This window comes from Podarcis bocagei (genome assembly GCF_964188305.1).
Source record: "Podarcis bocagei genome assembly, chromosome: 3".
NCBI classification, from domain to species: domain Eukaryota; kingdom Metazoa; phylum Chordata; class Lepidosauria; order Squamata; family Lacertidae; genus Podarcis; species Podarcis bocagei.
Window position 1 is genome coordinate 31,685,851 of NC_138127.1, and position 144,179 is coordinate 31,830,029.

Genomic DNA, 144,179 nt, shown 5'->3' on the forward strand with positions numbered 1-144,179 from the left:
AACCACCATCAAAACTCACAGGCATACAATTTTAAGTTTGGATGGTAAATCCTTTTTTTTTCTGAATCCTTACTGTATGTTTAATGGATAAGCAATAGTAGTAGAATAATGAAAAGAGAAATGTGAGTGAAATAGGGAGAAAATTCTGTCACTAAATGCCTGAACGTATTTACATCGAGGGGAAAAGCTTTTCTTATAACACTCAATATTCACTCATCCACGCTGCCATCTAGAGTCCATTATCACAACGCAAACAAAGGAATGAAATCAGAAAAATAAAATAATTTTTGCACTGAGCTGAGCTGAAGATATAAATCTCCATATTTCAGATGAATTCTAAATGCAAGACAATAAACTTAGCTGTGGGATCTAGTTGAGGAAAACAGAAATGTGTCAGGGGTTTTAAAATTACTGTTTGATGATAAAGACATTGCCAAAATATGCTCTGTGTTATTCAGTTGATAGGTTTCCAGAATAACAGTAATCCACGGGTAGCTCCTGATAGCTGCCCTCATTTTTGGAAGGAGGGATGTTGGCTAGCTCCCAGCAAAATCTTGAGGAAATTATGCTTAAGTATTTCCTTCACAGCAAAACACTACAAATGCAAAAGAATAAGGAACCACATGTGGTAACCTACTTAGATATCCAAAAGGCAGCTTGGAAAATGAGCTGCCCTGCCATTCTATAGAAATTGCTAACAGTGGCAACCCAATTTCCCAGCTGACCCGAAGGAGATGGCAGCATTCATTACAAACCCTCTATTCAGAGCTCGGGCTCTCATGCCGAGTGTAATTTGTTTAGGGATGAGCTGTGAACTTGGATCTCAATTTGCACAACAGGATATGGTTTGATTAAATGTGTCTGGATGCATCTGTAATGGAATTATAGATTTCAATTAGGGGCAGGCAACAACCATAGCAAGGCAACACTTTCTAATGCTTGTTTCAGAAGTCTGGGTCAAGGGCAAGAAATGTTAACATGCTGGCAAAAACGTGTGTCCCTCACACCTCTTGACTCCCTTCTTTGTTATCCCTCCCTTTGTTGATCAGTGCTGCCTCTTCATTTTTCCTAATTTCACTTTTTAAAGTTAAGTTTCTGGGAACAGAAGTTTGAAAAGAGATGTTAGGTATTTCTTTACAAGACCATGCTTCCTACAATATATATGCCAGTGCAGTGCATAATAACAATGTATAATAAAATACAAATACTTAATTGAAATACCACAAAAAGCACAATCAAACACTTTCCAAATGGCTTAACCTGCACACATCTAACTAAAATCTTTGCAAATAACTCACCTGACCTTCAGTTTTCAACCCAAGGCTTCAAAGAGCTTCATTCTACTGCATCAAATTGGGTAGATATATACGTGGAAGGTGAGAAAGGGAAATCGAACACTTGGGATTCTTAATAATCCAGTGCAATATCCAGTGCAATTTGATACATTAAGCTTGCATCAAACAGGGTAAGCAGTTTGGGGATTGTGTTTCAAAGTAATACATGCAATTACTCGGTTAGGCTGCATGGATAGGCCGCAACTTTTTGGCTCTTGAGACAGAAAATATGTTACCAAGTATCATCTGGCACTCTGCACCGTCCCAAAATGATGAAATTCCCTTAGCTTCACTTGACAGCTGAATGTGCGGTTTGTGTGTACTTGTTGCAAGGAAGCAAACCTTGGCATTGACTGGCTGCCCTTGTTGAAAAGATTGCTTGTACACGTGTGTCAGTGAAGTGTGAGAACTTCAGGTATACACTAATACCTAATCATGTACCTGACCCTTTGCCAGCTGCCAATGAAGACCCTAGCTGCCAATGAAGAACCTGAATCCTGGCAAGAATAAGAGGCTTCTTCCAATTGGTACTGCCCCACCAGTGACTTAGCCAATAGCCACTTGCCTTTTCTAAGGTTAACCACCTTCCTTTTCTGTAACAACAAGCCATGGTTCTCTGAAAGTGAAACTACATGCTGCCAACTTCCTTCCCCAGCTGTACAGTAAAAGGAGGGTGGAGGGGTGGCATGTGAGCCCAATACCTTCCCCTGGTTCCTTCTTGCTTTTTCACAAAGTGCTATACTGCATTTGAGTGTTTCAGGTGAAGCAGGCCACCTTCTTGTGGTAAGAGACTGCTAGAAAGAACATCCTTAAAGAAAGTGCTATGGGATAAATGTTTTTTGAGCAAGCATGGCTCCAGTGGCTGGTGAAATTAGGCATTTGCCAGGACCCCAATGTTGGGAAAGGTTTCATAGTCCATTCCAACGGCTCCACCATTTTCCCTTTGCATGAATCACTCAAGGATGCCAGAGGCGCAATGGCATAATTCTTAGTTGGAACACTACCACCTCTTCTAAGTTAAGGGGGGAGGATCCTCAGAGCCAGCACTACTTTTGAGTAATGAAATTTATCTTGCCTAAGTTTTTGCAACATCTTGGAGCCAGCAATTGCTTTGAGAAATGAATAAAAGATCAAATAAAGCATTCCAGGTTCCGTCAAAGCCTTATTATAGAGAATGAGTTTGGTGCCAACAGCAACAAACTGCCATTGTCTCCAGATTGTAAACCCGTGAGAATCTGTGACACCATCAAATTAATCCTATTAATTAGCAGGCCTTTCCCTGAGCAATTGTATTTGCAATATATGCCATAATTGGCCTGGCCATAATGGAAAGAAAAGAGAGCATCAATTGGCATTTGTGTGAGGAGATGAGAGCAGAGAGTGAAACCAAGATTAGAGGCAAAACAAGAGATTCACTATGAAAGGATGGTACAAAAAAAGGGCAAGACATAGAAAACTCTTGGTATTTTGTTATAACATGTTTAAAATAAATGTCAAGTTCTTTACATTCCTGCTCTCAAACTTCACTTCAGCTTTTCGCTATTTACAAACAAAAGGCTCCAAATACAAGGAACTGATGGGAATGTAGAAAGTCCTGTACAGTGGTACCTCGGGTTACATACGCTTCAGGTTAGACTCCGCTAACCCAGAAATAGTACCTCGGGTTAAGAACTTTGCTTCAGGATGAGAACAGAAATTGTGCTCCGGCGGCGCAGCGGCAGCAGGAGGCCCCATTAGCTAAATTGGTGCTTCAGGTTAAGAACAGTTTCAGGTTAAGAATGGACCACCAGAACAAATTAAGTACTTAACCCGAGGTACCACTGTCCACACCTTTGAAGTTAACTTGTATCGTAATTATCCTCCCTTGGCCTCTATTCTTCCCCCATTTTCTACTAACAATTTTATTTGGGCCCTTTCATATAGACTAGATCTAAACAGCTTGTTATGAGCCTGGACAAAAAGATGTTTGTTAACTGTCTGTGGTTGTGGAACATTGCCACTGGGCATTGCTCTGGGTAGTACAACAGTCTTGGCATGATAAGAAGTGAATATTATGTATAAACAGAGCTGGTGCACATAGTCGCTAAGAGTTGCTCTGAGCCAATGAACCCGATTCAAGTCTTGCCTCGGTCATGGCTGGGTAGCTTTATGGAAGCCACTCTTATGTAAAGCTGTAATGGCAGGGAGTGGGGGGGGGGGAGGGAGAAGCCACCTAGTGGTAGGCACTGCTGGTGCGCTCTTATTGCAATAAATCAAAGATGCATCACTATTAGGGAGCATAATTTGCATGTAGGGTGGAGCTACAACACATGCTTAACTGTAACTGTTGCAAAAGGTTACTCAAGAAAAAGTGCTTGAGGGTACCTCCAGACTGTCACAATTTTGTGGCAGAGATTCAAGCACCTAATGCAAATTTAAAGGTAAAGGTAAATGGACCCCTGACCATTAGGTCCAGTTGCAGACGACTCTGGGGTTGCAGCGCTCATCTTGCTTTATTGGCTGAGGGAGCCGGCGTACAGCTTCTGGGTCATGTGGCCAGCATGACTAAGCTGCTTCTGGAAAACCAGAGCAGTGCACGGAAATGCCGTTTACCTTCCCGCAGGAGCGGTACCTATTTATCTACTTGCACTTGACATGCTTTCAAACTGCTAGGTTGGCAGGAGCAGGGACCGAGCAACGGGAGCTCACCCCGTTGCGGGAATTCGAACCACCAACCTTCTGATCAGCAAGCCCTAAGCTCTGTGGTTTAACCCACAGCGCCACCCATGTCCCCCCTAATGTAAATTTAGACTTGCACAATTAAAAAGTGCTCTGTTGCATCAGTGCAACAAATCTACTTTAAAATGTTGTTGTTTTGCAATTAAGAAAGTGATGGAGAAATTCACTGGAAAGTGTGGGATGGTATAGTCTAATGTCCACTTAAGCTTTGTGGAAGCAAATCAGGATGAATGCTCAATAAATAGGTAGACCGGGGAGCTCTTGGGTATTAGTGCCTCCTATTTCTCAGCCACCCTCCATAAATTTCAAAAGAGCGAGCCTGCTTCACCCTGAGCACAAGGCATAGAGGGTGCAGCTTCGATCAGAAAGGGGTAGGGGTTGCCATACGTCTGGAATTTCCCAGACATAGCCGGGATTCATTTGTCAGGAAAATCCGGACATATGACAGCCCATGTCAGAAGTGTAGATTTTGGCGAGTTAAATTAAAAATAGCTCAGAAACTCCTAGAAAGGGGAGACCAAGACTGGAAAATGTGTTCTTCTTTTGTAGAGCAAATATTGAAGAAGCAGGGGAGGGCAGATTTCTAAACTCAATCTTCCAAACTGGAGCTTCAGTTTTTTCCTGGATGGCGGCTTGAGCCAGAATCAAATACAAAAGATAAGTAACTCTTCAACACTGAACCCATGGATTACAGTGATCCTGAATGCTGACCCATGCATTATGCTTATATGTTCACGATTATTACAATTTATTACGCATCCTTTACCCCAAGGTCCTGGATGGGGGTGTTACAACAATTAAACCCCAGCATTAAATATTACTTAGCATTGTTGCTTAATTTGCAATATAGTTATGATAATTTGGTCTGTGTTACTGGGTTGTATGAGCAGGACTGCGTTCAAAAAGCACAATGTTATGGTGGTGATGTGGTGTTGTTGTTGTTTTAAAAAGAATTTTCATTGGATTTTCAGTTGCATAGATAACAAACATAAAATATAAAGTCAATCCCCCCTCCCTGCATTAACAAAACAGGAGAGCAAGAGCATTAGCACCATATACAGTGGCGTATCGTGGGGGTGCAGGGGGGGGCAGCCGCACTGGGCGCAACATCTGGGGTGGCGCTCGCACTTGCAGCTCTCTGCCCCTGCTAAAATCCATGGGTTAGGGGGCGCAAATTACTTGCCTTGCCCCGGATGCTGACAACCCACGCTACGCCACTGACCATATATAAAGATGGTGATTATCCTTCCTGAAAGAAGAGAAACTCATGACGGTTATGTGACTCTCTAAACCCTCATCTTTCTGCAGAAGAGGGTGGATTCCAAACATGAAAGTACCACAGTTCTTAATTCAGAACAGGTCACCGTCATATTTATCTAAAGAAGGGATTGCCAAGCATTGAGCAATGTACTACTAGTGGACTACATGGATCCAATACTGGAAAAGGATCTTCTTTGGAGGTTTTTACGCAGAGGTTGGGTGGCCATCTGTCATGGATGCTTTAGTCGAGATTCCTGCATTGCAGGCGGTTGGCCTAGATGACATTTGGGATCCCTTCCAACTCTACAGTTCTATGATTCTATTAATCATATTAGCCAGGCTGGACTTGCTCTACACCTCAACATTAGATATTTAAGGAAAGGAAGAAGGAGAGAAAGAAGAAGTGGCGATATTACCATCTGGTGCCTGCTTTGCCCGAGGTCTTATGAGACATTGTGTCCCATATGTCAGTGTTCACACTGCCAGCCTGATGAAGATCCAAAATGGCAAGAGCAATAACGGCTCTTTAGCTGTTCCTCGTGGCACTTTTTTTTTTTAAGTGTATGCAAAGAGAGATGTAAATACACATGGTAAAGCAGTTGTCAATAAATATATGTCTAATAGGAAAATGCTATTTCTGTGACCATGCTGGCTGGGACAGGTGGAAGTTGAAAGTTCAGCAGTCTCTGGAGGGCTCTAGGCTCCTGAACGTATGTATGTATGTATGTATGTATGTATGTATGTATGTATGTATGTAAATAATAAAGAAATAAATAGGAAATAACAGAAATATTATCTATCCCACCACATTACTGACCAACTTCCTCCCTCAGAGATCTGAGTAATTATGAAAGCCTACAGTAGAAAACTGGCTCCCTAACAGGTCTGGAAGCCACTAATCTATCAGGTTCCAAATGCTTAATTAGAATTTTACTGGGCTTTGGCCTCAGAAGTCCTGGAACCCAGAGTTAATTTCAAGCTCCCACTTCTGGAGGTGAACTAATAAAAAGATAACAGAGTGTCTCTGGGCACATGCAGAGCACACTTTCTGTTTCTATTCCTGTTCCACATTAAGAGCTTCCATGTCATGAGCTGAAAGTTTCAGGTAGTTGTGCTCTTCCACCATTAATCCTCACACTTAACAGGGCTGGCCCTACCATTAGACGGCGTGAGGTGGTTGCTTCAGGCATTTGATGTAGGGCACAATAAAAGTGCACCAAACTGTTAGTTGCAAAATGTATTATTATTGAATTGGAAGTGCCAGAAAAGGGAGAGGGTGGTTACAAGATGCCTCCTTCCACCCGTTTCTTGTCACCTCAAAGTACTGTGTGTCTCTGCTTGCCTTTTTCTATTTTTAAACTAGTATGTAAGGCAATACCCGTATTTCCAGAGTAAAATTACAAATGTGAAAAACATGTTCAATTTAATAAGGAATTAAAATGACTATAAATCCCAAAAACTGACACCCCAAATCCCCTAACTCACAGCATGATTCGTTCTAGAAAGGAGGAGGCTGGAAACATAAATTCTCAAGTTAATTCTTATTTTGTTTCCCTAATCCTCATATCAAACTCCAGCAGCAGCTTCTCCCCAGCTTTTAAATTAGTCCAATACAGCATTAAAAAGAAAAGTTAATAATCTTAACACCAGTCTCACCATGAAACATGCAACACTGCATAATGAAAGCCAAGAATAAAAGGAAGATCAAATTGTCTACAGTTCAGATTACATGATTTTCAGTGGAAAACGTTATTGTTTCTTCTCTTTCCACAAGATCTTATTGGGGGCAGATTTCCTCTGGTCCGGAAAACAACATGCACAGTGGTGAGTTGTGTGCCCACTGCAGCAGTCACGGCTAATGAGGATGCTGACTAGGAACCAGAATGGGGTAATAATAATAATAATAATAATAATAATAATAATAATAATAATTTATTTGTACCCCGCCCTCCCCTGCCAGAGCCGGGCTCAGAGCGGCTAACATCATATACGTAAATAAGAGGTAGCATCATTACCATCAGAAAGTATGCTTTGAAGGTGCAACAATGCCAACACTTTGCTGGGTCTGAGATCTCTTGGGAATCACATGCATGTTGCTCGCTTACACACTATTGGCCAATCTTCAAGATCACAGCAGGGCATAAATGAGGAGCCTGAATCCACTAAGCCAATTTGACCCTTTTTGCAGTGTGGGTCTGGCCCAAGACAGCTTGCTACCTGCCTGAAGCAGAGCCCAATTGGTGCCCCCGTCCATCAGAAGTAGAGTAATCTGAGATTGATATCAGTGCTGCTCAGACAGAATCCTTATTACCAGAGGTCCTATTTGATGTTTAGCATTTATAAATCTCCCTCTCAAAGTGACTTATGAACACACAATTGATGCACAAACTGAGAGTATTCAGAGGCCGATTTAAAAGCGATGCTTATTTTAATTTGGTATGATTTTGCGACTTCCATTAATATCCAGGAGCATGGCAAATATTCCACCAATTTAATTATTGCACCATTTAAACAGATGTGGTTGATATATTCTATCTGGTTAATATGTTACGGCCTTTTAAACGTGTTTATGGGAGAAGAGTTATTATTTTGTTTTTTGTTTTAACTATTTATTTTGTTGACCACCCTGAGATCTTCAGATAATGAGCGGTATATAATTTTAATAAATAAGAACAAGAAAAAGAATAATGGTTATTTTTACACTTTTTGTCCCTTTTCTGTGTCTTCTTTATTCTGAACCTCTGTACTCTGTAAAGGATGCTGTATATGTTGTATTGCTTGCTATTGAATTTAAAAAGATTGCAAATTAGACAGTTTTGCCTTTAAATGTGAACTGGGACAATTTCTTCCTCCATTCCTAGATATGCAGGCGGCAGCAGGACCAGCCAGACAGCAGGACTGCTGGGCCTTGGTTACAAATGCCAGGTGTAAGTATAAATTAGTATCTTTCCCCCTCAGGTTCAATAAAAAATGTTTGAAAGCTCATTTAGTCTTCTTCAGCAGTGTGAGTTTTATGCAGTGTCTCACGGTCAAGGGTTTCTTTCCTGAGAGCAATGGGTGAGATATCCTAACTCTTACAGAGGAGCACCTGTGACCTACTTCGTGTCTGGACTTTGTTCCCTTCACTTTTGGTTTCAAGCACTGAACCAACTGTAGTATTAACACGGCTCCCTGTTCTTATCAACTGGCCACTGATCCTTTTGCTGACTCGCCCTGTTCTCTGCTGTAGCTGAAATAAACTTCTGAGGTCCATTTGTTAGTCATCATCCTACTAGGAAGAAGCCATGGGGGTACATGCAGCTCTATAAAACCCTTCCTTGGAAGTTAACTTTGAGGCACAATTCAATGCTGGCAAAAGTAGTTAGGTAACCCAAGGCTAATAGCAAAACTGTGGCAGATTTAACTTTTCTAACAAATAATGAGGTCTCAGGGAAGAAAAAATTTCCCGGAGACACTTGGCCGACTTACTGAAAATCTGAAGTATCAAATCACTGCTTTTAGGATTTTCTTTTTTAATCTTCTTGCTATTTAAATAAGCAGTATGCATACACACACACACACACACACACACACACACACTCCTCAACCGGCAAAGGTGCCGTACAGTGGTCTTGGTTCCTGCTTGGGCATAGGTGGATATACTGAGGGTGTTAAAGGAAGACACAGCCACAAGTACAGACTGCTCCAGTTCTTGTAATTGTGTGGGGGTAAGGTACTAGAAGTGGGGCAAGTTCTAACATTGGTTAGAACTTACACATAATGCTGTTCCTCCCCACTTTCTGATGATGATGCATTAGCTGCCCCACACATTCCCACTTCCCCTTCCTGTGTTCAAACTGGGTGCCTAGAGAAAGCTGGTCCCATCTCTTATTTTATTTATTTATTTATTTACGGCTATTAGCCCATAAAGCTGGTCCCATCTCACTCTGAGTCCTGCGGGGCCTAGTCCCTGTTCTCTGTCTGGCCCATTTTCATCTAGGCTGAGAGGGCAAAGCCATCACCAAGGCCAGCTATAAATGCTGCTTCTGCCGCTCAAGGAGCCTGAAAACCATCATGGTGGGGGATTGTTTAGTGGTTGTTGGTGAAGATCAAAAATTGTTTTTGGAGATGCATTGTTTTTGCTATTATGTGGATTGTTTTAACATTTTATTATCAGATGTTATTTATTATAAGTTATCAGTGAATCATTTGAATTTTTTTTCATCAATATGAGATATTTCCATTACTCCATCATTTATATGATTATTTACCTTTTGTTGAACCTTGGAATAGTTAGTGACTTATCTTGTGTAAACTTTTCAATGTGAACCACTTTGAGCATGGCTTACCATGGAAAAGGGGCATACAAAAATTATGATGCTATGCTAACTGCGGTGTTGTTTCTGCTTGCATAAAAATGTGATCCTCTGTATAGCTGCATCCTTCCATAATGACCAGTTGTTCCACAAATGGCAGCTTCTCAAGCTTCTTCATTCAAGTCTTTAGCTGCACGATGACAAGCAGGTGGCTAATCCAGCTTTAATATTTTTCAACCTATCCTACTAATACGACAATAAATTTGATTTCAAGCTGTGCAAAAGCCTGAGAGCATTAAAACTGTATCTGTCCTCCACTGAAAAGATGCTGCCTGGTATTCAACAGACGAGGTAAAATAAATAGTCTCAATAAACCCCTGTGTTTCATTTCAACACTTTCCTGAAACAAGATCAAAGGCAATTTGGCACAACGTTAGAGTGTGGAAATGTATTCGGTGAAATGGTTTAGTACAGTTGGCTTTCGTTCCCACCCAAATAAAGAAATCAGAATTTGCAGGGCAAACCTGTACACATCTACTCAGAAGTAAGTCCCACTGAGATCAATGAGGCATACTGCCAGGTGTAGTTGGTGAAATGCTTTGGTTCACATGTGGGTGCAGGAAGTGCACATTAGGTGGGTTTGCATTCAAATGGAAAGTACATTTATTTCTCACCATTCCTATCAGGGAGTGGAGTTTGTCCTTCCATGCTACTGGCCATGCCACCTTCAAAGGTGTCTTGAGTCTGACACAGTAGGGCACCACCTTTCTTTTTAGTGCCCTGTCCATGCAAAAGAAACCAAATAAAAATGTGAGCAAAACAAGTGTCTAAACTATTCTTAAAACTATCAAATATTTATGTGTTGCTGTATACAGTCCTCAGTCTCAAGAATCTCAGAGAAGCCCTCAGAAACTCTGAACAGAAGTTATAGGACTGGCATAATATTCCATTAACTCACACGTGGTTAATCAATGTGGTTTGTTCCTATGTGAATGATCAGTGATGGCAAACACCTATGGGTATATTAATATTTTGTAACATAGTTTGTCACACTTACAGCATTGATTCATTTTGACAACATTAATACCTTGGCATTTTCCTTTATTGTTTCTAATTAGGGTAGGCAAATGGCTTTCCCCAGAGTGAATCAATATGATACAGTTGGTGAAATGTAAAATGTATGTTAAACCTGAATTCATTGTAATTTTTTTGCAAATGGCCATCAATCAGTGTTAAAATATTGGCACAGCAATTAAAAAAAAATCAATCCAGTATCTGCCATTGTTCACCCTCAAATGAATCTGTACAAAGAGACAAAATTGTTTTTGTGATCTTTTCTTGCCAGCAAAGCTGAAAAAGTCACTTGAAAATGTAAGAGGAACACGATAAACAATTGGTTTGCATTGCTTGTTGTAGTTTGTCATATTTGAAGGGCCTCCTCCACCATGTCTCCTCTACCTAGTGAGTTGTTCTCAGAAAAAGTTTTAATTCCAGTTTTAATTCCAAGACTCCGGGTATCCCAAGTGTGCAGACTGCGGCTGCAGGCCCTTCTCCCCTCTGGTGGCTTGACCCCCGTGGTGCCAGGCCACCTGCCCCGCATGTCTGCAGCTTCAATGTGCCTTAAGTGTGCAGTGGCAGCCGCAGGGAATTGCAAGAGTCCCGCATGCCAGGAAGGCATTAGTTGGGTGGTGTGTGGGAACTACTGGAATGGGCGGATCCTGACAGCGCACATATTAAATACCCCAACTTGGTAAGGTGGTATTTTCCTGTGGAACGAACCTACGGAGAAGGCTGCGCCTCCCTCGGAAGATCGGGTACCATGTTCTGCGCAGGATAGAAGAACCTGATCCACGTGTGCCTCGCGGGCTCCTTCCGACGTGACCGGCGCTCACAAACCCACAGCAATTAATTACCTTATTATGCTTTGTTTTCTATAATGTTTCAAGCACATTTAGATCATTTTAGATCACGCATTTGTCCTGCTAGTTCACAACGGTTGCGGTCCTATTGATTTATTTTAGGAAGCGTTGGGGAAGAGACACTAGAGGCGGAATTTGATGTTTCCGGAAACGCCAAGAGCCAGGAAGGGGGGGCATCAGTGCACGTTGCAATTTAATGATTTCCTAAAATGTCTTTTGACTGCACGCGGATCCCCCTGCAGACGGTGAGAGGGAGAAGGGTGTATGTATGTGTTCCTCATTCCCCTGCGCACCGTCAGTGGCAGCTGCCTTCCTGCAGGTGGCGGCGGCGCTGCCGCGGCAGCCAGATCGCGTTCTGCCCGGAACGGCAGAGGAATGTCCGCCGCCGCGCTCCGTCCGCGGAACGTTCTTGAGCTGACGTGTGAGTGCCAGAGGCCTCGCCGTTCCCACTCCGCCGCCACCGCCTTCTCCTCCTCCCCCCCTTTCCCCGCCCCCTCCTCGGACGCGGGGCAACCATGGCGGCTACCTGGGAAGAGATCCTGAAGTTGTCCCAGCAGTTCCAATCCGCCCAGTTCGCCCAGGCGACTCAGAGGTGAGGGGGGGAGAATGGGAGGAGCCACCCGCGAGTCCCCCTCGCGCGGACGAATCTCGCTCCTTCCACGGTATCTCGCGCGACGAGCCCGAGGCTCCTTCATTCCCTCTCAGCAGCAGCCGCTTCAACGGCGTCCCTCTGGGCCACGACCCGTAATGCTCCTAGAAGCGGCGCAGCCCTTCAGCAGGGAAGGGGTCTCTGCTCACCTTAGTGCCGTAATGCTCTTAAGTAGGGTTGCCTGTTGTTGTTTTCATCCCCGCTCCACGTGCTCTGCTTTTGACAACCTTGGCATCCAGAAATGCAGTACAGCGGGGCTAGAGCTTTTCCTGGCCTAGAGAAAAATGTCACCCGGATAATGCTCATTTGCTAAAGGTGCTGCTGCCAAAGGCATAGGAGCCAGTGAAGCAGCAGCAGCGATCCTGTCCGCCCTGGGAATCCGTGCTTTGCTGCTGCTGCCGCCCTTTCCCACGCATCCTGCAAACGTGTCAACAGTTCCCCCGTGCATTTAACATTTGAACAAGCGCCCGAGGCCAGTACGTTTCCGAGCACAATTCAAAGTGTTGGTGCTGACATTTAAAGCCCTAAACGGCCTCGGTCCAGTATACCTGAGGGAGCGTCTCCACCCCCATCGTTCTGCCCGGACACTGAGGTCCAGCGCCGAGGGCCTTCTGGCGGTTCCCTCATTGCGAGAAGCAAAGCTACAGGGAACCAGGCAGAGGGCCTTCTTGGTAGTGGCGCCCGCCCTGTGGAACGCCCTCGCATCAGATGTCAAAGAGAAAAATAACTACCAAACTTTTAGAAGACATCTAAAGGCAGACCTCTTTAGGGAAGCTTTTACTGTTTAATAGGTTATTGCATTTTAGTGTTTTGTTGGAAGCCACCCAGAGTGGCTGGCGGGACCCAGCCAGATGGGCGGGGTATAAATAATAAATTATTATAATTATTATTATTTCCTGGTATATCGATCTCCTGTGTCAGCCTGCTTTGCAGCAGAAGCACTTAATAGGGTCTTGTAGCTCCTGACGTATCTGTTTGGGGAATAAGCTTTCGGCTTGCTCCTCATGAAGTGGACTCTTTAGTCCATGGAAGTTGCATCCCAGTACTATAATACGTTTGTGAGTCTTTTAAGATGCATGTACTGTAAAGCTAAAGGGCTGCACCAGCTCACTAAAATGCAACTTGCAGTGTTGCTGTGAAAGCACAAAAAGGGTAACTCTTGGGCCACCTGAAAATCATTTCTGGCAGTTTTGTCAAAGTGCTTATTTTAGCAGGCTTTGCCGTTGAAAGAATTGTACTGGACCTTTGATTACTGTGATGACGGTTGAATATGACTGTGTGTGTGTGTGTGTGCAATATATGAGAACAGAACTAAGAAAGTATGACTTGACATACATGTTTGGACATTTTCAGAATATGTATTACTGCATACTGTTTTGTATTATTTTTTAATATAATAATATAAAACTGAAAAGCCCATGGCAGTCCACAAGGTCTAATATTTAGCAGACAGTGTTTTTGTGAGCTTGTGATAAGGCTGGCAATTGCTTTCGTTTGTGGAATGGCCATATAATACAATACAAACTTCTGTTGCATTTAGCTGCAAAAAAAGATCCATTGATATCCATTACTCATAATTAGTGTCAGTGCATTTAGAATGGTAACCAATATTATCCAAAAACACAATGCGATGTTACATTTCAAGTTCTGATATAATCTGCTGAAGATAAAAAAATCTGCAGTAATTCTGTGAAAACGGCATTAGGCATCCATTGTCGAATGTACCTACAAGTTGCTATCCTGGTATTTGGGAAATGCCTTGGAATTTAAGGTGTGGGGAGAAAGCTGTTGGAAATCAGTATATATGAAGCTCCACAAAGTTTGATCAGCCCCAATAAACAACTTTCTTGCCCGTTTTGCACCAGTTAATCTGGAGTACAGACCCCTAGTAACATTCCCAGTTTTATTAATATTGATAAGAATCCCTGCTTAACCTGTAAGCATGGTCTGGTGGTAGTGAAACTCACCTTTCTGCTTTCTGTTTGCAGTAAGACAGAGCGTTAAGGGATAATTTGATTGTATTGTCAATCTGTCAGAAACACTTGTCTTAACTGAAAATTTCTGTGGCATAAATAGATTGCTAAAGCTTCTCCAGATTGTCTTAGAAATGAAGTAGCACTTGTTTAAAATCAAGTTGTCAGGATCTCATGCAAGATGTTTTGCTGTTCTTTTATGTATGCAGACTGTCGGAACGTAATTGCATAGAGATCGTTTCTAAGTTGATTGCTGAAAAACAGCTGGAAGTGGTGCATACTCTTGATGGAAAAGAGTATATTACTCCTGCGCAGATTAGCAGAGAGATCCGTGATGAACTTCATGTTCATGGTGGTAAGTGTGTAAAAAATATTATTTCTAAATATGTTTACAAGTTCAGCTATAGAGAAAGAAACTTTAAAGGTAATTTGCTTTGGGAAAATAAAAATACATAGAAACATGTATCTTTGCCATCGAGACATTTAAGGGTCATGATTCTAACACTATTTCATAGTGCGAATGGACTCGCCAAAGTAAAATAACCATTAGGAAGATACTCCTGTTGACATATCTTCAAGATCAGCTAGGGGTGGGGTGAAAAACAAAAGCAGCAATTCTGATGGTCCAAACTGCTAGTGGCAGAATCCTAGCTTGGAAGGAACCCAGGGCTCATCTAATAATGGTAATGTTAGGTAACTTTACATTGCAGTCCCATACATGTCTACTCAACACTATGTTCCATTGAGTTCAATAGGCTTCACTCCCAGGTACGTGGGTATAGGACTGCAGCCTCTATGTCATTCCACTTACCTCTCAAGCTGCTGCTGAATTTGGAATACTTGGTGTTCATTTATCATTTAAAAGGAAGTGCAAAGAAGTATGTAGGATATTTTTATGTGGAATTGCAAGCACAGTTTAGCACTATTCTGGTATGTTACATACATTGTCTGCACTGAATGGGAAAGTTGTAGAAAACAGTGTAAAAAGTTAAGTGAAACTGGAGACAGGATTGTAACAGAGAATTCAGTTGTATTTACAAAGCTGTCTGGTCTTATCTGAAAGGTGAGTAAGAGCCAAACTGTCATTAGTTATTCCATCCCATGAGAAGCATGAGTTTGAATCAGAAGAAGGGTTTCTTACCCCCCAGCCTGGCACAGTTTTCTTTCTTTTTTTTTAATGAACTCTTTCCCCATTTTGGAAGTTGCCAGTTGCCTCACTCAAGATTGGGTTTGAACAGTAGCTGTGCCACTGCTGGTAACAATTAAACTCCTAGGGTATGAGGAAAAGAATAATTGAGGGAGCTTTCTTCCTGGCAAGTATCAGTTGATATCTGAAGTTGTAGCATCCCTTTCATGCTGAGTACAGGAATAAAGGCAAAGGCCTTTTGGGTTTTCATGCCATTGTTTGTTTAGTTTAAGAACAAAGCATTAGCTAGCAGCAGGCTTCATCAACATAAATCTTTTTCTTTATGCAGATTAACAGACTTATTTCAGTGGAGTTTACCATAGTGCAAATGATACAAACTCTTGTGCACTTTAATGAGCACACAACTCTTTTCACAAGCTCTTCCAATTTCATTTCAAAGTGGGGGCACTTTCATGTATAGATCTTTTTTGAAAGCTTTCCCTCCACTGATGTAAGTTGCGGTACTAGCGTGCATGGAAGATCTAGAGCGTGCCTGCAAAATACTCTTTGCTATTCCAGATGTTGCTGCTGCCACCACCTTTATTGTTAACACCATGCTGGTCCAGGTATGTGTAAAGATTTCTACACAAGTGGCATGACTTTCTTCCATGTGTAGATGCCTTTACATGTAATTGGACAAATATGCAAGAAACTTAGAGGCAGTTGCAACTATGCTGGAAAAATTATGTATAAAGGAAGTCCTATTCACACTTCATGGTAGTAAATTCCATTTAGCAAGCAGGGTTAATTCCCAGACAACATGCATAAAACCATGTTTGAAGTTTCAAATCAAAATATAAAGAGTAATAAAACAGTTCATTATAATGTACTTCGTCTATGACTTTCTGTATTATGCATTAAAATCTATTTGTTAATATATTCTTTCTTTTGTTACAGGTCGTGTAAACATTGTTGATTTGCAACAGGTAACTTGCTTTAAGCATAAATACTTTTCTTTTTATCTGTGCTTAATTGGGCCAATTTGAAATACACATTTGTTTTTAATGATTTTGTACCCAGAAATAAGTCTCATTGTGTTCAGTGAGGCTTGCTCCTAGGTAAGTGGGTAGCGTATGGAAACCTAAATACTTACTGAATAGTGTATGGGTGGGTGTCCCCCCCCTTCCCTTTTAAGTCCCCAGTCTTGCAATCTTGCAGTTAGTTGACGGGGGGAGATTAAATCCTGCCTCTAGGTTACACAGTCCTGTTACCTGCTGGGAACAGGATCACACAGCCAGTGCAGCATGAAACCCTGTCCACCCACCCACCAGTAATGTCAGCTGGGTGGGCATGGTTTTGGGGGAAAGACCTAGCAGGCCAAATTGTCCCGTGTCCTGGAGATTCCCCACCTCTGGAGTATAAACACTTAGCTGCTAACCTATATTTCATTTTTACTAGCTGTGGTGTCTCTGTAGGTTCCATTATGTTGCTCCCATTCTCTGTAATTTTATATATTATTATAAAATTACAGAGAATGGGAGCAACATAATCGTACTGTTCATCAACATAAGCACCCCATCACACTTGTTTTAATTTTTGAAGCCTGTTTTAGCCTATCAAGGAAGTTGGGCTTTTTAAATGTCACAGTATGCACAAATAACAACGACTGATCGCTGAGACAGGGAATTAATATTTCATTTCTGCTAACCTTTTTCCATCTGAAAAGCTTCAGCTAAATTGAAGCTTTTCATAATAATTAGAGATTTTATTACCTTGTGTGTTAACTTGTCTTGATTGCTATTTTCTTTTCCAATATCACATTTTCTTTTTCAGTTAAGATACACCTGTATCTGAATTATTGAAAAGTAGCTAGAGTGCAATGGTTTGTGAATGTGAAAGTGTACCATTTTAACAGTAGATGATGGCTTTGAATTCTAGATGCTAACCTGTTTCTCCCCCCCCCCTGCAGGTAGTAAATGTAGATCTGCTCCATATTGAAAACCGAGCTAATGACCTTGTCAAATCAGACCGAACAGTTCAACTAGTATTGGGGCAGCTTATAGATGAGTGAGTTCTTTCAAGAGTGATTAAATACAGTATAAATGTGTAATGGGCTTTTAGATGTGATTAATCCAGAATGAGGAAATGGAAGCTAATAATTATGCATTGTGTCTGAGAATGTACTCCACTGCTTTTGTACAAGCTGAGCAGTTGAAGTCATACAAACATTTGAGAACCACTTTATTGTTTTATGCTCGCTAATGCAAAGGAAGGCATTTAAACTTTCCTCATTACTGTTGAGACAAAGACAGAAAAAGCTCTGGAAATTAAAAGGTGGGGGGGCTTTGTGTCCCTTTTATGCCCAGTGTGTGTAGAGGAGATGGATGAGACTCCTTAGCATCAGTAGCAAGTAGTTTGCCCTCTTGGGTCGTTTGAAAGAGAGACACAGTGTGCAAGGAACTCTTACTACTTAGTGTAATGTGTATCACCTTTAAGAATCGGGTGCTGGAAAGAACAAATGGAGAGTACACAGGTCCTGCTTGCAGGCTTCCCATATGAATCTGGTTGCCAGCTGTGAGAATTAGGATGCTGGACTAAATGGACCTTGAGCAAATTACCTATATATAATGACAACCTGATTAAATCGCAGTTTATATCTAGTATTTATGCAGCGTTCTATTGCTGACATGGACCATATGTTTGCTGTGATATCAGATATGGGTGCCGCTCAGTTTAAACTCCAATATCAGCCTACGATCTTTAAGTTTTAGAAATGAGCTTCATAGGAGATATATCAAGCAACAGAACACTATGAAGAATTACATTTGCTTTATCAGTTTTGTAAAACATGAAAGCTAATGGTAGCTTCTGTTTGAGGGAGAATGATCACATCTTTTACAAAGTTTGTAGTAGACGCAACACACACTTAATGTTTTCATATAGTACTACCGGTATATAGGATTACTAAAAGCAAATAATGTTACAGTACACAAGGCAAATTTGGAATTTTATACTCCTTTTTTTCTATATTAGGAATTACCTAGATCAGATAGCAGAAGAAACAAATGACAAGTTACAGGAATCTGGGCAAGTGAAAATATCTGATTTGTGCAAGGCATATGACCTTCCTGGAGATTTCTTGAAGCAGGTAATTAATATGAAAATGGCCAACTTTTCACTAAAGCATGTGACATTTCACCTCTCGTAACTATTATGATAATAAGTTCCAGTATCAAATGCTCTAGCTAGTGATCTAAGTTTGACAACGTCTTTTCTTATGTTACTTAAAAGTCTATCATGGTTTTAATTTGCATATTGTTTCTAAAAACTGTGACTGCAGTATTGAATCTAATTTCCTGGCAGCCACTGTGTCTAATAATAGGGAAGTGAAGCAGTCCTGATCTACTACTTCAGTAAGATTCTCTGAAAAGGCAAAAATAATTCTTAAGATCCGTAGTCATTGGTTAGCACAGACCATTGGGCTGTAGAAACTGGAAGCGTTTGTTGATTCCCCAGTGTGTTGGTTTGCAGCCAGATGAGCAAAAATGCATTTTCCTAAATTAACATACGAGGAAAATAAGGATGGTATCCATAGTACCAGGAGCAAAACTAGGCTTTATTTCACCTAGGTTAAAGACTTAGTTGGGCACACCAACCCATGCATTGGCACACACAAACACACACACACACACACACAGAGGCTGGGAGCCTCAATGGTGCCCCTCTGGAGGCTTCACCTGGGGCAAAAAACCAACTACGCCCCCCCCCCATAGCTACAACCTGGCATAGCACTTGCATTTCTTCCCTCCCCCTGTGTTCATCCCATTTTTTTTCTGGGGTCCCCCAACTCCAGAGTTTATTTTGAGGGCATGCAGAGGGCTACAGGCAAAGGAGGAATGAGGAAAGTTCTGTTCTGCAAACCCAAGTCTCTTGCACTAGCAGAATGGGAACGCTGGATAGGGCCTCAACTTAGGAAGTAAAATGGGCTACATTATGTCTTATTTACACATGAGAACCTGTTTACGTCAGGTTATGCAAAGTACCAAGTAATGTAATTGTGTGTGATCTAATACTGGTACAACGTCAGGTATTCTGTCACTGAAGTTCATATTGTTTTGCACAAGAGTTCTTAGGATCTTGATGCAAGAACCTTAATTATACTTCAAAATTGGTCAGAGATCTGCCACATGACATGTTTTTTCTCAGTACTAACATGGATTTCTATGTAAGAATGATAGGTGTCGATTCCTGCCTTCTGGACATCATGTTGTTGTTGTTGTTTGCTTTGAAAAACAAGAACAACACAGCAGGATTCTACTTCACAGCTTCATCGATAAGGCAGCAGCAATTCAAGGTTTTCTCCCTGTTTGGCCCCCAATCTTCCATTCATTCAACATTCCCTCCTGCAAGACTCTGATATGAGGAGGTGGCTCTGAAATAACATTAGAGCATTTGGCTTGGAGGTACCATTCATTCATTCATAACATTTGTTTTAAAACATGCTACCTTTTATGTTAGATTTCAAGGTTGCATACAAGGCTTATTAAGATTTTTAACTGAGTCATCTTGGCTGTCTCCAATAATCTCTGAAATGTATCTGATTAGGGCCCTGGAACTATGCCCAAGTTTGGAAAGCCCGCCTTTCTACCTCTTAAATGGCGTTTTGCCAGAAAGACCTTCATTTTTAAGCACAGAAATATTTTAGAATAAATAAGATGAAATCCAAATAAAAGAATGCAGACCAAAGGTTTTAGAAATCTGCTGCCATTGACAGATGGGAAACAGAGCACAGCCAAAGTTTCAGGCAGAAGGATAATTCCAAGTTACACAAATTTTTGAAACACTTATCGCTCTTGAATCCATTGAGTATTGTTCAGAATGTACCAGTAGGACTACAGATGGTGGAGGCATCCATCAACTGCACAAACTTAACCTTAGTGCTATAATGTGTTCCATACTTCAGAGCTTCCTTACTATCAAGTCCCATGATAGTAAGCAGGAATGTAAGGCTCTCCACATTGGCTTAATTGTCTTCTTGAGCATTCAAGTTCTGAAGAGGGATCTCTTATCTGTACCTAGAAGCAGTGGTGGATTAACGGTTGGTTGTAGTCTAACATCAAATCCTGTCTCAAGGCTGAATCCACATGCACGTATTAAAAGCAACATAAAGTAAAAATGTAAAAACAGTGCAACGTCAAATAGCTTCTCCGGTTAATTGCTGTGTTTATGTTCTCAGGCATTTTCCATCCGCCTGGGCAAAATTATCCATGGGAAAATTGATCAGGACAACCGAGGAGTGATTTTCACAGATGCATTTGTCACACGGCATCGGGCCCGGATCCGTGGTCTGTTCACTGCCATTACCAGGTAAATTGAAAGACACGTTTCTGTTTTGGGATAAACAGCTCTGATTATCTGCTCCTTGTGTGAGATATGCAGACACTTCCTGCATAAAAGCAAGATTAAATTTTCCAGAGCAAACGTAACTGTTTTTAATTACAATAGCAACGGCAACTGCATCACTTTGGCTCTGGCTTTTCATCAAAGAATCTGCTCCCATAAATAGACAAAAGTTGGACATTCTCCAACTTTTCCAATAAAAAATTCCAAATCTTTACGCAGCTACTGAAGTCCCAACCTCAAACGTTTCCTCCCTGCAAAATCTCCACAAATTTCTTGCCTTTAGCAGTGAAAAAACTAGAAACAAAAGGCATTAGTGGTTGGATAACATATTCTAACAGTATTCTGTTTATGAAGTAGAAAATAGGAATTTATTTTATTCCAGTATTCACAAACTTGGTGCTCGATGTGGAATAAATAAAGATATTTAAGGAGAGATTCACTGTTGTGCTAAGGCGATGGTTCCATGAGGACAAACATTTTGGCTTGCCATGTGGAAGGACCCCCCATGTGCTTTTATGAGGGCTCTCCCAGCCCCCCAAAACCGATTTTGGTTGTGCATAGGGAAAGGGGGGGGAGTCCCATTACACACATGGAAGTCCTTCCACAGAGCTTTTGTTGATGGGCAAATTGATCGGGACAACCGAGGGGTGGTTTTCACAGATGCTGAATCCTGCCCAAAGTGTTTATGTATGAGCGTCCTGGTTTCTTATATATATATCACTTTTCTCTTTAGACCTACGCCAATAATTAACCTAATAACTCGGCATGGATTTCAGGAGCATCTGCTTTACTGTGAGTTTTGTTCAGACTTATTTAATGCTGATGTTTTTTGTAATTAATATCAGAAAGTGTTAAGTAAGAGGCAATTAAGATAAGGTTTGAAGCTTGCGTACCTTTTTCTTCTTTCGAAAGCAAAGTGAAACTGACCCATTAAAATGCATCTTTCATGTTTGTTTGTTTGTTTGTTTGTTTGTTTGTTTTGTTTTGGGGGACCAGCACAGGAGGTGTGGTCTGTGCTGAGCTAGTTTCAGTTAAACAGTTCTGGCATTGCATGACATGCCTTATAGGGATAACCCTGCCTCATTGCCAAAAGACTTCTGCAGTCCTTAGCATGCACTACCTAAACTATTCCAGCTCCTGCTTACTACACATCATTATTGTTTGTCCCTCCTGTTCACTATCATTTAATGTAGTTTGCATTTATTTTGGCCTGTGACACTTCCCCACCTAATATATAATGTACTGTATTACAGGAAGCAGGTGAGAGGAGAACAGTTTAATATCTATCTATCTATCTATCTATCTAGGTGTGTCTGTGTGTTCAAATTAATTAACTTGCCCAGAAAAAAATATAGGCCTGCATACATCCCTCTGAGTTGTGGTTGTAATCCCTGTATTTTTAATCACATATTCATAAATATTTCTAATGCTGTGACTGCTTTGTTTCTTTTCCCAGCTATGCTAGAAGAACTTGTTAGTACTGGACGTTTGAAAGGCACAGTGGTTGGTGGAAGGCAAGATAAGGCTGTGTTTATCCCTGACATTTATTCCAGAACACAGAGCAACTGGGTGGATTCATTTTTCAAGCAAAATGGTTATTTAGGTAACTTACCCCTTTTGAATGAACTTTTCTTTCTGATAATTACTGGTCAAGAGAAGCATATTTCTTAAAGATCCCCCCTCCCTCCGACCCTCACGTATCCCATTTTTCCTCATCAGTAATGGTTGGTGCCCATTGAGACTGGTAGGGCAGGAAGGTTAGCAGTAGGCAGAGCCACTAACAGACAGAGCCAATTCTTATTTTGTCCCCATCCTCCTCCCTCCTGAGTTCTACAAGGGCATCACTAAAACTAAGGAGGAGAAAGCTGACAGACAGTGCCAGCCTCTGTGCTGGCTGGGAGTAAGAAGACAAGTAGCTGGGGTCTGACTGAGTTTTGTGGGGCAGCACCCTCCTCCCCTTAATAACTAGCCTCCACCTCTCATCTCCTGTGCAGGAGATAATGCAATGCAGAACATCGCCTTCCCCTGCTCACTAGTATAGTTCTTGGGTTGGAAGAAGGACAAATTCCTAAGCTCCTCCTTGGTCCTGGATGAAGCTGTAAGCTTTGGTAATAGAGTTTGGAAGAGCAGACCTAGTCCCACTCTTGAATCCACACATGGCAATCCACACATGATGGGACAGCAGGGAATGGACAAGACCATCCCAACTCTTCATTATTCCATTCAGTGAAGCTATTGCTGTTGTATTGGGGAAAATGGAGGCTAGCCAGCTTCTCCTATTGGGGAGTGATATAGTGAGCAGACTTGTGAAAGGCACCCCCCCTTGCCCACCTGTAAGTTTTACCAAGTTAACATACAAACACCAGTTCCTGGGTTCCCTACTGCTTCAGAGTGAGCAAGAAACAAAAGCCACAGAGAGGCTGCGAAGAGGGTAGTTAGTGTCCACCGAGAGATATCTAGCCCATTGTCCCCAGTTTTGTTTTGTTTCGGTTTAGTTTTCTTCAAAGTCAAGGACTTTCTGTAATTTTGTAGAATTTGATGCATTGTCCAGACTTGGCATCCCAGACCCTGTGAACTACATAAAGAAAAGGTACAAGTCCTTGCAGCTCTTGTTTCTGAAATCATCTTGTGTTGGTCAGGAAATTGTGGATCAAGTGGAGGCCTCCGTGGATGAAGCCATCAGCTCTGGAACGTGGGTGGATATAGCGGTATGCTCTTTGCTTTTCATTTTTTTCTGCTGGCTTTATTTTTCAAAAGGGGTCACAGCACAGGTCATGACTGAACTTCTTGCACAAGGAGATTTCCCCCCTCGTGCACACTATGCATCACCCCCAAATCTCCTGAGAGTTGAGCAAACTTCAAGGTTGTTTGGAGTAAGAGACTTGAGAATGTTCCGTCATGCAAGGGAAATCCTTGCACTGCCAAACATTCACCACAGTGCTACATTACAACCATTTGCCTCCAGAAGGACCCAGGTCCAATCCTTGGCATTTCCTGGTGGGGTCATGGGGGATAGATACCCTGTTTGAGATCCTGTAGAACCACTGCCAGTCACTGCCAGCAGCACAGAACCAAATGGACCAATTATCTGTCTATATAAGGAAGCTCCCCGTGTTCCTATGTGGCAACAGAGACTATTTTATGCAGTTACACAGAGGAAAATTATACACCACAGATTTAAAGCAGCGATTACTGCAATTTGCAAGGACATGGCAGTTGAAAGGTCATCACTTGCTAGTCTCGCTTGTTCCAGCTTGAGAAGCATTAAGCCCTAATTTCAAAGCATAATTTCTGCCAAATCAATATTGAGCAAGAGCTTAGGGTTGATGTGGCAGAATCTAATACTCCTTGAGATGCTATTTTTGTAGATGGGACTTCAGTTCTTAAACAAAAAAAGATTTGCTATCAAGCTTTATGTCTCAGTAGACAGTACGTATTCCTGTATTCCATTTATCCAAAAGCGGCTTTTAGCTTGGTGATAGAAACTGTTCCTTATTGGGTGTGGCGGGGGGAGCTATAGAGCTTTGAAGACTGAAAGCGTACTTACTCCTCTGAATAGGTGCCACATGCATTTTAAATTTACCAAAGGTAGTGTGAAAAATTGGAAGTGGAAATAAATTATGGCCCAGGCAGCACTGAAAGAGAGTGATAAAGCCACTAACTGAATTCACAGGTTAACTCTAATACACTTGTGTGTTTTACAGCATTCTGTAATTCCAGCTTAAAATTCTTCACACCACTTGCCTGTAGGTTTGTGGACATATTTAGCTCACAGTTGCTTCACTGCAATAGATAGAAACCAGTTTTGTACAAAGTGGCAGTAATAATTTTCCCAACAAGCTCCCTAGAAACAGGGAATTACATGTTTATCTGTCATCATCCAGGCAGAGGGCACAGACTCCTGTTATCAAATACTGCAGGTTATAAAATGCCTTTTGAATTGGCTTTATATTCTACCTGGCTTTATATTCTACCTGGAGTTTTTAATTTGTACATTATTTTAATGCAAACATGGCAAGTAGCTTGAAACGGCTTTGACACTTTACAAAAAGCTGTAAAGATTTATTTTGTCAAAAAGCTTTTGATTTCCCAACCTCCCGTCTCTCAATGTCATCTTTACATTTTCAGTTTTTCTGGTTTAAAAAAATCCTCTTTATTAAAGTACATTCATCCACCTATTCACCTATTCATCTCTCTAACACAAGACAAAGATTAAATGAGTAGACAGGCAGGATTTTGCATCAAGGTAACCTAAATTCTGCACCTTATTAAAGCTGATTTCTGCAGTGAGTATCAACTCTGCAGATTGAGTCAATGCAGAGAGATGTGCATAATTTATTTTCTGCTGCAGAAAGTTATTCAGGGTAGTCAATACCCACCTCACCTCATACTTTTTAGATTTCACCTGGCATCGTTCAGACACCTTTCAAACCTTTTCTTGCAGCTGTAAAAACTAGTAGTATTAAAAAAATAATCTCAGGACTGCTAAATTCTGTGCCAGGATATGAATATCATGCATGGTAGTTATACAAACAACTCTGTATATATTGTAGCCAGTTGGTTGAACAATAAATAACAATGTGATGGTTTTTGTTTGGCTTTGCTTCTTTGCTCCTAGCCTCTTCTTCCAAGTTCATTCTCTGTAGAAGATGCCAGCATGTTGCTCCAGCAAGTGATGAGATCCTTCAGTAAACAACCTTCAACTCTGGTCTTTGGTGACACTAATGTAGTCAGTGAGAAATTTATCAACAGCTGTGCTGATTTGTTTAGTGATCTGATGCACCAGAAAGCTGAAAAGGTTTGTTTCTGAGCACATTGTTTTAGAAAAGGGCTGCATGAGTTACAGCCGACCAAACTCAGTTCCACTCACCAGTAATGCAGTGTGGCCTATCAGGTGCTCTCTCCTTCCCCAGCTGTCTTTGCAGTTAATAGAACAATCTCTGGCTGGCGGGCTGCATTCAGCTTGATAAGTCACATGTTGTGCAAGCCTGGCTTTAGCACATATTAATGATGTTTTTATGTCTTTGAGCTGAACTACCTACCCATGGAATCAGCATTGTCCATCATTGTGTTTTACATTTAATTTTGCTTATAGTTAAAAATGACACCTTTGTTTTGTAAGTGTTGTGCAACACATTTTGGGAGTATATTGGGATGCCATCACATTTGGCTCATATTCCTTGAATTTGTACATCCATATTCCATATCTCAAGCCAGTCACTGTCAGATTCTTGGCTTTCCTACTGTGATAATCAAGAACAAAACAGCAGGTGGCAAGGAAAGGTTGTCTAGTGATTATTTCTAGGTGAGAGTACAACAAAGAAAACTGAGTAAAATAGGAAAAAATGGGATTATTCTGTTTATATTTCTTGCATATCTTCTTCCTATCAAAACCAGCACAGCTCAGTGGATGGTGTCTAAGTTTAAGGTAATAGTGTTCTGCTAGGACCTGACAAATGGGATACCTCATGCAGATATTAGCTGAGTATGTGTCTTTCACGTGTTGCACTCTCTTATGAGTGTCTGGGACATTACGTCCATGCTAAACAGGAGGGGAGATAGTATCAGAAACCTTAAGGATTTGCAGTATGTTCCAGTGCATCTCATATGAACAGGTGCATGTATGATCTTCATTTTAGGAGATGAAAAATAACCCTGTGCACTTAATCACAGAAGAGGACCTGAAGCAGTCTGCATTTGTAGAAAATGCTTCTTCAAGTAAAAAAGACAAGAAAGATGAAAGAAGAAAGAAAGCAGCAGGTAAGAAAATGGAGACATAAGTTACTTGGTTACTGATTCCATGGTTTCTTCTTGTTAGCTTGGCAGCTGTCCTGTTGGCATGACAAGGACTTCTTCCTCATTACAGCATTGACAATAGCAACGCAGGTTTTGGGAAGAAAGAGTACTGCTTCTCTTCTTTGCTGACTATTGTCAAGTTTTCACAGCTCAAGGAAATGCAAAGAAAAAGATTGTTGGAGGGAGCAGGGTAACTCTGCCATTATACTCTGTAGCTGGACATGTGAAGCAGAACAGCTCCCCTCACCATCACCACTCGCAACTTATTTATGTAGTCTTGGCCACCGTAAGACACTTGACTCAATGAGAAACATTGGTTAGTTGTTTGTGGGGAAGAATATTAACATGTACAGTAAGAACTCAGTATTGAGTTTGCAAGAAATCCATATTGATGGGGGAAGCTCCCAAGAGAACAGAGTTTTCTAGGGCATGGTGGCTATAGAAGCTCTCTAGACAGCACTATATAAGGCAGACTCTAAAGCTGTAATTAGATGGAAGGAATTTATACCAGTGTTGTCTTTATAGCCATTTCTCTTATTTATTAGCATTCCCCACCCCCAAATGTGTAATTAATGCAAATGTCAAGTCACACGTTTATATACAGAATGTTACCATTGCTTAGTCTGTTTATCAAACCATAAGGCTTTGGTCAGGATGTTAATGATTGTGTTCTGATAGCACGATATGATGCATGTTTACTCAGAAGTAAGCTCGTCTCTATTCAGTGGGGCTCAGGGGAAGCTGTGCATAGGATTGTAGTCTAAAGTAAGGAATATTCATTTAATTGAGTAATTTCATTTTACAAATGAGAGGATGAAAAGGATTTGCTAGAGTTTAGAAACTATATACACTGAATTTTTCAAATAGCTTGAATGTGATCAACCAGAGTTGTGATTGTATAGTGGCATTTATGCTGAGTGGCTCTTAACAAACTTTATCAAAGTTTGATATAATGCTTTTCTTCCATAACAGAGTACCCATTGTATGCCAAAATAAAAACTACACTTGAATTTTACATTATTGTTTTAACATGTGGCATTGGGACACTCACAAATTGCAATTATAGAATTGTCTTCTACTCAGAAATGAGACCCATTGATTTCATTGGGGCTTACTCCCAGCAAAGTGAGCATAGGGTTGTAGCCCAAGTGTTACAGTTAGTTGGTTTAGGGTCATTTGAAATAAAATGTGCAGATGATAGTTCTGTTCAAAAGGCAAACAGTAATCATGAATATTTCCTGTTCAGCATTGCTTGAACTGTGTTAATTTCATTGTCAGTCAGCTTAAATGCATTTCCTTTCATCTTGATTTGGAACTTGCTGTGGACATTGTTTTCTTTCATTTTACCGTTATCTTTTATTTGACTTAAGTCTGAGTCACATTTTCATAAGGATCAGTTTGCTTTACTGATGAAGTAGAAATTAGAACAAATATTGAAATACTATACTCTTAGCTCTGTCTTTCTTTGATTATGCATCCAGGTATAGTAACTCCTGTTTCCTTTCATAGTATAGTCAGGGTTATTATTTTCTCTGTTTTTATAAGGATTTTGGTTTCATTTCATTATATTTGTCAAAGCATCACTTGACTTAGTAATACTTCACATGCTAATCAAGTAGTTTTTCCACCAGAGGGCACTGGAAGTGTGAAAAGTAGCGGTGGAGGAAACGCCAGAGAATTTAAGATCAAGAAAGCCAAGAAGAAGGGCAGAAAAGATGCTGACAGTGATGAGGAATCACAAACAAGCAGCTCAAGTTTGTAGTTTATTCTACTATAGTAACCTAATCCTTGTAGTTTTGTGGATGCAGTACTGAGTTTGTAATGAAATATTCTCCTATAAGGTATCCAGATATATTAGTATGATTATCTTTTTCTCTAAGATAATTATTTGAATTGTGACATGAATCCTTTTAATGATAACACAGAAATTCTACTTCAAGCAAAAATCAAGGTCAAGCACAGAACTAAAAAAAATATGATGAAGAGAATTTAGTGAGCTGTTTTAATATGGGGCTGCAAGTGTGAGGAGGAACGTGCTAGCACTCTGGTAGTGCAAAGTTCCATTACCTGGTTTCAGATGATTTACATGTACTGTAGCCCAGCACGTCATAGCTGGCAACGTTTGGCAGGTCCCCCCAGCCCTCTGGAGAAGTTCTTCAGGGATGTACAGGGAGCTACAGGAAGGGAAAGGAAGATCAGTTGCATTATCTGTCTTACACTTGCACAGTGTTGGATTCAGCCCAGGATAAACCTTTTTTTTTTACCTGAATGCTTTAAATCGTATAACCTTTTCACATTAGAGCATCATTTCTGATATGTGTCTGGTAACATTACTTACTGCAAATGACAACAGTGTATCCATATAATTTTAACAGCAATTTTTGGGGGGAAAGCCCATTTTACCATGATATTTCCAAATGACTCCTGAATTAATCCAATCACAAAAGCAAATAAGGGGAGGGAAAAAATCTAGGGCTCTGTCATAAACATACAGTAGCAATTTTGAATAATGTGAATATCAGTAGTCGGCACATGCTTATTTTTTGTGACCTGTGGGAGTCCTGATACTAAGAGGAATGTATTTTGTGTTCTTACATGGTAGATTTCAATTTACTAATTATGTTTCTCATGATCATTGCAGATAAGAGCAAGCACCTCGAGATCCCTTTTCTGTCACCAGAAGAGATTGAGGATGTTTTAAGAAAACATGTAAGGGACTGTCCTGAAGAGCTTATAACAGAACTCGCTGACCATCTAATAAGGTAATTTCAATTATCTCAGTTTTGACTTAAACAGTGCCTAACACATCCTATAGCTGAATGAAAATGAATGTTTCCTGCTTGGCAGGGGGTTGGACTCGATGGCCCTTGTGGTCTCTTCCAACTCTATGATTCTATGAAACATCAAAATTCCGGTGTTCCATCTTGCAAGGCCTTCATTCATTCATTCACAGCATTTATATCCCACTCTTCAGCCAGAAGGGCTCCCCAAGTCACTTACGTGTCTATAAAAGAAATGCAGTAACTATCAACGACTACAATCTAAAAAATTTACAACCCATAAAAAATGGAAGGGAAGATGAAATCAAGCAAACTTATGTTACCAGTTTCCCATATTAACCAAGTGTGATGAAAGCAGACAGCTCAAAGCCAGTGTGGTGTAGTGGTTAAGAGTGATAGACTTGTAATCTGGGGAACCGGGTTCGCGTCTCCACTCTGCCACATGCAGCTGTTGGGTGACCTTGGGCCAGTCACACTTCTCTGAAGTCTCTCAGCTCCACTCACCTCACAGAGTGTTTGTTGTGGGGGAGGAAGGGAAAGGAGATTGTTAGCTGCTTTGAGACTCCTTCGAGTAGTGATAAAGCGGGATATCAAATCCAAACTCTTCTTCTTCTCTTCTCAAAGTTCAAAAGACAGGCCTTGTTGGGCCCTTGAGAAATAGCCTGCTGACCCTCCTTTCTCTGATGTGTCTGCAGCAGAAAGTTGTTGATCTCACAAAAAGCAGCTCCAAGCCAGCAAAAGAAATCATTTTTAAAGCAGTCACACAGGCCAGACTCCTCATCCTTTGTTGCCAACTGCCATTGTTAACTACTGCAGCTGCAGGCTATGTGAGTGGCCTGTGTAGTGCTATTCTAGCCATTGTGTTGTGTACAAAAAAAACAGTTGCATCTGATGTTTTTAAAATGCTTTTGGCTTTAAATGTTCAACTTCTGATAGGAAAGCATGTTATTTTGTTGTGTTGAGGTTCTGTAGTATTTGGAGAAATACTAGTCTCTTGCTAATGTATTGCCTCCCCCCCCCCCCCTGCCCCGGTTCTTTAGGCCCTTGACCAAGAGTTACCAGGAAGTTGTGCGTTCTGTATTTATGTCCTCCACTTCTACTTACTCTGGAGCTAGCAGGAAAAAGACCATCAAGGACTTGCAGGAAGAGGTGTCCACCCTGTATAATAATATCCGATTATTTGAAAAAGGAGCAAAGCATTTTACAGGTACAGCTTGGATTGTATCTAAGGTAGTGCTAGGTAACTAGTTCCAGTAGCACTAGATTTCTGCTTGAGCAACAGAACTTCCTCCCCTCTCTCCATGCATACCTTAAATCTGTTCTGAGGGTTTCCTCAACCCACTAGAGCAAATATCTTTAAGCTTTTTAAACCCAACCTTCCCATTTAAACATGCATTTGGGGATCTGCTTCTCAATCTTTTACCATATATTTCCATGGTGGTAGTGCTCCTGTTACAGTCCCCCTTAGAGAAGGCTGTGACCTACCAGTGGGTCCCGGCCCACCCATTAAAGCACCAGTGCTCTGGAGCAGATTTGGGGAGCGCACAGGGCACATGTGGAGGGAGGAAAGGGAAGTTTCATTGCTCAGTACTGTATCCTTGCAGTAATGGATGCCACACACTTATCTTCAGAATGTATTTCTGGTTTAACACACTGTTGCTGGGCAGTTTCTGCTTTCAAAAAGAACTCTAAAACTAGACTAGAGTCTGTGATGATACTGCCCATCCATTTACTTAAACTTTTTCTTTTTTTACATCTTTCGTTTCTATTCTTCTCCCCTTGTCTACCACAGATATTTTTGTGTGGATGTTCATTGAATTCTACCATTTGTGATCTGCACAGAATTGCCCGTAGGAGTCAGTTTAATATTTGCTTTCTCTGCTTGAAGCAAAAGATGGCCTGGTTTGAAACATCTTGTCTGACCTTTCCAATAACATTTGCAGGTCTTTCATGCATTGTGATGCCACAGACATTTTAACACCTGTAAAAGCAGCAGGAAGCAGAGCGTAAGATGCTTTGTGGCTGGAAAAAAGGCTGAGGCCTCTCTAGATTGGCTAATGTAATATGCAAATATTTACAAATTGTCTTGTTTTGCAGATGAGACGCAAAGTAACATTGCCAAGCACATGCTGAAGACGTTTTGCACTGACATCACTAACCTCATCTTCAACTGCCTAGCTGCTGATCAGATGATGGCAGCAGAAGACTACACTGCCATTACCACCGAGGTACTTTGATACTATTTCCTATTATCTTCACAGATTCTTAAAGCAATTAGTTCATTCCCTGCCCCCCTCATTGTAGAGCTGGACGGGGAGAGGTGGGACCTGTTCTTCTTCAGGTGTTATTTATGAACTCCAATTCCTATCAGCCCCAGCCAGCATGGCCAGTGGTCAGGGATGATGGGAGTTGTAGTCCAACAACATTTGGCTGTCTATTGGTTCCTAGACCCTGTTGTAGGGCATGGGTTCCTGTGCTTATAAGATAGCTTAGATCTCCACAACCCCTACAGACCTTTTTCCTATGGCTGCTCCCTGTCTGTAGGTCTCCAGCACAGTGCCTGCAGAGACCTTCTCTGCTGACCATAGGGTCCTGCCTCCACGTGCCTCCCCCTGCTGAAATTAGGCTTTGAAGAAAACTTCATTTGTAGCTGATTTATTTCAAAGCAAATTGCATTTTGGGGGGCATGGTGGTACAATAAACTCAGCCCACGGTTGTGACCCTCCATACTGACCTCACCGTACACACACAATTAAATTTCACAGAGCCCTTCTATTTGCAACAATACAAGGCTTCTTTAAAGCCTACTTGATGTGAAGAAGGGGTGATTCTGAGTTAGTGGGGGGTTGCAGCTGGGGCTTTTCCTTTCTCTTATGCGTCCCTCTCAAAATTGCTCCCCGCCGAACTGCAACAGAAGGCTTTTCTCGAGCCTAATTGCTATGGGGGTGATCTTCCAGGACACTATAGGTGTGGGGAGAAACCTTGTCAGGAAGGTGACAAACACCCCATTGTCTGGGGGCAGTGCAACAAAATCACTTTTTTCAAGCCTAAATGTGGTTTGTGCAGTGTGCAAGGTGCCCACGATCATTCCTCTGGTTTGCAAATGTGTCACAAGGCCCAATAAGGTTGACCCCTGCCATAGAAGATTAGTGTTTCTAAGACTACTTTCTTATTTTCATTTAAGTTTATTGACCAAAACATGTTGTTCATTGGAATCTAAAATTACCTTCATTGATTTGCACACTTCTTCAAATAGATGAGGAAAAAGATTTTGAGTACTTTATCTGAAGAGACAAGAGGTCCTTTAACAAAACTCCACATTTCTCTGAATGGCAAGGTAAGTTTCAGGCATCCAATCTGCACCCACTCTCCTAAAGAAGTGTAGCTTTATTTGGTTTGTCATTCTTAATTTAGTAACGGATTTTGTTCTTCACTTTTCCCTTAATAGTCAATTTCAAAGTAGGCAAACTGTAAGCGAAATAAACTGAGAGTGAGCATTTTATTCATAGGTGTGAAAAAAGCAAGAGGGATGGGGGAAACAGTGGAGGTCACAATATAGGCAAAATATCAGATAGCTCTGTGTGTAGAAGGAAGTCATGACACTCCACATTAGGTGAGCTTCTCTCAACCTGTGGAAAACCTCACACTGAATTTAAAGGAGATAATAATAATGGTTCCTCTTCATCCTGGAGAAGAGTGACTAGTGGGGTGCCACAGGGTTCTGTCTTGGGCCCGGTCTTATTCAACATCTTTATCAACGACTTGGATGATGGACTCAAGGGCATCCTGATCAAATTTGCAGATGACACCAAACTGGGGGGGGCGGGTGGCTAACACCCCAGAGGACAGGATCACACTTCAAAATGACCTTGGCAGATTAGAGAACTGGGCCAAAACAAACAAGATGAGCTTTAACAGGGAGAAATGTAAAGTATTGCACTTGGGCAAAAAAAATGAGAGGCACAAATACAAGATGGGGGACACCTGGCTTGAGAGCAGTACATGTGAAAAGGATCTAGGAGTCTTGGTTGACCACAAACTTGACATGAGCCAACAGTGTGACGCGGCAGCTAAAAAAGCCAATGCAATTCTGGGCTGCATCAATAGGAGTATAGCATCTAGATCAAGGGAAGTAATAGTGCCACTGTATTCTGCTCTGGTCAGACCTCACCTGGAGTACTGTGTCCAGTTCTGGGCACCGCAATTCAAGAAGGACACTGACAAACTGGAACGTGTCCAGAGGAGGGCAACCAAAATGGTCAAAGGCCTGGAAACGATGCCTTATGAGGAACGGCTAAGGGAGCTGGGCATGTTTAACCTGGAGAAGAGGAGGTTAAGGGGTGATATGATAGCCATGTTCAAATATCATAGAATCATAGAGTTGGAAGAGACCACAAGGGCCATCGAGTCCAACCCCCTGCCAAGCAGGAAACACCATCAGAGCACTCCTGACATATGGTTGTCAAGCCTCTGCTTAAAGACCTCCAAAGAAGGAGACTCCACCACACTCCTTGGCAGCAAATTCCACTGTCGAAATATATAAAAGGATGTCATATAGAGGAGGGAGAAAGGTTGTTTTCTGCTGCTCCAGAGAAGCGGACACGGAGCAATGGATCCAAACTACAAGAAAGAAGATTCCACCTAAACATTAGGAAGAACTTCCTGACAGTAAGAGCTGTTCGGCAGTGGAATTTGCTGCCAAGGAGTGTGGTGGAGTCTCCTTCTTTGGAGGTCTTTAAGCAGAGGCTTGACAACCATATGTCAGGAGTGCTCTGATGGTGTTTCCTGCTTGGCAGGGGGTTGGACTCAATGGCCCTTGTGGTCTATTCCAACTCTATGATTCTATGATTCTAATAGCTTTGCTATTCTTTTTGTTCTGCTTCTTTTGAAGAGTTTAGAAGAATTTGTTTCCTGTCTTGATGCTGCTGCAGAAGCTTGTGATATTATGGTGAAAAAGGGTGATAAGAAGAAAGAAAGGTAATATTTTTGCAATACATAGTTTCCCTCTGTAGGCTTCTACAGGTGATCACTTTTTCAGAATGATAGGTGCAAACGTTGTTGCTTTGTCACTGGCAAACTAGTCTTTCTACTCGAAGGAATAGGGTGATAAATATGCTTTAATGTAAGTTGTTTTTCCAGAAATGATACTTTCCAGCTTTTTGCTTATGACCTAAGCTTTCTTGGTGGTATCTGGCCATGCCTTCCCCACCCCATGCTCATTTAAGATCCTTCACAGTTAGGAAGGACAAAAGTTAAATTCAAGTCTCTTGACGAGTTACACATCTTCATTCTGTGGCTGTTTAAAATCCTTTTATATTAAGAATACATATACCTACTGACAGTGCTTTTTTTCTGGGGGCGGATGTAGGAGTACGGATACCCCTAAACATCTTGTGAATCTAAGTTTGGCCTCATTGAGGGGCAGTATTTCAAAATGAGTAAGAAAATGAGAGTACCCCTAAACATTTTTTAAGGAAAAAAACCACTGCCTACTTACCTTGTAACCCATCTCATTGAACGCAATGGGTTCTATTTCTTAATAGACTTGTATATATATTGACCACATAAAAACTTGCAGCTTATGAGTCCTAAATTTGACATTAAATGCTTTCAACTTTATTAAACTGGAATTGGAAACAGCATCCTTTAAAAAATACAGAAAGATACTTCAACAGTGTGTTTACACATATTTGTCCTCATTAAAGGTAGTTGGTTTTACTACCACGTGGCTACCAATGGGGAGGTGCTTTAACATTAAGGCCACTTAAGAGAAAAGACACATTGACCAGTTGGTGGAATCATAGCTAACTAGCTAGAAATAGCAGTATTCATAATTTATTATCATCATAGAAGCCCTTTATCATTCTGCAAGCAGTAGCAATTAATGTTGTTGTACTGTAGTCTTGGTTTCCTAAATCTGTCCAATAGAGTCGCTTAACCTCATGGCACTTCCAACAGCGTTTGGAGAAATATATGGGATGGTAATAATGCATGACCTGAAGTTCACAGGACTCTTGCAGAATCTAAGCCAAGTCTGGTCAGAACCTGGGTAGGAGACTGCCTGGTACCAGAAGGGTATAATGAGTGGATTTGGTGGCATCTATACCTCTTGGTGGGACGCGGGTAACGCTGTGGGTAAAACCTCAGCGCCTAGGACTTGCCGATCACATGGTCGGCGGTTCGAATCCCCGCGGCGGGGTGCGCTCCCGTTGCTCGGTCCCAGTGCCTGCCAACCTAGCAGTTTGAAAGCACCCCCGGGTGCAAGTAGATAAATAGGGACCGCTTACTAGCGGGAAGGTAAACGACGTTTCCGTGTGCGGCTCTGGCTCGCCAGAGTAGCTTCGTCACGCTGGCCACGTGACCCGGAAGTGTCTGCGGACAGCGCTGTCTCCCGGCCTCTACAGTGAGATGAGCGCACAACCCTAGAGTCTGTAAAGACTGGCCCGTACGGGCAGGGGTACCTTTACCTATACCTCTTGGTAATATTATGCACCAGTAAATTGCTTTTTTTCATTCCTGTGAATGGGTAGAATAGTATTCAGCTTTTTTAAGTATTTGTGAAGTTGCCGTCATTTTCCTTGTACTAGTATTATTATTACTAAGTTTATTTGTTTCCTTTTTGCCACAGGCAACCAAAACAATAGTAGTACATCTATTAAAAGCGGGAATGGGGAGAGAGAAAACACTAAAAACATGCCACCCACTCTAAAAGGCCTTAGATCATACAAATGGGAAGGTGAGAGTTTATGGTTATGGCCTCCCAGAAGAGGACAGTGGAACTATAGTTTTGAACTGTGGTCCAAGTCCAAAACTTTTGTTTTCAAGGAACATTGTCTTACAGATTAATTCACCATTGTCCAAAATCTGCAAGTAATTAAATAGGTAAAAGCCTTTTTTCATCATACATCCTGTTTCTTGTCTCAGGCAAATCCTGTTCCAACACAGACAAGCTCTGATTGAGCAGCTGAAAGTCACAGAAGATCCAGCTCTCGTTCTTCACCTGACATCAGTCTTGCTGTTCCAGTTCTCAACACACTGCATGCTTCATGCACCCGGAAGATGTGTGCCACAGATCATTACTTTCTTAAGTACAAAGATCCCAGAGGTACTTACAGTGGAAAAACCAAGAAGTGTTGTAATTTCCTCTTTTCAAAAGTTGAGAAAATGCTGGCATTCACAGAAACCACTTTATTTATTTATTTTTATTGACTTAGGCTGAAATCCTGTACACACTTTCTAGGAATAAATTGTATGGAAATCAGTAAAAGTAAATATGTATAGGATTATATACATGTATGCAGAGGGATGAAAGTGGACATTTCTGCGACTGGTTCAGTAATTAATTTCCACAACATAGAATTCTCATTAAGCACATATAGTGAACTATGTGTGTGAACTATATATAACAAGGGAGAAAATTAGGTATGTGTTCTACTGAATTTAAGGGAAGCAGCTACTGTGCAATATTACAGTGCAGTGGTCTTCCAGGGAAAGCTGTAAATACGGGATGCAATATTTAAAATAGATTTTTTAATGATCTGCCCATTAATATTAGACAAAAATAAAATCACTCATTTGTATTTTGAAGAAATGTTAAGGTTATCTTTTTTGAATGTGATTTTAATCTTGGTATATATTTTATGTGAACAGAATAGAGGTTTTGATGACTAAGCGGTATGTAAATCATGTTAAAACAGATCTTATTTGGTTTGATTCTTTGAGATGTGATCATAATTATGCTTGAAGGAAGTTGCTTTTCTCACTGCGGGTTCTTCTTTATGAACTAACGCAACCACCATTTGATTTTAAGTTGCTCATATTGCCTTCTTAGTAGCCACATTTTGTTTCATTTTTCAGGATCAGCATTCTCTTCTTGTCAAATACCAGGGGTTAGTAGTGAAACAGCTGATAAGTCAAAATAAGAAGATTGGGCAAGGGGACGACGACTCAGTGGATAACAACCTGAATGCAGAAGAAAGCATAGAGGCAATCCGGAAAGAACTCCAGGAGCTGGCTGGCTCTGTCAAAGACCTTGTTCTCAGGCCCAGAAAATCTTCTGTAACAGAGGAATGATAATCTTAATAAAACTCATTCAGGATGTTCAAAGAGTTGGGATGTTTTCTTTGAGGAAAACTGTGATAATGCTTGAAATAGCCTTGGCTTTTAGGAGCTGTGTTTGTAATAATTATACTACAGTCCTAAACACAACCATGTGGTTGGCAAAAAGAACTGAACTGCTTGTTGAAAATGCAAGGCAGCATAACCAAAGGGATAATTTGTCTTTAAAAATATTTTTGTAATATCTGGCAACTGAACAAAGCATTTATTTAGCTTTCATAGAGTTAAGAATTCTCAGTTTTGTAGGCCACAGAAACAGTGTTGGTCTCAAAGGATGGAAGACGTTGAGCATATTTTTTTAAACTGTTGAATTGGAACTTGGTGTAGGACTATGCAAGTTTTTGCGTTTCATAGAATTCTGTCTGATGAGTTCTTTGAAATCTCAAAGCCTACATATTCACCAAATATGTTCTCGCACAATGCTTGTGTTTTCCTTACATAAAGAGATGCCATTTATTCAAAAGGTTGTTGCTTATATGCAAATGGAAGGTGTCCTTACATTTCTGTTAACTGGTCATTCTCACAGATAGAAGGGGAGAAAACAACCCCCTCCCCCGAGCAGCCCTTGCATTTCTCCGTCCTTTGCTACAGAGACCCTGCCAACTCCAGCGTTGATTTCTATGAGGTATAGGGCACTTCAGAGAGAAGAAAGAATTGGCTAAATTTTCACCTGTAAGAGTTCTACTACTCAGGACTCAGAAGTCAACCATATATCTCTGGATTCTGTATTTTTCCTTTACAAATTACTAACCACTTAAAAATGAAATGTCACTAGAGCCTTTTTGCAGACAAATTAATTGTGTGTTTGTGTATCAGGAATACACAGTGCTCTGTGTCATTTTAACATTATGGAGAGAAATTTTTGTGGTTAAAAAAGTTAGCATCCCCAAATTATTTTAGTCCTAATATTAGCATATATAACCAGTTTTTTCGAGGGGGGGGAGGGTGTCAGAGACACAGTTTAAGATCATTGCTAGAGGACAAATGTTGACAAATGCCCATTAAAGTGATCTCTTAAACACACTCTGTGGTGTCCCATTGCTAGATACATGTGACGTTTAATAGTATTTCACTCTGGTGTTTATAACTTTGTAATACCTTTATTATGAGACACAATATTTACTCCATTTAAAGAAGAAAAGGCTAGGAAAAGGTTATCATTAGTTCCTATGTCAGGTCTTTGTACATGTCTTGGTTTTATTGAGCAAATCATTCTCCCAAACTGCCATTCATTGAGATTTTTGTTATTGTTTGTGCCAGTCGTAACTCTTTTCATTGTTGTTCCTGCTGTTTGCTGTAATTTAGATACATTTATACCTCTTAGGGGTATAAGTGAAATCAGACTTTCTTTTTTGTATGGAACATTTGGTTTAACAACAACAAAAAAGCATTGCTGTTTCCCATTGTATTAAGTTACTTTGCAGCAACTTTGGGTTTCTTTTGCGGATACTTGACTGCGAACAAGTTTTGATGCCAAGTTCTGCCTGCCCTTAAGCCAGCTTTCTCTGCATTCATGATGTAACTCGTGCAGATTGGCTCCAAGCCAGACAAAAGAAAGGGAGCTATGGCAAGGCAGCTGTGTCTGAAGTGGAAGCAAACTTGGATTCCTTTAAAATGTGATTGGTTTGAAATCATGGCAGGAATATCTGCCCCACTAGAAGAAGTTTTAGTCTTTCCCTCGTTCCCTTTGTCATTTGCATCCCCACAGAATTTTCCATGCTGGTTCCCATTCTTAATATTTATTCGTTGTTCACCTTGTATTTCTCCCATCTCTTCCTGTTCATTTTTTTTCTTTCCTTCAAGTTCTCTTACATAAGCTCTCCTTGCTCAGTGCTTCAGCTTTTTTCCATGAAGCCCTTCTACCTTTCGTGCTTCTCCTGTTACTACTGTTATTGTAAAATGGAAAATGATTTTGAACGTTTGCAATGGAAATATGGGGGCAGTAAGATTGAAGATTATGTTACTCCTCTCAAAAGAATCACAATGTTTGTCTCTCCTCACGTGAATTTTTGATGCACACAAAAATTCAAGCACCTTCATCAGGGTGCCCAGTTAAATTGGAATGATAAAAAATATCTCCACAATGATGTCTACGACCAAAGGGGACCATACTTCAACCAAATGTGTACAGGAACCTGTAGTCCATCTGAAATAAGTTGTGTGGTGTGTGTTTTTTATTTAAAAAATGTAGCTGTTGTTACATGAACTCATTAAATGACCATATTAACCTACAGGACCTCCTTTTACTTTACACCGTGTAATTGTACAAATCACGATCCATTCTGAAGCAGACTTCTTACATCAGAAACTGGAGAGCAATACAGTGGTGCCCCGCAAGACGAACGCCTCGCGAGACGAAAAACTCGCAAAAACGAAAGGTTTTTTCATTTTCGAGTTGCTTCGCAAGACAAATTTCCCTATGGGCTTGCTTCGCAGAACGAAGCTTGCCCCGCAAGCTCCGGGGACAGCGGGAAGCGCAGCGCGTCTTCCCCACTGTCCCCGGACCTCTTTTGAAGCAAGGGGCGGCAAGGAGGAGAAGCGATCTCCTCCTCTCCGCCCCTTGCTTCAAAAGAGGGGACAGAGTGGCGCTTCCCCTCTGTCCCCGGACGGTCTCCATAGGAACGCATTGATTGATTTTCAATGCATTCCTATGGGAAACCGTGCTTCGCAAGACAAAAAACTCGCAAGAAGAAAAAACTTGCGGAATGAATTAATTTCATCTTGCGAGGCACCACTGTAGATGACTGAGAATCACAAATCAGTAGTTTTAGAACCACATGGAAGCTGCAAGCAAGCTAAGAAGCAGGTGTCTGAAATCTCCAGTATGCCCTGTGTCACCACCATGACCTACAATATTCAGCCTATATGGAATTCTAAACTGGGAGTGGCAGCAGGTTAACCAGTGACCCACAATGGCTTTCCAAATCTACTACATCCTGAGTTGCCAATGTATGCTAAGGATATGCCTCTATCCTGGCATTTGGCACCTGGGATTGGTGTTTTCAGGACACATACCTGTTTTTAATATTGAATTTTAAATTGTTGTAGCCTGCCCTGGGACCTGCCGGTCAATGGCAGATAATAAATTTAATAGTAATTATAATAGTGAGAATGGCTAGAGTTGGGAGTCCAACAACAGATTTCCCACTGCTGTCCCTCACTGAGCCTCCAATTCCAGCTTTGGTTCAGCGGATAAAGCAAATGATGAAAGCAGGTTTTTGTTAACTTTTGGACTATGGCCACAGCCTTAAAAAGTTGCATGCCTGCCAGAGTGGGTAGGGAGAACAGGGAGTACTTGGCAGAGAGAAGCAGATATACTTGGTCCGGAGGTTCAAGTTTAGAAGTGAATCCATTGTAGATTGATAAGGCAAGGCAAGAGATCAGAGACAGAATGTCAGCATAATCCTGTGTGTTTACCTCTGCATTAGAGCATATTGCAAATTTACCCAGGTATGAGCCTAGTGAGGCTTCCACCAGTTGGCGAGCCAACATGATACACCAGGGATGGGCAACTTCAGTCCCTGAGGCCAAATGTGGCCCTCGGGGACTCTACCCGGGTTTCAAAATCTCAGGTCAGGAGCCCTAGAAGAAGAGAACAAGAAGAAGAGTTTGGATTTGATATCCCGCCTTTCACTCCCTTTAAGGAGTCTCAAAGTGGCTAACATTCTCCTTTCCCTTCCTCCCCCACAACAAACACTCTGTGAGGTGAGTGAGGCTGAGAGATTTCAGAGAAGTGTGACTAGACCAAGGTCACCCAGCAGCTGCATGTGGAGGAGCCGGGAAGCAAACCCGGTTCACCAGGTTACAAGTCTACCACTCTTAACCACTACACCACACTGGCTCTCTCTACACTGCAACCTCCTTGAGGGTTACTTTGCCTAGCTTGAATTTATCCTTAACTCTCATTGCTCTTTTTGCTTGCCTGAATGGAGGATCAAGAGAGCATGTAGAAAGAAGCCTGTTGTGCAAAGGTATCTTTAGCATCCTTTCACTTTAGCCCCCCCCCCAACTTGGCTGGTGTGTGGCCTGCAGGAGCTGAAAAGGGGCCTATCCCCCCCCCCCAATATGTGGACCTGCACTTCAGGTGCAACAGAAGCAAATATTACCTACACTTTCCCACTACTATCCCAATTTACCAAGCTATAATCTAATCTCAAGGCTGTGGAACCTATCGTATATCTGCTTAGAATGTTTCCTCTTGATGGTTGCTGCTTCAGAGACGAGTCCCAAGGACGCTTTATGGAGTGTGGGACATTATTGCAGTCAAATGAACAATCCATGTTTTGCCAGATAGGCACGTGAAGGGCCTGAGGCTCACAGAGCTGTAAAAATTTACTACAGAGAACTCTGTGAGATCACTTCCTTTGTATTAGCAGGAAGCTGGCCCTAACACTACATACTTTCTGCCTAGGCATTTCTCTCTTCTTCATGCTTCCAAGCTGACTTCACCAGGCATCTCAGCTCTGCAGCTCAGAAACCATTTTTGAATGTACATTTTGTACTTTCGTAACTTAGTAGTTAGGGACACAGGTGATGCTGTGGTCTAAACCACAGAGCCTAGGGCTTGCCGATCAAAAGGTCGGCAGTTCAAATCCCCGCAACGGGATGAGCTCCCGTTGTTCGGTCCCTGCTCCTGCCAACCTAGCAGTTCGAAAGCACATCAAAGTACAAGTAGATAAATAGGTACCAATCTTGCGGGAATGTAAACGGTGTTTCCATACACTGCTCTGGTTCGCCAGAAGCAGCTTAGTCATGCTGGCCACATGACCCGAAAGCTGTCTGCCGACAAACGCCGGCTCCCTCGGCCTATAGAGCGAGATGAGTGCGCAACCCCAGAGTTGTCTGCAACTGGACCTAACGGTCAGAGGTACCTTTACCTTAGTAGTTATTAATCTGCCTTCATTTTGCTACCATAATTGCTGCTTCAAGACCTAGATTATGTAAGTAAAGGCTACTTTTAGTTCTTCACAAAACAATGTTTTATCGTTTTTAAGCCAGCATTAAAGCATCCTGGATTATTGCTTCTAGAAGATTAAATCAGCCTTGTCAGCTTCCAAGTTTAAGCTACAGAGGATGGTACTCTGCTGATGTGCAGCTGTCATAACATGGCAAGCGCAGTTAGGGGCGGGGCTGTTCTTGTGTGTCATTTGTGACTGTTAATATTTTCAGATTTTGAAACATCTCCTCCTCCTTTCTGAAATATAAGAGCCCTTCATGGTCCTCCTACATGCTCTGTGTTTAACTCCCAACACAGACAGTATATGACAAAACAGCAAGAGACCCAGCTGTTTGAGATCTAAAGGAAACAGAGTAATCTTCTTGGCTGCCTACTGCAGAACCAAGGAATCCCATAGGAGACAAAACAGATCTGGCAGGCTATGCTTGTTTCTCTTGGATCCCTTTCTCTGAAAATCTACAATCTTTCCTCAGCCTGTCCAAGCATCAGAAGAGGCAACTGGTAGAAAAATGTGAGTATCTGAGTAACTTACATTTCTAGCTCTCTAATATATGAAACTTGATCATTTAAAAAGTTCACAGCAATATCAAGGATCTTCCCACTCACAACATAATGGAGAATTTCAGGTTCCTCTCCTCCCTATAGTTCTGTATGTACCGTATGAAAGTTAAGATTTCACTATATGGCCAAAGAAAGGAACTCACATGGGGAATAAAGAATAGATGCTCATTTTATACTTGGAAGAACTAACCGGTATTAAGAATTGCTGAGAGATTATGTGGGTGGTAGTAGTTCTAACAGAAGTTGCAGTTTGCCTACTTGCTATCAGGTCATACGTTGTCAATGTTGTGAAATTTGGGTTACCTGAAAATTATGAATCATTCCTATTATTAAATGTTCTATGTTGCCTGTGTGTGTGTGTTTTCAAAAAAGTCTCAATATACTATTTTGTGCTGCCAATATGACGGCAAAATTAACGAAGCAAATTCAAGCAAACTCAGTTACTTGTACCAAAAAAGAAAAAAGCTGAAACAGTTGTTTGGAGGGGTGGTGTGTCTGCTAAATGGTATAATTCTTAGAAACAATTTGTGGTTAAAGTAATTATATTTACAGTTCACCTGCCATTTTCTCCCGCCTACCCTTCCATTCAACATATCTGCTATGCAAAGAAATATTAAGACGTTTTTCTCAGATTCAAGTCCTCCATGCATGCACTCTATGGGGCTTAGTCCCACATAAATGTGCATAATAATGTGGCCTCCTAGGCTATTGTCAGTGAAAACACATAATAAAGCTACAGTCCTAAATACACTATCTGGAAGAAACTTCCATTCAAATGGAATGGTACAAATCAATGTGTATAATCAGATTTATAAGGCATGTTTCATTCCTTGTAGAATTGTGCAGTTTGTTTGTTACTCAGCTCTTTTCTGTTGTACTTTCCACCCTTACTTTTTCTGGCCGCATGAGCCTTTAAATCAGTGCTGGCCATCCATAGTATTTTGATCTTTTTTGATCAGTTTTGCTCATGACTGTGGATGTGCTAGTGGAGAGAGAGGTCTGACACAGGAGCCTCGCCTCCATCCCATACAGTGGCAAGCTCAGCCACCATCACTATTCCTAATACCCTTATTTCCCCAACATTACCCCATCCCGAATCAGCAAATTCCCTCACATTAGAATCAATGGGGAAGGGGGAAATGGTTCATTCCAACCTGGTTGCAATGAGTCAGCAGGGCATTCAATGTGGCAATTTCTTCACCATGTATGTGTTCTCATTCTCTTTGCCCCTCTCATGTGTGTGTGTGTGTGTCATATGTATATATACAGTGGTACCTCGGGTTACAAACGCTTCAGGTTACATACGCTTCATGTTACAGACTCCGCTAACCCAGAAATACTGCTTCAGGTTAAGAACTTTGCTTCAGGATGAGAACAGAACTTGTGCTTCGGCGGCGCGGCAGCAGCAGGAGGCCCCATTAGCTAAAGTGGTGCTTCAGGTTAAGAACAGTTTCAGGTTAAGTACAGACCTCCAGAATGAATTAAGTACTTAACCCGAGGTACCACTATATATATATATGTATACACACACACACACACACACACACACACACACACACACACACACAATTGCTATGCCCATCTTGTATCAGTAAACATATAAAGGAAACTTTCCTATAACTGAAGGTCATTTTATACAGTACTATTTAATATCCCATACTCATTTTGCATTAGGAATCTGTTTAAAACTATCGATTAGGATGGTGAGGCATTGGAACTGATGCCCTGTAATATTTTTTCTTCAGTCTTCCTTGTTTTAACAACATATTTTCCCCCCAGCTGTTCACATACTTTCACTGAGAAGACCATTTTCTCACATCTGGTCTGTTCCCATCTGATGTTTGTTCTCGTATTTTTCTTCATATCATACGATTGCTTGACATTTCTTAACATATCCCCCCCCCCCCCCGAGCTGGCTGGAACAAATCTATCCATAAATCTGTTACCACATTGCTAAGAATTTCATTTTGCTGCCATCCAGGTCACTAGGATTGAGGCTGCATAATCTGTAGAAATCTAAAGAAAATGTTTGCTTTGCGACATTGACCTTAGGAAAAAGCAAGCTTGTTTGAAGATGGCTCTGATCGTCAGTGACCTATGCAATACTCAGTCTCCCAATTTTAGGGTCCCAACTGCTCTCTGTGTTTTGTGTGTGTGCACAGAACTCTTGAGCACCCAAGCATTCCCATTCACTTAACTGGGAAGGGACAGTTCTATGAATGCATCCTTTTGCCAGCAAGAGACTCTGCCTCTCACACTGAAGTGACTGGGGAAATCCTGGTTGCTCTATAGGCTTCAGAGTCTCTATGCTTGTATACAATATTCCTGTGATATGCAGACTTTTATTGTATGATTCTTCAAGGTTATTCTATCAAGACTAAACTCATGGGGGTAGACAACAACATGAAAAAGCAAAGATGCCAGCGTAGTTAGCAGTCAGCTATCAGCTATTAGAGGCAAGAAGCCTGCCAGATGAGAAGAACAACATCTACCTGAGAGTTCTCAGAGAACTCAAATGTGAAATTGCTGGTCTTCTAGCAAAAATATGTAATGCTACTCAGGTCACTCTCCATCTCTGAGGACTGAAAAGTAACCAATGTAACACCAATTTTTTTAAAAGTATCCAAGGGGGTTCCTGGAAGTTACAGGCTGGTGGAATATAATATTAAAAATAAAATATGCAAGCGTATAAGTATTTATTTATTTAGATGCCACCTATCTGACTGAGTTACCCCAGCTACTCTGGATGGCTTCCAACCATTATAAAACCACAGTAAAACATATATAAAATATATAGAAGAACAAGCCTTGCTGAAGCAAAGCCAGCATGGTTTCTTCAAGGGTAATTCTTTCTCATGAACCTATTAGAGGTCTTTGAGAGTGTCAGCAAGCATATAGATATTGGTGATCTGGTTGACGTAGTGTAACTGGACTTTCAAAAATCTAGGGTTCTGTTTTTCTTTACAAAACTAGGTCAAGTATTAATAGAGTGGGAAAGAAGACCACCAAGCAACCTTTTAAGGGCTTTACACTATTTGGTATATTATGCTCTATTTTTGTAAGGTTTTATTAGGTCACCCAAAATGATTGGTTCATCTCAAAAATATTTTTTAAAAGCAGCAGTCTATTTTTAACAATTTGTAAGGTAAAGGTAAAGGGCCCCCTGACCCTTAGGTCCAGTTGTGAGCGACTCTGGGGTTGCGGCGCTCATCTCGCTTTATTGGCCGAGGGAGCAGGCGTATAGCTTCCGGGTCATGTGGCCAGCATGACTAAGCCGCTTCTGGCAAACCAGAGCAGTGGACGGAAACGCCGTTTACCTTCCCGCCGGAAGGTACTTATCTACTTACACTTTGACATGCTTTCAAACTGCTAGGTTGGCACGAGCAGGGACCAAGCAACGGGAGCTCACCCTGTCGCGGGGATTCAAACTGCCGACCTTCTGATATGCAAGCCCTAGGCTCTGTGCTTTAGACCACAGCACCACCCACATCCCTCTTAACAATTTGTAAGTTTTGTTAAAATGGGGTTATTAGGCTTTAAAGATCAAAGGCATGAAAGAGAACAGACACTTGGAAATGGATTAGAATTGTCACAGAGCAGGAAGGATCAAGGATGCTCGACACAGCCACCTTAATGCTGCAGCATCCTTTGGATTTGGAACATCTAGATCATGGCAGCAGATGCTAGGAGGGGGCTGCATTCTAGTAGGTTGCTTTGTTAACATGGCAATTCTAGATTTGATATAAAATGTTAGAAAGCCTGAGAACAATTGATCAGATGGGCTACTGACCCAGAATAATATTTATAGCCACTGGTTCTACACATGTGTAAGCAACAATTCAGTGACTCACTGTACGTTCGCTGTGTTTGGAAATAAGGCAGACAATGAAAGAACCAGACAACCTTTGTAGTCCAGTAATGTGCGTAGCGCCAGGTCTTTGGAGTCTTTCTTTATCTGATTTACTCAAACACAAAATATAGCTTCCAGCAAAATTAAAGTTAACATCTTAAGATCAAAGCAGTGGAAAAGATTCTATTTCAACAGCATGATGTTCGCTCCCTTATCTATAAACTGGGGGTTGGGGGGTCAGAAGACAGCAAGTGTAGGGAGACGTCTGTTAATCATTTTGATGTGTTGTCTTAGAGAATGTCCACACTTCCACTTGTTTTGTTTTTTCTTCCACTTGCTCCAGGCTTTTTAGGCACAGGTCCGAGAGGTTTTTTCATTTGCCCCACCACTTTCCCCAAGGAAACCCACTGTTTACCGCTAAATCGGAACAAACGTCAACCCGAAAACTGATACTTGCGACAATTCGGCAGGAAGCAGATGGTTTTCTCAGGAAATGCTTCGGGGCAAACAAAAGCTCACACCTGTGTCTAGAAAGCATGGGAAAAGCAGAAGTGTTGGTGAGTCCTTCGAGTCCTATACCACAGAGCCTTGAATAGACCTTTAATGAGTCACTCACTACTCCCTGTTTTCTCTTGAGTCTCACAAAGGTTCAGGGAAAGCTACAAGATTGGACCACTCCGCAGGGGTGCCATTTTAGATTACAGTAAGAGAGTGGACAGAGCTGCAGCAGGGCACTCCATACAGGGCAGACACAACCAGCATTCTGTGTTTCCCATTGCTTATGTAGTCAAAACAGCCTCACACACTCAAGGGTGCGGGGAGGTATTCATCAGACCTAAGAGAAAGCCTTTAGGTTTGCATCAAAACAAACAAAAACTAGGGAGGAAAAAATCAGGGGAGAATTCACCACCACCACCTAAGTATACTTGATGGCGTTCTCCTAGTTGCAAACCTTACAACAAATTTGTAAGTGAAGTCTTCCAGAGAGGAGGACTGGGGTTGAAAGGAAGTGGCTTTCCTAGCTAACCAGTGAGTCCATGGAAGAGACAAGATTGGAACTGAGGAGCTCCTGGTTCATAACACAGCCTCTTAGCTAGTATGCTCCATCAATTTCATATGACCTACTTTCTTCCCTTTTCTTTTTTAAAACCAGGACCATTAGTTCTCCTCACTCGGTATTGTCTGTGCTGATTCACAAGGGCCTCAGTTAGCAGTTTTTCCAAGCCCTTGCTGCAAATGCTGGGGATTGAACCAAAGATCTTATGCACACATTACCTAACAGTGTAAACTCTTAAGATGGTCTTCCTCAGAGGTAATAGTTTAATATTTCACCTCTTTGGTCCCTTTGTGTTCCCCATTCAAACATCTATCTACCTGCTTTTGTTTGACTTAAAAGCAAATAGGCAATAGTTTTGAGCATAAGATGCTCGCTCATTTCTGGGATTGCTTTGATGGATTGTATTGTCGGTCATTTTAGATAGCAGGCCATTTGACACAGTTGTAGACACAGCAAATCACTTTGACACGAAGTTTTGTAGTATGCAGAGACAAGGAATTTTCCACTGCTTGTGCCAAATAAAGTAGTCACTATTTTTGGTCTGAGATCAGCATTCCATCCTCCTCCTCTTCTTATACTCCTCCTCTCTGACATTCCACAAACCCTGAGGGAATACAATTAAAAACTCATGAGTTCTCAGCCATCCACTCATTTTTAGCAGGAGAGTCTAATATATTAGTTACATGTTCTCATATCTGTGTGTGTGAACTGAGGGCTAGATAATAGTTGGTATTTCATAAACCATTCTATTCCCAAACCAGCTCAACACAGGAAAGGTGGGTGGAATAATCCAAGCATTATATAATTCAGAAGTTTTTCTCAGCATTAAAAATCATTTGCAAACCCATGCTGGTACATATTGATTTTGCCCATAGCATTCCAACTTCCACCGCCCACCAAAAGGCTCTTTTGCATATGCCCTACTGAAATGAGTGGGCTCTCCAATGAGGCAGCCTTCGCCCAGCTTGTGCCTTCTGGATGTTTTGGACTCCCATCAGCCACAGCTGTTGGGAAATGGAGTCCAAAACATCCAGAAGGCATCAGGTCAGTGAAGGCTAAAATAAGATATGTGGGGGGAAGGAATCCTAGTGGATTGTGCGAGGTGGGTCAGATTTATCTTGGCTACGGCTCTGCTCATTTTGCTCCTTCAAGGTTTTCTTCTCATGAATTACTCTGATTTATTTGATCAGTGGACTGGAAAGGGTTGTGTGCAGGATTAAAAAACAAAAACAGCAGCTTCTGGGAGCCAGACATCATGAAGGGTAATCCTTGAAGGAGGGGTTCCCTTGGCAAATGGTCACCAATCACTTATTGGTAGAAAATCCTCACCTCCTTTTTCCAAAGCACCAACCACTTGTCTGCTGCATCCAGAGTGTTGCTAATGTATAGCACCATGTCCCCAGATTGGTGCTATGTGTGAGAGTATGTGAATCATAGCAGCTGTAGCTATGTGGGAGCCAGTGTGGTGTAGTGGTTAAGAGTGGTAGACTCGTAATCTGGTGAACCGGGTTCGCGTCTCTGCTCCTCCACATGCAGCTGCTGGGTGACCTTGGGCTAGTCACACTTCTTTGAAGTCTCTCAGCCCCACTCACCTCACAGAGTGTTTGTTGTGGGGGAGGAAGGGAAAGGAGAATGTTAGCCACTTTGAGACTCCTTAGGAATATCAAATCCAAACTCTTATTCTTCTTCTGTAGGTACATGGTTGTGCTTGGAAGAAGGGATGCATCCACATGGTGACAAGATAGTACACTAGTGCCATATCTAGGACAGAGTGAGGCAGTCACCTCAAGCAGGTGACTTGGGGGTGTCATGAACAGGCAGCAAATCGTTAGGTTTTAATTTGTTGCCGCATTTTTACTGCCAGGGACAGGCCTATGGGTGCCAGCATCGCTTGAACGGACCTGGGCACAGTGATTTGTAGGGGACCAGAGGTGGCCCAAGACATTTTGCTGCCTGAGGTGGAACAGAAAATGATGTCCACCTCTCCAGTCTAAGTCAAAGTACATGGTTCCCAAGACTCTCACTCCTCTTTGGAAGTAAAACATACTGTAACTAAAAGCTAAGTCATGGACACATTGCTGCCCTTCATGATACCGAAAATTAGTCATCTGCCTCTGCCTAACTGTAGAGTCAGTCCTGTTGGGGAGATGTGATTTGAGATTCCATCTGAGGAAGCAAATTATCTTCCTTTCCATTTTGTTCTATACTGGTCAGCACTGATTTCTTGTTTTCTAGTACCCCACAAAGGGGCTCATTTTTAAAGTATACAAGCTACTTTACACACATTTTATCCTAACTCTGTTCATCCCTATATTTTCTTACTCTTCAGCCAGTCTCACAACTGGGGCAGCATGCATAGAGTCCTTTCAAAGTGTGGTATTCAGCTCAGAGTAGAGCCACTGAAATTAATTTAGTCATATTCATTCATTCCAGTGGTACTTCTCTGGGTAAAACTGAATTGAATTCCCATCAATGTGATTAAAATTCTGCCAAGCACTCATTTAGGACTAGGGAGCTGAATTCAGTTCCCTTTCCTTCTTTCCAACCAAACACCTGATCAGCAAATTTAAAAATAAAAATCTATGCATGTTGCTTTGGAGCCACCATTGTGGCTCAGGACCAGATCTGAGGAATTGGAGAGCTCTGATTCTGAAGTCTCTTTCCACCATTTGGGGAAGGAAATCTCATGAAGCAGGAATTCTCTAAAAACCAGTTGGTGGGAATCATGTGGAGAGACTACTGTTGCACTAAGATCTGCTTTCAGACTTTCCATGATCACCTGGCTGGACTAGATTGGTCTCCAGCTTGATCCAGCAGGGGTCTTCTTAAGCTCTTTCATTATGCTGTGTTGGTTTTTTAAAAACACAAACAAAACAAAATGTTAACAAGGCACTGAAAAATGAACTTGACCATCATGAAAGGCACTGCAGAAAGTAATTGGCAGAAATATAGTTCTGCTGTGAAAGGGAAACAGTCGGGTAAAGCAGAAAGTTCAGGTTGTACACTGTCATCAACCATGTCAAATATTGCATCCTCACCACAGGTGGGACAATAGCACTACAGTCCATACCTGAGAGAATTGTGCTGCACTTGTGGATACTTTCTCGGAACCGGAAATAAATTAGCATCTTGCTAATTGAATCTTGCTGGCATTTTCCTTGTTGAATGGAAACAAAGTATTTAAATTGCAGGCAACAGGAATGATAATGGAATGTAACACTTTAAAAATAATTCGCTGGAGTAAGTGGATGAATTGTATTATCAGATTTAAAAGCTAAGTTTGAATAGTATATTTTCTTTCTTTCTTTCTTTCTTTCTTTCTTTCTTTCTTTACCACACATGAAAAGCTTTTCATTTCTATTTTGTCTAATTTCAAATACCATGATAAGATACCATGAGTGCAATGGCAAGTTGGTAAAATTAGATGTAAGATACTGGATTTGGGAACTGTAAGGTTTACCTGGATTGTTGTTGTTTTTAGTTGTTTTTAGTATTCCTTTATTTTTAAGACAAAATCAATGAGAGAGAGATATACATACGGGACAAGAGGCTGAATTAACCCGACAGATACCTTCTTTGTATGTAAAGTAGATCTATTTTATCCTGACACTTACCGGTAATAAAATGTTTTTCGGGTGGTAAAAAATGTTGAAACACACAGAGGATTTCTCTGCAGTATTTCTAGTCGTTGGGTATGTTTCACCAATATTTTTACACTTATCTGGTGAATGTGCCATTAGGTGAGGACTTGCATATGTGAAAGAAATCAGCCCCCACAGAGCACTGCTTTCTGTTACCTGACATCCCTTGCACAAAATGTTGTGCCCACCTCCCACTGAGGCAGTTAACTGGTTCAGCTGAAGGACACAGAGGTTTGCGTGAGCCAGTAATGAGATGTCAAGTAGTGCTGGTGCCTGAGTGAATCAGCCCTGAACTAATGCCCTTTATATTTTTACACACAGCAGCACATACACGCTCATGCTCTTTATAAACAAGACTGAAATGGTTGGGTTGAACTATTTAAAGGTCAGACCATTACAGAAAACCAACTGGCCAAGTGGTCAGGCTTTCCACCATGGAATTGTTCAGTCTGAGTTGATGGAAACCTGGTGATATTTTATTTCTTGCTGCAGATTCTAGTCTACTTGAAAAAGCCTTTGATCTCAAGTAAGGTTTCCTGGCATTTACTTGGCCAACCTGGTGGTGGGTTGGTTGTCTGAACTCATCCAAACCCACCCTCAGTTTCTGATTATGCCACCTCCTATGATTCTTGGCACCAAACCCATTACTTGCAGCTAAATAAACAGTAGCAGATGTCAAAAGCACTCAAGGCTGGTATTTTTCTCCTACATAAGTGCTAGTCGCACTTGACATATTGACTCATTGCTTTGGCCAGAATGACATCTCAAAGCAAAACTGGGCATGGGATTGCTTTGGTCAACAGAACTCGAGTTATTTTTGAATTCCCTCCTTCCAAACAGTGGTCAATCATGTTGCTTATAAATGGACCAGGGGTTTAATCACTAATAATTACCCACTATTTACTTGCCATCTTTACATGAACATCAGGACACCTGCAAACTATGTGACAAAAAAATTAAGTTGTTATTGGTCATTTTCCCCTTCATGATGCATAGGTTAAAATGATAAAGGTGTCTCCACATGTTAACAGTGTAAGCTACTGCATAATGAAATTCACTTTGTTTGACATTATATTATACCCCATTTCTTTAAACTATAGATGTAGCTTATCCCAGCTATCAGTAGGTTAGGTAGTTGTTAATGGAGTTAACTTGGGGGAGGGGGGCATGGTGGGGTATCCCTTACCACAACCCTGTGAGGACATATTCTGAGAGTGATTGACTGCTCCAAGGTAAGCAAATGAGCTTTTTGGATGAGTGAGTCAGAAGACCTGGTTTTCCTGCATCCAAATGCAACACTCTAACCACCACACCACACTGGTCTCCTTTTCTTCAGATTTGGGAGCTAACCATTTGGGGAATAGCTATAGCTTGCATATGCAGTACATTCAGAAGGTTCCAGGTTTAATCCCTGACATCTTCAGGTAGTGCTTGGGTACGGCTGAGAGAGACTCCTGCCTGAAACCCTGGAGAGAACTGCCAGTCATTGTAAACAGTACTAAGAAACCTGGACCAGTGGTCTGACTTGGTATAAGGCAGCTTCTTACGTTTCTGTGTTGAGAAGCGGACACTACTTCACAATACTTACTTTGCCACACAAATATTGGGAGGGAAATCACCACACAGTGGCTCTTCCAGCTGAAAAATCAGTGCTGTGTGGTTCTACTTCTATAACACAGACATTGTCTCAACCAATGAAGCTTGTTTATATATCTTTATCTATATCTATATCTGCATGCAAAGAGAAACCAGACTTATTTACCTTGGGACATGATTTTTCACTTGGGGCAAGAAAGAAGCTGACCAAATTCCCAGACCAGTCCATGGCCCTGAGGAAAGAGACACCAAACCTTGTAGGGAAGAGGTCATAGCTCAGTGGGAGAACACATGACCTGCATGCTTGGGGTCCAGAGTTCAATCCACCATATCTTCACTTAAAGGATCTTAAATGGGCAGATATCTGTTTTTCCTAAGCTTGAAGAACACTGTTAATCAGAGCCGACAAACTGGAATTGGATGGACCAGTCATCTGATTCACACTATAAGGCAGCCATGTATGTTGAGACAAAATAATACGCCACATTATGGCCTGTGATTTAGCATATGGAGCTGAATATAGGAATTGGGAGCTGTGTGTAGCATAAAAAATTAACCAATACTTTTAATACTCTGGGTTATCCTTCTCATTTAGTTACTGCATGCTGAGACGTATATGCTAGGAAAGTGTTAATGTTGTACCAATGATATATAATTTTCTTTTCAAAAACAGCTTGAAGGATTGCCCCACGCCTCCATAGTTCTTCTCCGAGTCCATAATAAACCATGCACTCTTGACATGAGCTGCACAATAACATGAATAGAGAGAGAATTCAATGAATCCAGCAGATGTTTAATGGTCAACTTCACTGGGAACTCTTTGGCTTCTGATCTCCCTGATTCTCAGGAACCGTGTCCTAATTTTAGTAAAGTCCTTCTGGGTCCAATGGGCATATAACAAACCAAAATAGCTTGCCTACAAACCTGAGAAGATTTTTCTGCTGTATCCTGAACTTTGAGTATTTATTCAAATGAGTTTTCCAAGAACAGAAGGATGAGCAGAATCAGGTTTCAGGCTTGTGGGATTTGCTTTGTTTTTTTCTAGAATCCTAGGATTCACCAACTGGAGCCAGGTACAAAAGACATACTCTTTGGCTGTGTACACATTACTGGTGTTTGCTGTGGCTCTGGAGCACTCCTACCCCTGGCTTTTGAGTCCGTGTACACATGGTGTTACCCACGATGCAGAGCTATCCTGCAGTTTCTTGAGAAATATTGCTGTTTGGTTTGTTTCCACCCAAACCAGCTTTGATCTGAAATAAAAAATAAGCCACATTTACTTGACAGTTAAGCTGAGGCGTGTACACTTGAGACAGCCATTACGCATGCCAGAGGTGCCAACTTGCACCAGAGATTGAGGGGCCCAGCGAGGTGTGCTTGTGATGACACACGTGTGATGCCATGTCATTGGGAGGAGGCTGAGCATGGCTTCAATGGCTGGTGGCTCCTCTCTCATGTTTGGCCTCCTTCCATGATAGGAGGAGGAGGAGGAGCTGGCGGGTATGCATATGACGTAATGCATATTCTGTTGGTGTAGATTTGAATAGCACTTTAAAAAAATATAATCTGCATATGATTAGGTGCTGGATTGACTGACTTTTACTCTTAGCTCATAGGAGATTATTCTCTGGAGAGTCATGTGTGCTGCAGTTCCAAAGATTCATTATAGACAAATTTCTCCCTAGAAACATCAAGAAGAATTGAAAATGGCAAGTGATCAGTCTGCTTGCTATCACTGCATGGCCTCCCTTTGTGGAAAGAGATACGCCACGAAAGAAGACAATGCTTACTGTGTGAAGTGCTACGACAGCCTGTTTGCTAACATCTGTGAAGAATGCAAGAAGCCCATTGAATGTGACTTCAAGGTAAGTGTTGATTTGTTTCAGAAGCAAAACTGTTCCAGTGTTATTCCAAGCTTTGTGGAAATAGTACATATAGAGATCATAGGGGCACATGTGTTGCCCTGGCTTCAATGTCCCAGTCGGTTCTCCACGTCCCAATGCATGAAAGCCTGAAAGATATTTCTAAGAGCAATCAGCTGAATGTTCTTAGAAACTTTCCTGCAATTGGGAAGGCTGCGGTGATCGTGAGGGTGGGATCATGGGCATGTTCAGCTGAATGCTGAAAGAACCCTGTACAGATCTTCCCACAGCCAGACACCTTTGGCTCAGTTGGGGCCTTCAAATACCTAAATAGAGCTACACTTTCCACATGAAGCAGAGTTCTGGGTGTTTGCTGAATGCTCAAAATCAGCAGTTAACTATAGAAACAGTTAAAAAAAATATTTCATTTTATTTATTTACTATTAGGGGTATTAACTACTACTATGTAGTTACTAGGAAGCAGTCAGGTCCAGGGGTCTGCTACCTTGAAAACTTCAGGATTATTCCTCCTAGCAAACTTCATTAGCTCATGCCTGCCATGTTGGAAGTGACAGGAAAGAAGACAAGGGGCTCCTCATTTATTGAAAACCACCCACAGGCTTTAAAAAAATGTTTTCATTCAACTCAGACATGAATCTACCATGATCAACAACTAATGATTGTGAGCCATGAAACTATGCTCCTTTTCTGACATGTGTGGGGCAGCAGATGAAGTAGAGACTTTGTTTGGAGGGGTTCTGACTGCTCCTGTGTTGCTTGTGACTCGCCGCTGCCCAAGATATAGCACTAGTATTCATTCTTGTTAGATCGGAGATGAGGTTTGAATGGTGAACTGACTGAAGTGCTTGTCTACAGAATAAGGCTGAGGCATTGATATGTACACCAGATTACCTGCACACAAACATACCCACCCAAATCCATAGATCGGTATAATGCATCCATAGATATAGACAGGAAGGAACAAAAAAAAGAGAGTATATTATTATTAGTTGGGTGGAGGGGTAGGTTGTATGTCTGAGCCTCCTTCTAATTCCTGGACCCAGCACTGCTTCAATTCCTGGCATAGCCAGGTTAGCTTCCTGGTAAAGCACTGGCCCACTAATTATGGGCTATAAGCTAACAAATAAAGGTAAAGGTCCAGTCCGTTAGGTCCAGTCGCAGACGACTCTGGGGTTGCAGCGCTCATCTCGCTTTATTGGCCGAGGGAGCTGGCATACAGCTTCCAGGTCATGTGGCCAGCATGACTAAGCCGCTTCTGGCGAACCAGAGCAGTGCATGAAAACACCGTTTACCTTCCCACCGGAGTGGTACCTATTTATCTACTTGCACTTTGACGTGCTTTCAAACTGCTAGGTTGGCAGGAGCTGGGACGGAGCAATGGGAGCTCACCCCGTCATGGGGATTCGAACCACCAACCTTCTGATCGGCAAGTCCTAGGCTCTGTCGTTTAGTCAACAGAGTGGCAAATGGGGGGGGGCTCTCTCAACTCGCTGGTATGTAGAAAGACAAAGGCCAGAGGTGAGACTTGATTTTTGTGAGCTAGAAGCTAGAAGCAAGGCTGCAGACTGGGCAGCTTGGAGACAGAACCATGCCTGCTGGAATCCAAGACAGTGGCTATGGGAGAAGCAAGACCCCTTTGGGGTTTTAATGCTGTGAACACCTCTATGTAGGCTCAGGTGGTATATATGTATAAAAAAAGCACATATCATAAAATAACACCACAGTCTCCACTGTCCCTCATTCCAAAGGAAACACAAACCCTGGGTAAGCGCCTGGAACCCCTGGGATTTTGCACTGCTCAGAGATTGGGGTGGTGCACAACAATATAACCTGTGACATTAAACTTCTGTAGATAAATGCAGGTTTTTAATAGTTTGCAGGCTCCCTACAGACCCAATGGGATGGGTTTCATCCATCATTTGAATTCAGCAGCTTAATATAGAGATTTTAAACTGCATTAACCCTCAGAGTAATGTCTTCGCTTCTTTAATATCTGGGTTTAAAAAGTGGGGGGGGGGGCAGTAAGTTGTATTATTTTAACAATTCATTCCAGAGAGATTTCCTTTTCTAGCCTGGGCTTAATTCAACTGATAAGATCGAGGGAAACCTTAAAATAAATTCCACTGACAAATAACCAGTGAAAAATGACTTCCCCTTGGTCTGTATTACAGACAGCCTCCCCTGTAACTGCTAAGATTCGCAGGGAAATAAATGGCATTCATCATTTTTATGTAATAACACTGTCTCCGCAAGCAAGATATCTCAAGAAAAGATGTGTTTGGATTAAAATATTTTATTCGCCAAATGACAACTTCATTTTGTTGTTTATCTCCTAATGCCTCCTCACTCATCACAGAAATAGCATCTTAGTGGCAAATGGGGATGAAAGGAAACAAAACTTCATGTCTTTGGGCTTCATCTTTTCTCTCAGAACTCAGGCAGAACTTTTCATGAAAACTATGCACACCAGAGTGGGATGTGTGTATAGAGATTTGTTCCTCCTTTAATTCCTCATAAAGCACAACTCTGTATAGGAAAAATAAGAGTATATTAAATGTATTGTACACAAAATATAACAATATAACATGTACTAATACTCTGATTGGTATGAGATCTCTCTCTCTACACACACACACACACACACACACACACACACACACACACAGTCTCTGGTCAATCTTTAAGTGATATATATAATCCTACAAATTACGGTACTATTCAATGTCTCCACATCCAAAAGTTCAACTATATTGTACTGAAGTCCAGAGTATAGATTCTCTGTGTTAAATCTTGTAGTTGAAAAACTGCTTATGAGGAGGACTCCAACAACGAAATATCCAGGTAAAATCCTGTCACCCTTCATCAAATCAGTCTAAGTACATTGCTAAATGATACATGACATGCTGTAAATGACTCGTATAATACAATCGTATATGGGGGGAAAAACCCCACCTAATGTGATCCAAAATATTCAAGTGTTTCACTTACATATGCAGGCAACTTAATGCTCAACAATTAGGTCAGCTCCCACCTTGCGAGGGCACTCAGCTCCTGGTGAAATGCTGACTCGGATACTCATTCTCCTGGGGTGGAGATTTAAAGGGACCATAGCATTACATCACACTCTGGGATAGCATACAGTAAAAATCACAGGAACAACTCACAAGAAACTACTCCAATCCAGACTCAGATATAGACCTTTGGGGATGACTGTATTCAGATGGAAAATCCATTGCAACATAAGCTTTCTTACATCTGGTCTGCTGTATGGGTGTGGTTTATACACTTATATACATACGTACATGGGTATGACACTCCGTTCTATACAAATCAGGATTTTAGAAGATATGTCCAGAATTAGACACAAAAATTTGGAGGCACCTATGGTACAAAGCCACATACGACATAGCCACACTGGAGAGGAGTTATGCTTTTGTGGTTCTACAAGACAATACACCAAATTACAGCCCATTTCCCTAGCACAAATAGAAGAGGCAGTTTTCCCTTTCTTACTCCATTGGTACGTACCATCTGGTACGTAGGCTGAGACCCTATCTGCCTGCGAACTGTCTCGCCAGAGTGGTGCATGCTCTGGTTATCTCCCGCTTGGACTACTGCAATGCGCTCTACGTGGGGCTACCTTTGAAGGTGACGCGGAAACTACAACTAATCCAGAATGCAGCAGCTAGACTGGTGACTGGGAGCGGCCGCCGAGACCATATAACACCGGTCTTGAAAGACCTGCATTGGCTCCCAGTACGTTTCCGAGCACAATTCAAAGTGTTGGTGCTGACCTTTAAAGCCCTAAACGGCCTCGGTCCAGTATACCTGAAGGAGCGTCTCCACCCCCATCAGTCTGCCCGGACGCTGAGGTCCAGCGCCGAGGGCCTTCTGGCGGTTCCCTCACTGCAAGAAGCAAAGCTACAGGGAACCAGGCAGAGGGCCTTCTCGGTAGTGGCGCCCGCCCTGTGGAACGCCCTTCCAGCAGATGTCAAAGCGATAAACAACTACCTGACATTCAGGAGACATCTTACGGCAGCCCTGTTCAGGGAAGTTTTTAACGTGTGACATTTTACTGTATTTTTGGTTTTTATGGAAGCCGCCCAGAGTGGCTGGGGAGGCCCAGCCAGATGGGCGGGGTATAAATAATAAATTATTATTATTATTATTATTATTATTGACCTGAGAGTGACTCCCACTGAATTCAATTTTGCAGAGACGTGGTTCAGATTGCAGGCTTTTCCAAACAGTCCCTTTCATCCTGTGCTAGCTCAGATAAAGTATGCAGCTTGAGGGTAGACAAGGAAGAAAAGGTCAGAAAACTTCCTCCGATGTGGTTAAACTACAGAATATTCTGTCGCCCTGCAGGTCATTTTTGACAATTATTCTGAAACCAATGGCTCATAGCGCCTTCTGATTTGATTGTATCCAACTGGTGGTTTTTTGGGGGGCGGTGTTTAAAGGAAGCACCTGCTTTTTATTAACATGCATTCATTGTCTCTCAAAGGATCTTGCTTACAAAGGCTGCCACTGGCATGAAGCGTGCTTCAAGTGTGCCAAGTGCCATCAGTCTTTGGTAGAAAAGCCTTTCGCTGCCAAAGATGAGCTCCTGCTGTGTACAGAGTGTTATTCTAATGAGTATTCATCAAAGTGCTTCCACTGCAAGAGGACCATTATGCCTGGTAAGATAACAAGGAGCTTTTGCTAACGAAAAAAATAGGGTCGCATGGCAGTTTTAATTAATTTTGAACACTGGTCTAGTGGAGCTCAATAGGCAGAAGTACGATTAAGGTGAAACTCTCTTCTTCAATCCAAGGGCCTTTTCAGATGAATGCTTCATTTTTACAGGTGTTGCACATTCCTTATTTGCTATTTACTGTCCAATTCACCCACCTGTTGCCATTTCACCTTTTGCCATTTTAGCTCCCCTTTCTTTTTTTAGCTTTTAGGAATGTCATTAGGTGAGTTTTATGGAGAGCTACTTATGCAGATCCACATCGTTTTGTATGTCTTTTTCCTGAAAGATTTGTTTCAAAATGAAAGCTACTTTCCCAGGAGCTGAGGACTCCCCATTGTACCACTCCAGTGGGATCCTAAATATCCTTAAATTTAAAAAGGAAATACACCTTTTTTTCTCCAAAAATGCTTTTGGGTGTTGTCCTATTCCACTTGTGACACAAATAGACATTGGGATCCCATAGCCTGGCTGCTTCCTGTGGCAAGGTTTCCTTATTCGGAATCGCAAAACCTTCATTGTGCCTCCAAATCTTTTTTTTTTTTTTTACCTTAAATTCTGGGCATGCCTTTCAGTCACAAAATGGAGTCCCAGGGAACCACTGGCCGGTGGATTCTTTCTCAACTTTTCTTTTTTTGAGCAGCATTTTCAATAACCTCATGGAGGTCAGTTGAGCCACCCATCTCACACATGGCTTGTCGCTCTATTTTATAAGACTGATGCATTCCCCATTGCACTTCCTCCAGAAGAAACGTTGTGGGAGCTCTGGATCCTATCCACCAGCTCTGACAATTGTGAGTAACAGGTGCTCTGCCACAGTTCTTTATTCAGCCAGAGCATAGGCAGCAATCAGCAATTCCTGCTATGCAGAGTGGGAGTACAAATTCAGGCTTGCATCTGAGACTGAAATGTTGTCACTGAATAATTCAGACCCATTGAAAGCCAGGTTGTTGGCCAGGTGTCCCAAATGGAAATTTTAATTATGTACTAAAGTGCCAGATTTGCATCAAATTTTGCCTATACCAAAAATATTCGACAGATGCCCTAGTGCAGGGATAGCCAAGGTGGGGCCCTCTAGAATGGTTGGTTGCTTATAAGTCACTTTGGGTTGCCTTGGGCAAGATAAAGCAACTAACAAATTTAATTAACAACCGCAAAACAATAGATGTTGTGAACAACTCCTGTCATCAAAGATCATTTGCCATGTTGCTGGGGCTGATGGGATTTGTAGTTCAAAAACTTCTGGAGAATACCATTGACTTGGTTGCCCCACAGTAGTAGAGCATGCTATGATAATTATTTGTATCATGTCCCAAAATAGCCATTTCTGTGTTACATAACGATTTTGTGGTGGTGCTACAAGGTTGCAACTGGACTGGAGAGAGTGAATGTTTTCTAGCAGATGGACACTGAAACATTCTGCCACATATAAGCTATTATCCAAACAACTGGCCCTAATTTCTGATTATTTTGTCTAATAACATGCCATTCAAGATATTGATTATCTATAGAACAATTCAGAAATCCGATTCGCAAATCAATCCACCTTACCAAAATTAATAAATAAATGTTAACACATTTGGCAAGATTTCTTCAGCATGGGAAACAAGTGTGACAGATCCAGCATTTTAAATTTTAATATGCTGGACACTAGTAGCAGTCACACAATTAAATTAGTCTACTTAATGTTAAATCTGTCTAAGCTGTACTTATGGTCCCTTCTGAATAAATTGGAAGAACAATGTGACTGTGGTGGAATCTATGCACATATTTTTAAAAAACACTGTGAAAATGCTTTTTTAAAAAAGTGTTTTGAAAAATATATTGAATTTGCCATAAGCTCACCATCACCATCTAATGTCACATTTGTATAATGCACTTAAAACACACCTAAGACATTATATTTGCAGCTGTATAGCTGAGTCCTGTGAGTTGATTTAGGAATGGGATTTGGCAGCTGAATTTAGACAACTATGGTTGAAGGTATGAAGCACTGATAGTGATAGGTAGCTAGTTTCTTTTAATTCATGCAGCCTAGTCAGATGCAATCAGAAGGGTCATAGAGACAGTGGGCAGTGCAGAGATGTGAGAGCCAAACTACACGTGATACCATAAAGTCTGGCATAGAACCATCACTGGATTTCACAACTTTTCAAAATTTTATTGAGGTACCCATACATCCCCACCGTGAGCTCAGTACCAGCCTCAGGGGAACATTTAGGTTGGGGGAGCGGTGTAGGCACAAAGGACTAAGACCCTCCATCTTCCCTGTGCCACTTCTCCAGTAAACCCCAGAGAACCCCCACAACTACTAAAAAAATGCAGGGAGGTTTGGTCTCCTGCATTCTTTGTTGCTTGGTTCTGATACAGAGATGTGGTGGCACCGTTATTTTTGGCTGCTTGTTTCACAGCAGAGTTTTATTTCAGATTATCGCATATATATGGCAATTTTCCTCTACTACTTATAATCAACTAAAAAGAAAAGAAAAGGAGGATAATAGGCTTGCTAAAAATTGTTTACTGGTACAGGTAAAGTGCAGTAATGAAATAATTTGTAGACCCAACATGAAGCTAAAATGGAATAATGCAGTGTTGACACTTTCCAGCATAAGATACGAGAGTCTTGAAAAGGTGCTCAATTCACACAAGCACTGGCTATAGGAGTTTAATGCTTCCCAGGACTTGGAGCTAATTAGAACCTCATTGTTTTCATTATACTTACCCTATATTCAATTACCACTTGTACAAAACAGCTATTTTCCTGAACTGCCTTCCTCCTCTCTGTGTAAAGCTTCCCCTGTGCTGCAATTTCAAACCATGCTATTTCAAGTCCTTGAAGAGGAGGTGTTGGAAAGTCATGGTTAACTAATATCTTTGCATTTATTTTCAATAGTCAATTGAAAAAATTTTCCATTAAGTGTTATAGTATTCCATTTATGGTAAACTTAGAAAACAGCTCAGGATTAGAAAAACTAGCTGCAAAATGTTGCTGATTTACTTAAGCTCCTGATTTTTACCTAAAACATTGCTGTACAGACCAGAAGGGGGACAGGGATGTCTACACCCAAGGTCCATTTCTTGATTTGCTTCCCTGCAACGAACTCCAGTTCACTGAAGCTGTCATCTGTGTGTCTGCTCTCATCTGCACACGCATCATCATTCGCACATGTGCAATGGCTGTCTCAAATGTACACACCTCAGTTTAACCAGGGCTTCTGCAGAAATTGATTTGAAGGAAAGCACTTCACACCAGAGTAATTTTCAAGATGCTGCAAGATACCTATGGACTGTGACTGACGTCAAGTTTCCTCAGCTTCAAACACCTGTGGTGGGTGTATGTTTGAGCCAGAATAAAGCAGTAATGTGTACATAGAAGAAAATTTGTTGAAACAAATATGGCAAACTGCAAAGACCTCCACATGTATTATTATGTCTTTCCCTATCAGACATAATAATACCTTACCTCCCTATATCTTATTTTTATGTCCTTTGATTAGTTTTGAGATGGCCATTTCACTTTGACAATTTAACCATGAGTTTTTGTACTTGGCTGAACTGGGGCTGTTGTGCTATAATTGATAATGAAGAAATGATGTCCTAACCATACTGTTTTAGCACAGTTTTTAATACAGCATCCCCAGCCGGCCAATAATCTGTCAGGTTTCATGATTGGTTTTGCAGGTTCTCGCAAAATGGAGTTTAAAGGAAGTTGTTGGCACGAAGCTTGCTTTGTTTGCCAACACTGTCGGCAACCGCTAGGGACAAAGCCTTTGATTACCAAGGACAACGACAATTATTGTGTGCCTTGTTTTGAGAAGCAATTTGCTCAGTGTTGTTACTCCTGCAAAAAGGTAATTGAAGCAAATGAAAAATACTGGGGCAGTGGGGGTGGAGAGATAGGTAATCACAATGAACTTCACTGTCCATTCCACAAACAGGGGGTTGTCATTTGTCCACAAAGGAGAAACAGACACTCTTGGTGACAGAAGCCACCCTCTGCAATGCACTCCTTCAGATAATTCATGAGATCATAATTACCTTCAAACCCCTCTTCATATTAAGCAGTATAACGTTTGTTAACAAACCAAAAAATATTCTTACTTACAATGACCCTGATGCAAACATCCTCAGGTTTGATAGAATTCACTGCCAAGAGATGGGAGGAAGCAGATACTCTGAATCTGTATCCATTGTCAAAATTACACATGGTGAACAGAAGGTGAATGCTAATAGCACAAACAATGCATTCAATAGTGCATTTTACATTTCAGGAGCACCATATGGGATACAAGATGGGTGCCCCCCCCCCAAATCATCATTCAGTGCAGCATTTCCCAACTTTGGGTCCCAACATCAGACCCAGTGGTGAGGGATGTTGGAAGTTGTAGTCAACAACATTGGAGGACACAAGGTTGGGAAAGCCTAATCTAGGAGGCACAGATATGTTATTATTGGGAATAAGTCCCATTTGATACAATTAGACTTCTTAATGGACAACGCGGGTGGCGCTGTGGGTAAAACCTCAGCGCCTAGGACTTGCCGATCACATGGTCGGCGGTTCGAATCCCCGCGGCGGGGTGAGCTCCCGTCGTTCGGTCCCAGCTCCTGCCCACCTAGCAGTTCGAAAGCACCCCTAAGTGCAAGTAGATAAATAGGTACCACTTTATAGCGGGAAGGTAAACGGCGTTCCGTGCGCTGCACTGGTGCTGGCTCGCCAGCTGCAGCTTCGTCACGCTGGCCACGTGACCCGGAAGTGTCTGTGGATAGCGCTGGCTCCCAGCCTCTTAAGTGAGATGAGCTCACAACCCTAGAGTCTGTCAAGACTGGCCCGTACGGGCAGGGGTACCTTTACCTTTTACCTTTAATGGACATATATGAGATTGTACTGTTAGAGAGATAATCATATGAAGGCTTCAGTCCTAAGACCACTTATTAGGAAGTGAACTCCATTGGACACAGTGGGATTTCTGATTGGCATACATTGGATGGTCTTGAAAGTATGCTTCAGCTGTCCCACCCATGCAATTCCACAATATAACACCAAGCCAGAGCCCTTCTGTTTAAGTATACCGTACTTCTAAAAATCTCAATGTTGCATTTCCTGTTGGCAGTCCAGCAGCCCCTTATCCATTTCCCCTTTACAACCAGCAGCTGTTTCTGTAGGAATAGTCTCAGAGCCAACCCTGTTGGACATTAGTAATAAAAAAGAAAATAATTCTTCTGAGCATGTGTAGAGTGCCTTTTCCCCTTGCTACAGAGACCCGGAGTGACATTTTCCTTGATCGTGGGGTGACTCCAAAGTACGCTGGATATTCAGCATCTCTTTTTATAAATTAACCAAGGAAGTGTGGTGCTTATTAACCTTTGGTTTTGTACTTAATGCCCAAGTTCAGCATCTGACTACAAATGCTCCTTTATCATCCAATAGGTGATAACTGCTGGCGGTGTGACCTATCATGACCAGCCTTGGCACAAAGAATGCTTTCTGTGTACCGGATGTGAGAAGCAGCTGGCAGGGCAGCGGTTCATTTCCAAAGATGAACACCCCTACTGCCTTGAGTGCTTCAGCAGGCGCTACGCAAAGAAGTGTGTGGCCTGCACCAAGTCTATTACTGGTAACTGTTGACTATCCAACTGACAAAATACAGTCCATATTTTGATGGTCATTATGGCAGAAGCAAGCCTCCTATATAATCATTGGCAGCATTTGTGCTCCTTATTGCTGACGGATGAGCACAGGGTGCTAAAATTATTTATGGTGAATTGGAGAGCAGTACTATTACCGCAGGAAATTTATATGATCATGAGAAAGTGGCCCTGTTGCCACAATTCTTGAGCAGTAATGAGATTCAGGCTCAAACGAAATGTTACGGTACATAACAAAATATTGGCCACATGCCTAGTTCCCTCTTTCGTCTCCGTAAGATCTTGCATAATTTATTTGCTATCACAGCACCCTGGTTCATATCCAATGCTGCTGTTCTCTGGTGCATGTAGAATTTCCCCCTTCTGCCCTTTCCCCTGCAGCTCTCTGAATATTCCCAAAATCTGTCCCATGAGATTAGAGGACCCTTTGGAGCAGATTTTGAAGGTGCTTAGAAGAGAAGGAGGAGAAGTCCCATTACACAGGCATAACTCCACGCAAGCAGTGCTGAATACACAATTCTATGTTTAGTGACTCTACCAGGGTAGTCAACAATTGGCAGCTGGAATGAGAAAATACAGGATTTTGCAACATGGATACATTGGACTACATTTTAGGGAGGGGGAGGGGAGGGGAGGGGAGGGGGAGGGAGAAGCTATACAGTTGCTGCTCATAGCTGTCAACTTTTCCCTTTTCTTGCGAGGAATCCTATTCGGAATAAGGGAATTTCCCTTAAAAAGGGGGGAAAGTTGACAGCTATGTTGCTGCTGTCAGCCATGGGTGTCTGCATGTTGTATGAACTACAGTGGTACCTCGAGTTACAAACGCTTCAGGTTACAAACTCCACTAACCTGGAGGAATTATCTCGAGTTGAGAACCTTGTCCCAGGACTTTCGCCCTTTTAGTTTTGTTCTGATTGTATTCACTTTAACTGCAAATAGATAGATGATAGATAGATGGATAGATGGATAGATGGATAGATAGATAGATAGATAGATAGATAGATAGATAGATAGATAGATAGATAGATACTAGTGAAAAAACGATTAATTCACCCCGGGCCTTTGGGAACTGAATGGCCAGGGACCCACCAATTGTAAATATTAGATTGTAATTTTAGTACACTAGTTGATGGTTTTAGATTTTTTTTATGGCACTGTGAAGCATTTAGTGATGATGAGATGATTTTAATTATATTTCATGCTGCTCTGGGCTCCCAGTTGGGAGAAGGAGTAATATAAAAATCAAATGAATAAACAAACTAAAAATAAACTCACAAGATGGTTATGGAGGATAAAAATGAAGAGGAAACTGCCTATGTTACTCTGAACATCTTGGGGAAAGGTCAGATCCAAGATGAATTCTTTAGGAGAAGGGCCCAAGTTCAGTGGTCAGGGATCTGTCTTACATGCAGAAGGTCCAAGGTTCAATCCCAAGCATCTCCAGACAGGGCTTGGAAGGACACCTTGCCTAAAACTCTGGCGAGCCAATCACTGTAGACAATATTGAACCAGATGGACCAATGGCCTGATTCAGTGTAAGGCAGCTCCCTGAGTTCCCATTTTCCTGTGAGAATAGCAACACCAATGCAGTTACCATGGTAAGTAAGTGGCGACACCGAACATGGCCTTGTTTACATCCACATTTTGGGTCAAAGAGTATGAGTGCAAGAGGAAAGGCATCTATTCCCAGCCTCTGAAAATCAAAATAACCAACAAAATACACAACTGTTTCAAGCAAAGCAAAATCTCAATGAGTCGTCCTCCCCTTTCCAATTTCTAGTACACACAAACACATTAAGCAGCAGCTGGAATTGTTTTTAAGGGTGCCATGGTAAGAGTTCACCCACTTCCTGAGCATGTGATCTGGGGAATCCTAGCATTGCCAAGCATCCTATGAAACTCTGGCTGGCAGGTGTGTCTGTTATTCTCTCTGCAGTGAAAGATGTAGAAGGCATTTTCTGTGTGTCATGCTTGAATCATTTAGCCTCACCTTCATATTCCCAGAATTGAAGAACAGATCTTGCCAGAAATAGAACACTGCTTTCAAGATTTGTGCTTAAATGGCTTATAATTAAATGTTTGGCAAACACACAGAGGCTATTTAAAAGTACTCTAAGACCATTAGCTGGATCCTTTTAAAAACAAATTGAATGACCTCTTGTCCCAGTTCTGAGGGGTAACACTGCCAATTAATTACTGATCCCGTCATTCAAAGAAAGAAACAAAACTGATGGGAAATTCAATCAGCCATAACCTTTCTCTCCATTGCGTATGTGAGTTCACACACAGCAGACCCTGGAATTTCTTCTACAGGCATAATTAATTGCAAGCAATTAAGCACCACCTTTCCACAGCTCCATAAAAATGTGCTTTTTAGGCCAATTTACTTTTATGTGTTAGATTTATAATTCACAGTATCCAACAAATATGGTGAACTGTTAAATCCATAGTAGGATAAAGCTATGAGTATTGAACTAGGTAGGCCTTAGGTGTGATCCAGTAGGACTCTTCTTATCTTCTTACGTATACAAAGCAGTGTGTACCTGTGGATATGCATCCTGAATTAAAACGGACAAGACAGCTCAGGGAAGCTGGCTTAAATGTGCACATTGTTGGTCCCATAGTGGCCAATTGTGAATCTCAGAAATATATACCATATTGGCCCGAATATAAGCCTCACTTTCCCCCCCGAATTCCGACCATGAAAAGTTAAAGCGTGGCTTAAATTCGTGGCCTTACAAAAATTAGCTATTATGATATCGCTGCTGAAACAGTGGTAAAATGGAATGGGTATGAGTGCCTGCGGAATTTTAAGGGAGCAGCTCATATTTGGGCCAATACGGCAGCGATGTCAGCATCTATTGTTGTAGTGCATGTCAAAACATGGACCCTTCAGTGAATTGAGGGTGGCCCTAGACACTTTGCTGCCTGAGGTGGAATTGCAAATGGTGTTCCCACAACCAGGCCAAGGTGCATAGTTCCAAAGACCCATCAAATTATTTTGGCGCCATGAGACAGAGACTCCCAAAAGCATTGTCTCCATACCTGGTAGTAAAGAATACAACAAGAATATTACGTATCTGATGTTTTGCTGTGTTTTCATCACAGCATTTCACCTCACTCTACCTAATGGTAGGACTGGCCCTGAATGAATCACATGTGTTCATTGATCCAATTTTTCTCCAGTTTCCATATATTAGGATAACTGAGAGTTTTACTTAATCTGGGAGCCCTCAGTGGACATGACATAATAAGTGGTGAGAGAGTCCTATTTAGATTTTTAGATGGAACTAATTTGCCTCAGTGTATGGCAGCTTCACTTCATTTAGCTCAGGTTTTGACATTTATTAAAGGAAGAAGGAAGGGACTTTGCTTATTAGAGCATAAGTTACTGCCTTTGTGATCTGCTAAAAGGCACTCACAGTCCCACTTTTCATCTCCATGTTTTCTCTTCATAGCTCTCGGCGAAGCCAAATTTATCTCATTTGAGGATCGCCAGTGGCACAGTGACTGCTTTAAGTGTGGGAAATGTTCCAGCTCACTGGTGGGGAAAGGATTCCTAACCCAGCAGGATGAGATCCTCTGCTGCAAGTGCGGGAGCACCGCATAGCTCACAAGACCTGAAAGCAAACCTTGTTAATTTCTGTGCGCTTTAAGTATCACATGCATAATTGCTCAGTGGTCAAAAATCTGTCTAACAAGTATAATTATTGTTCAGTTGTGCAAATTGCTTCCTGACAGCATTTCTGACACAGCTGGCAGGCGTCCCTTTCATCCTGTATAACCACTTTAAATAACGGGGTTTCTGCTAGGAAACAGTTATAAAGATATATTAACCTGAAAGCATGTTTGGTTGTTTAACTGATTGGTTGGTTGGTTGGATGGATGGTTCCTTGTAGTAGAGTGCACTCTGCTGTTGGGAGTGCAAGAGTGTGCAAGCTTGCAACACAAACCAATACTGTGCTCAAATTCTAATAAAAAGAACATACATGACAGCTCTGTTTAAGAAACACCAAAATGAGATTTTTCCGACAGCACAGTGTTTATCACTGTCTGTGACCCTTTCTATGCATATGTAGGTAAGCAACGAAGGGTGCTGTCAAACAGTAACAAAGTTGTGTGAGGAAAGTAATGGGGATGTTCTGTTTTATTTTGCTGCTCCTAGAGGTGCTTTTCCATCTTATATTACAAAAATGCCGCACTAAACATGACATTGGAGCTCCTGGTGTTTTTGAATTTGTGTTCAAAAAGTCACATTGACTGCCTTGATTTGGATGAGAAATATATGGAGATTTAACCATTCTCCCCATGCTGATTCCTTAACACAGATCTTGTAGGTACCCATATGGAGTACAGGAATTTTGCTGTCAGAGGCAAAGAACAAGATGGTACCTCTCTTCCCATTCCATGTGCAGAAATCACCTAATTGGTCTAGCTCATAAATCTTACTTCAACACTGCTGACATGATAATGACCACCAGCATCAGCCTAGTTTAGGGGAACCAGAACATACACAGCTCTGTCCTGTGTCCTGAGAAGAATAGCAGTCTAGGAAGGACAACCAAGTGGATGTCACAGCTGCTCCCATGTACCCTTGCCTAAGAGTAGGGCCGGCCCTGGCAGTTGAAGTAGAAGCAGGTCTCTCTACATGTTTCTCAGTGTGAAGCACAGGAAAGGTCTCTGCTTTCCATAAATGGCAAAACATTTGACATGTGGGTTTGAAGGGAAGGGAGTTGGAGAAAGCATTATAGTACTGTACCTTCCTATGCAGAGCCCGATTCACAGCCTACTCTCAGCATGCTGAAGGGCTGGGTTGTATGCCCTTTCTACAACAGGTGGAAGCCATGTGGAAGCACCCTAGGTCTTTTGCTGCAGTTAGTATTGTAGATATTGATACTGTGCAGCATGAAGCAACTGGATGCATAAAAACTGATTCCTTTTGGAATAAAACATTGTCCAGACCCATGAGATATTATCCAAAGCTTTACTTGCAGAACTCCTTCAAGCGGGCTGTGCCTGCAAGGTTTGTTTGTGCCAGCACTGGCATCCTGGTGTCCCTGGAGGTGGAGGTGATGCCAATTCTAGTTCGGCTTCCAATTTACTCTCAGTTGCCTCCCCCAAAGGAAGACACTCCTCCCTGGCCGGAAGAGGCAGCTCCCCAGCACCAGGTGTTGGGGTGACTAGGGGTGCTGGATATCACTGGGGCGGCAGACTCCACTGCCAACCCAGTTTGCCCCACCCCTGAATCAAGCTCTCTAGTCCTGGGCTTGGACATTTCTTGGGGTCCCAATTTCACCTTCCCCATCCTGATAGGACCTTCCTCAGGATCATCCCCCTCCAGCTCCCTAAGCTCCTCCCATTGCTCCTCAGGATCCAACCATCCCTTCTATGACATCTCCATAGGCCTCCTGCCAGTCACTGCCAACCAGTATTGACAACACTGAGCTGGATAGACCAATAATATGACTCAGTATAACACTGCTTTCAATGTTCCTGTGCTCCTAACTGAGAGCATGATGTGCTGCCATCAAAAGGTCAGGGTTGCTCAGCCCACTCATATGACCAGCATTATTTTTCTTAGCTGTATGTAGCAGAATTCCAGCTCCATCAATAGTGCTGCTGCTTCTTCCCCTTTGTCGCTTCCAAAGCCACTCACCTCTGCATTCTCCCCCACTTGACTTCTCCTGCCTGCTTTTCATTTCTCTTACATTCCGCACCTTCCTCTTTACAAGGCTAAAGTTGTCAAAAATAGAACTAGGTTGCGAGGCCTAAAAATAAAAATCCCAAACAGAGGCGCATATGTGCAAGGATTTTTCAGAAATGAATGCTCCGTTAAATGCCAGGTGGTTTGAACTATCTTAAAATAAAAATTAGAGCTAATCTGAAGTGCTTGTTTTGTATCACTTCTCACCTAAACTTCTGGGAGGGTGAAAAGCAGACTTGTAGAACATCTATGAAAGTGAAGCCAATTTGATATGTATTTCTCAGATTCTTAAGGAAGTTCCAGTTAAGTTCCAAAACCATGCATCTCTGTTCTAGGTGACAAAATATAGAGGGAAGGCATAAGCTTGCCCATTCTGGATCAGAGATTTTGATTTTGACAAGTGCTAGTAGATATATTTATGTATAATTGAACTGATTCTGGTGTGCATCTGTAATCCTGCCCACGGGCACAATTTCAAGGTGGGTGGTGTGGTGGCGGCAGCGGTGGCATGATGGGGGTGAGTGTCCTGGATAGAAAAAGTTGGAGCATCTGGGAATAGCCTCTTCTTTTCCTATTATTTCATCTGTTGAGTTGCATAAAATGTAAATAATAGGTGGCATTATCACTTAGTCTCTTTTTGGAAACCTAGCTTATTTTTCAAAGATTTATAAGCCACCTGACACAATGGGTGTCATCAGGATAGGACTTTGAGGCAGGCGCCCAGGGCCCTACTCAGCAGAAGGAGCTGGTGAGCTTCCAAATGCGGCAGGGCCACCTTTCCAAATGTTGAAGGAAGTCAAGTGAATGCACGTTATCTTTTAAACTGGGGAGAGGAGTCCTAAGGCTGTTACACCCAGAATTCAAAATTGCCTGACTGCAACACTGACCCTACAACAATAGTTCTCTGGTCAGCATATAGGATCAAGCACCGGCAAGGCCCATTGCTGAATGATAGGGCATCTGTTTTGCATGCATAAGGTCTCAAGCACAATCTCTCTCTCTCTCTCTTTCTCCAGTGGCTTCCCACTGGAGTAGGGATAGCACAAGCCCTGTGAGAGCCCAGGGACCAGCAGATGGGGCAGAGAGAACAGGCCCTTAATAAATCTGTTCTTTAATGCGTTTTAATGCCATTGCAACAAATGGACTGCGGTATACATAACTGGACACAGAAGTGCACTCTTCAGATTCTGCCTTTCAGCCACTAGGTGGCGCAACATCGCTGCTGTCCAGGCCTGGAGAGTCCTTAATACAGTATCTGATTTCATCAGTGTTGTATCAGGAGAAAGGAAACAAAAAAAGAAAATTAACTTCATAGGGGAATAAACAGGCATAGTGTTGACTTCAGCACTGCTAATATTGATTTATGCCAGCCGTGCGACTGGCCTGATGACGTTATTTGGAAAAAAATCCAACCAGCGTGTTTCAATATTATGCAATTTATCACATGGATTGAAGAGCATCCCTCATAATTCATCTGCTGCTAATACAGCGTGACTGGGTACTATGGAAACTGATACACAAAACTCTTGAAAGTGTACCTGAACATATCAGGGATCATACTGTCATCTCGGCAGGTATTTAAAATGGATGCACAGCTCTTATCTGTTTTCCGCACCCATGGCAGGAGACATTCAGGTGGAAAGTATTGGTGTGATCTGGGGAGCCTCATTCACACAGCAAACAGGGAGCACCCAACAAGCAGCGAAGGGGTGATTGGCAGCTCAGTGGCAAACCCACCTTCCTCCAAGGGTCTCCATGCATTCAACTAAAAAAAACTGTACAGGATTGACAAATATAAGCTTTGTATTCATGATCAGGGTGATTGAGAAAGATCCTACATCTGGTCAAGTTGTATGTGCAGAGTCTCCTGCAAATCTTGGTGTGAATGTGCAGAGGTCAGATGCAACATCATTTAAATAAAACAAATGAAATCCAAAGAGAAAAGAAACTGATAATTCACTAGTTAAAGTTAACAAAAAACATCACATAATATGACAATATATAAGCAGAGGGCTTCTGTCTGTGCTGGTCCAGGGGGGAGGTTACCATGGGGCGAGGTCCAGGACCTGAGTTGAGGGTCGCCAGACAGTCCTCCTCGGGCAAAGCAGGGTCCACAGCGAGGAGCTGGACAAGGACAGGAACAGGACTGGATGCTGGCCGAAACAGCTCATCAACGATGTTGCTCCCGCAACCTGGGACCGGGACCTAAGGAATGAGATTATTACTCCACTCATTCTCCCCAACCCCGGCCGTCCACAAGATATTATGCTGTTCTTTCTCTTATCTGATACGGATAGTCAGACAACAGAGAAGGTCGCAAGGTACATCGAGAGAGCTGTGAAACTGAGGGCCACCATCTGAGTGACAGACTTGTTCATCTGACGGACCTCCTTTTGTTTGTCTCTATCCCCTTTTCATGTTTATCCTATTTCATTTTTAATTCTTGTATAGCTGTGGCCTGTTGGCTTTGCTAATAAAGTTCTGATTTGATTTGATTTGAACCTGGGACCGGGCTGACTGGCCTTTATCTTCTCTGAGGCCAGGGGTGGTCCCGGCCCCCAGGAGACCCGCCTCTCCTGGCCTTAAGGCGAGCACTCCTCCTGGGAGAAACCAGTCCCTTTCGCTCTGCCCTGAGCCTCTGCAGTTCAGGAGAGGCTGAAGGGTTACTGGACCCAGGGGGAGACTCACCTGTAGGCACTGAGTCCTCAACCACCTCCGGAGCCAGAGTGGATTCACCTGGTGCCTGCTCCTGAGGATCCGGCACAGGTGCAGGCGCTTCAGAATCAAGGCCCTGCCCCAGTTCAGTCGGCCCAGGAGGCGGGGACTCCTGTGCAGGCTGGGATTCCTCCGGTTCAGCCTCTGAATCGGATTCCCAGGCCATCACACTGTCTTTCCTTCAGGCCGTCTTAATTGCAAGAAGACATTCAGCAACTAAGCAAACCAGGAAAAACACCCTCGGAACTAAACAGCCAGCCAGAACTCATTGCCTCAGCAAGGATCATGCCAATCTGACTGGTTGCTAGGCAGCAACACCATCATCTTCTTGTTGGATGTCAACAGAATTAACCCTTAAGTTACCTAACTGAATGATTCCTGCTGTTGTGCTTCCAAATGACCCTCCTACCACAACCCTTTCCCCATGCATTCCATGTACCATAGGGTAGAACTGCCAATGCAAAGTTGGGACAAAGTGGGAGCAAAGCAAATGCTTTCCTGGTTCAAACCAATAGTCCACCAGGAATAACAACCTGTTTCCAGTTGTGGCTGGCTGCTTCTGATGAGGCTTGAATTTAGGGACCAACAATTCCCTAAACCAATTCAAAAACTGGAAAACAGCAATGCAATTCCTTTGAACAACAAACATGCTTGATAGTTTGACAACACACAAGAAGAACCACAGTTAACAGAAGCTAGATGAAATAAATATCAACAAATTTTTGCAATGTGGGTTTCCCACAGCACTCACAGGCCTTGAACTTGTTTATTCTTAAGCATTTGTATATGGTAGAAGCACTATTTACATGCCCTAATTAGTGGAGGAAGAAAATGTTTAAGGCAGTCCTTCCTCCTAGAAAACGAAGCTTTTGTTTTGCAATCGCAAGCATCTTAAACTTCAGAAACAATCTCTTTCCTTCAGAGTCCTCAAAAAGGCCTTTTCATGGAGGTTATGCAGTAAGTGAATATATGGGTTCATATTTCTTCAATTTAAAACTTTAAGCAATTGTCAGAACTAGATGTTTATTTCTTCACTTTGAGAATCCTGAAGGATAACTATGTTTTCCCCTGGGGTTGTGTGTGTGTGTGTGTTTAAAGGAATCCTGCCAATGGTTTCCTCCCCACATCTTAAAACACAGTCACTCCAAATGTCCTTGGCCTAATTTGATCTCCCTTACCTGTTATGCTTTGTAACAGAAGTATGATTATGCATCATAGGGATGTCAGCATTTCAGCATCACTAGGCTCTAGTATTAAATATGTTCATATTATGACAGAAAAAGGTGATATAAAATCTAAACAGCTTTATTGTATGTTCAATTTCTATAACAAAAGAAATAAAAACAACAGCTTTTTGCACTTCCAGAGAAGTATGTACGTTGTTACACATTTTGTAAGATGTTACAAAAATATGTAAGATGTTAGACATTTTGTCAGAAAGAGCTCTTTTAAAAAGTGGATAAACATCACATTAAAATATTTTGATTCAGAGTCAGTGATGATGTCAGGAGGGTAAAATGCTCCTATTACTCCCATCTCTATCTCTCCCATTAAATATTTGTTTTCGATTTTTCTTTTGTCAAGAAAAATTCCCTCTTCGACAGATATCTCTCCCCTTCCCCCCTCCTTTCCTTTCCTTTCCTTTCCTTTCCTTTTCAATTTTGTCACATGTTTTTCTTTCCCCTCACAAAGTTAATCAGGTATGTGTTTTCTTCCAGAACTGCATTCAAGCACCTACTTATTGAAAATATTTACATATTAGTCCCTTCAACAAAGCTGCATGCGACTGTTACCTAATTTTGGGATAACTGGGCAGGACTTGGCTTTGGATAAAGGGCAAAGGGATTCAAGATGATGATGAGGAGGAGTTTGTTGCTAGGAATTGGGGGGGGAGGGGAGGTTGGTTTGCATTTAGTATGTAACTCCCTAATTCTCACTTCCTGAAACAATGCACAAACCGAAAGACAGCTGTCCTTTGAATAGTGTTGTTTTTCTCTGAATTTTGTGTTGCAGTTCTCCCATCCAATAATATGCAAAGAAACCTTATAAAAATGTGCACTAAAATGCATGCATTGGTGAAAATAGCATTCAAAAATACATTATATCATGAGAAATTGCTTGCAAAAATGTGCATATTGGGGAAAAACATACATAAAAATATGGAGAGAGAGAGAGACTTTATTTGCATTAGCCAATGGCCGTAGCAACAGTAAAACATTACAGTACACGCAGAAAAGAAAATTTGATATAAAAGCACAATTTAAAGTCCTGAATCAGCAGTCAGTTAGTGGCCCTTATTCTGATTGCCCCTGCTATGAACCTAGCAACCTTTGCTGCTATCTGCTCAATTTGATCTGATAGAAGAAAGGACATTGTGGCAGTGGTTTAGTGCCCTGGGATGGTTAGTATGAGTGGGGTGATGATCTCGTTCCTCGGGTCTTTGTAGAGAGTACAGGACAGGAGGACGTGTGCGTGCCGCTGTTTTGGTGCTACCATCTCCACAGGGACAAAGACATTTTTCAGGCTGGATCTTTTGGAATCGACCCTCAAGTACCGCACATGGCAAAACATCCAGTCTTGTAAGTGTAAAAGCATGTCTGTATTTTGGGATAATAAGTTTGTGCAGATATGGGGCCAGAGAATCAAAATGGAGAGGTGGAAACTAAACATCCCAAGGGCAGAATTTCCCTATGGTGGCCAGTTTGTTCTGATGCTCAATGTCTTTTAGATGTTGACCAGTTAGACTGTTTGCTTTAGTGGGGCCCATATTGAGTAGGTGTTGTGGGGATAGGCCACAAGAGTGAAGTTTTTTATAGATGGTTTTAAGCCAGACACTTTTATGGGAGTCTTGAAGTATTAGGGATAGTAAACTGGGGGGATTTGTGTTTAGGCGGCCCAGAAGTTAAGAGTTCTTTATATCAAGAGAAATTTGCACTAAAATGCTGGTGAATTTTCATGAGGACTGATGTGGAAATTTGGAGAACTGACCTTAAAACTGAAAAAACAAGAAAAGAAGAAATACTGAAATGGGCAATCTGTTCATAGAATCATAGAGTTGGAAGAGACCACAAGGGCCATCGAGTCCAACCCCCTGCCAAGCAGGAAACACCATCAGAGCACTCCTGACATATGGTTGTCAAGCCTCTGCTTAAAGACCTCCAAAGAAGGAGACTCCACCACACTCCTTGGCAGCAAATTCCACTGTCGAACAGCTCTTACTGTCAGGAAGTTCTTCCTAATATTTAGGTGGAATCTTCTTTCTTGTAATCCCTAGTTATTTCCTTGTATTTCTTTCTGCTCCATTTGTGCCTCAAGTGAGGCTACCACATTATTACTACAGTACTTTCTCTCTATACTCCATTGCTCCTTCCAAGATTGGCTGCTAATTCTTACCTCCTTTTAATAGATGGTGAATTAAGATTGGCAGGTAGCTTTTGAAACAATTACTGCTGATTTAGACTGTTACATCATTCTATGAGTCAAAGAAGGCTTACTCAGCCTCACAATAATTTACTGATGCATCACTTCTTCCTGTTCTGTTGAGGGCAACCAAGCAGCCTGTCCATACCTACTGAAAAAGGATGCTTGGACTGGATGGGATGTGGTGGAAAAGGACTAGCTTTTGCTTTGTATTGGTGAAGTCAAAAAGTGGTCCTGCCGTCCATTTGCACAGGAATGTGGCATAAGAAGGAACCAAGAGTCTATCTTAAAATAATAGCCTGTTGTCAACACAGAACTCCTTAGATATATACAAGACAAGCATATCAGGGCTAATGCTTCCATAGGACAAATGGAAGAAAATTGCCTTATGTGGATTAATGCCCCTGCTCATTTGCCTTACCAGAGAGATCACTCACCAGGTGTTTCCCCAAGCCTCACTCTGAGGAAGTGGGTGTTCAGAGTGACGCAATCCCTTCAAAATATGATTTCATGGCATCTTTTTCCTGTTTCCTTCATTGCACAAAGTAACTTAAGTGTGTTTTTTATACCTATTTATATATTTTTGATTTTTTAAAAATTGTATTCATTTCATTTCATTTACCTGACTTTTTCATTTTACTTTTACCTTGTCAAGAGCTCCTTATTGCTGAACATAAATTATTTTGTGGTTGTTTTTCTCCTTTTGTGTATTTTCTCTTTTTGTTGTTTAATACGATAAAAGAGTGACACAGTCTGGTTGAAGTGCAATGGGAGTGTGCCTATGCTGCCACCACAGATAGAAATACTATTTTTACATTTAGTTAAAAAGGAAGTTAAAATAACTTTTAGCTAATTTTCAAAGAAGATTTCTAGCTGCCATGGAAAAGTGTTAATGCCCTCTGGCATCAAAATTTTAGCATCAAAGAATGCAAATGGCCCATCCAAGTGTCCTTGCAACTTGCTCTTTCAACCTGTGGGGTTATCATACAGCAATTTTATAATCTAAGGAACTCCTTCGTGGTTGGGAGAATTTATTTGGTGCAGAAATGGAAGAAACTACAGGACTTAAACCTCTGGAAACATATATTTAGGATAGTATTCAATATAAGCCCTATTCGGAGTAAGGTAAAGGACTCCTGACCATTAGGTCCTGTCATGACCGACTCTGGGGTTGCGGCGCTCATCTCGCTTTATTGGCCGAGGGAGCCGGCGTACAGCTTCCGGGTCATGTGGCCAGCATGACTAAGCCGCTTCTAGCGAACCAGAGCAGTGCACGGAAACGTCGTTAACCTTCCCACTGGAGTGGTACCTATTTATCTACTTGCACTTTGACGTGCTTTCAAACTGCTAGGTTGGCAGGAGCAGGGACCAAGCAACAGGAGCTCACCCCGTCGCAGGGATTCGAACTGCGGACCTTCTGATTGGCAAGTCCTAGGCTCTGTGGTTTAACCCAAAGCACCACCCATATCCCCTATTCAGAGTAGATCCATTGAAATTAATAGACATGAGTAACTTATTTCTATTAATTTCTATGGGAGTACTCTGCATAAGATTTAGTTGGACACAACCCCATATTTCTTCTCATGTACAACAGAATCAGTGAGAATAGAATTAAAGAATGTACCCATCGGTGATGGATTTTCTTTCTTTCTTTATTCCTTTCCTTATACAGTATTATTCAATGATTCTTCCTCCATTTATATCCTTTTCTACAATACAATCTAAAGGTCTCAGAAGATTTAATTTTCCAAGCAGTTTGCCATTTTTGTATTCCCTGTAGGAAGCAGTGAATGTAACCATCTGATTTAGCCATCTGTAAAATGATTTAATGACATTGGATGGCTGAATGAGATATTTAAGCTCTCTTGTTTGAAGGGACAGAAAGCAAGGCTCATCTGTGGGCTATCTGAAGGGTTGTTTGGAGATATTTTTATCTTCTACAGAGATGACCACGGCACCTCACTGACTAGTCCAGGATCCAAAAGTGGCACAACAGGAGAGCTTCCATGTTCACAGGGGGCTGTGCCATCCATTTTTTTTTCCTTTTAAACACATCTCCTTGAATGGTATTGATTGCTGCTCTGGAGGGTTCTTCGAAAAGAGCCATTCAGGATGTTCAAAAGGCTGCAGCAAAGGGGTGTGGGTACCTAGAGCTCTAAGTACACACAACCATCGTATTTAATGACTGTGGGGACATTTCAGTTAAAAATAACACTTTTAAAGATGTCAGTGGTCCAGATTACAAGAGCACAGTGCATTTCACATACTGCAGCACCGAAGTGAGAGGAAACTGGAATCTATTTCTATATTCACACTGCATTTAATCTGCATCTGTGCCTGACTATAGCAAAATCACATTTCCTCCCCAGTCATTTTCAGTGTTAAGAACATAACAATATAAGAAGAAGAGCCCTGCTGGGTCAGACCAAAGACATCACTAGTAACAACATTCTGTTTTCGCTCTGCCTCGCCATATGCCTTGCTTCAGAGGATGCATATGGACAAACCAAGTTTACAGCAAAGTGAGAAACATTCAGTTCTCATTTCATTAGGTTTAAGTTAGGTGGAACCTCATTCCTGAAAATGAGCCCAAATTGAGAATATGACCTAGAAATTTGTTTTCAGCACCAGAACAAAACTGAGCTCAAAGTCATTTCGCACAAAGAGTCCACTCCTGATTATCTTTCTGTATTTCAGCAGCTTAATTTAAGAATAAAGCGTCATCTTAATGTTATTGTTGTTAAACAGTTGTGAGCTAGAAACTCTTGCAAATCATCCAGAGACGTACCAGTACATCATGAGGTGTCTTCTGCCCTAAACCATATTTTAAAGTAGGGGTAGTCAACAGAGTGCCCTTCTGAATTACAGTTTTCATCATCATCGATGGTTGGCCATGATGGTTGGCTAGGGCTGATGGAAATGGGACTTCAGCAACACCTGGAGGGCAAATGGGCTACCCCTGAATGTAGCATTATGTGCGCAAGCCTACTCCTCCCTTCCTTCTCATCCTGTTCATGTGAGTGGGAGCATGTTTCCTTTTCCAACTAACCACAGTTTATCATTTCATCCAAACCAGGAACTGTGGTTAGTTTTAACTATGACTTATCTGAACAAAGCCAAAATCAGAAATCATAATTTGATCTTAGCTTATTTAGACAAACTAAGTTCTCCCACTCTGGGAAAAACAGCAAACTGCAGTTAGTTGAAAAGGGAAATAAATGTTTCTGATGTCCTCACAGGTGCACTTGAGGAGAAGGGAAGGGAAGCTCATGAGCCCAAGGGTCTTTCTTGTAGCCCTAAGCTACGGCTTAATGTTACATCTCAACACACTGCCTATGTGACATTATAGATTGTCTCCAGGAGTAAAACATTAGCAAAATGGATTTTTATCTACTGTCTAGAATGCTGAGAGGCAGACAGAGAACTGCCTTTAAATGCAAAATAATGTCTATATTCCACTTTGCGAGCCACAATAAACCGTGTTAATATTGATTGTACAGCAACAACTACTGTGACAAGCTCCCACCATGAAACACCTGTGGTCAAAAATTAGATTTAATGTTGTGAAAGGCAAGGTTGCCAGACTGTAATAGAGAAGCACTCTGGAGCTACAGCACTGTTTTATTTCAAACAATGCCATTTTTCTTGGGTTCTCTGTGTTCTTACTGCTGACAGCCGAACGACAGGTAACATGAAGTTGCACCTGTTAAATTTCTACATTTTATGCAGCTGTTAGTCATAATCATAGTCCTGGTCAATTTATTTATATGGCACATTTTCCACAAAGGCACCTGTGCTCAAAGCAATTCACATTAAAATAAGTCTTTAATATTGGTACAGTAACACCACAGAATGAAAAAGCATACTGTCACTAAAACTCAACACTAAAATAGTAAAAGAAATCAACAATTAACCATTCATTTAGCATACATCAACATTCAAATGAGAATAAATCTAAGGGCAAGAGAGCTTGATGTGCTCTACGGCCATTCCCAGTCCTTGATAGGAAGTCATTATAATATTTTCAAAAGTCTACTTTCTTGGGTACATTTCAAATGTCATGGGCCTCATAATCTCTGGATCAAGATGAAATGACATAGAATCTTATATCAGCCCTATCAGCTAGCTTTCAACTGACTGCATGATTTAGGGCTGAGTGAGAGAGTGTCCAAGCTTTGAACTGCATACACACTTCAGCATAAATCTTTATCATCTTGTGTAAGGTGAAGACAGGGGTCATTTCCAGGGGGGCAGCGGTAGTAAGTATGGCCACCACTCACTACGTGGGGAGACCTTGATGTTAGTCAATGAACTGGAGGGATGCACACAAGAGTCAAACCCAGGCAGCAGAAAACATCAGTGAAAGAAAACGGCAAAGAAATCAGGGTAGAAGAAAGCAAAAGACATGAAAGCAAATACATTTCCATTTTCAGTTAACTTCCTTTATTCTTCCCCCGGGTTAAGCTGCCAATTCTTTTTACAGAACCCTTGTGCATTTAAGAGTAGCTTAAATGACAAAGAATTAGCTAGTGATCATATTTATCTCCATGCCATGAAACACTTCAAACTATGATTCTGGGGTCCCTTGGGCAAACCGCTCATCGCTCCTCCTCCTCTGCCTCATCATTGCTGCCACCTGATTGCTTGCCGGACAGAACCAATCAGTAAGCAGTCAGCGGCAGCTGCTCTTCCTCCTCCTCGCTGCCAATGTTCCTTGCTTGCTCACCTTCTCTTGGCCAGAGCCAGAGGCAAAGGACCAATCCGGTTGCAGCTGTGAAAGGGAGGAAGAGATTCAGGACTCTCTTGACAGTACGCTCCCCCATGCAGGTCCTTGATGCTTCACCTGCTGCTCAAGTGGCTTTTAAAGGCACAAGAGAATGACAGGGTCCAGGTTCGTTTTTCTTTTCTTAGGCCACTGTCAACCCTATGCAATCTCTATCTGGAAATTCTAATGTCTATCTTCAATATCTGCTTTTGTTCTGTTTCTTTTATGATGCTTCCTAAATTGAATATGACATTCCCATTACCAGACTCACACCAGTAACTTTGGTACAGAAAGTTTCGTCGCACCTTCCGTTTTTGCTGAACAGGGATTTACAAAGAATTTTAATAGGCCTATTTGTTGCCACCGTGAGTGTGAATATTCTCACCGTTGCAGATGTTGAGATGTGACCTGTAAACTAATTAATTCAGAGCGATAGCACAGTTGCTAAATCCACCTTGCTTTTAGCAGCCAAACCTGGACTACAAATAGTTTTAAAGTACGTACATGAAAGAAATGTATATAACATTTTACCTTTTTCGTTCTTGTTTAAGCAGAATAAACAAGCTGGACCTCCAAGAATATATTGTAGGATACCTCCAGCCCCTAAAAGGAGAGCAGTGCTCTTAAGGGGTTTTGAGGGAAGGGCACAGGAGGAGGGTATAAGGGGGTCACAGCACTTCTAGGGCACACCACTAGGACTTCTTCCACTTTGCTATGTAGTTCTAGAGTTATGTATGTTTCCATGTCTGTGGAATCCCAAGCTAGAAACTGCTCCTTTATTTTGAGGCGGCCCCATTTTCACTTCCAAATTGAGCTGGATCAGACCAAAGGCCTAGTAGCCCAAAAACCTGTTTTCACTGCGGCCAGCCAGATACCTAGGGGAAGCTCACAAGCAGCACCCAGGTGTCACAACACTCTCCACACTTGCAAATCCCAGCAATACTTATTCAGAGGCCTACTGCCTCTAGCACGGGAGGTAGAACATAGTCCTCATAGACCAGGGTTTGATTCTCCTCGCAGCTATGAAGCTCACTGGGTGAGCTCACTCGACTCTCAGCCTAACTTACCATATTTTTCGCTCCATAGGACACCTCTTAAAAACTAAGGGGAAAAGTCTATGCATCCTATGGAGCGAATGCAGGGGAGAGGCAGGCAGGAAAAGCCCCCAAGAGGCTTTTCCCCAGGAGGGAGAAGGGACTGACGCAGCCCGTCAGTCCCTTCTCCCTCCTCGTGGGCTTTTGCGGGAGGTGGGGGAATTGCCATAGCCACGCGCAGCCTCTCCAGCCGGGAGAGGCTGCGCAAGACTAAAGAAGCCAAGGCAGCAAGCGCGATCCTTCCCACTCGCTGCCTTGACTTCCTCTTTAGCCTTGCGCAGCCTCTCCCACGCTTCTTTAGCCACGCTTCTTTAGCCGCGCTGGGGAGGTTTAGCTCCCAGCTGGAGAGGTTGCACGGCTATGGCAGAAGTCAAGACAGCCAGCGGGATGGATCCTGCTTGCTGTCTTGGCTTCCTTGCTCTTTGGGGCTGGGGGGGGGGAACCGGGCTTCCCCCGCAGCCCCGAGAAGCTGTGGGAGAAGCTTTGCTCTTTGGGGCTCGGGGGGGGGGGGATAAATTTTTTTTTCTTGATTTCCCCCTCTAAAAACTAGGTGCATCTTGTGGTCCGGTGCGTCTTAGAGAGCGAAAAATATGGTACTTTACAGGGTTATTGTGAGGATAAGATGGGGAGGTGAACCATCTGCACCACCTTGAGGAAGGAAATAAATTAACTGAATAAATAGTCTCCATGAATTTGTCTATTCTGCTTTTAAACTGTTAAGATGCTCAGTCACTCGAATTCACTATGAGAGGAATGATATGCTTGTTGGCACTGCATAAAGGTGTGCTGATGTGGACACCTATGAAGATATGATCACCCTGTTTGGCATGACTTCACCCACATTGATATGATGGGTTGCAACTGTGCCAGTTTGGATGCCTTTCGAGATATTGCCAACCAACTTGGTATATGGGTTCCCAAGGTAGAGGAGGTGATTTTTACCTACATTTGGATGCCGGTGGATGCATTGAGCATCAGCATGCATGTGTATGGGAGAACACAGCCTCAAAACTCATAAATTACACTATCCATTAAAAAAGCACACAATATTTTTGGTTTCTTAGAATTCCCAGGCAGCACTGGGCACTTTTCAGTTTTATGAATATTTTCGCTGTGTCTTTTTTTGGAATCACTGGTAGGAAGACATTCGATTAGGTAAAGAAAAGGTGGGGTAAGAAGCAGCTTGGCAGGTGGGGTGGAACTTGCAGTAGCCCCACTTCTGTTTCTATGTATGTTACATTTATCAGTGAGAACTAGGATAACCAACATGTTGCCCTCCAGGTGTTCTTGAGCCCAAATTCCCATCAGTCCCTCTGTCCCAGCCAGGACAGCCAGTGATCGAGGTTATGGGGAGTGATGGGAGTTGTAGTCCAACAACTTCCAGAGGACAATGTATGGGCTACCACTGTTCTTAAGGCACCAGCTTCCCTCACAGACAGCATCCACTCAACAAGGTAAAAGTTTTGGGGTCTTTGTATGTTTACATGGATCCCAAACAGAGGAAGGGAAGGTTGTCTCCATTCCTTTGACTCTGAGACAATTCAGCACTATAATAATGCAAAGCTCTTTTGGGGGGAGGGGTGATGAAATCTCTTCCACCTATATGACTAGTTTCCTAGGGAACTGACGAGACAAGCAATGTTTGGGAGGCCATGTGTATTTAACTGGAATGCACCCCCCCTCCAAACTCTCTCTCTGTCACTCACACACACAACGTAGCCCCACAACTGATGAGAACTTAAAACACCGTCACTACAGGATGGTATGTGATCCAACTGGAAAAGCAAAGTAAATGCTGGTCCTTATTCTGCCTAATTAAAGTAAATTAGTTACAGCAACTTGCTGTCAGATTAACACAGGTTCAGGCAGACGGCTGGAATTTATTTAAAGAGTTACTTTTTGTTGTTTATTTAAAATATACATTAGTTTGCGCAAAGTCTTTGCTGCATCTGACAGCTTACAGCCTTGTTCCCATAAGAAGTGTCTTTATTGGCGGGGGGTGGGGGTCCAGTTTGTTCTTGTTATTATTATGCTGCAATTGATGGAAATTATTGTCAGTTTATAAAAGCCTATTTGATTCCAACTTTCTGAGACACTCCAGGTACTTGACAACAGATCCATAAACAATCCTCCCCAAAATGCATACAGAATCAAACATAAAATAAAATGTAGTTCACCTGAAGGAGGAAAAAAAGCATGAAACAGAATTTTATCCTTTGCTTTAAAAACAGTTGCCATAAAATATTTGGTTAAATGTTTACTTCTGAAGTTTACTATCTAGAATGACTCCCATTCATCCTATTTTCTCTTTTTACAGAAGTTATTCATTTGAATGATGAAAATCATCATGTCAGCTAAAGGGGAAAGGTTTTTCTTTTTTTAGTAGACAGAAGCCCAGACTTGTGTTTGGCCCCAGTGTTCAATACTGTAAGTTGCTTGTGGATAGAGCTGGGAGAGAAATTTGATTTTGTTTGCATTTAAAAGCAAACCTACCTAATTCACATTTTCTGAAGCAATACAAGAGTCAAAACAGAGACATCCTTTGCCGTATCCACTTCTTCAAGTTCTGGAGTGTAGTTCTGCAGCCACATGTACAAAAATGCATATACTAAATTAAAGTGTGCATAGAAATGCATTTATTAGTGACAATAACATTCCAAAATGCATTGTATTGGAGGAGAAATGCATATATTAGGGAAATTGTATACAAACATTTCTGAGAAATGTTCAGAAAAATGTTGATGAATTTTCATGAGGACTTCTTTTGTGGAAAAGGGTGGGACTGATGTGGAAATGAAAACTGAATGAAAGTTTGTAAAAATGAGAAACAAAGGGAAATCCAAACTGACAGATTTCCCCATCCTAGCTGTAGATCAAAGATCAGTGACTGCCATACTGTTGTACAGCAGGCTGAATTTCAGAAGATGCAGTTTGTCATACATGTGTATGACAAGTTGGACATATTCTAATTTCTTCTTCCCCAGAGCTTCTAAAGACAGGGGAGCACTTTGCTTGTTATCATCTTATGAAGTATAAAGCTAACATGATAAAGATTTAATATGAGAGGCAAAGGATCCATAAACATACCAATATATTATATAAATATGAGAATGCACAGCAGTTATCAACATGCATATAATGCATATAATGCGTATAATGTAGGAGTTACATGGGACTGCCTTGGTTCTGCCTTGGCTCTGCACAACCATATCATCACCTGGGTTGTGGCCCATGGCCAAAAAGGCCTAGCTCTGCTCCAAACCAAAATTCTGTTAACGATGCCTTACAAACTGGAATGGTAGGCACATCACAGCTTCAAAGTACATCTTGCATCCTTACACATATTCTTCTCTTGAGTTTATTTCCAAACATCTAGTAGAATGCTTTCTGGCTTCCTACAAAAGCTTTGTTCATGTAGCCTGAGCACTATCTTGAAAAGCGTAATGAACAAAATGACAGCTGATTGTTCTGCAGAAAAGTAATTTTGTAAAAGAATGCTTACCTCAGAGGACTGTTCACACCTACCACACAGTGTAGGTCAGAAATAGCCAGATGAATAAAGCTGCTGCAAAAAGAAAAAATTAATCAAAGCAACATTATTTACTCCTCCTTTCAAAGAACAACTTTTAAATTGCTTAGGAACCAGTTTTCAAGCTAAATAATTGGAAATGGCCAGTTTTTCAATTCTGCCTTTCTCAGTGCTATTGCATAGCTAGCATTTTACTTTATCTGCATTTTTAATCCTTTAATCTTTACCATTTTATGCTTGCTTGCTCATGAGATAGTTGAATTCACCATAACCATTTCAGTATGGTGAACTCACAGGGGCGAAGAGCTCATTCATCTTACATTTTTGCAGATCTGTATCTACATTGTAAACACCCATTCTTCATTTGCAGCATCTTCCCTGACTCTGAGATAGTACAGAAAACTTTTTTGTTTAATCAGTGCCCCTGAAAAAAATCACCAACACAAAAAGTGTTGGGTTCAGTAAAGTACATATTTGTGTGCATTTGTGGTTCCCTCACTCATCTTTCTGTTGCCATCCTTTGCGCGAGCATCAAGGTAATTTTTTTCAGGAGCCTTGCAGCTGGCTATGAGCCAGAGGGAGGTAATGGAGTTGGCTCACAGAATTTCAGCAAGCACACAGGGATGTAGTCACACCAATCCTCCTTGCAAGCATTTGACCAGCTTTGTAAGCATGTTTGATTGAATGCTCATGACATCCCTAAGGCATGCAGAAAATAAGAATCTACAGCTGTGAGCCTTTGCCTAGCTTCATTTTATAACTGGCAACATATTACATGAACTTTAAGACAGAGCTGCCCCTGTCACCCATATCAAGTTGCATGCAAGGTGCTCTGGGAACTTTATTGGCTAAAGAGCAGGACTAGAAATCCAGCACATAGCCATAGTTTCCCATTATGTGCAACCCTGGAAACTATGGTCAATGGCTTCAAAACAAACCAAGGCTATTGCTCCATGGTCCAAAGTTAGCATGTTTGGAAGCCATTAGTTGCAGTTTCTGGGTTCACAAATGGGGAGCTGTGCTTAAGTGTTTGCTCAGTCACATGCACAAAGGGGGGACCGAAACGGCTGCAAAGGCACTCCATGAACCTGCTTGATATCCTGGCTTGATAAATTAGCATTTGTGGCTTGGTACAGATGTGGCCTGTGTCTATTTCCCCTTGCAATTTTGCTGGTGACTACTATGCAAGCAGTGGATGCTAGACTTAGCTTTCTTCTCTTCAGGCACGTCACTCTGTGAATCATCATGGCATTAACCTGCACCTAGATTGCTACAGCAACCAGAAGCGTGGTACAAATCAGGCTGTTCTACTTTCATCATGGTTTCATAACTGTGCCTTGGGAAATCTTTGTAAAGATGCTGAGCTATGTGAGGGACTAGACCAGAGAAAGTCTTCTGGAAAATCATAAGCAGAGCCGCATGGATGTCTTCATCATGTCTAGATGCCATAACCTAGCCAGAGCTGGAAGAGACTGGGAAATGTGTATTGGTCCTGAGGAGCCAGAACCAAATGTCTTTGTTGCCTAGCTTGGCTGGACTGGAGCAGACAAAGCTTGGCTGGAGTGGAGTGGACAATGAGAGCAAGAGGACAGCTCCCATTGGTCACTGAATGGGCTAATCGTGAGTAGGGTAGAGGGAATGATCAAATGGCTAAGCAACAAAATGAGTTACTTGTTACCAAGCTGTATGAGCCAGAATGCATCATAGGGATTCAACGGATGAAATATTTTAACGTAGAAATCCAGAGCGGTCATTTTAAGGCTTGGCCAATGGTGGTATGTCTGATGAAGTCTTCAAGGTCAATTCTGCAAATAACGTATTTCTACAAACAAAATTTTTTTTAGTGCAAATGAAACTTTAATAATTATAGTTTAATAAGTAAGAAGGTCCTCTGTCCAAGATGGTATAGCCTGGTTTTATTAGGCCTTCTATGCAACTTTATCTTGTATCTTTTTTAAAAAAAATATGCATTGAAATACAGTGCAATAAAAGTAGGATATAAATCAATACAAAATAATGAGAAGGTACCAAAGATTTCAAAAGCATATCAAAGAACAAATACAGGTAATATGGTGTTGGTGTTGTTGTTAAAAAAGCTCATACTGGTTTAAAATTGACTTTAACAAATGTTAAGATCTTGAAAGTCTGATATTCATATAACTACTAAGTAGATACCAAGAGATTCCAAATGTCATAAGGAAAATGATGCTTACATGCCTGAAAACTGAGTGGGAGAACTGTACAAATAAAAGCTAAGTATGTAATTAAAGTCTTAGCAACAATTTTCTCCTCAGCAGGTGGAAGCTGTATATTCATGTAAAGCTAACAATTCTGTAGTGTTTGTCACTGGCAAGCTTGGCTGGTGAAATGGTTAGCCGTTCTTGGGCCATAATCCTAAGCACATCACTGTATTGAAATCAATAGGCCTTCCTTCATAAGTAAATGTGTTCAGGACTTTCAGTTACAAACAGGAATCCTAGCCTGTTGCTGTTTTTGTTTCTTCAGTATGAAGTGTTGGATTTGATCTGCAAGTCCCATGCGCAGGTTGGTTGAACTGGTTAATTTAAGTACAATGCAAAACATCCCTTAAAAGGCCCTGGTTCAAAGAAAGTCTCCTGCAAAGCTACAATTTGCTATCAATTACCACAAACATTTTGCACAATACCTGCTCTCTCTTTGATAGCTTCCTCTCCCTCCTGCAGCAAGTGGTGTAGCAAAGTTGCATGAGTCATCTTGCCCTATTAAGTTGTTCAGTGCCTCCTGTTTACCTGCTGTCTGTTTTGGGTACACTGTGGTCTGGAAAGCTCACAAAGGAGACAAGGAGGGAGAGTTGTCTTTTGCTGGACTCAGTGGGGTTTGGTTCTTCAGCTCTAAAATGAGATGGGGTTTCTGACCCCCTGAAATGTCATACTATGAGAAAGCACAGGTATTTTTTATGAGAAAGCACACATGCTCAAAGGGAAGCAACTGGTTCCCTGGGCCAGAAATTGGCACATCACATATCATATTAGTGACACCATTTTCTTTTAAAATCTAATTCCACAGTGGAAATTGCTGGATTTGCAGCCCTCAACACGTCCTTCGGTCCATTTGTCCCTTTCAGTTCCTTCCTTCCCATTCTTTTTCTTCCTTCTCTCGTGCTTGGATGATCACTCCAAATGCCCTCAGTATCCTCATTTTCCTTTCCTCCCCTCCAACTTTGTATACTATAGCACCACTCTTGTCTCTTTCTCTCTCTAACCACCTCCCACTCTCATGGGTGCTCATGCACTGCACATTCATGGCTCTACTGCTGCTGATGAAAGCATGACCAGAAGGTGAACTGTAGCACCCGTGGTCCCCAGCCCACAATATAAGAACCACCACTTTAGAGAATGCTTCATTCATTTATGCTGTTAGTTCAATTTAAAAACCTGCTATTCATCATACAGATCACAGGGTTAGAGCAGATACCCATCATTTGCAGCAGGGGTTTGGAATCTCAGGCCTGGGGGTCAAGTGTGACCCTTCAGGCCTTTCGTGTCTGGCCCTTGGGACTATCCCTAGGCCACGCCCCCTCTATAGCCATACCCTCTCTCTTCAGGCCACACCCCTAACAACACCTGCTTTGCTGCCTCCTTGAGTATGTTTGCCTGTTTGGAATGTGGTCCTTGAACGTGGTGCCTCTCAGAGACGTGTGTGAATGTATGTAAAAACTCGCCTACTGTACAAAGGTATGCTTCACTGATCCACCCACTGGTATATGGCCCCAGTGTTATGGACTAGCTATGTCTTCAAGAGCACCCCACGTAGAGCATGTTGCAGTTATCCAATCAGGATGTTAGCATGGATCATTTGGCAAGGCTTTCTTCATCCAAAAACAGTCATAGCCAGTAATAGCCAGTGCTTTCCAGTGAAGCCACTTGAACTTCCAGTGACAAAGATTGCTCCAGGAGCTCTCCCAAACTACAAGCCTGCTATTTCAAGGGAGGTGCAACACCATCGAAGACAGGCCATCTACCTAATTCCCAGGCTCAAGAACCACCAATGCATAGCCTTTCCATCTTAGCCGGACTCATCCTCACTTTATTGGCTTATATCGAACTAAGCAATGGTCCAACACCCATACAACCTCTTCTGTTTCAGGAAGAAATAGTGTTTCATGTGCATATTGATAACACTATTTTTCAGACCTCTTGATGACCTCTCCTGCCAGTGACTTCATAAACAGGGAGTGGTGGGGACATCATTAAACACGAAATCTTTTTGTCACATTTAGCCCCTTCTGGACACGTACAGCAAATTGTGGATGAACTGTTTGTCTGTAATGTTTTATTGTACCTTTCATGCCAGACTTGCACAGAATGTGCTGCTGATGTCCTGAGCACTCTGTAATATGCTTGACTATTCCTAGTAAGCCAAGGCTTTTGCCTGCTGCTCTTATGTATTATCCTCTGGTTCTTTGCTCCCATGCCTTACATAGGAAGAACTGCATGGTAACAAACATTGTGCACTGCTAAAGAATTTTTTTTAAAACCCAACTGCAGCTGGACAATCAAACCAGTCTAAAGACTTGGCAGGATTTGGGGTGGGGGAAATGGATGTGTATTTGATATTGTTTCCATACAAGAACCCTAGGGCTGTGTGCATGTTGCCAGCTTAAAATGTGGGTTCATTTTATCAATTCATATTGAAGCTTGTCTGGGGAAAACACATCAAAATGCTGTCTTTCATAAGAAACAACAGGGTAGGTACAAGATAGGTATGAATTGTGGCTAATGTCATGTGTATACCGCTTCCCAAACCAGCAGTGGGAACGCACTACATGCAGAGCAAGCAGGAGTGTTTACACAGACCATGTAGATATGCCCTGAAGCAAGTTTAATACACATATCGGAAGGCACACTGCCCATGCAACTTTTGGCTTTTATATTCTGAAAGGCAGCAGTCCAGCTCAGGAAGGCAGAAAGGAAAAGATGCTGACTGAGTTTAGCAATCAACCTTTTATATATTTCACAGTTGCTTCTCCTATTACAAAAGCAAATTCTGTTGATGTGTGTCAAATAATCTCTTAGCTAAAAACCGTTCTGCCCTCCCAACCATAGTCAGAATTTCATTGTGGATTTCAATAACGCCAGAATAAGATTCTGAGAGTTCAACCATTACACCATTTTTGCCAGACACAAACACATTTGTTTTTCATTTGAACTTTTAAAAAATATCACTTTATGATTTCAAATATTTACCATGGGGCAGGAAATCAGAAATTAACATATTTAATTTACCATCTGTTTAAAATCTTTCTGCCTACACAATTGTCAGCTATCCAATCTACTTCCCCCCCCCCTTTCCTTTTCCTTCCCAGGTTTTTATTTTTGCTGGCTCGCTCAGTAAATACATAGCATGCCACTACAAGTGCAATTGTTGGGAGAAATATACCATGTAAACAGATGGTCAGGTAATTCTACTACTGATAGGTCCCCAGTAGAGCCATTACTGGCATCTTGTTTCATCCCTGGTCATTTCCCCAGTCATCAGTTAACAAGACAGGGAAAATATACTTTGGTCGACCAGCTACTTCCAGGATGGCAAGCACATCTCAGAGTTGCTAGGTAACCTGCAAAGGCTCCTTCCAACTTCCATCAAACAGGGCAAAATGGTTGCTGGTGGCAGAACAACTAACTCCAAAGTAGGTTTAAAATATTACAGATATTCACATTCAAAAGTTAGCCATACTCACCAAGGTTCAAATGGAGTTTGCATGTCTTGAAAACTGGGGGGGAAACAACAATCCTAAAATAAGGCAGTTGGGTTATGTGTGTGAAAAACATCTTTGTGAAGAAACCTAGTTTCACAAAGATTTCTACAACAAGCTCAGTTACATTATTTCTCATATTATTTACATTGCATGATGTGAATCTATAGGAAATTATGTAAGTTTCATAAATATTGAATGTCACCAGGAAAGACAGTACAGCTGTTTTAAACTAAAGCAATTATGTGTTTTACGTAATATGACCCTAACTGAAAGGCTTGTTTAAAAATTTCCATGTCTGAACATGTATATTAGAAGACTTTGTTTCAATAAGGCAAAAGGAAGCAACAGAATTTAGTTTATTTTTAGATAAAGGTATATGCTTTTGTTTACCCAGACATGTAAAGCTGACATGTTTTAATGCATATTTTAAACTGTTGGTTTTATTTCTATTTTGATTTTTTAATATAAACCCAACTGGTTTTAGCCTTGGCCTTTATCAACTATTTTAATACACATTATCTATCTTTTGTAAACCACTTAGAGGTTTTATTTACAATCAAATAAATAATATACAAAATACATTAAAGAAAATGAAATATAGATGACACAATTGTACAGCTTCTTATGCTTATTGCAACTGGATGGAAGGAGAAGTGGTCAGCTATAATTATGCTGCAATCAGGTTGTCAAATTTTTCCCACTTTGCACTGATTGAGATCCTAATTAAATAGGCACAAGCGGCTGCCAGGAAAGATAAATGTCCTTCATCTGCTTCTGTAGCGAGAGTCCAGCACACATTTTTTTCCAAAAAGGCTGAAAGAAGACAGGACATACCTTGGGAATGCTGACTCTAATCCCCAGTTTGTATGTTTTGCTTGGTGTATTTTACTTCCCATCAAGGACTTTGATTCTCATATCTGGCAGCACTGGAAGTGAAAAGCTATAAACCCCAGGAGCAAGTAACCCTGGTGTTGTGAACTATTAGCAAGAAGGAAGTAGATGGGCATAGGTAAGGGAAGTTGAGAAGGTTGTGAGTGCTCTGTAGTGAACACTGGAAAAGAGGTATGAATCTGGACAAAGCCTTCTGCCTGTTAAATAGGACTAATTGTGACTCGTCAGAGCACTAAGCTACAGACACAAGCAAAGACTGTCTGACAGCATCCTGGATCATTGTACATCAGGAATTGAGACCATCTGTCTTTCTGATGTTGTTGTATTCTAGTTCCCATCAGTCCCAGCCATCAGGGCCAATGGTAAGGGATGAAGGGAGCTGGAGCCAGACAGCGTCTAAAGAACCACAGGTTCCTCATCCCTGAACTACATGGCTCTAGTATCTTGTTGACTATCAGTAAGCATATATTCAGGAAAATCAAACGCAAATTCTCCCCTTGCCTTAAGAAAATTGGTAAACGACTTCTCAAACGACATTTGTCAGTGTGGGCTCTTGCCTTTGCTAGAGTAGAGCATGCCACTGTTTGACCTGGCACAGAAAATGATGACTTCTAGGGCTGAGCTTTCACATCCATTAAAATCTGAGTTGTTTAAGCTTAGCCAACTTTTCAGTTCGGCATGTTCCCATTTTCCTGAAGAGTTAATTGTGTTTCCCCTGTAGTTCTGGCAATGCAACCAGGTATTCTGTGGGAATGTTAAGTTTTGACTTACTTTCAAAACTGGCACAGAACACCTGGAGGAGGCAGTAGATGTAAAGCCAGTCAAAGTCCTTGCAGTCTCCACACCAACACCTTTGTTTTAACTGGTGCTCTAGAGCTAGCTGGGTTGCTGAGTGTTCAGCTCAAATAAATCCGCCTGTTGAGACTGTCAATTAGTGCCAGTTTTGATGACAGCTTGTTACCTTTTCCAAAAGGTCACCTAGATATTCATCTTTTCTGGCACTCTGTCGGAATCAGCTAGATATAAATAATACTTCGCTGGGATTTGTCAGCAGTGCTTTCACTTTATTTAGCACAGTGCTGGGTACAAATAGCTCCAGATTTCAAAATATTTCAAACTCAGGGTGTTCTTTAGCATAGACTATATTTAGTGTCCTTATGTGCAATGGCTGATTGCAGAAGGTTCATTCATCCAGTCAACAGATTTTAGCAGCATTTTTCTCCATGGTTGTTTGCTGAGTTGAAAGGGAACCTTCCCTGTGCCAGAAAAAGACCTAATAATCTACTTGAAGATTACCTTACCAATCAAGATTATCTTAAAAATAAAGATATTGGGTTGTATCCTGTGCTGTCATGCAGATAGATATGACTTTGATTCATCTTCCTTTCCTCCCCTCCGCAGGCCCCATGTACCCACAAAATCTGCTTTCCCGCAGACATCTGGCTGGCCAGAACAGGATTCTGAACTAGATGGGAGAAAAGCAAGAAGACCCATTGCACCAGTGAAGTCTACTCACACAGTGTTGGGTTCTGTGCATCGTAAATTAACAATGTAAATGTTTCAATGTCAATCTGCCAATTACAGTCTGGAAATTAGACTCCTCTTCTGTTCTTCTCAACAAGTACACTCATTCATTGATCCCATGTGAAGTCTCTCTAACCCTTTGTCGCTTCCACTGCACCTCCCATCATGTTAGTTCTTCTCGGCTATCTGCTTATTAGTGCTTTCCCTTTCCCTTTCACCTGGGCCGATGGCTCCATGACCTCCTTGTCTCCCCAGGTTCTTCTGATTTAGAAATTTCTGCTCAAGTACAACTTACCTTCCTGCTTGGCTTACTTATATTCCAAAGGCTACTTGTCGTTTTGTGAAATTTGCATTGCATTGTGTTTTGTTTGATAGTGCGGTTTCATGTTGTTGTTGCAATTTTAATTGTAGTAAACTTATGGATTCCACCCTGTCATTGGCTAGGAGTGCTTATGCCCAGCATAGGCTAGTTAGTCAGATGTAGCCATTCCTGGCAGCGATAGCCTGGCCTCAGCTGTCCATGCTCTAGTGACCTCTTGATTGTACTACTGTAATGTGTTCTACATGGGGCTGCCCCTGAAAGTGGTCTGGAGGCTGCAGCAAGTGCAGAATGGGACTGCTAGGTTGGCAACTGGGGCAACCTGATGGGACCATGTGACACAGTTCCTGAAAGCACTGAAGTGGCTTGGGACCCAAGTGTTGTTGTTGTTATTATTATTATTATTATTATTATTATTATTATTATTATTATTATTATCATCATCATCATCATTATTATTAATTTTACCCCGCCCATCTGGCTGGGTTTCCCCAGCCACTCTGGACAGCTCCCAACAGAAAATTAAAAACACGATAAACATCAAACGTTAAAAACTTCCCTAAACAGGGCTGCTTTCAGATGTCTTCTAAAAGTCAGATAGTTCTGTATCTCCTTGACATCTGATGGGAGGGCATTCCACAGGGTGGGTGCCACTACCGAGAAGGCCCTCTGCCTGGTCCCCTGTAACCTCACTTCTCACACTGAGGGAACAGCCAGAAGGCACTTGGAGCTGGGCCTCAGTGTCTGGGCTGAACAATGGGGGTGAAGATGCTCCTTCAGGTATACTGAAGGTATATGCCTTCCCCAATACCAGCCATATTGGACCCTATGATAGGCAGGTGAGGCCTTGTTGATGTCACTGCCATTGGATGAAAGGTTTTCTAACTGTAACTACTTTCAGATGTTTTAAATTGTAATTGTTTTTATAATGTTTTAACCTTTTTATAATGTTTTTGCTTTGTTCTTGTTTTTAAATTGTGTATCTGATGACCACCTTGGGCTCATTGGGGAGAAAAGATGTGCTATAAAGTCAATAGATAGTAGTAATTTGTTGTAATAATTTGTTGACTAGTTTTCCCCATTTAGCATAATATTCATTACTATTCCCATGACATCACATTAACTCAACCAATGACAATTTCTGAGACAATAATAAGATTGTTTATTTTTTTAAGTGACATTTTCACTGGTATGCTTATCATTTGTAGTAGTTTTAGAGCCCTGTAGGATGATTTATCCCCCCTTACTAGAGCAGCCCTAGTGCCACTTAATGGACTCTTTAACTATGATTCACATCATATAGGCACTGTAGCCTTTGCCCTCAAGAGGCACCAAACAGAATCTGTTGCTTAGCGATGGCGGCCTTCGTGGAAATTAGTTTGAACTTCAAAAGCACAAAACATCTCTTATTAGGCATGGGTTTCAAAATAATGAATTCCTCAGAGAGTGCTTATTAGGATCAGTGTAGAATCAACCTGCCATGAGCACCAGCAACAAGAAAGGTCTTCAGCTCCACATTAGGAGGAAATTGACTATAACTTCCTCTCTTTGTAATGTTATGTCACTAAAATGTGCCAAGCAAACCTAAAATATGCGGTGAGAAATAAGCTGCACCAATCAGTAAACTGCGGAAGTAAACCACATGGTTTTGAAATGATTTATTAAAAAGAAAGAGCAATCTGGTAAAGAGGTGGAGCAACAGTAATCAAAGAAATTAGTTAAGCATGAAATGAGACAGAACTAACATCCATGGAAAAATTAAGATACACCCCACTTACTTTAAAAGGGGGGGTTACTAGGTTCATATTTTATATAGCAGTGACATGACCAAGTTTGCTAAAGACATTTAATACGTGATTCAGTGCAAGCAAAAGCAAAGTGATGTACTTTGGAACAAAAATCCCTAATACACTGGATTTCATTAATGGCATCTGAATTGGCAGTGACTGAGCACTGCTGAGAGTTCAATGAAGACGTCAATCTAGTGTGCAGCAGCTGTGAAAAAGGTGATTCCATAATGTGAATCATTAGGAAAGGGTCCATTTTCAAACTGTGAATATAATAATTTACACAAATGTTTTGTGTGATCACACTTTGAATATTGCGTACAATTCTGGTTGCCGTATCTCACAAACGATATTTGTAAAGCTGTAAAAGCGCAAGCAAAATGATCAAGGGGTACTAGAACAACTCTCTCATGAGGAAAAGTTGCAACACTTGGGACTTTTAAGCTTAGGGAAAAGGAAAGGAAAGGGAAACATGCTGAAATTATGGGGAAAGTGGATAAAGTCTTTGTCTCTTTTATAATACTGGAACCCAAGGTTATCTAACAAAGCTAAACAGTGGGAGATTCACAATAAAAGGAAGTGATTCTTCATGCAGTGTATATATTTAAACTATAGAATTCACTGTAAGATATAGTGATAACCAGAAACTTGGAAGGGGTTTAGATGCATCCCTGGAGGATAAGGCGATCAATGACTGTGTGTTGCCTCTAGTACCAGACACTGTGTGTCTACAAATGCCAGTTGCTAGAAATCACAAGTGGAGAGTGCAGCTGTACTTATGCCCTGCTAGTAGGCTTCTCACAGGCATCTGGTTGATCACAGAGAATCAGATGCTGGACTAGATCTTATCTTATCTATCTTATCTATCTGACTCTTCCTTTGTTCTTACATTTTACAAATGGTTGTTTAATCCCAGTGGAATCTTGGCTACCTCCCATTACAGAACAGCTCTTATCTTTTCTGATATTCAGGAGAAGAAAGTAGCACAAACAGAAAGTTGAGTCATAAAGGTCATTGTTTTGTGTAGAAAATGAATCATACAACATGATACAAATGCCTCTGGCACACATTCTGTTTACTTTGAACAATTTTTAATTACTCAGCTACAGCTAGCTGAATGGCAAGCTCTAAAATCTTCCAGAGACTGTGGACATGGAGCCACTTGGAATTGTTAGTGAAACGCTGTGACCATGATGAAAGATACAAATTCCTGTTAAGTCTTCTGGTTGATGCACAATCAATTATCCGCTTTAAGGAGGAATCCTGCATCCTTTTCTACAATGGTTATAAGCAGCAGAACTGAGACCACTTATAAAAATGTTTGTCCTGGTTTATTAATCATTTCCTTTTATGCTACGGCATCGGCCAAGATGCTCCGTAAAGATCCCAGGTTCAGTCCCCAGTATCTCCAGGTAAAAGGTGGTGGTAATGGGAAAAACCTTTGCCTGACATCTGGGTGAACTTCTGCCCACAGGCAAAACTCAACTAGAGCTTGACATACCAATAGTGTGATCTGATGTAAGGAAACTTCCTATGTTTATTTAACCCAGCCAGATGGGTGGGGTATAAATTATTATTATTATTATTAATTCCAGTGTATGAAGTAGCCCATTGAGCTCAACACCACCTGGAACTGCCCGTTCTTTTCAGCACCTAGGACAACTCCACTGTGTGGCAAAAAGATTCTCTAGTCTTCAAAAGGCTCTAAAACCATGCCTCTGATTTTTCTAACAAAACACAAAAACTGAATTGTTATGAAAACGTTTTTAATAGGTCAGCATTTCAAGAATAGACATGATTGGTTAACATTAGCAGGCTCCTTCTGGACTGCTAGACAAAGTTCATTTCCCCCCTTTGTTTTCCTGTTATTTCCAAGGAAAATATATGTACATCATACACACTTCACCTTTAGTTTAGAACTCTACATCTGAGGTGTCCCTATCCATACTGGCTTTGTGAAGAAGAAAAAGGAAAGAAAAGTCAAACCATTTCATTTCATTGACAACCAATATCAGTTCTAAAAAGTAACAGATTTTTAGAAATTCGTAGCTTTTTCACCTGCAACAAGTGCATAATATTGGCTTAGTTGCCATATAGCAAAAATAAACTAATACATCTTTCTGTGAGGACAGTGTTTCATGAACTGTAGGTGGTGATTATATGAAAGAATATCAAACTCGGGCAGCTACTTATGCATAAATTCATTTTTAAAAATATATAAAAATACCGAACAGAAGGGGGGGAGAAGAAACACCACTGTTATTCTCTGTACAAACAAAATAGGTTACACAAAGTAGTAAATCCCCTCAAGGCATGTACAATGTCCCTCAATAATTTGCAGTGAAAACCCCCTTTAGCAACAGGTTTGTACAACCATGACAGTTTTGACAAGTAGTTTAGATAACTATAAATATATATATTTAAAAATCACATTCAGTTTGATCTTCCTACTGCAATCTCCTCCCTTTTTTGTTTCCCCATTATAAAAAGGAGGAACTTCAAGCAAATATGTATTTGAAAAATAAACAAAGGGTAGAAGTCCTTACCCAAAATTTATTAATGGCATGATTTACATCATTTTTATTTATTTTTTGGAGAGCGGGGAATCTCTACTTCACTGTTGCCTTCTGAAATGCATACAAAATGACTTCTGTAAACACGGGTGTAAACTTTAGAGAAGTGTAAATGTATGCATGTGTGCAGCTGATTACCAGTAGGAGTGAAAGCTTCTCAAGTGTAAGAGGATATAAAAATTCATCCCAAAATAACAAGGCACTGTTCTAAAACAGCATGTGAAAAGCAACAGAGCCAATGGTGCTATATCACAATATCACATTTTAAAATCACACATGCTCACGTTTCCCTTTAACACACAGTATCCTGTTAATAGCTTTCCTAGCATACAAAGATCTTTTTAATATTTACCTATTCCAAGTGCAGCACAATTTAAAAATCCAGAGAACAAAGACCAGAAGAGCAGGTGAAAGGGGGGAGAGAGAGAGAGAATGAGGGAGAGACATTTTGTCTAGTTACTTCCAACCTTTTTGTTGAAACAGGATTTTTTTTTCTTCACTCCTAAGCCACTAAAAAAAGTCAGGCTGTCATATACTGCATCAGATACCAAATTCTGTTGCAAAGTAAATTCACAGTTGTACAGCATAAGCATAGCCATACCCTCTCCATCTAGTGCAGCAAGACATGCTGGCTGAAGACAGCATCTGCAATCCTAGGCGCATAACCTGGGAGCAAGACCCATTGTATGTTGTGAGACTTGCTTCCAAGTCAACACAACAGGCTCATGCTTCAAGAATGCTTGTTGTTTACAGAATCATCCTGTATACAAAGGAAAGCCTTATCATCATAGGAAAGCTATTTTCTGAATGCAAAAGTTTTAAGGAGAAATATTTCCTGCAAATGTCAAGGTCTAAACCTTTCAGCATTTTTTTGTGCACTGTAGTCAATTAGTGAAGTTTGGTATGTGTTATTTGGTCAAATTTAAATCCATTCTACTTTTACTTTTCCAGTCACAGGAACAGAAGTACTAATTTACACCCGAGTATACCTTATACTGCCATTTAATGTAAGAACCACCCCACAATTTCAAAGGACGAGATGCCCAAACTGTCTCACGATGTATGAAGATATGCTGGCTGTGTTGAACTCTAACCTGCACCCATAAAGAAAGTAAGACAGAAAAGTAAGGCCAGTGTTTGTCTCTGTAGGTAATACAATGCACATGGTTGCATTACATAGGGAGGTGCAAGACCTGATCCCTCAGGCACTGTAAAGAGTATATATTCTGATACAACTAAAAAAATAAATAAATGCACTACTAGAAGGAAGATTTTTCCCCCGCATATAACTTGCTTCTAGAACTTCAGGAACATTTTGCTCTCCAGAAATACATGGGGGGAAAAAAGTCCTACAAATTCCAATATCTCTCCCCTCTCTATTTTGGAGCTTTATATTTTATTGCATTTATAGCCCCCATTCAAATGTTAATAACATGAAGATGGCCAACCGATTACAGTACTCCCACAGTACAGTGGTACCCCGCAAGACGAACGCCTCGCAAGACGGAAAACCCGCTAGACGAAAGCGTTTTCCGTTTTGGAGGCGCTTCGCAAAACGAATTTCCCTATGGGCTTGCTTCGCAAGACGAAAGCCCATAGGGAAATCTCTGGGGACCTCTTTTAAATGCTAGCGGTGGGGAGCAAAGCCTTTCCCCCCCCCCTCCGGCCTTCAGAAGAGGTCCAGGAAGGCTGGCGGGGGCCGAAAGGCTTTGCTCCCCAGCGCCAGCATTTTAAAAGCAGTCCGGGATAGCAGGGAAGCGCTTCCCGCTATCCCGGACGGCTTTTGAAGGCAGGAGAGATCCGCGAAGCCTGGGCGCGCTGATGTCAGCGTGCGCAGGCTTCGGCATGCCGGCAACTGTCCGCCAGCAGCGGCAGCGCTGCCGCTGCTGGCGGAGAGGTCCGCGAAGCCTGGGCGCGCTGATGTCAGCGCGCGCAGGCTTCGGCATGCCGGCAACTCTCCGCCAGCAGCGGCAGCGCTGCCGCTGCTTGCGGAGAGGTCCGCGAAGCCTTGGCCGGACAGCTTTTGAAGGCAGGCGGGGGGGAGCAAAGACTTTCGCCCCCGCCAGCCTTCAGAAGAGGTCCAGGACCTCTTCTGAAGGCTGGCGGGGGGCAAAAGTCTTTGTCCCCCCTGCCTGCCTTCCCAGGGGCTTTTAAATCGCCCCGGACAGCGGAGAAGTCCTCCGCTGTCCCGGGGCGATTTTAAAATGCCGCCCGCCAGCATTTTAAGATCGCCCTGGACAGCGGAGAAGCCCTTGTCCCCCCCCCAGCCTTCAGAAGAGGTCCGGGGACAGACTGTCCCCGGACCTGGTCTGAAGGCGGTTTCCCTAGGAACGCATTAATTGATTTTCAATGCATTCCTATGGGAAACCGTGCATCGCAAGACGAAAAACTCGCAAGAAGAAAAAACTTGCGGAACGAATTAATTTCGTCTTGTGAGGCACCACTGTATGTGGTTCTCTGCACTACGCATGGATGTCCAAGCTAGGGAAGCCTGTGTTTCTAGTTCTGTGTGAATAGGTTTCCAGCTTCTATGGAAGCTTTTAGGCGCAGATGTCTACGTGTTGTAGAGCTTGCCCAGCTCAGATATCCAAGGTCAATTTATAGATATTAAGAAGCATGATCAGTAGCACATCCTTGCTGCCCCTTTTAAGGTAAGGATCCCTTTCAGTTACCACATAAAGGCAGGTTATGTTGCTTTCCTTTGGAAGACAGAACAATGGCACTGGTTATTGACAGCATTGACAAGTTCCTTTGTTAGAGAGTGATAACATTTAGTAATAGATTTAATGGGAGGCAATGAATTCTCCCTGCAGTAAAAATAAGTTAGGTAAAGTAGCATCAACAGCAAACACACCTCAGTCTATGAAATGTTCTTCCATAACACAACTTTAAAAAATATATATACTTAATTTTCAGAGGAACAGCATTGCTTCTTCCTATTTCACCAAGTAGTGGTTTTCAGTTATGTCATTTGCTGCCACTGAAGAAATCAATTAGGTTAAAAAGAACCCCAGCAAAAACATATCTAGCCCTCTTGTAAACTACAGTAGAACTGATGGTAGATTTAATATATTGGCATCTTTAAGTTCATTTAACAGATTGCACGCAAGTATTCTCGAGTAATTCCTAACATAATTTTCCATACTTTTTTTTTCATATTTTCTCAAATAGGACCTGGTGTTTGTAGGGTTAACATCAAGACAAGTAAAGCTGGTAACTGATGCAACCCTACAAAATGACTTGACTAAAGAAAGACGGAGAAGAATTAAATCTGGTTGATAATGCAAGTAAGATAACTTATTAATGCCTGTGGAAGTATGAAACCCCTGCTTACTCTTACTTTCTAAAGCTTTTTAAAAGAATTCCCTCCTCCAAAAACCTCTCATACAGAAGAAATCAGTGCATTAATAATAGCTCCAATATATTAACAGTTTTTATTTGTACCTTGTGGAGATCTGGTCCCTTTATGAATAAAAGTTAGTACTGTTTCCTTTTTGATCCAAAAGACCATACAATTAGTTCCACAGGCACAAAGGAGAGTTGTTCTAATGTTTCTCAAGCAACTGCACCACTATTCCAGGTGACAAATCTCTCTTGAAACTAAGGGCAGTTTCAGAAACAGTTTGTGACATGGACTTAGAGGCTTGGCATTCCAAAGGAATAATGGTAGTTTCCATTGGGTATATACATAAAGTAGCTCTTTGGATCCTGAAATTTGTATACAGTCATACCTCGGGTTACAGACGCTTTGGTTTGCACACCGCGCCGAACCTGGAAGTACCAGAACAGGTTACAGTACTTCTAGGTTTCGGCACTTGCACATGCGCAGAAGCACTAAATTGCTCTTCACGCATGTGCAGAAGCGCCGAATCGCAGAAACATAAGTCACGGATCACGTTCGCAACCCAAGTGTCCACTGTACTTTAAAAAATGCAATATGGCATCAATTGTTTTTGGTCAGGGCTCAGCCTATGACACAGAACAGGTAAAATTCATAGAAACGTAAGATGCTTATATCCCACTGAAATCAATAGGATCCCAAACAAAATCCCATGTGCTTCAGCAACTAAAATTCATAGATTTTAATGCTATGGTTTCAATGAGACCTAAGCATGTTTAACTTCTGCTGGACCACAATGAATGTATTTATGTATAGCCTCAGTTAGAGCGACATGCACTGAGCTTCTGAGATTCACATAAACTCAGTGTTTGCAGATCTATCCTTCTGAAAACAATGTTTGTTAAAAGATTGTTTACTGAAACACTACAAAAGTTGGATAAAAAACTAAACCCTTGCAGGAAGAAACAAAACACACAAAAACAAAACACCCCTATACAGTTCTTTTTAAAGTGCACAAAGATAAGTAGAATCTATTTTGAATATCACTACAACTCTTGGAAATGTTAAATTAAATAGAGACCTTTTGGCTCTGCTATGGTCCCATCTGCACTATACATTTAAAGCAGTATCATACCACTTTAAAGAGCCATAGCTTCCTTCAATGAACCCTGGGGATTATAGTTGGTTAAGGGTGCAGTGAGTTGTTAGGAGATCCCTATTTCCCTCAAAGAGATACAATTCCCAGAGTGGTTTAACAATCAATCCTTCTTCCCTGGGAGCTGTGGGAATTGTAACTCTGTGAAAGGAATAGGGATCTCTTAACAACTCTCAGCACCCCTAACAAACTACAGTTCCCAGGATTATTTGGAGGAAGCCATGACTGTTTACGGTGGTATCATACTGCTCTAAATACATAGTGGATATGCAGCCTATGTTGGCATAAAACAGTAACATCTTTTATTTTTTAAAAAAGTATGTATTCAGCCCAATGTACCATAAAATAGCAGCATTAAAAACATCTACAATTAAGTGGACCTGCAGTCATTGAGCATCAAACTTGAGAAATAATTCAAATAAGTCTTCCTCTCCACTGCAGAAAGCTGTAGGTAGTGGCCACAATCCACAGAAAGCTACATGTGTGCAAGGGGGAAAACTGCACATAGCAGGAGTTTTCTTTGAAGTTGTATCTGCTGAAGGAGGAACCTAAACTGCAGCAGTGGAAGCTGCTGTGGCAAACAGAAATCTCTGTCTGCATTATTCTTCCTTTGTGCACATGGAGCTTTTTGGGTTTGTAGCCAATATCTTTGTTTAGTCGTATACTCCAGTAGCAAAGTCCAAATATGATCTCTCTCTTGAAATTGCACATGGTAGCTGGAATACGTACTAAAGTTACAAACATGGCAGCTAAAGAAGCCATTGTATTTCAATCCACCAAAATTTACGTACATCAGAAAAAGAACAAGTGTCCCTTTGCTGCAAGTTTCACACAACTGACCGGTGCTCCCCACACACATATACTGCGCTAGGCCGGATACGTCTTCTGGTGTGACCAGGTAGCTGTGGCAAAAACTTGAAGTACTTCGGCATCAAGTCTAAGCATGCATCGTGAAATTTCTTGATCCTCCAGTAGTAAATCAATGGGTTTAGGGCAGACTTGAGGTAGCAGAGCCAAAGGAGCCAAGCGCTTATCTCAAAGAAGTTGTGCTTCTGATCGAAGTGGCTGTTGAATGTAGCAATAAGGCTGTAGGTGGTGAAGGGTGCCAAGCAGATTATGAAGACAATGAACAAAATCAATATGGTGGTGAAGGCACGAGTTTTAAAGCTCATATCAATGTTCATCTGAAAGGGTCTCTGAAGGCTCATGAGACCAAGTTTGCTAGCTTGGCTGAGGCATATGCTATCTGGGTGGCTGTGGATGCGAACTGCGTTGTGCCGTACAGTGTTGAGGATACCCATAAAAGAATACAACATTACCAAGAACGGGATGAAAAATGAAATCAGTACCACCAGTATCACATAGGCACGGTAGCCAGGGCTTGTTGTGTAGCCAAACACACACTGAGGTGCTCTGGAAGGTAGCAGGTTGGGGTTTCCCAAAGAAAGCGGGAAAGCCACTACGAAGGCTGCAGCCCATGAGACAGCAATGAGGAACTTTGCCCGGTATGGATTCAGCTTATCCTGCCTCTGAACTATTATAAGGAACCTGTCAATGCTAATGATAAGCAGAATGGCCACCCCTTCGATGACAAATAGCCAGAAAAACATGGCCGAGACTCTGCAGAAGATATTCCCAAAAACCCACCGGGTTGTGATGACAGTTATCAGAGCAAAAGGCATGTTCAGCACAGCAAGCAACATGTCTGCAAAAGCCAGGCTAGCTAGGAGAATGTTAATAGCCGATCGCATTGCAGTCTTCTGATAGACCATTAGGCAGACAACAAGGTTGCCAAGGAAAGAAACAAGGAGTATAAATATCATGGCAGCAGAAAGAATTACCTGGAGCGGCAGGCTTAAGCTCTTGGAGCCCGATTGCAGTGGGTGGGCAGTTGTAGTGTTGGTTGTCAGAGTAGTTACCTCAGTGATAACCATGGCACCCAAGTGATATTTCAGTGGCTGCGTTGTGCCACTACGAACCAAGAAGGAGGGGGTGGTGATATTTGCGTACATATTTTCATAGACAATAAAAGTTGCATTGAATGTCCCAGAATGAGCAGACGTCAGCATTGCAGAAAAAAACATCACTTCCCACAGAGCAGAATGCAAGGGAGAGATAAAGAGGCTTCAAGGCATTTTAGCATATAAGGGTGGTGTCATGATCCATGGCCATGCCCCAAATCGTAGTTAGAGATCCAGCAGGGAGAAAGTAAAGCTTCACCCTTCATGGCAGTGCTTTGGTCTGAAAAATCAAGCAGGAATTAGAAGGTTAGACGCAAGTATAATGTTGTTGCTTTTGCTTAGCATTAACGCATACTGAAGACAAAGTTGGGGGTGGGGAAGCATCTACTACAGAAATCAAGGGAGGATGCAGTGCTGCATATGGCTATGATCAGAAGAGCTGCACAAGTAAACCCTAGAGTACCAAAAAAAAAGTACATAGTAGCCTCTCTTTCCTATTGCATTGTCCTGTGAGATTCTGTTTTTGAGAACTTCGCAAAGGCACATTCAGACATAATTTAGGAGCAGGAACCCCTTTGCACCACAACTTTCTTCAGACAAGTTTCTGCTGCGAGTAGGAGACCTTTAGGAAGTCTGTGTGAGTATTAATTCATTTTCGTCTACTCTATTGTGATTTTAACTTTGTAAGTTTTAAATTACAGTTGTAAATTTTTAGTGATAATTTTATTATCCTTCTTGTAAACTGCTTTGAGGGTTTTTTCCAATAATCAAGTGGTATATAAATGTTATAAATAAATTAAGTAAGTAGGTAAGTAAGTCAACAAAATTTTGGCAAGTCAATTTAAGTCCAATAGTCATCTCTTTCTCTAGTAACAGGCTATACTCTTTGCAGATGTTCACTGGAGTACTAGAGAAGAGTAACAAATGTGTTCATGCTTCCATTAAGAAGACTTTTGTGTGGGTTTTGTTTTGTTTTTGACAGATTCTCTATGTGCAGATATACTGACAGAAGGACAACAAATGTACACCCCACTGTAGGGAATCCACTTGATTGTCACCCCTGCTCCTCCCTAGATAAGCAGGTAGTGTTGTAGAGCAGAAACAAGGTAGGCTCTTGTGTATTGTGGGGAAAACCGATACTACTGTCAGATATACTTTCATTTAGTTGTCATGTAAATGTTAGTAGTAGTCTAATGGGAACATACAAACCACATGAAGGGTAGCTAATTTAATGGTCTACAGCAGGACTGGGGACTTGGCTTGATGTCACAGTGATGTCAACCCCCATGGGTCTTTAGATGCCCCTTTCAAAAGTGCTTCCTTGCCCAGAACTTTGCAGGCACCACCAACAGTGCCTGCATAGCTGCTTTACAGCTAGATTGAAGTAAAACCCATTTCCAAAGCAGCAGTTACAAACGACTATGAGCTGCAATTAACCACTTTCCCATATACACACCTTTCCTTCCCATTTCACCCAGCTTTGATATTGATGCTGATGGAGTATGTCCTAATGCTAATAATTAACTGGGGCATAAACACGAGGACAATGGCAAGACGTTTCAAAACTTTAGTGAGATTTAGCAAACCATTTTAGGTATATTTCAACCAAGACTATCCTTTTCTTTCTCCACTCCCACCCCCCGAAAAAAAGCTTAAATATGCAATCTACAATAGCAAGAGAAATGAAATTTGGGCTATTTTTAGTTGCGATGAGTTGCATAAAAAATCTCTGGCAACAAAGCCCATAAAGGCCTATGACTCAAATAATACAGCAAGAAGCAAGGAAAGACTAACAGCAGTAGCCCACGGGGGAGTGATGTAAAAGGTAGCATGACAGGAACAAATAACTCAGGTGAAGAATAAAAGATAACAGAAAACAGGGGAAGCCGTTTCTGCTTATGTGCTTCAGTTCTTTGTAACATATATTGGGCAAGTCAGTAAAAATAACCAGCAGGTTAAGTGAAGAAACTAGAGACTTGGCATATATTGCTGAGATTATTCTCAAGGATGTCCCAGTTGAGGGTAGTGTTTGATTTTTGAAGCATAGGTGGTCTGTAAGCTCAACTGAACTAAAGTTCATGTGAATTAATGTAATAGCACCAGGAGAGGGAGAAGGTCTAGAAATTCACCTCACTCCTGGAGAATGAAGAATCAGTTAGGCCAGGGGTTTCCAAACTGTGTTCCATATACAGCATCTAGTACAGTTCATTACAATTGCTACAAGAGGCAGAAAAATTATTAAGTGGTCCTCCAAGACACTCAGCAAATTCCAAGTGGTCCAAGGGAGAAATAGTTTGGGAACAAATGACTTTCTTAAGCCATCTTTGTGTGCCTGCTTGAGATCTGCTGTGGTGATGTCTCATAGAGCAGCGGAAATGTTTGTGTGCACATGTTTGTAAGTGCAGCAGTACGGAAGAGGGACTTTTTGTCACAACTACCGCTTTTGTGGTAAAAGCCACAATGTGCAAGCATAGCCTTAAAAATGTAGGACCTATTTCAGCAATGGTACAATGTCCCATAACACATGAATCTGCAGTAAAAATAAAAGTAAAATCTTTAACAAAATCTTCAGTAAAGATGAAGTTGAGTTACAGCACAATCCTAACCATGTTTACTCAGAAGTAGGTCCTACTGTATTCTGTGGGACTTACTCCCAGGTAAGCAGGGTCAGGATTGCAGTCTAAGTGGCAGTCCAAAGACCACCAAGTTGCAAGTATCTAATGCATTCCCACATATTTCCCCCTATATAATGGCTGAACTTCATTATTAGATTCAGATAAAATGAAGGAAGTGATAGTAACTTGTTTCAACCTGTCATCTTAAAACAATTTGTATGTTCTTTTATACTTCATGAACAAGATACTGTTTACCTGGGATAAAAATGTTAATCTGGTGCTGGTTTTTAAAAATTGAGTCGATGGATTGTAAGAGCAGTCAGTTGCACCCTATACCAAGCCTTTCACTGCTATTATTTATGTAACCATAAAAACAAAATTAAATTGGGTACTTAGGAAGGCTCTTATTCCCTTCAAAGGGAAATAATAGCTCAAAGGGGTCATGAAGCCATCTTAGAAGTTTTCTCCCCCAGTTCTGTGACCTAAGTAAATGACATTATTACGTACATCCAATTTATGAAGGAAGAGATTATAAAAGAACAATAAAATTTTAATGGGGGGGAAACTGCATTCTCAAGGAGATAATCACCATTTGATTTTCTCTTTCAAAAACTTATCAGCCTAGGCAGCTCTTTCATTTGTTTCAGCATTAATTCAATAACTGACAGACTAATGCTTGTGGCTCAAATGAAGTCAAAGATTGTTGGACAGATGACATCCTGTAATTACCAATAAAGATTTATCATTGCTGTCCTGCTGAACAAAGGTGAGTAAATATCAGCAATAAATTGCAGTAGTATCTCACAGACTAGTCCAATATGCCAGTTGTATGAAACATGACTGCTAGCAAGCATTCAGCACTGCCAGAACTTAGAAGAGCTTCCCCTGCAGCCAACATCTTCAGTAATTCCCGAAGAAGTTGCTTCAATCTATTCTAGTAAGAGCTGTTACCATAAAAAGTCCATCCCCACTGGCTGTTCTTCCAACCCAGATGCTTATGGACAATATCATGAAGGAAGATACTGATCACTATGCTGGTGAAAAAGACCCTAGCATGTGAAAGGGGCTTATGCACTGCTCTAAAGCATTGCCTGCAATCATAGAGGCTAAAAGTTAATAAAACATCAAGACAGCATGTCATATAGTTTCTGTACTAGATTCAAACAATTATTCCTATCAGTAGTCCTGGAAATACAGTGGTACCTCAGGTTAAGAACTTAATTCGTTCTGGAGGTCTGTTCTTAATCTGAGGTACCACTCTAGGTAATGGGGCCTCCCGCTGCCACCGCGCCGCTGCCACACAATTTTTGTTCTCATCTTGAAGCAAAGTTCTTAACACGAAGTACTATTTCTGGGTTAGCAGAGTCTGTAACCTGAAGCGTCTGTAACCCGAGGTACCACTGTATATAATTCACTACTTGTCTCTAAACATCACAGTTTAACATACAATGTACATCTTCACAAGGCGTTAAGAATCAGAAGTTAAATGGGTCTTACTGTCAGGTAAGCTATTAAAGGACTGCAGTCTTAGTTGATTCTCAAACTTTATAGGCAGAGCAAATCAAAGCAAGCCCAGCCCCAACAGTCAACCAAATCAGGCATTAGCCAAAAGCCCAGACCTGAATGCTGGTTGGACAGCACTGATGTCTATATCCTATCCATGGTGGCAACAATTATACGTAGCTACACTGTCTTGGCCTATAGATCTGTGAAATTTACAGTCCAGGTCCTAGTGGGACTATAAATATATAAAATGTATAGATTTTACAGATCTATAGTATGGAACAGTGCAGTTTGGTGAGCATTCTCAAAACTGCCGGATTCATACCTGGCAATTCAGCATCAGCATAATGCGGCTATGATCCACAGCCCATTTACTCCAGAGCAGCCCCTCTAGATTCAAATGGGCTTTATGCCCGCACTCAGCCCAGCATCCAACAATAACTCTGTCTGGAAACACAGAAATTCCACCCACACACTGCAGCCTGCATGAGAGTAGGCAAAGTAGATAACCATTTATTATTAAGAATGCAATCAGAAAAGGCATAATAGGACACCCAAAATGGTTTTCACTTCACATTGAGATCAAGGCCTCATAACTTTTGTTTGCATTACATGAACTACTGTACTTTTTTACTGCCAACATTCTCCCACCAAATTGAGGAAACAAAAAAAAAATGGGCTCCACACAATAGAGCTAAATCCTATGCTCACCTATCAACTCCTCAGAAATCCATGCCAAATAGGTTCACAGGAAACACCTGCTTGACATGAATAAAAATACAATCCTCAGAACATATGCTTGGTAGTAAATTCCACAGAATAATGATTTTCAGTCTATGAAAATTCCAGATAAGCAAAAATGGGGGGGGGGATGGTAGCAGTGTCAATACTAAGCAATGGGGGGAGGGGAAGACCTAAGCCCCCAAACCCAACAAAGAAAAAAACAGCTTTGGTGCAGTTGAAAATACAGGGAGCGTGATTCACCTAGCCAACCCCATTAGCAAGAACTTCCACCTTACATGACAGGGCTTTCCCCGCTCTCCTCCCCCCCATGCGCCCTGCAATAGGTTCAGCTGGGGGAGGGGGGCAGAAATACCCCAGAACAGAGTGCAGAGGGAAGCAGCAACCCTCACGCAGATGGAATGACTGGAAGAGCGTGGGGCTGAATTCCACCTCGTGTTAATACCAAAAGCATTTCCCAGATGATTTTAAAATAAATAAATAAAGCTAGCTCTTGAGCAGAATAGAAGTTAACATAAAAAAATCAAACTGTAACAAAAAGCCAGGCTCCCTTCCCTGCTTGAAGGCCTTCTTCAACTATATTCCCCAAAGAGGCACTGAGTCGTTTTGCTTTGCCCCTGTATATACAAGGAATCATCTGAGAAGGAAGGAACACCTTTTGAATAGCAAAGGTAGACATGTTGGCTTACAGGAAAGATTCCCATAAGCCACATTGGCCCAAACTCAAACCCTTGCACACTGTTTTGGGGGGGGGGTTGCCGGATAACCAACCCAAAATGACACAAAGTAACGTGCAAGTTTTTGAGCTCCAGAACATTTCATCAAGCTTGGTGGTAAACCAAGCAAGGGAGAAAAATGTCAGTTGACATTGAACTCACGTAATCTGCATTTAGTCAGTCTACAGATGGAATTTGGGAGAAAGTAGTAGAAATGCATATTGGGCTCTCTTAGGTGCTAAACAGGTTTCAGATTGCATCTAAGACTGCTGGGAGCAAAAAAATGTGCAATGGTTGATCCCTCATTTTTTAAAAATGTATAATTTAGCTGTTACCCATCATCTGGCAAGAAGAAGAAGAAGAAGAGTTTGGATTTGATATCCCGCCTTTCACTCCCCTTTCAGGAGTCTCAAAGCGGCTAACATTCTCCTTTCCCTTCCTCCCCCACAACAAACACTGTGAGGTGAGTGGGGCTGAGAGACTTCAAAGAAGTGTGACTGGCCCAAGGTCACCCAGCAGCTGCATGTGGAGGAGCAGAGACACGAACCCAGTTCCCCAGATTACAAGACTACCGCTCTTAACCACTACACCACACTGTAAGTTTCCTTGAGCAAGTCACCATCTTCCAACGTTGCTAAACAGATCCAAATGTCACTTGTATTTTCAAGATGAATTAAATTCTGTTAACATTCTGACTATCACTGCTCTTCAACTCAACACTCAAGTCCTGAGAAACATGTACAGTGGTGCCCCGCAAGACGAATGCCTCGCAAGATGGAAAACTCGCTAGACGAAAGAGTTTTCCGTTTTGGAGGTGCTTCGCAAAACAAATTTCCTATAGGCTTGCTTCGCAAGACGACAATGTCTTGCGAGTTCCTGCTGGTTTTTTGCTAAAAGCCGCTAATCCGCTAATCCGTCAATGGGCTTGCTTCGCAAGACGAAAAAACTGCTAGACGAAGAGAATCACAGAACGGATTCTTTTAGTCTTGCGAGGCACCACTGTAACTGGGACCCGTATCACTGCTTAAGTTAAGCAGGTGATGGACCACATCTGTACCTAGACGAGGCCACCCACTGGAGTGCCCTTTAAACTGCTGTAGACTTCTCACTTTTTGTGATACAGGGAAAGCATGTAGAGTTCTTTGTATACATTAATGAGCAATAAAAATTAACATGGTATTTTCAAAAAGTCAGGAAATTAATATTTCATACTTCTGTTTTATCTATCTGCATGAACCTAAAATACCAGTTCCAAACAGCATGATGTTCTGTGGACAGTCTGCTGCCACTTCATTTCCAAGTCTGTTTCCTTAGCAACACTTTAATCCATCTGGCTACAGGCTTCTAAATTTTACAACCATGTTCCTATCTACACCAGAAATAGACTACAAAGGAATTTATACTACCACTCATGCAAAGTCACTAACGTAATTAATCACGCTAATAAAACAAATAGTGTGGCTAGCTGTAAATAATTGGGGAGAGAGCCTGGATTATTATATATAAAATGCTTATTATGATCAGCCCACAACTGAAACATCAAATAGCTACCAGTTTAGGTTTGCTCAAAGTATTTTGAACACCCGTCTCTGCCAGACACGCACACTAGGCACCAGACACAGTAAACAGCAAAAGATTCTGAGATTTCTGCCCTCAGTTTGATGCAGAATGAAGGTTACAATAATGTAATTTAACAAAGCAAAACTTTTGAAGCTCCTTCCCACTTGTTTCAATTATTGGGCTACGATTGGACAAGTTGCTCGTCAAATGAGGAATAAGTGCATTACACAGAACAAATGCTCTCCAGATCATACTTGGGATAAAATGGACTAATTAGGCTTACACAAGGGTCTGTTTTCTTTGAACAGACATGTCATAACCAGCTTTTGAAACTCCCTCAGTTTCAAAAGCAGTTGGCCATGTAGTACGGAGGCCGCCACGTAAAGTAAAAGTAGTCTCAAATCTCTTGGTCTCAGAGGCTTAGTTTCACTGTTATTTCAGATTTGGATCTGTACAGCTCTCCCACACACCTTCCCACTTTCCATGTGTGTTTATCTGCTTTCAGCTCCTTCGTCCCTCTCCACCATTCCTCATTTATGCCATCTGTAGCTGTGCTTGGCACAGTCAAGACTGATACTGCTATCAGCCACACACACAAAATGCCCAACCCGGCCATTATACCCATCTCTGAATCCACTTGCTTTTGCAGGCTCTTCTCCTTTTCTATGCTATCTTCTGTCACTTTCCTTGCCCTGGCCCAGAGACAGGGAACATGTGGTCCTTGGTTTTCATGCAGACTTGGGTGGGAAGAGCACCCAGAGGGAAGGATGGGAAAACCAGGAGGACAAGCGAGCAAAATCAGATGGAGGGGTGCAGGGAGGCGGAGAGTCAACACAAGTGATCAGTGCAGATTTCTGGCAACAATAATCTGTTCCCAATGAAACTAAGAGGGAAAGTAAAAAGGGGTTGGCAGAGAGGGTTAAAGAATCCTTCCCTTTGGTGGCATGCAACCCCTGAATAATAATTTCCCCCTAGCAAATCCAGCCCTTGACAGGAAAGAGCTCCCGGGCTCTCCCTAGAACACCTTCACTTTTTAATTACATCTATTGTCTACTTCCTTTAAGTTCATATAACCAAATGCCCTTCCTTTTCACCTGCTTCATTCCAGACCAGACTAGGTATTGAAATCCATCACTCCTGTGCTCATTTGTGGTGGTGACCATGGTATTAATAGATCTTACGCTTTCCACTTCCACTACCTTCTAAATTCTGTGATAATCTGGCACAGTAAATTTTCCCTATGGTATCCCATTTTTATTGTGTTCATGTGGGTAGAGCTTTGACTGACATCATATGTCCTGGCTGGTGTAGGTGTCAGAAGGTCTGACTATCAAGCTTTTATTTTTCAATGGTTGTGATTGAAAATACAATGCAAATAAATCCCTCACCTGCACTTTACTGCATTCCAAGCGCTAGACTTTGCCTTTACATTTCAGTGTGGATTTCTTTCTCCTTTTCTTTTAGTGACATTTCTGTCACTGGAAAATTGTCATTCCACATCCAGTACTAGTTACGGTTGCACAAGCCGTAGAAGCAGAACGTGGATATGGACATTGAAACACATTTTCAAACACTCATGCTGAAAGCAATTTAGTTGGTAGCAGGACGCAAATACGTTTGCATCTGAGTGTCCTTACTTAATCTGCATTGGTCACTGCAGCCTATTCCCAATTCTTATCTTAAGACAAGAAAAACCAGTGTAAGTACACATTCAGCATTTTAGATGATATCCAACATTTTTGCTTCATGAAAGTGCTTCTACTCACAGAAGCACCCTGTTTGTGAACCTAACCCTCATTCAGTGGAAGGAAGCTACCTCCATTCAGGAAGGGGAAATCCTAGATGTCACCTAACACTTAGAAATCACACCATAATTCTGCATACAGTGGTACCTCAGGTTACACATGCTTCAGGTTACATACGCTTCAGGTTACAGACTCCACTAACCCAGAAATATTACCTCGGGTTAAGAACTTTGCTTCAGGATGAGAACAGAAATCGTGCTCCGGCGGCGCGGCAGCAGCAGCGGGAGGCCCTATTAGCTAAAGTGGTGCTTCAGGTTAAGAACAGTTTCAGGTTAAGTACGGACCTCCGGAACGAATTAAGTACTTAACCCGAGGTACCACTGTAATCTTAATGCAACTTTAAATAAAATATAGAAAGCTCTGTACAATATATATATGGAGGCAGGAAGGAGAACAATAAACTGGGAGATGGTGCTTAAAAAAATATGGAAGCAAATTTAGAAAACTATTTGGCAATGTAAGGAGTCGTCATTGGCTAGGACTATTCAGAGCCTCTGGGCAGGGGGGGAGAAAGTCCTACACCATCACCACAGATTCAGGGTGGTGTGGGAGCTTGCTCTCTAGCACATACTGTGAGTCAGCTGCAGAAAACTATAACTAAACATGCCAGTCAGTGTTCCAAACTAACAGCAGTGATTGGAAAATCCATACTGGCTCTTGTTTAGGACATCTGTAAGTGAGCCCACACCATCTTTCATGATAAGATAAGTGTGTGTTTGTGTGATCTTCCTATGGATGCAGGTGCATAGTCTCAGCTTCAGATGGTTTAAGCAAGCATGAGAGAAGGTACAACTCACCTGTGCTCCTTTCTAACACTTCTTTTGACTGCCTGAAGCTACTCAGAGTGCATTTTGGGGCAGTAAATCTTATAGCATAAAACATGTTAGCAAAGCTAACCAGAATATTCTGCATACGGATGCTAAAATAGCATTTGGGTAGAGCTGGTGATAAGCCTTTGTTCCACAAAAAGCTGGAGCTAACCTACTTTTGATTGCTATTTGTGCCATTTTTGTAAAACACACAAAACCTAAAATTGGCTAAAGATAATTTCATGGAAGAGTAGCTCAGAACTTATTTGTTCTTGCAGAAGTATTTTAAACTATTCAGCTACATTAGGGATTTAGTACCATTTAGGATAATTTACAATTTATTTCAATTATAAGTTACTGAGACACTCTCCAGACAAAAAAGCTCATTGCATAGTAAAACTGCTCCTATACTGTACCATTGGAGGCTGCAGATGGTGGCTGTATGATTAGACACTCCTCAAAAACATAAAAATAAATGCCATATGCACACTAGAATGGTTAATAGATAAAAATAGATAATAACTAACGTTATTATCATGGAATCATAGAATTGTAGAGCTGGGAGTGACCCCAAGCGTCATCTAGTCTAACCTCCTGCAATGCAAGAATCTCAACTTAAGCATCAATTGCAGATGATCGTCCAGCCTCTGCTTCGAAACCTCCAAGGAAGGAGAGTCCACCACCTTCTGAAGGCATCTGTTCCACTGTCAAACAAGCTCTTAGAATCATAAAGTCATTCCTGATGTTTTGTCAGAATCTCCTTCCTTGTAACTTGAAGCCATTGGTTCAGGTCCTTACCCTTCAGTGCAGGAGAAAACAAGCTTGCTCTAAGAGGCAAAAATGAAGGATCTGGAATCTAGTTCCACACATAGCACTTTTGTGGCTGAATTACTAAGCTCCATACTAAAAGCACTAGTAATATTGTATCTTCACAGCATGGTATCCATTTCAAAAGCCAAAAGGAATCAATGAAGTCTTTTCCTACTGAGTCAGTATTAGATTTCCTACTCCTTCAGAAGCAACTCTCATCCCTCCTGCCCCCCCAGAAAAAAATTACTCCTGCAGCTGTATAGTTCTCAAACCCAGCATAGGAACAAAGTCTATTCCTTCTTTCCAGGTTCAGCCATCCCATACTTGAACCGATGCATCAAAAAACCACACAGATTCTTAGGCAGCACAAACTTCTGGAACGCAACTGGAGCAGAGATGAATTAAGCATTAAACCAAAAAGGTTGCATTAATAAGGTCTTAGAGGTGAATCAATGATTCACATAAGCATATGGTACAGTCCTCTGCTGTACTATGTAACATCAGAATCCAAGTGCTATGAATAACCTATTTTTAAAAAATAAAAAGCGCCCACACTTCCAAATCTAAAATGTCAAGGAGAAGGCATTTTAATTTGTTGGCCCACAATTTATGACTGGAGTCCTATACAGTGGTACCTTGGGTTATAGACACTTCAGGTTACAGACTCCGCTAACCCAGAAATAGTACCTCGGGTTAAGAACTTTGCTTCAGGATGAAAACAGAAATCGTGCTCCGGTGGCTCGGCGGCAGCGGGAGGCCCCATTAACTAAAATGGTACCTCAGGTTAAGAACAGTTTCAGGTTAAGAACAGACCTGCAAAACGAATTAAGTTCTTAACCTGAGTTACCACTGTACTCTGTTATGTGTAAACCCTGCTGATTCCAGTATAATCTAATATACATATAATGAGATTCAGACTTGCAGCCCAAGTGTGCTTTGTCTTTAAGACTTCTGGATGGTTGATTACTTTGCATTTCACAAATCAAGTTGCCAGCTATACAGTCCATAACAGGAAGTCTGGAAAGGTTATAAACTTTATTAACTTAAAAGACCTGAGGGCCTCTTAAGCCATTAAGAGTTTCACTTTAATGCCATAGACTAAAAGACAACTAGCCTGTTTAAAAAAACATTTATCCATTGATGAATGCTAAAGTTTGGCTACTGTGCAAAATAAGCAGGTTAATGGACACAAGTTTGAATACTCATGGTACTCAACACTTGAATCTCTGAATATGCACTTGTTAACAGCCAAAGTACTGGCAAAGAGTGCAGTCGTCCAGGAAGTTTTCCTGCACAAGCTAAATAAACTCAAAAGAAATGAGTGTTGCGCAAGGGTCTCCTTTTTGAGGATGAAAGTGAATGTTTGGCCCATACACAGAAGCTACTAAGACAAGCAGCGGGGATGTTTCCAAGATAAAAGGTTGAGGGTGAAAATTTGGTAGTTTTGAAAAAATCTGCATATTACTGTCCAACCAGAAAACTGCTGAGTTGAATACTCAGCATATTGCTTTTAGATGTTAGCGCCTAAGGCTGTTGGACTCCAACTCCAACAATGCCAGCCCACTTGGCAAAAAGTCAGGGTGATGCAAGTTAGAGTCCAAGAATGCCAGGAGGCCACAGGTTCCCATTTCTGGTTTAAATATTGCCTGAAATGTTTTTGTGCATCTCCTGTGTGTGTAAGCTTCCTCTTTTTTGGTATTGGGAACCCAAGAGTTTATTATTATTTTATTGCAGCGACACAGCCCCAAAGTCGGGGCAACATTATGACTACATACAGCTATACAAGGTGACGGATCCTATAATTTTCAGGAGAAAATAGTGATAAAAAGCAGATAGCTTGTTCAACACTAGCAAGGAGCATACTTTGAGACTCGGAGCCAGACTTATTGTAGGGATGTTTGCACTTCTTTACTGAAGTATAAACTCTCATGGAAAAGAGATCCCTAGAAAATTACAGAACTCGTTTATTATAGATCTATATCTCTTTCGTGTTCTGCGCTGACTCCCACCCAAACCACTGACCAGCACAGATTTGCTTAAGTTTAATTTTGTGACAATGCCATAAGTCCCCAGGCCATTCTTTGAATGCTAACTCTGGACAGACTACAGATTGATGTGGAGAATGGCTGATTTCTGAAAAGCCTCTGATTTGGTCATACCCATACATCACAACATTGATATAGTGCAGCTCATTTGAACCCCAACTGCATTCTTTTGATCAGCAGAGAGGCTAAAGGGGAGCATTAACAAAGACAAGACTTAAGCAACAACAGTTCTTCTACTTCTCTGAACAGGACAATGAACGATGGAAAACCTGGGATATTTATATCCATGTTATATACAGTAATGACAAATCATTTACTGCAGTAAAGGTATATGGATTGAAATCTTAGCCACAGTTTTTAGTTTAAGATTGCTAGTTCATGGGATCTTTACCTAAGGCTACTCTAATAGCACAGGAACACAGACTGGGATCATGCTAGCTAGCCCTGTCCTTCCACCAGTTAAAATTAACCGTTTTAATACTACATCATCAAGTCAGAAACAACTCACTGAACAACCTACAATGAAGTCATGGCAACTGAGACAAGCATTCAGGTGAACTAGATCTTCATATCCCAATCCTAAACACCTCACATGGGAGTAAGGTCCCACTTAAGATTTCGAACTCTTGCTCGCATTGCTAAAATAACCATGATTATATAAAAGTATCAAAAATGCTACTGAATGATTTAAAGAAGTAAAATTTCCAAATTTAACAATGTTCTACTGGCACTTATACATAGGAAGAAATGCTGTCATGTACTTTAGTAACTTGCCCATCTCTCCAGTGGTGGAGGAACCGCCCGGTGACGCACGTGAGACGTCTGTACAGGCTGCCGTGCGTGCGCACTCCATACAGAATGCCACACCTGCACAGTCCGTATGGGATGCTGCACATGCACACTCCATATGGACTCCCGCTTGCACGGTGAGAGCAGCCCATACAGACACCGCACAAGCAGCGCCCATACTGACTGCGCGCACCCTCGGCATCTCTACAGCTGGGGGGAAGCAGGGGCCATCTTGTCACACACACCCCCAGAGTGGCACCCGGGGCAACCCACCCCCTCCGCCCCACACTTAGTATGCCCCTGCATCTCTCAAAGCAGTAAGCATTATTTGGAATATGTGCAACAGGGAAAGTTACGTACTGTAGGCACACTGGATGGCTTTTCAAATTAACATTGGAAATATCTATCTCACTTATTAAAGAGAGATCCAGACACAGCCTATCCAATCTATGGGGGGAAAGGCTGTAATTCCGTAGTTACTTGTTTGGAAGTAATCCCATCCAGAGAGCACTTCAAAAGTGGTTTTAATGCAGTAATCTACACTATATCAGTGCCTTATTCTCTCTTTACTACACAGTTTGTCATGAACTCTGCAGCCTGGAAACTTAATAAAACGTAATATATAAAAAGAGTTAAAGAGAATAACTTTTCCACATTCCTCTTGGGAATGCACACTGCAGTCTTCATGACAAAGCAGGAGTGAGCTGTTCTGACATCAGTGGCGTAGCGTGGGGGGTGCAGGGGGGGCCGGCCGCACCGGGCGCAACATGGGGGGGGGCCTGCTCGCACTCGCAGCTCTCTGCCCGAGTGCTAAAATCCATGGGTTAGGGGGCGCAAATTACTTGCTTTGCCCCGGGTGCTGACAACCCACGCTACGCCACTGTCTGACATGCCTGTACCACTTGCAACCCACAAGGCCTAATGCAGCCTAGCAGCCACATAGGCATCCTACCATGTGCTTGATAAAACCCACCAAGTTTTGTTGCCTCCCTGAGGTCACATGGCTGGCAAGCTGCACCTGATGTGGTGAGTTAGAAACTCTGGAGGGATGCATTAAATTAAAACACAGTTCTGCAAAAAGTAATATTGTTGCTTTCACAAGTTGCCTTTTATTTATCTCCATGAAGTATCTCAGTACAAAGAATGCAAGTAAACTCTTTTCCTAAAAGTTATTACCCATACCAAAATATTAAGGCAGAAAAGGTATACTACACAGAAGCATATGCTCACTAGTTTGCCTAATCAAAGAGCCTACCTGTTTATACGTGGCCTTAGTCATTGCAGAATTTACAGCTTTAGCAAGCTGCAGTAGAATTTCAACTCTCTAAGGATGAATTCAGGCAGCAACACACTCTAAGAAATAACTAACTTACAGGTGGTGATATGCAAATAGTGAACACTTGAACTGCATTCATTCTGGCATCACAAACCACTCTGTCATCAGAAAAAAGCTTTGCAATAAGGAAATACAGAACCATTCAAATGTTCTAATATTACATACAGTAGCATGCACTGTATAGAGTTACACTGCAATACATACTTGCAGGAAACATACATCCCATGGGTCTAAATAGGGCTCCCAAATTACCATTCACAGGGTTAGATTGAAGCACATCAAATTGCAAATTTCAGCTGAAGTACCCTGGTTCTGAAGTTACCAGAAAATCAACCATTTACATTTTAGCTGTGAATTTACTTTCCCTTACAAGATGGCAGGGAGCCTTCACCACCTACCTGAATTACAGCCCTCCTAAAATATACATATTTCACCCTATAAGCAGTTGCCAACCCCCCCCCCCCCACATTTACCGACAAATGACTACAAAAACAGTCCCCTTTCAATAATCAGAATGCATGGCTATAAAGTCAACCCAGATTTACCTGTCAGAAACTGAAAGGGAGAAAAACAAGATAAACTTAACACATACTAAGGAAATAAATTAGTGCTTTACATTACATGTCCATACATGCATAAGCTCAGTGAGACTTACTCCCAGGTTACACACTTACACTGGAGTAAGTCCCACTGAACACTGTCCAGTGAAAAAAACTGTTCCTTATTTATTGTAGCTGCCCAGAGAACTTCATGTTATGGAGCAACATACAGATGTTTTATGTGTGTGTGTGTATTTTATCTATATATACGTATAAAATATAAAACTGTTCTGTTATAGCTCTTTTTTAAAAAATGTGGTTAAGGGACCTCATATATTCAGAAGTGAAGGACTTCCTCTCCTTTTAACCAGGATTCAATATTTCACCACTTCAGTAAAGCCAGCATAAGTATGTGAAGTTTGAAAGCCCTTATTAACCCACCACATAACAGTAAGTTTGTACATACAGTAATATCATTTCACTTCTAAATACCATCCCTTGGTTCTGTAGTCAGAATACCAACATGGAGGACACACGGGGGCGGGGGGAATGTGGTTTAAATCTGAATCATGCAATTCCCTACCACTCTGGTTCTAATAACTCTGATTGTAGCAACAGAGGATAGTGAAAGTGTATTAAGGAATAACTAATGTGCCCGATTGACTTAAACACACCAATTCTTTAATCACTGCCAAGGATGCTGCAGTTGCCCTTGGTGTTTTAGACAAAGTTTAATTTGAGACAGGGAGGGTTTAGCAGGAATTAATTAATTAAAGGCCAAAGCCGAAGTCTGAGGCGTCAGTCCTCAATACATCTAGGACTTACTGCAGACCTCTGATTTTATAAATTAAGGCAATGGAATCCATCTGGTCCTAATTTGGGTTCCTGGTTTTCAAAAAGTACTCTGGCACCTTGCAAAACAACACACATCCATCCATATAGCACCACCATACATATATATATATATAAATAAATACCATCCCTTGGTTCTGTAGTCAGAATACAAAGGAGCCAACTCCTAAGGGCTGAGAGGTCTTCGCCCCCTCCCCATAAAATATTAGAGGGGGCCACCACCACCCCAAGTTGAAGGGCACTGCCATTCAAACTGGTCTTGTGATTGATTATGCAGGGCAGGGCTTACCTCCCCCCCCCCCTCAATATTTTGTTCAAGTTGGCACCCTGTCTGTGTCTGTGTGGATGTATATGTATAAATATATGTGCGCGCACACTGGTAAATCCAACGCTCCCTTCATTTCACACTCACCATCACCAACGTGCATCCCCATCTCTACTCCCCCCCCCCCGCCCCAAGAATGCATTGAAAGAGCTGCGGGGAGAGATCTACCCTTTAAGGTGATGAAGGAGTATCTAAATCACACCCAACCTCCCCTCCCCTACCCCCTAGCAGCATGTGCTCTAAGATATGAAGTCGGGAGCGACGAGGGGGAGGAGGACAGGATCCCAAGTCCAGCATCTCCGAATCGCGGCGAGGTTTCGCTCGAGCCCCTCGCCCTCGCTCCGTTCGCAGCCCCGCTCCATCTAGCCACACGCGGCTCCATCTGCTCCTGCCCATCCAACCTCCTCCTCTTCCCCCTGAGATTTAACCTCACCTCAAAACAACAATAACAAGCCCCGGTCCTGGGCAGGCGGACGCGCGAGTCGAGGGCTGCTGCCTCCGGGAACTTTCCTGGCGGACAAGAGACCCGGGAAGCCGAGGCTTCGGCGGCGGCGGCTGCAGCACTTCGCCTCTGCCCCAAAGTGGAGAGAAGAACAAAAGCTTCCAAGCCGGGGGGAGGAGGAGACGGCCAAGGCAGCAAGTGAGGAGCATCGCCTGCGAGCTGGAGCGGGGTCTCTCTCTCTCTCTCTCTGGCTGGATTTACCCCTCAGCCCAGCCCGCCTTTCCCCCCACTCCCATCCACCCACGCAGCCGCCGACCACTCCTCAGCGCAGCCGCCCATTCGCTCCGCGAGCCTATCCGGGCGAGACAGCTGCTCGCGGAAGGCAGAAGGAACCTGCCCGCTCCCCCGCCCGCCCGCCCCAGCCTCGCTCCTGGGCGAGATGAACGAGTCGCCGGCGTCGCCAGCTCCCGGGGCGGAGCCAAGGGGCCCGGGTGGGCGGAGGCTGGCAGGGCGCCGGAGCGTCGCGCGCAAGTCTCTCTCCGTCTTCCCTGGACGGCGCGAGGCTCCTTCCGAGGCGCGCGGGCCTCTTCTTGCCGCAGCTGTAAACGCTGCCTTCGGCGCAGAAGAGCGGCCGGCTCGGTGTCGTGAGAAGCGGAGCCGGAGCCTCGCTGGCTTTTTCTGCCATGGAGGGGAGGGGGAAGGTGCCCAAGAGAAGAAAGGACGACGGGTCTCTTGCCTGTCGCCAGCCAGAGAAAGCCCAGGCGTTGCGGTGGCTTAGCGAACAAAACAAAACAAAAAAATCAGCCAGTGTTTTTGGAAGTACATAAACTTTTTTTTTTAGTTGTTAATTGCAATTTTCACGCTCAGAAGAACAGGCCATATAGTCATAGCTTTTCCCACTAACCCAATAGCAATGTGGCCGAAAGCGATCTCAATATCTCAGTTGTGAGGTAAAATTAGGGTGTGGTAGCAGGAGTGCCAACTTGGCCCTTTGACCGCAGGTGCTCAGGGCCATGGGTGCCATGCAGCGTGCATGGCCCAGGCACCAAAATTTGTGGATGCCCAGCCCCTTTATGGGGAATTTTGTGGGTGCTCCTAGGGAGTTGGCATCTATGCATGGTAGTAAAGGGACACACAACCCAGACAGGGCCGCAGAATCACAGAAGCATAGAATTGGAAAGTTGGAAGCAGGGGTGCCAACTTGAATAAAATATTGATCACAAGATGCTGCACCCACCATTTGAATGGCAGTGCTTATCAATTTGGGGTGGGCGGGCTGGGTTCCCTCAAATATTTTATTGGGAGGCGAAGGGACATTGGCCCCTAGAAGTTGGCTCCTTTGGTTGGAAGGAGATCATCAAATCCAACTGGCTGCAATGCAGGAATCTTTTGCCCAACATAGGGCTCAAACCCATGACCCATTAGATTAATAAGAGTCTCATGCTCTACCAACTATACTACTCTGATGGCTTTCAGATAGCCTTTCATATACTGACTGGTGTTAAAATAATGCAGTGTGTTCTGCTCAGTAGCCCTAGTCTCTGCTTGATGTGCAATATAGATTTAATTCCACTTCTCCAGCCACTTCTCTTCAAAGCATTGGTTCTACAACTATGCTTTGTTGCACATTGACATTTATAGATCTGGGCCATTCATTTTTAGTTTTTCCCTGTTCCCTGAACATAATGTATTAATACAAGGTTGCACTTATTATGCCATAAAACAACTGCCCAATGATATTGTTGCATCCTACAACAGTATTAGGAAGAGCTTGCCAGGAGACAGGGTGGTCCAACACATGTTTAGCTTCTTCTTCTCTTCTTTGGTGATCACTCGTAGCCAAATAAGATTGTCTTCCATGAACATGGTCTTAGTGAGTCCATAAGTAACTGTGTGGCCAATTCTGAATCCACACGTCTTTCCACAGTGGGGACATAGGTTGATCACAGTGAGGGTTTGCCAAACGTGCTTTTCTCTTAGCACGTTTCTCCCTTTTGTCCTGAGTTCGAGTGTCTTCAGAGTCCACGACACCTTTGCTAAAGACTGTTCTCCAATTGGAGCACTTGCAGGCCAGTGTTTCCCAGTTGTCGGTGTTTATACTACATTTTTTTTTTTTAGATTTTCAGGTTGCCTTTTGTTGACCACCATCATTACGCTTTCCATTTTTAAGTTTGGAATATATTAGTTGCTTTGGAAGACGATAATCAGGCATCTGAACAACATGACCAGTCCAACAAAGTTGATGTTGAAGAATCATTGCTTTGACAGTGGTAATCTTTGCTTCTTCCAGTACACTGGCATTAGTTCGCCTGTCTCCCCAAGTGATGTGTAAAAAATTTCGGAGACATCGTTGATGGAATCCTTCAAGGAGTTGGAGATGGCTTTTATAAGTGGCCCATGTTTCACAAGCATGCAGTAAGGTTGGTAGTACAATAGCTTTGTAAACAAGCATTTTGGATTCCCTGTGAATGTCCTGGTCCTGAAACACTCTGCACTTCAATCGGGAGAAAGCTGCACTCGCAGAGCTCAGGTGATAACTGCCCAGGTAGGAGAAGTGATCGACACTTTCCAACAGTACACCATTGAGTTGGATTTGTGGTGCTGCAGAGAGGTTGTTTTATACTTGTTTTTTGGGTGTTGTGTGATAGGCCAAGCTTTTTGTAAACTTCTGCGAAGATACTTAGGATGGTTTGGAGGTCATCCTCTGAGTGTTCACACACTACGTGCTTTCCATCTGTTCAATATATAATTTCTACTCTGGTGGGGAGTTCCCTTTTGACAAAGTGTAGGATCATGGGTGACCCTGCTGGGAGTATGAGACTCTTGATGGCTTTGCTCACAAGGATCATAGGAATGTGCAAGCCCACTCACCATGACAAAGTGATGATTCATCATCAACCTGTTGATTAGCATATAGCAGTTATATGAGCAAGGCTCCTGTTGGGCCAACCTATTATCACTGAAATCTACTCAAGACCTTGCCTGCTTTCAATTTATAATACTAGAATACTAGTATAATACTAGAAAGCCTTTCCAAACAGAGCCTTTCACAAATAGGAAGGGCATTTTCTCAAGTTGTTGTTATTACACTCAGCTAAATAATAAGGAGCAGATAAGAGGAACTTCCCTACAATGTAGGTTGTTATGATGTACACACAGCAGCAAATCTGTTGTTATTCCCAAAGTACTCTAAAAGCATGAAGAGTACTTGCAAGTCTAAAAAGAGTAGTTAAATTCTGCCCTGTTTATTCTAAAGCATTTCATAGTTAACGTTTCAGAAAAATCAGCTGTGATCCTCTCACTACTGAAGAATCCAATGAGAAACAAATATCTAAAAACATGACCTTGAATGAAAGAAGAATTACACAGCACTTTGTATGCTGAAGTGTGCAAAATACATTCTAAAATAATAATGGTTATGCATTTTATAATGTGTTGCCATGCTCTGCATTTGCTTTGTCTAGATGGCATCTAATCAGAGATTAGAAAACGAAGAATACAAAAGCCAACCTTACCCTGTGATAAAGGAAATCCACTCAGAAACACCCCTTAAGGTTTCACTTGAAACATTACAAATATTGGCATAAAGACATGTAGTTGAACAAACATCTTTTTCTGTGTAAGTAAATTACAGGATATACGTTATTGGAAACAAAGTAGTGCAACCTCCCCAAAACACTTGCAGGTACCAATAGTATTGAAGATACCCTGATAGCAGGAAGAGTGCAAATCATCATGAATGTGCACTAAAAAGGATGTCTGCAAAGACCCACAGTGCTGCTTGAGAAAGAGAGAGATAGCCATTCTCTCTGGCATGCATAGAAAATTAGAGGAAAGGGAGACGTTGGTCTTATTTCACTCCAGGTTTGGGACAATCTTAGAAATTATCAGAAGTGTTTATGGATGCCGCCAAACATTGCCAAAGGTGTGCATGAAGTAAGTGACTGACCTCTCCCAACTCCAGAGAGTACTCAAGACAGAGGGAAGTGAATGTGATCACAAATAATGACTAGCAACTAAGTCCAGAACAAAATATGTGAACTGCGATTGATGACAGTTAGTATAGCATAGAGAAGTGATCCATCTATCATACCACCTTCAACTATCTGAGATATCTTTATCTGCCTTTTTCCCCTTTTATTTTTATTTATAAAATTAGGGTAGGCAGGTTTGATTTGCTCTAGACTTACAGATAAGACATCATTGACTATTAGCATGTTTAATAAATGCATGTACACTTAGAAAAGTTACAATGGTCCAGGATCAGCCAAGCGGAAGTAATGCTTCTTTCCTCCATAGAGCTCATGAAGTCAAGTGAACCTGCCTTATCTATGTGTCAACTTCTGTATCTCTCCCATCCACCATAATATTATTATTTAGCTCACTGGTTTGACTTTGTCTGACCTGTGTCTGACCTCATAGGTTTCCTGTGGGATATCAATGTAGTTAAGGGCTTGGCATCAGTTTTGGATACAGGTTTTCCATTTATTGTGTCTTTATTCATGTATTTATACTAGACTCACTTCTATAGCTCTTTCATATGTCCTTAAAATCATTGCAACCACCCATTGTGTTTCCATTGTTTTACCAATAATAAAAAGAGCAACAATTTTAAAGTGTAAAGGTAAACATGTGTAGTAAAAGAAGGATGCCACAATATGAACAGGTGTCTGTGGCTGAGAATATAAGAAATGTGAAAAATACTGTATTTATATACCACATACCGTATTTTTTGCCCTATAGGACGCACTTTTCCCCCTCCAAAAATGAAGGGGAAATGTGTGTGCGTCCTATGGAGCGAATGCAGGCTTTCACTGAAGCCTGGAGAGCGAGGGGGGTCGGTGTGCACCCCTCTCGCTCTCCAGGCTTCAGGAAGCGATCTGCTAGCCTTGGGAAACGCAGCTCTCCCACGGCTAGCAGAGAGCTTGCTGGCACCCAGAAGCTTGGTGCGCACTGAGCTCAGCACGCCCCAAGCTTCGGGCTTCGCGCAGCCCTCCGCTAGCCATGGGAAAGCCGCGTGACTTTTTTCTTTATTTCCCCCCCAAAAAACTAGGTGCGTCCTATGGGCCGGTGTGTCCTATGGGGCGAAAAATACGGTATATTTTTCTTCCCGCAGAGGTTCGGATACCTTTCTATGCTGACAGGCCTATGCATTTGTATGAAACATTTTTGACTAGCCACTCATTTAAATGATTATTTTGTACTGTTTTATAATGATGTTTTTGTTTTATTACACAGATATTGTTGTACACTCCCATGATATGATATGTTATGAGATGTTACCTTTAAATATTTTTATAAATAAATATAAATAGTGTGCATTGTGTGTGGGGGGGGGGAATCATTATGCAACTTAACACCCCCCCCCATCACTCCTTCAACAGCAAATTCAAATGGTGAGTGCCAACACAAATGGGACCAAAATGGGGCTACTGAGAAATAAGAATAAAGTATCAGCAATATAAGGGGAACCCCTAGATTTGCAGATACAATCTTTAAAAAACAACAACCCTAAGGGAACCAGAAATGAGCCCCACAAGCATTGAGCATGCTCAACAGTCATAGAATCATAAAGTTGGAAGGGAACAGGAAGGGAATCTAGTCTTGCCCCCTGTGATGCAGGAATCATTTTGCCCAACATGGAGCTCAAACCCATAACCCTAAGTCTCATGCTCCACCAACTGAGCTATCTTGTTGAGCGTCTTTTGAGTGGAGATGAAAAACTGCGGTGGAGGGGAATGACCTACTCAAGCTGCTTACAGCTTATACTATTCTAGAGGATGACATTGTTGGCTACATGAATCCTGAACAGTAACATTCATGCTATAAGATACGGATTTTATTGCAGGTGTCAACTTTTCCTAAAAGGCTTTATAATATGTAGGCAGCTGCCTCACAATGCACCGTACCAGTTGTCAGTGGCGTAGCGTGGGGGGTGCAGGGGGGGCCGGCCGCACCGGGCGCAACATCTGGGGGTTAGGGTTAGGGGGCGCAAATCCACGGGTTAGGGGGCGCAAATTACTTGCCTTGCCCCGGGTGCTGACAACCCACGCTACGCCACTGCCAGTTGTTCACCTTGCTTCTTATGAGTTACACTTGAGTTACCTGGATATGCCAGGGATTGAGCTTGAGACCTTCTACAGATGCTTTGCCACTGTCCCACAGCACATTCACACATCCCAAAATATATTGCAGATGTAGTGACAATTTTCAGATGGCAACAGGAAGATTCTTGAGATGATAAAAATTTGTGCAACTGCTTTCTTATAATAGTTTGAATGCATTCCAGTAAATCAAGCAAGTAGTTTGCTGTCAGGAAGAGTTCAACTGACTGCTCTTTGAATCAGAAAATTTAAACTGCAGACCAGAATGCTCCTTACCAACACTGGGCAGAAATGTAGATGGAAGAGCAGTGCACATTGGAACAAATCCTCAAATTAGATTAATTTAGCAAGGCTGTGTGAATTAAATGGAATTGCCGTGCTAGAATCAAACATGGTACCCTGGGAATTAGGCACTTGCTTTCATTACGGCCAGGAAGCCTGAGTACAAACACTTTGCAGTGTCCTCACAGAAAAAGACCTATTAATCAACTTCTGACAACTCGGCCTCTTTTTCCCAAGGAAGTTTTGTTGGTTTCTGCCCTTAAAAAGTTAGGCACCATAGCAACAGCAGAAACCAGGCCAAGTGTATGTCGATGCAAATGTAGGTAGCAAGAAAGAGAACAGCAGGCCAAGGAGGAGCACAAAAGCGCACAAATCCCTTCCACAGTATCCTGCGGGGGCCATCCACCACCAAATCCGCTTTGATGCTTTGAGATGTGAATAGACATGCTTCAGCACTGTACTGTGCAGAGGGCATGTTGAAGTTAATGTTATAAGGTTAGCCTGGTTTTCTTCTCCCACTTTCCTGGTGAGGGTTCTGAATTCAGGAAGCTCCACTTCCAAAATAGACAGCAACTGTGGCCAAAGGTGGCAGCTCCCTTTCCATGCCTGAGGTCAGTGGTGTGCAGTGAAATTATTTGTTGGGGAAGTTAGGCCCAGAGATGCCAACTTGCGAGGACGATTGGGGGAGGGGGAGTCACGTGTGTGACATCTTGGCATTCTGATGTTGCGTGCTAGAGCATCACACCTCCCTAAGTTGGGCAGAAGTTTCACAGGCTTTAGGGAGGAGGGTTCAGGGCTCTGACAGAATGTTGGAGCCCTCTAGCCTCCTTCCCAAAGCTGGGCATGGGATCATGGAACTATAACTCCCATGATCCCACTGGCAGGCTTTGTGAAGGTGGGGGTGTGTGGGCTCTTAGATCTGTCCAAGCATCACATCTCCCTCACTAAGCCAGGCAGAAGCTTCCCGGGCCTTGGGAAGCGTGCTCCAGGGGAACTTTTAGGGGGCTATCCTAGTCCACTGACCACATGCCACTGCTTGAGCCAGTGCATGTCTACCTGGTGACCTCTGAGAGATTCTACATCAGATTTTCCCAATCCTAGTGCCCTCCAGGTGCTGACGGACTATAACTCCCATGACCTCATGCTGATTGGGCTGGTTGTAGTCCAGCAGCATCTTCAGGCCATTCAGTTTGGATGAAGCTGTTCCTGCGTATTGCAGAGGACTATTGCTTTCCAGCCTTTCTCAACCTGTGGGTCCCCAGATGTTGTTGAACTACAACTCCCATCACCCCTAGCTAGCAAGGCCAGAGCTCAGGGATGATGGGAGTTGTACTCCAACAACATCTGGGGACCCACAGGTTGAGAACTGCTGCAAGCCATAAGCGGGGTGTTCTTTTCTTTATAATGTTTTCAGGCTGAGGGAGGAATGCTAGCATATCAGAGGGAAAGTGTTTTAGCAAACCCACCCGCTTCGGATGCCTAGTTCCATTACATATGTAGAACTTTTTAGCACTTGGAATCTTCCCCCGGCAGTCTGAAGTTGCACAGTTCAGAATCCTACCATTTCCATTTGGTACCTCATTTCCTGTAGTCTGTAGGGTTGTCCCTGCAGGATGCCAACCAAGTGTGCTTTGCCTTGCCTACTCCTGTGTGAAAATCATAGAGAAAAGCCACTGGTCCCCTGGGCACCTGTTTGTACCTTTTGAAGAAGCTCTGCCTAATAGAGAGAACCAGAAGCCTTGGGAAAGATCTAAATGCTAGCACTTTCAAAATAAACTACAGTGGGCATCCAAGGTGAGATAATTCTTTCACACTGTTGTTTGGTGCGCCTCTAGAAGTAACCTACAGGCAACCAAGGTGAGAAGAAAATGCCTTTGCTATGGCCAAGATAATATTTATTTCCCTCTCTCCCAGAGAGAAAAATACATCTCTTAAACTACTGTGTAGCAATATTCTGCCAGTGCCTCCAGTCACAATGAAAAGGACGATGCCCTAGATATAGCCAAAGTTCTTAGAATGATGCCTAGCTTTAAAGGTGCTTGTTGCCCATTTTTAAAATCTTAACTGTGTTTGCATTGCTTTTATTGTGCATTTCTTCACATTGTGGTTTTTCATGATTTCACGTGTGTGCATGCAGTTCTCTTGTATTCAAGGGTTTCCTCATTGCTTTTAGGGCAAGGACCAAGATATAGGGACGTTTCCCTTGCAAATTTGTATTGGATTCTTTCAATGGAAAAGCTGTGTGCATTATTTCCACAGTCCACAATCTACCAAATTGGGTGGGAGTGGGGGGGGAGCAGTGTGAAGATGGTTTTGTACGATATGGGGCTTTGTGAAACAGTCCAAGCTACCTGATATTTCTAGGTGCTGTGTCAGCCATACCCCATGCCTGCATATTGATTCTTTGGATTGCAACCATAATGCTTTACAATTTACTACTTTGGGAATCATTCTAAGCATCTGCAATATGCTTAGAAGAGGTTTAACCTGTTACTGGTTATCTTGGTCCTAAGCACCAGCATTATCTCAGCACTGACAACAATTGTTGTGAAGGGTGCAAACACTGCACTGCACCAGCTAGTGTGAATACTGGATAGCTTTGTTACTAACTGAAATGGAAACCGGCCTTTTAAATGTAAATTTGCTACAGTTTTGACCTGGAGCTAATGGAAGTTTCGTGCAATTTTGTCTCGCCTGTGAGCCAATTGCAGCCTATTGCTGATTAGGAGATATTGTTGAGCTCTCACTCTGAAATACGCATCCCATCAGCTTTCAGAGGGAGTCAAAACCTGTAATTTTCTAAAGCTTCAGCTCCTAATACTCAGCCATCCTTCATAAAGGAATCTTTGTGACAGCATTTATTTTTTTGCATTCAGGATTGCGGAAGAAGAAGGGAGGGAATTAAGTTTGTGTTGTTGTTGTTTGAAAAAGTAGAAAATTCAAGCAAGTCATGGCAATGTTTCTATATGTAACAGAGACTGCAATCCTGTGTGGATGGATGGTTGCAGGGTGGGGGGAGAGATGGGGGAGATTGTGAAGCCTAAAGTGTTTTAAGTAGTGAATATAAAATTAAGCTTAATTGTTTCCTTTCTGAGCAGCACTGTGTCTGCATGGAAACCATGGTAACTGGGACAGCATATGCTGGTACCTATTTCCTGAGTGATAACAGTGAATGTAGAGTAGGCACAGCTCTGAACAACAAAGCCTTGCCAGTTAGAGTTCAAAGACAGCATTCTCTGCACCCAAGGCAGCTGCCTTTCTTGTCCCATGCCACAAAAGTACGCTTCTTATTTAAGAGAAGCAGCATCTTTCATAAAGAACCTTCTAAATAGACAGGGATTCGAAATGATAATTTTGTACAGAGCTTGCTATAATATAAAGCTTTGATCTCAACCCCCACAAGAGAGATTTGGAACTTTATGATGCATTCCCACATAGCATGCTGGATGTTCACTTTGATTCAGATTGGAACAGGCTGGGCGTGTGTATATCCCATAATTCTGTGGCATGTTGAAAAGGAGCAGGATGTGCTCCTAGGCATGAGACCCAACTTTCATAGGACCTCCACTTTCCACCTCTTATATTAATGAAGCTCTGATATCTTAGAAGCATGGAGGCAAATCCAAATTTGAACTCTTTGGTGGATACCAACTGAACCAACTTATTTGCTCAGTTTTAATTTGTAAGTAGTGAGTATAACTTACCATAATATCTTGTCACCACTAGGGTTGCCATATGTCTGGAATTTCATGGACATAGCTGGGATTCGGCCGTTGGAAATAGCGCCTGGGCGGAAACCACTCTATGTCCAGGGAAATCAGGACGTATGGCAACAAAGGTGGGAAGTGTAGATTTTGGCAAATTTACTTAAGATTTTAGTGAATGCTATCCTCCTTCAGTTTTTCTTAGCTTTGTCAAAGGGATGACTAACTGTGAGAGTGAATCATTTATACCATTTTGATTAAATGAGAGATTCTACAGGAATATGTGTTTTACTTTAACTATAAATAGCAGCATGTTTATAATAATGTGCTAAAATAGCTTGCATTAACACTAAGATCATGGAGAAGATATCACATGCATTAAAATCCATTCCAACAGTCAAAACACTTAGCTGCATTCAACCCTGGGAATGTAGAAAGGAGGACTAGAATACCTGGCAGCAGTAACTGAATCCATTAAATAAGCATATGTATTTCTAGGCAGAGCAACTCAGTATCCTTAGTTGCATTGTGAATTAATTATCACAATAGTGCCTCACAGGCAGACTTCTCTGTTTAAACTATTAAGATGGAAGTGAATGCAAGTCCATTGAAAAAGAATGCAGAAACATTTGCCAAAAAGCATGAACTCCAAATGTAGGCAGTCCTACCAAGAGCACATTGAATGGTGCTTAGTTGAGCACTGAGCCAGCTAATGGCACAAAATGAATGAATGAGGATCAGATTGCAGTCTTCTAGCTAGGTGGGCTTTTAGATATCATTGGAATCTTGTGTCAAAAGCAAAGAAAAACGTTCCATTGTAGCCACTTGGTTATATAAATAAATAACTTTTTATTTATTTGTTTTATTCCTTTATTTGGGGATTTTTATCTTGCCCTTCATAAAAACACCACCCAGTTCACACCTTCAGGAAATCTAATTTTATGTATGTAAACACACTTGGTTGAAACATATTGTGTTGAAGGTCGTGTGAAATGAAATGAAAAACCTATTCTTGGGCGTTTCTTCTATAAGGGCTTGTTTATGCATGCAAGTCACTGCTGGTCATCAAGTGATGAACATGTATTTGTGAACCAATCCTTAAGAACACAGAATTTTCAGGAATTGACACAAATGTTTTGTCTGGTTTTCTTCATTCAGTGACTACCTGTTACAGAGGTATAAATTTATCCTTTGCCTCTCATCGCAATTGTATTCCAGAAATTTGGGGTTTTGAAGGTTAAAGAAATATTTATGTGGAGTCCGCAATTTTGATAATCTTGAAAGATGATATAAATCCTGTCACTAGTGCAATATCAGAAATTGTGTAATTAAAGTTTTTGCCCCCATGTACTTCCAATAAGCAGGGACGCGGGTGGCGCTGTGGGTAAAACCTCAGCACCTAGGACTTGCCGATCGCATGGTCGGCGGTTCGAATCCCCGCGGCGGGGTGAGCTCCCGTCGTTCGGTCCCAGCTCCTGCCCACCTAGCAGTTCGAAAGCACCCTTAAGTGCAAGTAGATAAATAGGTACTGCTTTATAGCGGGAAGGTAAACGGCGTTTCCGTGTGCTGCTCTGGTGCCGGTTCGCCAGAGCAGCTTCGTCATGCTGGCCACGTGACCCGGAAGTGTCTGCAGACAGCGCTGGCTCCCGGCCTCTAGAGTGAGATGAGTGCACAACCCTAGAGTCTGTCAAGACTGGCCCGTACGGGCAGGGGTACCTTTACCTTTTACTTCCAATAAGCAGACCTTCATTTTGACACCATCAAAATGGTCTCTGTGCCCTCCACCCTACCAACAGCCACTGCTGATCTCAAGATAGGGTGAGATTCTAAAATCACTTCCTTGCCTTCCTCTTTTCACTTTGGCTGAACTGCTGATCCAAGCACATATTGCCCTGATGCAGTTTGAACAGGAGGAGCTTCAAGATGCTTCTGATCTTCACTGGTGGGTGATTTGAACCAGTTTCTGAGCTAGCAGCATGTGTGCACCAATTAGTTAGATAACACGTGCATCAAAAGAGAAGGTAGAAGAGGAAAGGTTTGCATGCCGATTCCTTAATTTTCATTGTAAAAATGAGCAGAATAAACATACAACAACAATCCCTTTGAAGCAAGAACCATTATCCACTCTCTTAAGGCACTGTCATGTGCTTTGCTCTTATTTATTACCTTCCGATGAACTTCCTACTCACGTACTGTACATTATTTTCATCCAAACTTGAGCTGCACAATAAATCAACCTTCCTACCTTTGTTCGCAACCCATAAAACGTCTATAAAATAGTATTTAAAAAGCTGGCAGATGGCACACACTTGTACAACTGCAAAGCAAGATAAATACCATTCTGTTTGTTTTGGAGCATGGTAGACTGTTGGGGACTTATTGTCTCCATGGAAATAATGGCTTATAATAATGGTATGATAAGTAACATTTCAAAAGAGGAAATGCATTATCTCCGATTCTCAAAAACAGGGAGTTAATACTTGCTTTTTTAATGCAACTAGCAAATGTTTGGTTATCTACTATAGTGTATGTATTGTACAACACTGCATATAAAAGCTACCAACATATTTTTGACAAAGAGTGGTGTATCTATTTGTTGTAAAACTGCTTTCTTTTCCTTTCTGCTTTGATAGCACAGGGTGATTCCCCCCCCCCCTGTTGTTAGGGCTGATCTATAGTACGAACTGCACATAAACAGAAATAGATTGCAAACCAGCTTCAGCCAGCACACTAGCATGGATCCCTGCATGATTAGTGGTGGTGAACAGAGAACTCAGCTGCACTGGTTTATTTAAGTGTCATTTTCTTCAGTTAAGGAAAGTCCTACATCAATTAGTCACTCTAATGTCACATAAATACTTGCAGAATGGAGCAGTACGTCCTATTTCTCATATATTTTCCCACTACTTCTTAACACATCGCCAGAGCAGTATTCAGGTGCTGTTGGCTCCAGAATTTAGCATCTTCAGTGTCTATTTAAAATAGAGCAATTTTCTAGCCCTTAAAGATGTAAACTAGGTTCAAAAGTATGTGGGCAAAGCTTCAGAAGCCCGAAGGAGGACTGAGCAGCGTTTCTGATAGTTGTGACTTCTGGGTTTCCTATAGCTGTGATTTAATTTCAGCTGTTGTATTTTATTTGAAAAAAAAATGCAGCATCTAGGCAGATTTGAACTTAACTGCTGGTGTCACGATGCAACAAAATACACCTATGTGTGCTGTTTTCCTTTGTGCAGCTCTTCCTCGCCCCACAAAATGTGACACTGAATTGCTTTTAACAAGAACACATGCTTCCAAAAGCAACCTGCTGAGAAGAGCTTTGATTTAGGAAAGCTTTTCTATGTAATACTGTGGGTTATGAAATCTGATGGATGGCAACAGTCTACTTGGATTAGGACAGGATTTCATCCCTATCCTACCTCAGAAGGTTTTTGGATAGCCCCCCTCTCTCTGCTACTTTTCAGTACTTCAGGGACAGACAGATCCATTGGTAATATCCTATAGTCTTGTGTTCCCCATGCTCCCAAATGCAAACTATCCCCAGCATATTCAGAAGGCTGCATCTTCCAGGTCAGCACCATTGCTTTCAAGCCAAAACCCAGACCCCCAGCACATGCTTCCTAGCAATCAGCCACATGGTAGGATGGCATGGACATCATGCTTCTGTACATAGGCGCCGACTCCATGGGGCTTGAGGGGGCCCGAGCCCCCGCAAAAATTCGTTTGGGGGGCTCCACCCCCCCAATAATCTCCGGCGCCCCTCCAGCAGAGCGCCATCGCCACCCCTCCCCCAGCCCAAAATGCACAGGGTCGGGCTGCATGCCTCCTGCCCTCCCTCCCGAGCAAAAGCTCCACCCAATTTCCTTCGGAGCTGATTAATAGGCGCAGCACGCTCTCCCCTATTCGCTCATGAGGAGGCGGCGCCACTTTATTTGCATATTCATGAGCTTATTTATTATTCATGAGCTTTCCCGGCCCCCCCCCAATATTTTTTATAAGTCCGCATCCCTGCTTCTGTAGTCTATGAGTGGCTGGGTAGTAGTAGTAGTAGTAGTAGTAGTAGTAGTATAAGTGTCCTGTCTGCGTTGCTTGATTAAGGGCGAAATCATCACCATACTAGCATGCAAACTTGCCACTGATATTGTATCTGTATGTTTAAAAACAGCATTAAAGTTAGGCAATTGAAAGCCATTTCAAAAATCTCTGATGCAAGCACAAGTTTGGATTTGGTTAGGTGTCATTTCAGAAAAAATATATTAAGTATTAAATGTGAAAGGGCTTTTGGAAACCACAGAATGATCCTCCTTTCTTAACGCACCTGAAATCAGTGTGTGTCTCTCTCCAGCGCTCGCAACACCCACATGGCTTCCTGTGCCAGAGAAAAGGGGGCCAGTCAGGTCTCCTGGAGGATCAGAGCTTTCCCCAGTTTCCCAACTCCCTCCCTCCAGCTGCCTCTTAACTGCATGGTATTAATCTGAGGGCTGCAGGTTTTCCACTCTGTGCTAAAGCATTGAACAAGAAAAAAGGAAACCAAGCCAATTATGTTCTTTTGCTTAAATACGAAGCATAGGGACTGATATAACTTACTCAGTGAACTCTTGTGGAACAGGGCTAGCATCTATTTTCATTTTGCTTATAGTTTTCCCCCTATGACCTATAACAGGCATAGGCAAACTCGGCCCTCCAGATGTTTTGGGACTACAACTCCCATCATCCCTGACTACTGGTCCTGTTAGCTAGGGATGATGGGAGTTGTAGTCCCAAAACATTTGGAGGGCCGAGTTTGCCTATGCCTGACCCATAACAAGTAGCCCACACCAATTTTTAAGATACTTGAATATTGTGCTCATTTATCCAAAATCTGGAAATGGAAAGTACTCCAGATGCTTTGGGCTCCTTTGGGAAGGATTGGGTATAAATTTAATAAATAAATGAAGTCCAGATGGATCCCTGTCAGAATAGACTGTTCTCCTTTCGTCCCCCTCCAGTCAGAGGCAAGGGGAATGGTGCCAAAGCTACATCAGTCAAGAAATATTTTGTAGCAGAACTTGATTGCTCACACATTATTGCTTCCTCAGATAAATGTAAGGACAGCTTGCATGTGGACCCCCAACAAGCATTTGGCCCATTCAGCTACGAAAGGAGATTAGCATGGAGACAAAAGGGACTGTAGCTTTTGCCTTCCGTCATCATAGATCTTCACTTTCTTGACTTTCAGAAAATGCAGCTGTCCTTGAATGCATTAGCAGAATGCATTATCTACATAACCCAAGTCTGAAACATGGTGTTAACATTCATCCTGAGAAAAGTGTATTCAGTTTCAGACCTCATAGGCAGCAAACACTGTATGTAAATACAACCACAGATATCATTTCAGCAATACTGTGGTTATTCTATCTATAGACTTCATAGGGCTTGGGAATTAAGAGGTGTTCAATTGCTACCCAACCTTCTTAAACAAACAAACAAACTGCACAATCTCGCTAGGCCTGTGCTGAAGGGCAAATTAGTCCTCTCTCCTGTAACACAATTCTTTGTGTGATTAATTTGATATTAAGGGATGGTGGCGTGGCTTGGTGGGATAGAACCTGGTTTCCATGCAGAAAATCCCAGGCTCAGTTCCTGGTATCTCCAGGTACAGCTGGGAGAGATATTTTCCTGAAACCCTGGAGAACTGCTGCCCATCACTGTAGACAATATTGTGCTAAATGGACCAAAGTATGACTCCATATAAGACAGCTTCCTGTGCAATCACCTTATTTTTTAGGAAGAGCAATGTATGGTTTGAGTAATATTCATTCAGTTTCACAGCCTTGGCTTTATCACTTCAGTTCAGACACCTATGGCACACTCAGAAGCAACACAGCATTATATTCCATGGGTTTTACTCCCAGGTAAACATGTATTGGATCAGAGCCCTGGCATCAAACCTTTGTTTTTAAAAAAGCAGCTCTTTATCTTCTCTGGAGTGTGGCCTGAATTATGTGTGAGCAGATTCCAGCTGCTACCGCTTTCTTTCTCACAATGCCAATTATAGAAGCAGTTCACAGGGAAGGTGTCCAGCTATCGCCAACACAATTTGCAGCTCGCTGCAGCTTCTGGAGTCTCTTTTCCGCTCTACCAAGGGGAGAAAAAACAGGACCGCTTTCTTTCTCACATTGTTTAGCTCTGCAAATTTCAGATCTCACCTCAAAGCCAACAGTCTCTTTGGAGACGCTAATTTTAGAGCTGGATCTATAAGGTGCTGAACGTTTTCCGTTTCCAAAGAGAGGCAAAAAACTATTTTGGCAGTGAAAAACAGCCTGGTCTGTATAGTGACGGTTGTAGACGTTTTGCTATGAGTCAGAAAATCCAAGAAGCAATACCCCCCAGCTCCCAATAGAAAATAAATAATTCTAGCCTTGCGAATTTTGTCAGCCAATATCTGCTGCCTGGAGGCAGCCATCTTAGGGCTTCTTCTAAACTAAACCTTTGTGACGCTTCAAGTTGCTGAAGCCTTTGCTTCTTGCCCATGTCACAAAAGTCATGTGGGAGAAGCCCACAGTGCAACCAAACTGTGTGAAGCTGTGTTGGGACTCTCCCATATAACTTGAGGGCTTTAACATTACCTGTGCAAGCCCACCTTCTTGAGAAACTCCCTCAGCCCAAACTCCAGGGATAGGGAACTTGGTAGCTCTTCCAGATGTTACTGGACCACAAGTTCCATCATACCTGACCATTAGCTGTGCCAGCTTCTTCTAAAGGACTATGGGTTCCCCACTCTTCTTATAGGCTAACGGTCACATTTCAAAATACCCTGCAGTTGGCTAGTAGGATTCTGGGCTTCTTTCTCCCCTTACCTATTTCACTGTCTTTTAATCTACCTCTTCAGTTCTTACCATATTGCAACAGCTGCTGTTCCACTTTAACACCCATTCCTTTCCCCTGACCCATTTTATAGTTGCCTTTATTCCTGTCTCCTCTGAAGCATAAATCTCCTTTCCTCCTCAACAGCCTGGATACTCTCAATATGAGTGGTACCTCGGGTTACATATGCTTCAGGTTACAGACTCCGCTAACCCAGAAATAGTACTTCGGATTAAGAACTTTGCTTCAGGATGAGAACAGAAATCATGCTCCGCCAGCGCAGCAGCAGCGGGAGGCCCCATTAGCTAAAGTGGTGCATCAGGTTAAGAACAGTTTCAAGTTCAGAACGGACCTCCAGAACGAATTAAGTACTTAACCCAAGGTACCACTGTATCGTTGAGACACATTCATAAAGGAGAGGTAAAACCAATGAAAATGCCCAGGCTGGGAACCACGATGTTTACTTACAGGTAAACGCCATATAGAACACAGGCTTCCTCTACCTTTAATACCTTTGCAGAAGAGGGGCCTTCCCAAGATGCAGCTGTTGGTATTCCTTTTACTTTTTTTATAAGGCCATTGTGAAAAGGTCCAGAGGGCATGTCACTTTTTTAGCATCGAAAGGAAAATTATGCACAGGGAAGGCTGCTGGTCATTTTAGGGCCAATTTTCTGGTACATATTAAATATACATAGTAAACCACAGCCAAACAAAGGAAATAGAGCCAGGCAACAAAACAGGAACTAATGCAATTCAATCTGAATCAATATAGATTTCCAGTAAAGCATAGAACAAGATACAGAAGTTCAGACAATACAGCTCTTCATGGGTATGTGGCCGATAATAAAAAGGCATGAATTCAAAGACAAAAAGGCAGCAGCAGCAGCAGCAGCTATCAAGGGCTTCCATACAAAGAATTACAGCCAGTAAGCCAGTAACACATAGCAGAATTGTTTTTGGTTCCAAAACCATTTGTTTCTAACTTCCGTAATTACGCCAAAATTAAAAGAATGCCTACCCTAACTCAATTTCCCCCATTTGCTCTTTTGCCCCTCCCCCCCCTTTGACCAGACACAGGAACTAGACACACACTCATTTCTCAGAAGATAAACACATTGTAACTCTGGTTTGCTTTAATTATAACTATTTACAGAATGCAATGAGGGCAAGATATTCTGCAGAGCTCAGACCAAAGAAGATCAGATCCAGATAAAATGCATTTTTGTTGTCTGGGGTCTGCGTAACAGACAACTGCTTCAGAACAGATGACCTCCCACGCAGCCAACATTTTCCGATTTTTTTTAATTCTTAGGGTGTATTTGCAGATTTTGTTGAGATTTTGCCTCCTACTTCACAACGGCATGCCCTGGATGGTTGATGAACGCAACAGTGAGAGAAAAGGCAGATACCGTTTAAATAAGACACAGTTTATAGGTGTGTGTGCGTGTATGTGTGGAGAGGGAATCAGATGTGAAGTATTAAGAAGACACCAGCTTGGTCAGTCAAGATTTGGCAGGCATTCTTATCTAGGCTTTAGCTGCTTTTTGTCTTGAGGAGGAAAGATCTCCACCGCAAACGGGATGAAGAATGCTAAGAGATCAGTCACATCCTTCAATTCTAATGAGTATTCCTTTGCTATTTTCTCTGCAGTCCAGGTTTCCGGAGAGTAGAGATGATTATGGAGAAGGGTCAAGACTTCAACTATGGCGACTTTGCCTCTAGGAACAGACTGAATATCCAGGGGACCAAGATTGCCTACTTTTGTAAGTCTGCGTTCCTCTCGCTTAGAAGGAAGGCTTTCTCCTTTGTTTTTCACCTAGAGCGGGGGAAATTATATAAAAAATAGTTAGGTTTTAGTGTACAAGCTGCACCATCCGTTAAGGCAGGGGTAGGTAACATGGGAACTTCAAGACGGCGTTGGACTACAACTCCCATCATCCCTGGCCACTGGCAATGCTGGCTGGGGCTGATGAGAGTTGCAGTCCATATCTGGAAGGCCCCACGTGGCCTACCCCTGCCTTTTAACACTCCCCCTTTCAACAGAATGTAACTAAAACATTCTAAACCCATTTCTTTTCTGAAAGCAGGACTTAATTGTGCAATTAACCTTCTCTATTTGGCTTGCCTGGTGCCTGATTTGATGACTTTCATGGGCCAGGCAGAAAGGAGTTTTCTTCAGATTTTAATAGCTTTAAATGGCTGCTCAGGATTCTGTTAGCTCATAGGAGACGTTTTGCTCTAGGAGGCTTAGTTTGGCCAGAATCGAGGATACACTTCCACAGTTAATGCTAAATAACATTACTCCTGGTAAATGAGGGCCATGAAAATTTGTGTCCTGGGCTTTTTAGACTCGGTTACCCATGTACTATCTGAAACCCAAGGGGTGCATTGGTTGCCAGATGTGAAATATATCTGCATTATTTTCAGCTCTCCTACCCCACTACACTGCTATGAAAAAATGCTGTGACAGAGGATATGGTTTTTACTGATTATCCTGGGTAGAATGGCAGAGACTGGGAATGAGTTCTGCCTGAAACCCTGCAGAGTGGTTTCCTGTCAGTCTCAACCAGGGGTGGCTAACCAATCTGTTGCCCAATAACATCTGGAGAGACCACAATTATCATAATTCCTGACCATTGCCCATGCTGGCTTGGATTTATGGAACTGGAGCCCACCAACTTTGGAGGTCACTCTTTCCCTATCTTCAGATCCTGAAAAAATTATTATTCCCACTGAGCGCACTACAGTATTAAAATAAGCCTAAAAGCATGCGATTCCTTCCTCCACACAATTTCTCATTTGACATGCAAGCCCCAGCCTTCCAACCAATACACCCTTGGGTCAGTAAGCCCTACTGAACACAGAATGACTTGCTGCTGAATAAACATGTACAGGATTGTGATACTCACCCATTACCTAAACATGCTCACTTGCAATTAAGTCCTTCCTATTAAGTATGTTTGGGATTGCAGCCTGAGAAATCTCAGACAGATTCATCTAGGAACTATGGCATATTGACAGTGCCATCTTATGCATATTAAATCAAAAATAAGGCCCATTAAACTCAATTGGTATTGTATCATTAAGTGTATCATTGCAAACCAGAAAATCCAGAACCAGAGTACCTTCTTCCCATGGAAATAGCACAGGATTCTGCTGTATCTTTCTATCCTAAAATACACCAGAGAATATTAAATAATATCTGGTTTATACCTGGGCTTAGCATATGATTAGGAACACCAAAATGAATGGCAAAGGGAAATGTAAAACACAAGTAATAGCGAATTAAGTAAAATATGGAGCTATTCGGGAGGCCCGTGGAATATATCTGGATCAGAGGTCAGCAACCTAAGGCCTATGGGCCGGAAGCCACCTGCGGAGGTCATTTGACCAGCGTACGAGCTAGCCACAAACCGAACTGCCCACTTGTGCACTGCTCTAAATTGGCGCAGCGCGGTGTGGGGACTCACTTCCACAGTGCCAAAAATCATGTCTGCACATGCACAGACACTGAAAATCACGGGTGGGCGTGCAATCCTGCCCACGGAGAAATCTCCGTGGGACCGATACGGCCCAGGCAAGATAAACCTTGCTGACCCTTGATTTAATAGTAAAGGGACCCCTGACCATTAGGTCCAGTCGTGACCGACTCTGGGGTTGCGGCGCTCATCTCGCTTTATTGGCCGAGGGAGCCAGCGTACAGCTTCCGGGTCATGTGGCCAGCATGACTAAGCCGCTTCTGGCGAACCAGAGCAGCACACGGAAACGCCGTTTACCTTCCTGCCGGAGTGGTACCTATTTATTTACTTGCACTTTGATGTGCTTTCAAACTGCTAGGTTGGCAGGAGCTGGGACAGAGCAATGGGAGCTCACCCTGTCACAGGGATTCAAACCACCGACCTTCTGATCGGCAAGTCCTAGGCTCTGTGGTTTAACCCCACAGTGCCACCCACATCCTTTGATTTAGATAGATGCAAATGTGATTCCTGCATTTATATAATAACTATAATATGTTCGCATTGATAATGAGTTTAAAATATGTACACACACAATCCAAGAGAGCAAATGAGACCTAACTTTACATGGACAAAAACTATGACTATGCTTGTCACTGGTGTGTTAAAGTGCTTAACTGGCACCTGCATATTCCAAGATAACCTGACTCACATGCATAACTGGATCTTTGGACTCAACGTAGACTTCCTTTAATAATGTGTCAAGGTGGTCATCTTTTCTCTTAATCTCTTCTTGGAATCTGTCGGTGTCTAAGGAGTCTAAGGAGAGATTACAGAACACATTCTAAAGTTATATATTTCAATTCCCCTCCACCCTAGCTTAAGCAAAATATTACAACCCTCAGGAGAATAGTTCATAATGCATGTAAGGATACTCCTGAATTAATACACTCCTACTTTCACAACACACATGTATATATTCCTGTACACTTCAGGAAAAATGCTTTGGCACTAGCTTTGAAGCTCCCATTTCTCTCTCTCCCTGTTTCCTCACTAACGCACAAGATTATTAATAGTTCATCCAGACCAGTG

At 42.0% G+C, this 144,179-nt stretch overlaps 4 protein-coding genes across 7 annotated transcripts in view; 2 read left to right on the forward strand and 2 right to left on the reverse strand.

Moving 5' to 3' along the window:
• Window positions 1-11,924: 11,924 nt before the first annotated feature.
• UFL1 (UFM1 specific ligase 1) lies at window positions 11,925-37,359 on the forward strand. The gene is made up of 19 exons (XM_081186586.1): window positions 11,925-12,118; window positions 14,358-14,503; window positions 16,232-16,260; window positions 17,244-17,341; window positions 18,308-18,422; window positions 20,511-20,641; window positions 21,411-21,469; window positions 22,134-22,280; window positions 23,210-23,385; window positions 25,296-25,475; window positions 26,317-26,437; window positions 28,105-28,227; window positions 29,115-29,235; window positions 30,294-30,460; window positions 31,351-31,481; window positions 32,510-32,590; window positions 34,145-34,230; window positions 36,178-36,358; window positions 37,111-37,359. Exons 1-19 carry the CDS (start codon window positions 12,042-12,044, stop codon window positions 37,324-37,326), a joined length of 2,385 nt encoding a protein of 794 aa, XP_081042712.1. The 5' UTR covers window positions 11,925-12,041; the 3' UTR covers window positions 37,327-37,359.
• Window positions 37,360-42,588: 5,229 nt separating this feature from the next.
• On the forward strand, window positions 42,589-69,140 carry FHL5 (four and a half LIM domains 5). Of its 2 annotated transcripts, XM_081186664.1 has the most exons (7): window positions 42,589-42,851; window positions 47,105-47,296; window positions 54,719-54,898; window positions 59,424-59,598; window positions 63,333-63,502; window positions 65,080-65,266; window positions 68,756-69,140. In XM_081186664.1, exons 2-7 carry the CDS (start codon window positions 47,276-47,278, stop codon window positions 68,905-68,907), a joined length of 885 nt encoding a protein of 294 aa, XP_081042790.1. In that variant the 5' UTR covers window positions 42,589-42,851; window positions 47,105-47,275; the 3' UTR covers window positions 68,908-69,140. The 2 variants fall into 2 exon arrangements, with proteins under 2 accessions (XP_081042790.1, XP_081042791.1); XM_081186665.1 differs by lacking the exon at window positions 47,105-47,296 and having other exon boundaries at window positions 42,591-42,839.
• A 34,107-nt stretch (window positions 69,141-103,247) lies between these two features.
• GPR63 (G protein-coupled receptor 63) lies at window positions 103,248-123,140 on the reverse strand. Of its 2 annotated transcripts, none has more exons than XM_081186647.1 (2): window positions 122,691-123,140; window positions 103,248-106,092 (listed from the first exon to the last, which is right to left on the reverse strand). In XM_081186647.1, the coding sequence occupies exon 2, from the start codon at window positions 105,933-105,935 to the stop codon at window positions 104,679-104,681; it is 1,257 nt and encodes a 418-aa protein (XP_081042773.1). In that variant the 5' UTR covers window positions 105,936-106,092; window positions 122,691-123,140; the 3' UTR covers window positions 103,248-104,678. The 2 variants fall into 2 exon arrangements, with proteins under 2 accessions (XP_081042773.1, XP_081042774.1); XM_081186648.1 differs by lacking the exon at window positions 122,691-123,140 and adding an exon at window positions 110,642-110,693.
• A 17,244-nt stretch (window positions 123,141-140,384) lies between these two features.
• Window positions 140,385-144,179, reverse strand: part of NDUFAF4 (NADH:ubiquinone oxidoreductase complex assembly factor 4) — a 4,951-nt gene continuing 1,156 nt past the window's right edge. The window contains exons 2-3 of one of the 2 annotated variants that reach the window (XM_081186769.1): window positions 143,800-143,897; window positions 140,385-141,448 (exon numbers count right to left, since the gene is read on the reverse strand). In XM_081186769.1, the coding sequence (XP_081042895.1) occupies window positions 141,155-141,448; window positions 143,800-143,897 (392 nt within the window). In that variant the 3' untranslated portion in view covers window positions 140,385-141,154. Of the gene's footprint in view, window positions 141,449-143,799; window positions 143,907-144,179 lie in introns of both variants that reach the window. The other variant, XM_081186768.1, reaches the window with a different exon arrangement.

Excerpts from the sequence above, each read along its gene's own strand:
- GPR63 (XM_081186647.1), bottom strand. The coding sequence starts at position 105,935 with ATGTTTTTTTCTGCAATGCTGACGTCTGCTCATTCTGGGACATTCAAT.
- UFL1 (XM_081186586.1), top strand. The coding sequence starts at position 12,042 with ATGGCGGCTACCTGGGAAGAGATCCTGAAGTTGTCCCAGCAGTTCCAA. Across the intron at positions 18,423-20,510 it reads CTGGAGATTTCTTGAAGCAG|GCATTTTCCATCCGCCTGGG; the intron begins GTAATTAATATG and ends TTATGTTCTCAG. Across the intron at positions 29,236-30,293 it reads CTCGCTGACCATCTAATAAG|GCCCTTGACCAAGAGTTACC; the intron begins GTAATTTCAATT and ends CCGGTTCTTTAG.
- FHL5 (XM_081186664.1), top strand. The coding sequence starts at position 47,276 with ATGGGAAAAGCAGAAGTGTTG. Across the intron at positions 47,297-54,718 it reads TGGGAAAAGCAGAAGTGTTG|AAACATCAAGAAGAATTGAA; the intron begins GTGAGTCCTTCG and ends ATTTCTCCCTAG. Across the intron at positions 59,599-63,332 it reads CAAGAGGACCATTATGCCTG|GTTCTCGCAAAATGGAGTTT; the intron begins GTAAGATAACAA and ends TTGGTTTTGCAG.